General features: G+C 45.5%; 12 protein-coding genes across 16 annotated transcripts; 6 read left to right on the top strand and 6 right to left on the bottom strand.

The window, feature by feature from the left end:
* The first annotated feature begins 20,884 nt into the window (after positions 1–20,884).
* Positions 20,885–25,047, top strand: LOC117858931 (uncharacterized). Its single transcript, XM_034742090.2, has 3 exons — positions 20,885–21,160; positions 22,141–24,024; positions 24,429–25,047. Exons 2-3 carry the CDS (start codon positions 22,150–22,152, stop codon positions 24,759–24,761), a joined length of 2,208 nt encoding a protein of 735 aa, XP_034597981.1. The 5' UTR covers positions 20,885–21,160; positions 22,141–22,149; the 3' UTR covers positions 24,762–25,047.
* Positions 25,048–28,263: 3,216 nt separating this feature from the next.
* Positions 28,264–30,033, bottom strand: LOC117858891 (presenilin-like protein At2g29900). The gene has a single exon (XM_034742043.2). The coding sequence runs from the start codon at positions 29,954–29,956 to the stop codon at positions 28,505–28,507; it is 1,452 nt and encodes a 483-aa protein (XP_034597934.1). The 5' UTR covers positions 29,957–30,033; the 3' UTR covers positions 28,264–28,504.
* A 467-nt stretch (positions 30,034–30,500) lies between these two features.
* LOC117854537 (uncharacterized) lies at positions 30,501–43,553 on the bottom strand. Its single transcript, XM_034736757.2, has 10 exons — positions 43,114–43,553; positions 39,375–39,836; positions 38,486–39,295; positions 37,649–37,841; positions 36,654–37,325; positions 34,318–34,535; positions 33,016–33,261; positions 32,832–32,927; positions 32,603–32,754; positions 30,501–30,920 (listed from the first exon to the last, which is right to left on the bottom strand). Exons 1-10 carry the CDS (start codon positions 43,378–43,380, stop codon positions 30,719–30,721), a joined length of 3,318 nt encoding a protein of 1,105 aa, XP_034592648.1. The 5' UTR covers positions 43,381–43,553; the 3' UTR covers positions 30,501–30,718.
* Positions 35,555–37,912, top strand: LOC117858892 (E3 ubiquitin-protein ligase SIRP1). 3 transcript variants are annotated; one of them, XM_034742047.2, is made up of 2 exons: positions 35,555–35,904; positions 36,541–37,912. In XM_034742047.2, exon 2 carries the CDS (start codon positions 36,607–36,609, stop codon positions 37,714–37,716), a length of 1,110 nt encoding a protein of 369 aa, XP_034597938.1. In that variant the 5' UTR covers positions 35,555–35,904; positions 36,541–36,606; the 3' UTR covers positions 37,717–37,912. The 3 variants fall into 3 exon arrangements, with proteins under 3 accessions (XP_034597938.1, XP_034597936.1, XP_034597937.1); XM_034742045.2 differs by having other exon boundaries at positions 35,557–35,893; XM_034742046.2 differs by lacking the exon at positions 35,555–35,904 and adding an exon at positions 35,911–36,417.
* A 2,115-nt stretch (positions 43,554–45,668) lies between the features above and the next one.
* Positions 45,669–51,628, bottom strand: LOC117857700 (glucosidase 2 subunit beta). Its single transcript, XM_034740519.2, has 16 exons — positions 51,401–51,628; positions 51,183–51,296; positions 50,866–50,961; positions 50,445–50,684; positions 50,150–50,328; positions 49,521–49,595; positions 49,347–49,424; positions 48,227–48,575; positions 48,044–48,148; positions 47,856–47,957; positions 47,139–47,196; positions 46,980–47,048; positions 46,488–46,575; positions 46,348–46,409; positions 46,213–46,264; positions 45,669–46,131 (listed from the first exon to the last, which is right to left on the bottom strand). Exons 1-16 carry the CDS (start codon positions 51,492–51,494, stop codon positions 46,072–46,074), a joined length of 1,821 nt encoding a protein of 606 aa, XP_034596410.1. The 5' UTR covers positions 51,495–51,628; the 3' UTR covers positions 45,669–46,071.
* A 1,816-nt stretch (positions 51,629–53,444) lies between these two features.
* LOC117855672 (uncharacterized) lies at positions 53,445–54,321 on the bottom strand. The gene is made up of 2 exons (XM_034738053.2): positions 54,121–54,321; positions 53,445–54,024 (listed from the first exon to the last, which is right to left on the bottom strand). The coding sequence occupies exons 1-2, from the start codon at positions 54,200–54,202 to the stop codon at positions 53,789–53,791; spliced, it is 318 nt and encodes a 105-aa protein (XP_034593944.1). The 5' UTR covers positions 54,203–54,321; the 3' UTR covers positions 53,445–53,788.
* A 10,766-nt stretch (positions 54,322–65,087) lies between these two features.
* Positions 65,088–68,137, top strand: LOC117854535 (cyclic dof factor 1). The gene is made up of 2 exons (XM_034736756.1): positions 65,088–65,219; positions 67,148–68,137. The coding sequence occupies exons 1-2, from the start codon at positions 65,088–65,090 to the stop codon at positions 68,135–68,137; spliced, it is 1,122 nt and encodes a 373-aa protein (XP_034592647.1).
* Positions 68,138–68,779: 642 nt separating this feature from the next.
* Positions 68,780–74,987, bottom strand: LOC117857278 (phospholipid-transporting ATPase 1). The gene is made up of 7 exons (XM_034739861.2): positions 73,327–74,987; positions 72,932–73,238; positions 70,966–71,677; positions 70,732–70,855; positions 70,413–70,632; positions 69,701–70,159; positions 68,780–69,303 (listed from the first exon to the last, which is right to left on the bottom strand). Exons 1-7 carry the CDS (start codon positions 74,834–74,836, stop codon positions 69,099–69,101), a joined length of 3,537 nt encoding a protein of 1,178 aa, XP_034595752.1. The 5' UTR covers positions 74,837–74,987; the 3' UTR covers positions 68,780–69,098.
* Positions 74,988–76,837: 1,850 nt separating this feature from the next.
* On the top strand, positions 76,838–79,778 carry LOC117856873 (uncharacterized). Its single transcript, XM_034739305.2, has 3 exons — positions 76,838–77,205; positions 78,210–78,537; positions 79,384–79,778. The coding sequence occupies exons 1-3, from the start codon at positions 77,034–77,036 to the stop codon at positions 79,586–79,588; spliced, it is 705 nt and encodes a 234-aa protein (XP_034595196.1). The 5' UTR covers positions 76,838–77,033; the 3' UTR covers positions 79,589–79,778.
* Positions 79,779–79,941: 163 nt separating this feature from the next.
* Positions 79,942–82,821, top strand: LOC117856874 (chaperone protein dnaJ 72). The gene is made up of 3 exons (XM_034739306.2): positions 79,942–80,618; positions 81,160–81,229; positions 82,477–82,821. The coding sequence occupies exons 1-3, from the start codon at positions 80,179–80,181 to the stop codon at positions 82,537–82,539; spliced, it is 573 nt and encodes a 190-aa protein (XP_034595197.1). The 5' UTR covers positions 79,942–80,178; the 3' UTR covers positions 82,540–82,821.
* A 682-nt stretch (positions 82,822–83,503) lies between these two features.
* Positions 83,504–84,632, bottom strand: LOC117856871 (calmodulin-binding protein 25). Its single transcript, XM_034739304.2, has one exon. It carries the CDS (start codon positions 84,546–84,548, stop codon positions 83,838–83,840), a length of 711 nt encoding a protein of 236 aa, XP_034595195.1. The 5' UTR covers positions 84,549–84,632; the 3' UTR covers positions 83,504–83,837.
* A 17,055-nt stretch (positions 84,633–101,687) lies between these two features.
* Positions 101,688–115,678, top strand: LOC117854938 (protein ZINC INDUCED FACILITATOR-LIKE 1). Of its 3 annotated transcripts, none has more exons than XM_034737197.2 (17): positions 101,688–101,959; positions 110,481–110,521; positions 110,640–110,700; positions 110,888–110,990; positions 111,078–111,180; positions 111,271–111,324; positions 111,431–111,493; positions 111,873–111,922; positions 112,011–112,086; positions 112,282–112,482; positions 112,641–112,728; positions 112,882–112,967; positions 113,345–113,452; positions 114,084–114,128; positions 114,223–114,311; positions 115,201–115,244; positions 115,357–115,678. In XM_034737197.2, the coding sequence occupies exons 1-17, from the start codon at positions 101,776–101,778 to the stop codon at positions 115,458–115,460; spliced, it is 1,500 nt and encodes a 499-aa protein (XP_034593088.1). In that variant the 5' UTR covers positions 101,688–101,775; the 3' UTR covers positions 115,461–115,678. The 3 variants fall into 3 exon arrangements, with proteins under 3 accessions (XP_034593088.1, XP_034593090.1, XP_034593089.1); XM_034737199.2 differs by lacking the exon at positions 101,688–101,959 and adding an exon at positions 107,679–107,931; XM_034737198.2 differs by lacking the exon at positions 101,688–101,959 and adding an exon at positions 109,921–110,113.
* Positions 115,679–118,961: the final 3,283 nt, after the last annotated feature.

Raw genomic sequence — 118,961 nt, 5'->3', positions numbered from 1 at the left:
CCTCTACTGCGGTGGGATGAGGGGTGGCGGCAGGAGGCCCATCTTGGCCATGAGGAATTTTGGCAGGAGCCGGCGCCTGGAGGGGAAGAGGCATGGGCCGGTGGAGATGATGGGCGAGCCAGCGGAGGCGAGCTAGCAGCGGCTGAGGAAGGGGGCAGGGGAATGGGGAGAGGAGTGGTGGGAGGTGAGAGGGAGGGGTAGTATAGATAAATCTCTCTTCAACTAGCATTTAGATAGTGGATCCAAACACCCATTAGCTAAACTTTAGTTGGCTAAAAAAAGTCCCTAAACTTTAGATGGGTGGATCCAAAAACAGGGCCTAAGATGCCCTTCTCGAATTCTCCATAATTACATGTGTTAGTTTCTAATCAACATCTTCTCTGAATCACCAGCTATAAGAATATTAACTCCAAATAATATCAAAGCAATAATTTACTATGACATGGCGATGACGCTATCGTCACGGGGTCTCCGCAAATTAAGGCCACCAATAACTCATATGTTCCACCCACATTATATCTACACTAGCTCCATATTGTATATGGATGACAACAACCAACGCAGCTTAACTCGAGATTTTATCCAAGCTTACTTTGTGGATGTATCCGAGCTTACTTTGTGGATGTAAATGACTGCACGCACCCAATAGGCCTCGGGAATTGATAAAATGTACATTCTCTACAAGTTATATCCTTAAGTATTGACGCTAAAAATAGAAGAAGATAAAATTTCCACGAGCCATGTATTTTGTAATTTTGTACCATTGCAAAATTAATGAAAAGTATCTCTCACAAATATGGGTATGTGCCAATCTTATTTCTTGTCTTCTTTTGTTTTCACGAAGTAAGCTCATGATTAGAATCTTTAGTATCGATAAACTCCTTCCTAAGATCCAACTGGAGTTCTTTTGTGTGGCGGAACCGCTCGGATTAACTTGGCAAAAGCACGATTAAGTCACCTGAAACGCGATTACATGCTTTAATCAAGTTAACTCGGTAGTCCGTCGGATTTCATCCGATAAAACCACTACACAGGACCGAAATAGTAGAACTCACACAAAGGTGAGTGGTTCCAGAGAATACAACAGATCATCCGAGATTAAACAAGTACATTAATTTCTTACAACACTGGTTTGAAAATCAACGTTTTACAGAGTTCATAAGCAGCGGAAAAGATAAACCACGGAAACTAGTGCCGGGGGTCGGATGTCACTAATAAGGCCGATCATGACATCACTGGTCCCTATCCTCGCCGTCCGAGGAGGGATCCCACTCGACCGTCCGCCCAGGAGGAAGCTGGGGAGGCCAAGTGCCACAAGCAGCAGACTCAGGAGCTTCAACATCACCTGAAAGATGTGCCACAAGCAAGGCTGAGCTACTAAGCTCAACAAGACTTAATTGACCGGTGGGATCTACTCCACCAACTTCTAGACATGCAAGCTCTTTGGCTGAGGGGTTTGTTTTTGCCAAAAGCGACTACAGTAGGTCCTTACTTTCAATATTTTAGTTCAGGTTCTAAGTTCATTAACCAGTCTACATTCGCAACTTATGCTAAGCCAACATAGTTTCCCAATAATTTAAAGAACAAGTATCAAGATTAATATCATCATCATGTTCCATCTTTACTCAGTGTAGCATAGCGATCAAGTAGTCCCAAACTGTGAGAGGCACACGAATCGATTCAAATTTCTTCACCATGCATGGTGAACCTAATCTCACGACATCCGCGCACCACAGAGGGTCGCTTCCTGTGTCGGCCGTCCCCATCAATTCCCAGGCGCGTGTCAGGTCCAAACTTCCCTTGGCATGCAATGCTCCACAGTCCCGACCTCTTGCCGTACCGTGACCTCACTTGCACCCACATGATACACCATGGGAAATCTCGTTCCAGGGACAACAGGGGTATATGCCACGCCGTAGTTCAATCAGGTACTAGGCTTCCCCATCCCATACTAGGTATGAGATTAGTACTTTCAAACACTTGATCACGAACACCAACACTTTCCGACCTTAATCAAATTTTATGTAGACAAACGAGGCAATCCACCAACCACCAAAATAGTTCACAAGGCCCTGCCCCGTCCACCGTCCTTATAGTGGTGACAAAAGAGAACGAGCAACTCCTATAACTCGCGAGTGACAGGTAATCACTCGACTTTTACCGAGTCCTGTTAAGCACTGCAACTACTCGGACTATCATACTAGTGTTCAGATCAAGGGAACTAAGTCATGCATCTATGGTTTCAAACAACTCCTGTAACGTAAATGCACATACATACAAACGAAGGCATGCGCAAGTTTAGAAAGACTCGGTTATGCTCCGGGGCTTGCCTTCGAGCGGGGTGGGAGCGAACTGATCTTCGGCGCTCTTGGCTTCAGCTCCTGCAGGCGGCAGCTCGGCTACAACTCCGTCTTCTGGCACCAGGTACAGCTCGTACGTGCCATCAGCGAGGTTTAGCTCTACACAGAATGCAAATGCAAGGGTCAGACACTTAGACGGTTATTTCAACACACTTGCAAGATTTAGCCTAGAAATTGTAGCAAAATTACAGGAAAGGTGTGAAACCCATTTTATTGGATTCTACTTAGAAAGAGGATTCCAACCCAAGTGATTTCACATTTTTCTGATTTTTTCTCGATTTAAGATGAATTTCCCAAGCTTCTGTTGATTTAGAACAAGATAAAAGAGTCAGATCGGGAAAAACTTACGATCTGACCCTTAGACCTAAGGAATAACTGTACCGAGGTCCTCAGACTTAACACAGAGAAGTCCCTAAAATTTTACACAGATACCCTTGGTCAAAAGAAGAGGATACAGTCGAGCCCTCGGGCGAGGCGGACAAGGGTCGGGCGAAACGGACAGGGGTCGGGCGAAACAGAAAGGGATCGGGTGAAACGGAAAGGGGTTGGGCCAAAAGGAAAGGGGTCGATAGCTCACCTTTGGTCCTACCAACACGGTCTTGGGGTCGGAAAGAAGCAAGCTCAGGCGGAACGTCGAAGGGCATTTAAGGTTCGGGCGGCAGCGAGGTCCGGCGGTGCTTCTTGAGGGTAACAAGCACGCTCTAGCACAGCGCGAAAGAAGGCGAAACGGCTGGCGGGGTGTTGGGTGGAAGGGGAGCTCCACAGAGAGCTCAGACGGCGGCACTTGCGCGTGAAGCAGAGGAGTGTGCGGCGATGAGTACGCTGGAGAAGAACGAGCAATCAAGGGCGGCAAGGGCGGTGGTGGCAAGGGAAACTCCGGTAAGAGGCTTTGGTACCCTTTTTATAGTTGTGCGGAAGTGAAAGAGTTCGAGTGGCGCGAGGATAAGATCAAGAGAGAATGGAGTGCTCTGCCGCGGCGGCGATTGGTCGGCGTCTCCAATGGCCGGCGATGCGGAGCTCCGAGGGCAGGATCTTATGGCATTGGGTACTGAAGATAGCGCTACGCAGGCGCGGTTTGGCCGGACGGAAGGACTGGTGAGGTCGAGTGCGTCTCTGGTCGTGTCAAGTGACGGATTGGCTGCGACGACTTGGTATCGGCGAACAGGAGGAAGGGAAGGGCACTGTAGGCGAGGGCGCTGCAGGCGAGGTGATAGGGCGAGCGGCGACGCTATCAAGCGCGGGACTAGCGGCTTTGCCGTGGCACGCTACTGGTGAGGCAGGGGAAAGGAGCTGTTACTGCCTGCGTGGTGGTTGGCGAAGACGGTATTGTCGCGGGGCGCACGCGTGGGCAGCGTGACTGAGGTACGACGGAAAAGCCGGAAGGCGTTGGGGCGTGCGGTCGGGAACCCTGGTGAGAAGATGCGCGTGGGAGGCAAGGCGGACTGGCACGGTAGCGGCCAATCTTCGGTCGCAGCGGCGGCAGGGCACCTGGCAAGGCCTCGGGCGAGACGAGGCGAGGCGGAGAGTCTGCAGGGCGCTTCTGCGTGCGATTGGGAAGAGGCGCGCTGATCCATATTGTCACGGCCAGCGACTGGGCGAGGCGGCGCTTGTCGGTGAGGTTACGCCACACGGCGGTGGCGCTCTGGCGCTCTTGGCCCGAGAGATCCGCGGGATCCTTTTCTGGATCCATTTTCCAGCCTCTTGATCTCCCGATTTCCGAACTACACCACTTAGACTCACTTAACAAGAGTTGTACAGCCAAGGCCCAACTTTTGTAATTGGATCGGGTTCAAAGATGCAGTGGATTCGGAGATCCAAAGCTCCAAAGTTCAGAGGAACACTAGTTTCGGGACTTAGAGAAAACGACGGTTTGTTGGGTTTCAGGGGTCGGGGCTGATTTGAACTGCAGATTTGGGAAGTTTCGGAGATGGATTGGAGCAAGGTCCAATTAACAAAGCTAAGGTAGGGACTTCGTTCTCCAACTTCTAGAAAGGATTCTGGATGTTCGGCTCGTCTTTCCAAGGATGAACCCTCCCTAAGGCGCTAGATTGGGCTGAAAACCAGACTTAGCCAGTATAGCTCAAGAAAAGCTGAGTCAACCAGATTAGGGAACTTGTCTTAAGATTAAACTCGGCTTAATTAATCCAGGTCGTTACATTTTGTAAGGACAACCAATAACAATTAGCCTTTTAGAAATTAAATTTATTATTTATTACTCCATATTTTGGAGTGCAAACACTTAAAATGGAACGTATGCACTCTATAGATCATACTTGTCAAGTGTAGCGAATTTAGAAGGTCATTAACTAATTAAAATGGGGGAACGAAATAGGCAAAGTGATATGTATTTTTATGCACTAAAATTCTATATGACAATTATTATATATTCTAGTAAAAATAAATGCACTTGTAGAGCACTTAAAACTCCAAGTTATGAAATCGTAATTTCATATGGTCTCATATATTCTAGTACAAACCAAGCTATTATTATGAGTCCAATACCACTTAGCCTATTTTGAAATTAGGTTTTTCATTTTCTACGCCAAGTGTAAACACTTAAAATGGAACATGTATACCATATATATTATACTTGTCAAGTTTGAAGAATTTAAAAGCTCATTAGCTAGTTAAAACAGAGAACCGAATAAGGCTTAATCAACTGAAATTTTGTGCACTTAAGCTGTTGCTTGTCACACTGGGATGCATGGCTGCTTAGCGTGACTAGCACCGCCTTACTTGGACACGTCCGCGCCACGTGGAAATCAATTTTGTGTTACGCCAACATGATATTTTAGTTGTGTTATTGCATGTGGTGCGACCAAAAGGGCTACTTCTTGGAAATATCGATCGGAAGGAGTTATTTAAAAATTTTAAATTAAAAGGGGTTAAATTTTTTAAAAAAATCCTCTTCCTCGTACACACGTAGGCATCGTAATCCCAACAGGGAAGAGATGTTGTCCTATAGGGGTTACAGCTACAGCCACCAGCTGCGGAGCTGCCCCCTCGGTCCATCGTGCGGCTGAGGATCCCCGGAACCGTGGCGTCCGGCGATGCCTTCTTGTGGTCTCCGGGCGTGCGACGTCGCCCGGCGCGCCGGCGCCTCTAACTCGCGCCGCGGCCCCCGCCGCCGCGAGCTGCGGACAGCCGCAGCATCTGGGCTCGCTGCCGGCGACAAACGTCGGTGTAGACGACCGTGGCGGCGTGGCCGCTGGCCCGTTTGTCGAAGCGTGTCGGCCAGCCTACTAGTATATATCTCGGCCGTCTGGGCAACGTCGACGCCGCTGCAAATCGATGCCATGCCTGATGAGAAAAGCAAGCGCATACAGACGCCGCCGGCTGGCGGCCGGCCGGCCAGCTTCACCGGACTGAGCCGTGGTGCGAGGCGGCCGGCCGGCTGCAGCGCCGGCCCGTGGAGGTGCCCCTTTGTTTTCCATTTATGTTTTAGTAGGTACTTAATGAAAGACCATGGCCAGTGTAGTCGAGCTCCGGCGGCTTCAATTCTTTCTTATCAAGTTTGGAAAAATTCTATGTACATACTTTTTTTGTGTCTCTTTTGGAAATGCCAAATTGCCGACTTTATTCTGTATTCTCCATTACTCAGCAAAGAAATTAATACATTTGGCGGTTTTTGGTGATAGTACATTTATTTTCTCTCCTCGATTACCGTGGGCAAAGTGGGAGGGTATAGAAACAATAAACATCTTTTGGTGATTCTGTGCGAAACTTTAAAAATCTGTGCTATAGCACATGCAGAAGTGAGGAGGGATCAATCATTCTCTAATTGTAATAAAATCAAGCCATATAAAAAAACAGAGCTCTTTCACTTCAGAGCCTTTTAGAGAGTAAGCTAAAATTGTTTTCATATATACTTCAAAATATAATAGATAGCAATCAGATAATACAAAAATGGCCAAGGGCCAAGCAAAAGCACGGCCCAGAAAACTATTAATTGGCCCATAAAATGCACGGAGCTTCTCCCAGTGAAGACACGCGTAAATGGAGAAAACCAGCCCACGCGGCCGTTTCAGCTGGCGCAGAGTATCTTCTTTCCCCCTTCTCTGGTCGTATTCCTTCATTCAAGAATTATTTGTTTTTTTTTTGTTTTATATACCATGCAAATAATTAAATTTAACCAAGTCGGCTTCGAATCAAGAAAAAGAAAATAAAGGACCATTGGAGGATAAAAGAACTCAGGAAGAACTTGGCACTTGCAGTTTCGTACAGGAACCCAAAGATAAGGTGGTCTTAATCACTGCATGTTGCATTCGTTTTGTCCATTCATGCCATCAAGAGAGTGAGAGAGGGAGAGAGGGGAAAATTGGGTTTCTCTTTTGCAAATATCTTGTGTTCTCTAGTGATCCAAGCTAGCATTGATCTCCGTTTAATCACATCCAAACATCTCCTTTTGAGTTTCATGCTTGTGTAATCTTGTATTTTTCTTCTTGCCATGTCTAAAGTATAGACTCCTCTCTTTAGTTTTAAGCTAGAATTTCCTCTCTCTCTCTCTTGTCACGCGCGTAGCCGACGGTTACTTACGCCAATAATTAAGCTGCACCTCCATGGGCAAAAGAGGGAGCACATGCCGACATGCGAGTGTCTTTTTGTTGATTTTATTTATAGGAGTGCGATAGGAGTCACACTCATTTGCATATCAATATCGAGCGCGCATCTGTGGTTGCATGTAGCGCGCTGTCCTTGTAAAAATAAGAAATAGTATAAATAGGTGCAAAATTCTGATAGCTCGACACACATAAGAAAAGGTGAGAGACATCTCATGTGCTTGCATGGTCCCGTTGCACCAAGACACCTCCAGAAGTGTTCGAAAACCCGTCCGAAACTTATAACGTCACCACATATGCATCTGTGTTTCTATGAAATTTCAAATTGAAACTCAGTATACACATAGTAATAAAAATATTGTTACCTTTGCAGAGAAATGGGCAACGCCGTCAGAGATGCTCTCTGACAGTGACAGGAGAGCCTCTACCTGTCGTTGATGTCCAGCTTCAAAGTCACTAGCGAGGAGTTTGATGCCCAAGGTGTTGCTGGATAGGGACAGATCAATTTTCTTTTCTAACGGGACTGTAGAGACACTCTGCGTGATGGACGCTATTACCAGTTAATAATGTTGAAACTCTGTTTGTGGCTGTGACGTTCGAGGTTTCATTTCATTCAGGTGTGTGCGTCCGTGCGTGAAACGCTACTGTAAACACAAGGGTTTGGAAATTAGTCTGGAGCAAGCAGAACGTGAGCCTGCCGGACAGTCGGAGAGAGTAATTTTACGAGCTGTTTGAGCTTCTTCTGCTTCCGATTCAACGTGAGAATTGATGCTGCATCTGAAAGTGACTTTCTATGGTTCTCTCTAGGTTAAATTCAAATATATAAAGTGATTCAGAGCTGGACATAATTCATGACAAGCTATATTTTTTCAGCTCTCAGTTCATTTTAGAAAACCATTTCATGAAATTAATATAGAATCACTTTTCTGGGAAAAAAAATATGCGGAAGAGCTCCTCCTGAATTCGGTATGGGTGCTACTCCAAAAGCTATGCAAACAGGCTCATCATCACTCCTCTCTCTGTTACAAAGACTTATTTGGTACTTTTGCGAGATGAAATTATGGGAACAATCGGCATCCTTAAAAAAGAAAAATAAACATTAAATCGCTCTAGGATTTTTTTAGATAATGGATATATTTCTAGCTTCATCTATTCTCTTTCGAGAACAAATCAGACTACGCTTATTGCCAGAAGTAGGTACATGTTACAAGGGACATAGCCAAGCATCAGAAAGCACTTATATGTACACTAAAAGGACAACAAACAAAAGAAAATGAAGGAAAATCAAAATCTCCAATTTGAAGCTTGAGTACCATTGGCACGTGTTTCCTAATGTAGTATATATTGTCGATTCCAAATGAACCGACTTCGCCTCAGCTCAAGGTGAAAGCTGAACCGGAGCATGGGCGTCCAATCCAACGTAGGTGAAGAAAAGAACTATGGAAATGGAAGTGTGGATCCGAAAGGCACCTGATGGCTGCTGTGCTGGGGAGATCGAATTGGGCCAGAAAACACGGTACCACGATGAACACCATTTGGCACAAACCAAAGCTGTTTACATAGGAGAAACTCAAAGACGACACCTCCAATAAGCGAAGGGCATCAAAGGGAGAAGTAGGAGTCAAAGAGACGCCCATGGATGCGTCCATCGCCGGCCTCGACAACCGCGGGGTACTGTAGGAAAGCAATCAGTCGCGGGCGCGTTAAGGTAGCCGCCTGTAGCGCCGTGGCCGCCTGTAGCGCCGTCAGCTGCTCTACAGCTGGTCGATCGCCCGGCCGGCCCGGCCTTTTGCCGGAGCTGTCAGCAGCAGCACACCCATCCCATCTCGATCGACCCCGCGGACAACGACGAGATGGGTGGTTGAGGAGGAAAAAGATCTCCCCGCGCGTCGCGTTTTAATTAGCCGCGGGGATCAGCCATGCGGCCGCAGGAGACTGGCCGCGCGTGCGTGCGCTCGCTTACCCGAGGCATGGGGAGTACGAAGAGGAAGCTGGAGAAGCTGCGGGGCGCGGCGCGGCAGCAGGTGGGCAGGCTCGCCATCATCGCCGCCTGCGTCGCCCTGCTCCTCTGCGGCGCCGCCGGCGGGTGCTGCTGCGGCTGCCGCCAAAAGAACCGTATGTTAATTATATATATACTGTCAAAAATATATATGTCTGCAGTACTATGCACATCTCGTATAGCTTTATTTGTCAGTAGCAGAGGCCAGAGGCTGCTCGGAATCACAGCTCATCGACCGGGCGCAGGCGAATTCCATAGGAAATTTCACGGCTAGCGCCGGGAGCGCGGGTGCTACATCTCCGTTGGAACTGCATGGGATTTGAGGATTATATATAGGGGGTGGGGGTTGGTACGCATGGTTGGGCTATTTACTCGTTTGAAGAATTGAATTCCATGGATGGAATGGAGACACGAAGCATTCAACGTTCATCCGGCCTCTCCCTCCCTCCCTCCCTGCACACGTGTGCTGTCTCCATCAGCTTAGGATATATTTGGTCGAGCTGTGGCTTTTGGAAAAGCTGTTGTGGGCTATAGAAAAGCTGCTGTGAGGTGTGGGCTGTGAGAAAGTCGAAAGCCGTTTGGTTAGGCAGTTGTGGCTTTTGATAAAACAGTTAAGCGGACCCCACGTGTTATCCACAGCCCTCCCCACTCAACTCTCTCCCTCTCTCACTGATGAGCTGACCCTACTTGTCAGGCCCTTCTTCTTCCTCTCACTGGCCAAGGAGTAGCGGCGGAGCAGCGGCGGCCGGGGCCTCGCCCGCGCTCGCTGCTGGGGGGAAATATTAACGACCTCCTAATGCTCCTTAAAGCAACAGTCATGAAGGCCCAGGCCCACCTGCGGTAATTACGATTACCGCCGACCCAGTAGAGGCAGAGAACATCCCACTCCGTCTCGCCCGACCCAGGGTCCCGGGGTCGGACAATCCCGACCCCTCGATGGCGTGACTCCGCCTCGCCCGACCCGCGGTCCCAGGGTCGGGAGCGCCCGACCCCTCACCGCAAGGCTCCGCCTCGCCCGACCCCGGCGTAGGGGGTCGGACTCATCCGGGCCCACGAGACAAGTGTCCACCTCGGGCGCAGACCGACGGACGAGGGCACGGATCTTGTGGGCCCCCCAGCGGTCTCACCATAAATGCACCGCGGCTCTAGCACGCAAAAAGGCGCCCGCGCCCCTCGACGTGACCCGCCACAAGTACCCGAGCGGAACACTGTAGCCACGACCGCATAGGCTACAGTGGCTGCAGATCCCCCTGATTCGCAGTAGGGCACTCATGGCTTGCGCCGCCCGGAGCAGGAGGAAGTCGCACCCATCCTCGTGCCCCTCGCATCCGGCAACAGGGACGCGACGTCCGCCTTCCGCGGGCCGTCAGCAAGATGGCAGAATCAGCCGCCTTCCCCGACGGGCACAGATGCCACGACCGAACACCATCATCATGCCTGGCGGCAACGGCCACCAAGGAGATGCTCGACCGGATCCGAAGGTAGCCGCCCTCTTCCGGCGGACGCGCTGACAGAAGCCGAAGGCCAGAGCGGAGGAGCGGCGGCCTTGGAACTTGGTCCCACTCCTCACGTTGTTTTTTACTTAACTTAGTTTATCTCATTTACTTCTCCACGCACCCGGTCTCACCTGTAACCCCGGTGGCTTCCTTGCGCTATAAAAGGAGAACCAGGGGCCTGAGATAGGGGGGAGGCACGCAGGCGAACAGAACTCTCGCACTCCCCTTAGAGCACCAGTGCACACCCAAGAGACTTGGGGCCAGCTCCCTCTCTCGCCCTCCTGTAACCCCTACTGCAGACCCCGCGTGGGCAACACGAGCAGCGCCTCATACTGGACGTAGGGCTTTCACTTGCCCGAACCAGTCTAAACCCCGTGTCTCCCACGCCACCATCCAAAGCCTTACACGCATAAAAGAAATTTACTAGTCTTAGTCTCGATCCGCTAACCTTGACAACGACACCCGCGCCCACGGCAGCGGAGGAGACTACGGCAGCGGCGGAGGCTCGCGCCGGAGGAGCCCGCGTGGCGGCAGAGGAGCTCGCGGCGGAGGAGACCACGCGGTGGCGGAGGAGGCTCGCGGTGGCGGAGGAGGCTCGGGGCGGAGGAGCTCGCGGCGGAGGAGGAGTTCGCGACGGCGGAGGAGCTCGGGGTGGATGAGGCTTGGGGTAGAGGAGCTTGCGGTGGCAGAGGCAGCTCGCGCTAGAGGAGCCCGCGCGACGGTGAAGGAGGTCGCGAGCTTCTTTTTCGTCGGGGCGTATGAATCGAACCGGTATCCTCACTTAGGAGTGGCAGGTGGGTAAATAAACTAAAGTTTCTCCTCCCACAGCCAATGAAAGCAGGTCCGGACCGGCTGTGACATTCCTACTACGAAGAAAGCTACTTTTGGACAAAGTCAGGCTGCCTCCTTGTGCGCTTTGGTTGGTTTTGGGCTTTTGGGAAGCAAAAGCAGCCCCCAAAATCCCAACCAAAGGGAGCCTTAGCCAAGGAAGTACAACCCCATTGCAAACTTTGCGCACTGAAAGGTTTGTAGCAGATAGATACTAGGCACGCGGTAAATCAAAACTATTTATCTTTGCTATATTTTATTTATTTGATTTTGCGTGTATGTCTTAACGAACTCGTCCCTCACAACCATAGTGAAAAAACTGCTGGCCTGTTCAGATACTTGTAGCTTAGGCGGCCCTTGTGACCTGTGCGGCATGTTTAACCTTTCATGTGTCCAAGGGCCATATATTTTCAGCTACTAAGGGATTATAAAAATGCATCTTTCCTTCGAAAAAGAGAACGAGAGCTTCAGGAAAAAATTTCCATAGGTGACAAAATTTCAGGATTTATCATTTTGACCCATTCATGTAAAATTCAAAAATATACCTAGATAAAAGGTCACTTCCGAAATGAAGCCTAATTCTACCATGTGGAAGCATAAGTAATTAGGCAAATGTATGTCGTCTCATTCCATTCCATTTCACAACCATCTTTAGGTTACGTCCATGTCTAAGTGTATTACGCAAGTGTCTGATGGAAAGTGTTTGTGTTTGCTCGAATTTCTCCCAAACATGTCCAAACCTATTTGAAAAGCAAAAAAGCCACCAAGGAATCCTTTTGTCAAGGCAAAATTTGCTACTGAAGAAGAAAAGGGACGGCAAAGGAGAAAGGGAAGGAGGAAGAAAGAAGAGAAGGGGAAGAAGGAATAAAAAAGAAACTGACTAGTGAGACCAGAAGCAAAATCGACCTCTCATCGTCTTTCTCTCTCCTCAACCTAAAAATTATTATTTTAATTGAGGTGGTGTATTTTAGTAAATTGCCTTATAACCAGAGTGTTCACCAGCAAATAACACATTTTTTTCTTATCCCCCAAGCAAATGAAGGTCATTTTGCATGTCGTGTAGCAAATTTACCTTTTCTCAAATACAAAGGAGAAGTGTGCATCATTATATCAAGGAAAAAGTCCAAATTACTCCCTTCAAGTATAGTGGCTCCTAAACTATATTTTGGTTCAATTTATCCCCTAATAAACTGTGCTATTTGGTTCAACTTACCCCATAATGCAATTTGTCCTTTTTGTTTCTCTATACACAAGTTAAATTTTAATTTGAGACTTTGCAGGATGGTAGTGGACATCATAATATATGTTAAAAAATATTTTATGAATTTTTCATCATTATTTTTTATATAGTTTTGCATCTCAAGGATAAATTTTATTATTAAAGATCCTACCGTATCAAAATAATGACACAAAATTCTTGATATATTTTTCTAACATGTCTTATGATCTCTACTATTATCTTGCAAAATTTGAACTTAAGACTTCACTTGTGCATGGAGAAACAAAAAAGATAACTTGTGTTAAGGGGTAAATTGAACCAAATGGCTATAGGGTAAACTGAACCAAGAAATACTTTATAGGCATAGTACATAGTAAAATCTTTGTAGTTCTACAAGGCACATGTCAAAAATGCTTACCTTTTGATCTCTCTCTATTTAGTTTTAACATAACACTTGTATAGATACTATGTGATTTTTTATCTACTTATGATACATTTCACTTACCAAATTACCTTCTATGTTTTTTTCATCTCCATTTATAGTTTTCCTACTTTACATAACATATTTGTATGTGTTTGGCATGTGTCATCGAGTATATATTTGACATGTGCTTAGTTGAAACATTAATTTGAGCCATCATGCATGTATTATTGTGGCTTCATTACCTTATATTTTTACTTATCAATTTTGTTCTTAATTATCTGCTGCAATTTCTTAGAAAAGTTGCATCCCCTCTTCATATGCATAGTTGAAACCCTAGCACTTGTTCGATCTCTCGTTCCAAACCTTATCTTTAGATTTTATTAAGAATCTAAATTCTAGGCCCTAGAGTAGATTCTTAGTTACGACAATGTAATAAATAGGCATTTCATCATGCACCATAGTGTCAGAGAAATGACAAAGTTCCATATCAGAGAATTGTAGGTGTAGGCATATATTTTTCTAATTTAGAATGCGTATAATTAAACCAATCTAGGCATATATATATATATATATATATAAAATGTTTCGGGCAAAGTTATACTAACTTTAATAACAATTTACATAATTCTTTTTCATTGGTATTATTATAGTTTGACATGGATTGTTATTATTATCATTGTTATATGACTCGTTAACGAAACATCTTTCATGATTGCTAAACCGTAGAGATCGATACACTCATTGCTCACTTACATGCATGTGTACACTTTGACTTAATTTTTCATATACTAATTAATAGTGGCGGAAGTAGGCAATTTGGAAGACTATATAGCTGCTTACGAGAGCTCACTATGAAGTGATGAATTATACATTCTAACTAATGGCACTCATGGAATTGGGATTGCTGATTGCAGGCAAGGAAATGAGGCCACAAGATAAGACTAAGAAGTAGTTCTCCTGCTACGTTTGTGGCGCCGACGAAATATGTATACTATGGGGGAAAAGAAATATTCATACACCATCTCTGTCCGTGTCCGGGCCGATGGAGGCATCTTGGGCTAATACGTACAACATGGGCGTACGTGTGGCGTGCTATTGCTAGCTACTTGAGCATGTTAGTTTCCTAATAATGTAAGTGTTTGCAATGCAAAGTGGTAGCCTGCTGAACTGTTTGCGCCCCAGAGCCGGCGTTGCAGCTGGGCTGGTGTGTGGTCTGTTGCCTCTGTCAAAGGAGGAACGCCGGCCGTGGATACACATGGGCTGGGCCGCTGGGTACGGTGTGGGGTAATGCTTCTGGTTGATGCATGATTGACCGTGTATATGGCGCGTTGTACAGCAGCTACACCTACAATCCTACATGCATGGGGTGTTACAACAGATATGTTAACAAATGTGCTATACGTGGGAGGCTAGTGGCTACGTTCCTTGGAAAATAAACATTGTTTGCTGCCGAATAATGTGTCCGGCTGCGAATAGCCCTGTTGCGGAAATGGTTCTGCTTGATTGCAGACATCTCGTCTCTTCTACATGCAGGTCCATTATACTGAGTAGGAAAATAAATTCCTTGCAAGCAAAAAGCAGCAAAAATAACTATTCCAAACGTACGTTCTAAATCTACGTTGCTACCAGATTCGCAGAAGTCTCAGTGCACAGTTATCTAGACTGAGAACTAGGTAGCTGTGCTAGATGAGTGTTATGGGGATGAAATTTCTCTCTCATCTGATGAAACTCTCTCCATTAATTACCTCATCAATTTTGCTGATGTGGTATTTAATGCCATAAAACTCACACGAAACTCCTCGTTGAGGACGTGCAGTTGAAGATACAGCACGCTGCAGGCGGCGAACTACATGCATGCGGTGGGAGTAGTGGCGTCGAGTCGTCTCCTCCCTGCAAATGGACACCGACGCGTCCCCCTTTGGCTCGTTAATCCCCGCGACGCCTCGCTTCGTCTTCCTACCTCTCGAGTCTCGTGTCTCGACTACTCCGCTGCCTGCTTCGGTTTGGCGCCTTCCGGTCTTCCACGCATCCTCGGATGCTCCTGCTTCTTCAAATGCAATGCAGCGCCCCGATTCGAATCTCCGATACCAGCGAACCCATATCCTTGTCCCCTTCCTTCCCCAACTCCCCAGTCCCAACCAAGAACATCCGCCGCCACCGCCTCCCGCCGTGCCGGACTCCAGCAGACGGCTTGTGTATTATTAAGTATCTTTTTTGCAACTTATGCTTATCTTAAGCAAATAATGATTGGTTAGAATTTTGCTTATATTTGGCAACACAAGGGATTTTGTTGCATCTGCACATGCAATTCTAGTAATAAAATTTCTTAGTAATCTAATCATTCGCGAGAACTTTGTTACCTGGTTTGCTAATTACACACATTGCACATATTAGCATAGCTCGAGAATTGTTAGGCCTTCTTAAATAGCCGGCGACGTCGCCAACCTGACTCAGCTCATGTCTTACGTGGAGGGGAAAAAGTGGAGAGAGAGACTCGCTAGCGACGAGATAATCAGCAAGCGAAATCGTGTGGATCGAGGTGATGTGAGGAAAGAGGCTGTTGGAAAGGGTGAGAGAAGATGTAAATATTTTTTCTCCTCTATCTTGCCTCCAACTTCCACTACAAGAAATGTATCGATCTATGACGAAAATTTTATGATACATTTGTTCTCGTCATATGTCTATGATATTTTTGGCTGAAAACGTTATAAAGTTTCATATCCGAGCAAATTTAGTGAAAAAGTTACGGAACGTTATAAAAGTTGCCACTGTAGTCAAAAATAAATCGTCACTTACTGTTACATGGTGGTTTTGTGATAATATAAGATCCGCAAAAATATCATAAAACAACCAGGATCCCACGTGTAACCATTTGTTAAAAAAATAAGGTGTGGAAAAACGTCATAAACCGAGGGGGAACCTCATGCAAGCATGAGTTGAGAAATAAAGTGTTCTAATTCATCATAAAATCTAATAGGATTTCACAAGTCAGTCTGACGAGTTAGCACTACCACTGAAACACAACGGAGGTTATGATTTTTTGAAAAAAACAGCTTCTTTATTTTACAGTTATGGCTGAAATTCCATCCCTAACCGGGAGAAGCCCGAAGAACCTGTTGCAAGCGAGGTTGAAACCATTCAGCCGTAGAATCGGGCGACGACGGCGACTGGGTTTTAGCTCCCGTCGCGCGCGCACCACCCAGTGGAGTCTACCGAGAGAAGCCCGAAGAACCTCCGTGCGGAGTCGATCTTGGTGCGACATCCTCCTGGTGCTCGAGGTCGGTGCGGAGGTCCTCGATCTTGGCGCACGGAGTGATTTTGGCGGCGCGAAGGTCATCAGTTTCAAGCTTGGCGTTGTGGCAGTACTCCATATCGAGCTTGGAGGACAGCGATGATGCCGTCCTCTACAGGCCCGTACATCACCCATGGCAAGTGGGCCGACTGCACCAGGCCTCCAATTTTGGGGCCCCATGTGTCGACCTCCCTCTGATACTCTGGTGCCTGGTGGTCTCTGTAACTCTGTTCCTGCCTGCATCTGCAATTCTGCATGCGACCAACGGACCAGGCATGCAACTTTTTGATTTTTTGGCCTGGAGAATCGGTTGCGTCATTGGCTCATTGCGTGTTGCCAGACCAGGAGTCCATAACCGTCTGATAGACCGATACTCCGATTAGCAGGCCTGGCCTGGCGCTGCCGCCTGCCGTCTGCCGATTAGGATTCTAAATCTAATCGCCAGATCGCGTGAGCGCCGCCAGCCGCCGCAATCTTGCCGAGTCGCCGTCTCGCCGAGCTGTGCGCGAACTGCGATTCTGCGAAGCTACCGCCGCAATCAACCCTGCATGCAGGCAGCGACTCCACCTTTGGGGCTCTGACGGCAGGTCTGACTTCTTCACAACAGAAGCTACCGCGTGAAGGCGTGATCACGTGATTCGCTGAGAAGGTGCAGGTAATGTAATATTGTGCCTATTTCGAAGAATACAAGAAGAATGATGCTTTTTAATGGAAGCTAAGAACTTATCAGTAAGTAAGATTCGTCGTATAATCGTTTTGTATGAATACTTATGGTATTACATGAGGAAGTCTACGTGAATTTTAGCTATTTGCATTTTATAAATATAGGTCCCACTTTATATTTTGCACCAGGGCAAAAAAATGTAGGTACAGGCCTGGTCCTCTAGGTCGAGCTTGATTCGAGGAGGGTGGGAGAGCGATTTCGGATGGCTGGGCCTGACGAACGCGCCTGCCAAGCTTCGCGCAGGCTCAGGCAAATCACGCCAGGTCAACAACCAAACAAACCCACCTATCCCTCTGAGGTAGACAGCAGTTCTTGTCGTTCAACTTTTCGTCGAGCTTGCTTAGGCTGACCTTCCTTATTTTATATAGAGAATCAGCCATATTACTTTGCAAATGTATATTTAATCTGCACGTACAAAGGTTAGATGCCTTGTGGAACCAATCCATGCTATCCCAAACGATCCAGTCATGCAGTTTCTGCTGCAATCATGTTCTGTCCAATGAAAAATTTAGAAATAGCAAGATGGTATGGCTGCAGATGATGGGGATTGCTCATTGCAGTTCATAGCTTGTTGAACATTCATAAAAGGTACTAGTAAGTAGTAACTATTCTTATCCTGTTATCAAGAACATATGATTTTTGGCCCGATCAAGCTTAATTGCTTACTGATGCATAACTTAAGAATTTGAGCTTTTGTTTTGGTACTGGTGCTTAGATTTGAACTAACCAGAGCCTTGCATTTTTCAAATTATCCTGTTTCCAGGGTAGCATAGGAGGTTTCGTTTCACGTGCGTGTCAGTGTGCAATGCCTTTGATGGAGCATGCACAGTGATGAGGTCACTGCAGAGTAATTTGAAGCGTCAGTGCGTCACTGCTCGCCGCTCTATTTGTTACAACCAGTCGGCACCCTTATATTGTTAGAACAAAAAAATAGAAAATAGACGGGATTACACAGCGCGAGAGGAGTTTAGGATGCAATCAGCCGTGCGCGTCCCATCCCAACAGAGAGCGCCTGTAGAGCGTCGTCATCACCTGCTCGAGCCGCGGTCATCGTCAGCAGCAGATTCATCCCACCACAAATCCAGGAATAAATACTTGGAAAACCCACTGGGGATCGAACCCATGACCTCTCCCCCGCTGGAGGCCCCGGTGCTACAAGGCCTGCTGACCAATTGGTCACAGGCCCAAAAGTGGAGGATGTGGTTTGGCCCAAAAGTGGCTTTGGGTTTTCTCAGCCAAGAAGTTTGGCAGCAAAACGGAGGGCAGCATGTGTTGTGGAACTGTGTAATGGCTAGAACAGCGTTGCAACTGGAACTGTGAATCGAATGAAATCTCTTGTGTGCTATCGGTAGTCTTGTTACCAGGACGAAGGCCAGCAGCCTGCTGATTGCATTGGGGCCACGAATTTGTGACCTCCGACCGATCGATCCCTAGTGTATACTGTATGGAAAAGCTAGGAGTTGGTGTGGGGACATAATAATATATCTCCCATTCTGGACTGGACCCGCGGGGTAGCTGGAGAGATGGATCAGCCGGGGAGAGCTCGGCGTCTCCCGCTCGTCGCGCCTCGCCGCAGGCCCCCCCTTCCTCTCCGAGGGCGGTGGGGGCACTGCACAGTGCCTGGCATCCTCCCTCATCGATCTTGCCGGCCAGTACATGCAACGTGCATCATCTCTCTCGCCTCTAAGATTATTGGCTGCCTTGCCATCTACCTGCTAATAATCATAGCTTCTGGAAGGACAGGGGGCAGCAAATTAAAGGAACCCCACCACCAGCATTATTTTGTGATGAATCGCACTGGAGCTCTCGTACCTCCCTTGCAAATCCAATGGAGTGCGAGCGAGGAAGCTAAGCGCCGATCGATGGCTCAAATTATTGGCGAAAAGGTTGTGTGCATAGACATGTAGTGGTAGCTAGCTAGGTAGGAGCAGAGAATGTATGCATGGTGTATGTATCCATTCAGGCCTTCAGGGATTTCAGCTTGCATGGAGCGGCAGACCTAATGATTGTGGATCAGTGGATGACACATGCAGTGCTAGCTCCAGTGCAGGGGAAAAAGGAGGAGAGAAGAGAAGAGAGGAGATACATGGCGGCAGCCGGAGGGGGACAAGGCGCGAGGGAGGCAGGCCGGCAGCTTGATTGAGCCCTACGTAATTGCCTGCCCTGGCCTTGCCGGAGCCACCATCATTAGCCAGCGTCGTGCCGTCTTGCGTGGAGGGTCAGCAAGGACAAAGCATGGCTCAGATAGTCAGATTATCTGTTGGCGATCTGTTTGCACTGCACGGCTGATGGATGGTGAGTGACCAAGCAGAGCAAAGCAAAGTAACCACAGTGATCTGAGCACCAAACAAAAAGGCAGGTGTGGTCGCATGATGATGTGGGCGCGCCCGGCGTGACGCGCGCCAAAAACGAAAGAGAAAGCAAAGCAGGCGAACAAAAGCTGGGGTTGGGGGGACTTGGGAGCAGCATCGTAAAGAATAGCGGCAGGGCAGGCAGGAAGGCGACACGTCAAAGGATGGAAAGCTGCCGTGCCCTCTTCCTGTCTAGGACTGCCTCACTCCACTCCACTTCACTTTGATGCATGCAATGCAAACCAGCAGATGCAAAAAAAAAAAAAAAAAATAGATGCAGTGTGAAATGAAAGAATATAAGAGCCCCGGCACCCGGCCTGCCCATGCATCGACCGTCATCGAGCTGCATGCTGTGGGATCGGATATTCGGATGGCATGGACCCGGACCACGTGCTGCGGCATGCACCTCTTCCCTTCTCAGCTTCTCTTGCAGTCGCTTGCGCGGAGTGTGGGCCAGCGTACAGTGCCAGCAGTAGTGTAGTACAAACTAAACGCGAGTGTGTACAATTGCTCGGTGATCTCGAATGAATTTGTTTGCGTAATAATTAATTGATCGATTCATCCAAATCTACCGGGTACGTACACTTCCGTATGTACGTGTAGACAGGAACGGCCGGAGTGATCATGAAGAGTAGGAGTAACATTGTTTGTTTCTCTCCATACATAGTATCTTTCCCAAAATCGCGGCCTTGCCACGTACCCCCTTATGAATGCAACAACGCGAGCTGCCGTGCTAGTCGAGCAAGAAGCAACCGGCCAGCATATATAGTACTATTGCAAATAGATATTGTAAAATATTGCAAATAGCTGCCGTGCTCCATCAAAGTCACGCGGTTGCATTTACGATCGATGTGATCTGACGATCCGTCGGCTGAGATATGTATATAGGTGATCAGGTACGCCATACGTGCGATCACGCCCGTCGGTCGGCAGTTGCATCGATCCCACGTACTGTGTGTGTGCATACGAGGAAATAAATGCTTAATTTGCTTGATTTTGCTGGGTATACATTGATCACTGTTATTTTTTTCCTAGCCCAATGGATCACTGTTATTTTTTCCTAGCCCAATGGATCACTGGGAAAGAGGAATCCGGAGTCAACTATATATGATCCGCTGCGCCTGCTCTTCTTTCTTTCTTTCTTTCTTTCTTTCTTTCTTTCGACACAAGAACTAAGCTAGCACGAGGTTCTTCTTTAATTTTCCCTTGCGTGACGTGGAAACATATTGTTTTCTAACAAAATAAACAACGATAACCTTCCTTACCAATTGCATTCCCTCGGTCAGGCGTCATCTCGTGCTCCCGGCGTGATGCCAATGAGTCCTCGTTCCTCCTGCTGCTATTGCTGCCGTGTCCTTACCGCCATCGTTTACGCTAAATCTCTGGTCCTAATCTTTAACCCTATTGCTGCCGTGCTGGCGAGCCGCGGAGAGCGGAAAAAAGCTCCTGTCAGTGGGGCCCACCTAATTAGCAACCGGGGCTAGGGATGGACGAATCATTGACCAGGGGGGCAACTGCAAAATTGGCTTGGGCGCTTGGCTACTGGCTACGTCTCCATGCGCCTCCCTCCCTCCGGGTTAAAGACAGGCACTAATTAATCATTATTAGGTGCTCTAATCTAATCTTCTAATCTAATGAACGGGTGCCGGTGGGAGAAGATCCCTGGAGACCCGGTGAGAGAGTGACGACCTCGCTCTTCCCAAACTGTCCCTCCAATTTCTTTTCTCCTCTCCGTCCGTCCGTCTCTGCAGCCGCAAAGAGCAGGAGCACGAGCATCTCCACACTCCCACTCTCCCGTCTACTCCATGAGGGCGAGGTGAGCAAGACAAGACGGGGGATCGGAATCCCTCCCCGTTTCCCTCGGCGTCGTGATCTGGTCTCCGGCGTCAGCCCTCTTCCTCCCCAGAGGTAATGCGCGCGCGCTTCTTCCGCAGTGGTGGTGCTAGCTGCTAGATTGCGCAGGGATGCTTCCTGTTCTTTGCAATGTCTCGAGCGTTGAGTTGGGGATTTGGAGGATTAGGGGGGTTATGGGGCTGTCCCCTCCTGCGGCAACGTTGTGGTTGCTCTGGGATTTTTTCACAGGCACGAGATTTAGTTTGCGCGGTAATATGATTTGGGTGCGGAAATCTGAGCCTCCCTCCCCTTGCGTTGCGTGGAAAAAGATGTGATTTCTTTTGGGTTCGTCTCCACCTGAAAAATGGACAGGGTTTAATGGAAGAAGATGTTTACTACTGTCTCCCTACAGCGTTGAGAGTATTTGAGCGGCAGAAAAAAATGTTTTTGAGTTTGTTGCCGTCTGCCCTTTTTTGAAGCTTTTATTTGGTGATTTTAGTCTTTTCGGTGAGATCTGGTGATCTAGACAGCCTGATTTGTTCCTTCCAATGGGAGAAAACTTGTCTCTCCGGGCTCAGTTTTGGAGAGTATTTGGAACTTTTTTTACGGCGAGCATTTTGAATTTGGAGAGCATCCTTTTGCTCTATCCTTTCATTTGGTTCTATTTGGTACGCCTTTGCCGTCAAACAGAGCAAGAGATCTGATGTGAATGCTGCTCATCACTTTCCCCTTTTATTTCTGTCCTTTTATATATAATAATGTGCTCAATGTGGGGCTTATCCATCATGCTTAACCTCTGGTTTATAATGGAAAACGCTGTTCTGATGTCTTCAATTCTAGTTTTTTTTTTTGGTGCCGTGGGGTGTTTAACAATGTGCATGTTTCCTCTAAAAAGTTTGTGTATGTTTCATGGGAATGCGCTATCTAAATTGCTATCTTGTAGCTTGCTAGTAAAAGAAAGAGGTGGCACACTATACTATTACAACCCCTATTTTGGCAATGCTCTACATCACATTTCGTGGAACCAAATTTGACACCATGTGCTGACATTGTAGGTTTCATCTATGGGGCAAGATGCTGGCTTGAAACGTGAGGATCATTCTAGATTGGGAACAGGTCCCGGAATTTCGCAGACCTCTTGCTGTGTTAATGAAGAAAATGAGAGTCGAAACAGAAGATACCATCAGTTGAAATGCTCAGATAGCAACTCAGGGGAGTTAAGTCTGGACTACGTCCCAAATTTCCACTGCAGGAGCTTGCCAACAAGAAGCCGCAAGACAAGCACAGAACAAAGCATTGTGGGGAAGCGTGGTTCTATGTACCAGAGCTCTAGTGAAATTAGCAGAATCAGAAAAATCCAGGAGGGCAGGAGGAAAATAGACTCTGCATTTGGTGGGGATGCGTTTCTGTTGTTTGATATTGTCGATGCATCCTCTCGGCCTAGCACAAGTGGAGCTTATCTTCACTCCCACCGAAATCAGAGGTCAGGGGCTAAGTCTTCTGTGGAAACTACTCATAGGATTAATCGGGCATCGAAGGACTTTCTGGACCTTTCATTCCGTGAGCTTCCTGACGATAATTTTAAGCTAGATCGACCACGCTTGGACAGTACCATGTTGAAAAATGATGGAGGCGATGGCTTCTTGGAGATTTCTTTTGAGAAAGAGATCACAGACGGTGGCCCCTGCAGAGGTGCAGCTCCTTACTTGCTAGATGTTGAGTCAGGTAAATGTACCGAAACAGATTACCAACTCAAGACCAGTGGATGTCCCAGTGAGAATAACCATGGTGAGAGGGGGAGAGATTCAGCAAGCAGTTCCAAATCAATGTCGGAGAAAATAAGCTCTTCTGATGATACTTGCCGATCTGGCAGTGTTCAGCATCATATCATAGAGAACAACACTAAAGCTCGATCAAGCCCCTTCAAGAAGATGTTGGACCCAATCATGAAGTCCAAATCTCGTAGGAGCCCATCTCTTGCTGAAAAGGGAGACCCCAACTCTATAACCGGGCCTGGTAGCAGGAAAAATTCAATGTCCCGCAAATCATTGTTGGGTGATTTTTCAAGAACTGAACAAGCATCTAGTTGCCAGCCGATTGGAGAAACACAGCGTATCACATCTGCTTTGTCACCTGCTCATCTTCAAGCGGTTCTTAGATTGGATTCCAAGAATGGTGTACAGGTTTCTGAATTTTGTGTTGAGGGCCTGGAAGAATCCATTTCCGCCCGGAATTGGAAAACTGGTGATGAGTTGAACTCTATTTACACCTTACATAGTGGTGGAAAACGATCCAGCGCTGCTGGAAGGATCTCCAAAGATGGAGGCTGGAATTTACCCCCAATTGTAGGGCAGCTGCAGGTTTCATCTTATTTATGCTCTGAAGTTGGAAAAGATGGTATGGTGAATAACTCTGTCATTACCGAGTTTGTTTCGTACGATATTGCTCATGCAAGGCGAATTGTTGAGAAGACTCAATGTACAGAGGCCCCTCAACAGCCACTATGCAGTGCCATTGATAAATCGATGTCTGGTGAATCTCCACAGATGATTAATCTGATGGACCAGCACAAGATTGGAAGAAATAACTCGGATGTATCAACATCCTGCCCATGGTCTGAAGAAGATCTTTATCCTCATTTGGAGATTGCAGCAACTGTAATAGAGGTTCCATTTAGTAAGGATAAGTCCAAGGATATGAAGAATGGTTCATCTCCTTGTTCTGTCAAAGTGGTTACACCTACTGGACTGCATGGTTTACCAAGCGAATCAGGAGCCAGCCCATCTCCCTTGCTGGATAGATGGAGGTATGGTGGAGGCTGTGACTGTGGTGGATGGGACATGGCTTGCCCCATTGATGTTCTTGGCAATGCATATGATGATAACTGGGCTGAATCTATAACCACAAATGCGAAACATCCTATGGAGCTCTTCGTTGAGGTACACTACACAATCCCAACCTTGATGTGCTTTTCTTTTTGTACCTATGTTAAGAGTGTTCTGAGGATACTGGGGTGTCCCAAATGAGAATCCAAAAATGATCTAAATGTCTTCTAGAAGCAACTTGCTGGCCCAGGACAATTACGCACTGGGTTTCTGCAGCCATTCTCTCTAGCTATAAAATCACGTGTAAATTATACGACCAGCTTAGGCATAACTTTGAAGCGTACTTATTGGCTAACCGCCTAGAAAGTCAATAGTTTAAGCCTTTGCAACCTTACTAAGCACACGAGCTTGGTGTTGGGCCCTGAGTTTTGCTGGCAAGTGTACGCACACTAGACCATCAATTTATTGATCTTACTCCAAACAAGAACAGTTGTGATGTGCATCCATTATTGAAACAGGGTAGCAAAGAAGAGCTCCCTGCCCTTTCCATGAAGGCGAATGGGAAAGGACAGTTTTTGGTGGATTTCCATGCGCGTCTATCAGCATTGCAGGCATTCTCGGTTTGCATTTCTCTGTTGCACTGTTCTGAAGCTTCGATCGCCATCAGTATTGAGAAGGGGAAGCACAAGCTTTATTCCAACTCACTCAAGCTGCTCCTTGAGGAGGATGTGAGGCACCTAATTGAGGCAGTCACCGCAGAAGAGAAGAAGCAACAGAAGAAGAGCCGGAGACGAAAGGCACCTCCATCTGTTGTGCTTGACCCGCCTTTTTCTCCCATTGGAAGAGTATAGAATCGTGTGTAGCATTAATTGCCGGTCATGATTTGTCTTGATGTTCATATTTTTTGTATTTAAGGGGCAAATTTATGTTGTTCATAAGGATGGAGGTTGCATGTAGTTTTAGGTTTTGTACTGTTGAAATGTCGAATAGAAGAAAAGCTTAGGAGCAGTTCCATGTACCGATTGGAAGAACATAAGTAGATGAAGAAAGGCGCTAATCGCTTCTGTATGTAACATCACTTGAAACAATGTAGCATAGCATAGTGTTGATTCCGATTGTGCATTTTGAGGTTTTGAACTGGAGCCTGGAGGCGCATCGGAACTGACAGTTTTGACCATTAACCTACTAGCATTAGGCTTCCTGGAATGCCGTGCCCATTCCAGACCTTGCTTGGTGGTTTTTATTATGCATCGTGATTTGTTTAACAGGGGTGGGTTTAGGTCGGCCAGGAGGTAGGAGTTAAAATGTTGTCGGGATCTTGCGTGCTGTTGGCTCGTGTATGTTGTGCTGGAGAATCCCACCGCCTGACTGAAAATTCTGGAGCTTTTGGCGGGATTGGATTCGAGCCTGACCAAGTGGAGTCGTTTGTGTAGCGTTGCTGAGCATGGCGTTGTATGCTTGTTGGTTTGCTAGTACAAGCCAGAGAAATTGCTACGTGAAGTAGATGGACGGCAAAGGCCCAAAGAAAAGAGGAAGACAAAGTTTGAGATGGTGGACCATTTGTGACCCAGATTTGGAATTTGAGCCTTATGTCTGTGACCTGACCGTGACCGTCTGGCTTTTGCTTTTGTCCCTCCTGGCACCTGGACAAGATGAAGAGCCAGGCATGCAACCTGCCTGTGAATGTACTCCAAACAAGAATTTTAACTGCAAAGTAAGCTGAAGCAGACATGCAGCTGAGCTTTTCTGTTTGGTGAAGAAACAAAAGGTTTCCACTTTTCTGCACTCCGGGATTACCAAGCCACCCTGCAGTCTGCAAATGCAAGGCCACCTCCTCCTGCTACTGTGTTGGTTATTCTAGTACCAAGAAATGTTGCAGACCTCATCGACTATATGCTTCCTGCAGACTTTATATGACGACGAGCACTGAGGATCAAAACTAAAAACGCAGAGCAGAGAACTTTCAGCTAGAATACCATGCTATGCCTGAGCTTGATGGCATCGCCTATGGTGTTGTTCTACAGCTCTGCTAATTGCCCTGCTGCTTGCCATTGCCCAGGAACACAAAAGAGCTGCTTGCCGTTCAAATGTTCAGAGAAACTCTGATGTCACAACCCAATACAGCGACTGCGTAAACTTCGTTCAGAATCTAATGGAGCCATCAGCAGAGAATTATCTTTCAAGCAAATCGTATATTTAAGAGTGCAGGGGTATCTTTTTAAGCATCAAGTTTGATCTAACAAAATCTATAAAAAGAGAATAACATGGTCCCAAGAAACAATGAAAGAAAACTTTAAAAAATAATAAAATAAAAAGCAGCAAAAGAGTTGACTGCAAAAGCGTATTTACGTCTCTGTGTTTGACGTGTCTCGCATGCTCCCATTGCCGAACCTCACCCTTTTCTTTAAACAAAAATAACTGAGTGGTTGCTCTAAATCAAAGATCGTAGACTACGATGCAAATATCAAAATTGAACTGAGTTGAGGTAGGAGATAACAGGCGAACGATTACGAAACTCCCACGTAGAAAGCTTGTTACGCCACGGTTCTGATTTGAAAACTTGAAGAAGGGAACACGTCTTGCTCTGTCACAAACTTGCGCCAACCTAGTTACCAAGGGAACAAACCGGTGGGGACAAGCCAAAGATGTCTCTGAATGGGGTGTTGGAAACTAGGTCTAGGCGCATGGTGACCCAAACACATACTACTGGATCTACACTCACTGCCTCTATTCAGACAGCTCGGCCTGATTGTTTCGGTTTTGGTCTGAATCAGAAAGATACGTAAGGAGAATTGAGTGATCTATCGATGATCCTACGGAGAAGTATTTTATTCAATACTGATATACAAATAGTTCCATTAACCAGCAGCTTCAACTAAATCGCTAACAGTAACAGTCATGAAAATCCCTCCAACATACAACATCCAGTGACTGTAGTACAGTAGACTACTTCAAGCTCAGGACACGAGAGAAATGTGAGGGTCAGATGGCCGACAGAAGCATAACAACTAGCAAGATACTATCCCGCAAACATTATACAAACACCTTTGTGAAAATACATCAAAGACAGCCCCCTTAGCAATAATACATCAAGCAAGATGCTGGTCTAGAATCATAATCAGCAATATACCAATATGGCAATATCACCACACTAGAACAACAATTCCTTATCATCTACAGTATTCTGCATATCAAATGATACAGAAATGCCTCACGCATATATGCCAACCAGACACAATTCAACTACTTGACCAAATGATGCAGTACAGCAAGCAAAATGATGCACTAACAGCAGCTATGGCAAGAAACATTTGCGAAATATTTTACAACTGAATGAGGATATGCCGTACCAAATCATGGATATAAAAAAAAAGGCTGTCTGCCATGTTCGCATAACTGGGATTACCGGTGCGTATTGGCACATCTATAAGAGAAACCTTTGCTTATATAGAGGATATGTACAGGCCATTGATGAAAAGAGAAATATTGTCAAATGTGGGTAGCTGAAGAATGCTAATCAAGACCATGGCTCAAGCCATTGTGATTGCTGTTGTCCTTCAATTTTGTAGCGTAATCCAAAACGATGAGGTTTGGAGTCGGGGACAAACTGAACTTGGCAAAAGATGGACCTAGTTTACAAGATCTGGCATGCATTCAGTTTTGCAATGTTACCTTGTCAGAGATAGTGTCTGGTTTCTAATTGAAAAATGGTCTTCAAATTCCCACCAATTGACTTACCTAAGCTTAAAGTAGCTGAAGTGCTTGACACCAAAGAAGAAAACACCAACCAAAAGCAAAAACGATAGAGCAAAAATACTGTGTTTAGCAAAATTTTCAGGTGACAAAAGTAACTGGAATTGACAAGGGTGTAAAATGTTTTTCTTCCAGTACATCATGTTGGATGGCCTAAGAAAAACAAATTTGCACTAATGATAATTTTAAAAAAAATGATAGGGACAAATGTTTAAGATGCTTACCCTCATCTGCGCCTATGTATTTACAATGCTAATATGAAATAAACCTAAAGGAGAATTCGCATCTGTACCAATGCTTTGCAGAATCATTCAGTTCTTTCAAACTACTTCCAAATTAGAACAGTGAGAAGCATAGCCTATCGACTCCAAATAAAACACTTAACTTATTGAATATATTAAATATTGAAAAGGCCTGAAAGAAAGTCACGAAGAGGGCTAACTCCCTGTTCAAAAACTTTCATCTATAGGTGGAAAATGATTAGTTAATTGAACATAGACTGATTAAGAACATGATGGATGACAGATTACTCAATCACTCACCTTATAGTGAAAAAATACCAATTTCGAAGAAGAATAAAATAAGCCAAAGAACACGGAATGCAGAATACTTCTTCCTGAATATCATGTCAGGTCGGTACAACTACACAACAAGACATGGGCTAAGTCTATCTCCAATACTACCACAGAATCTAAGGTCTTAAGCATTCCTAGAAATAAATACGAATGACTGTTTGCGAGAAGTGACCAACAAATTTTTAGTCACTCTCACATAGAATGCTGACCAACCTCTTTCTTTTGGTTCATACACATCTAAATGACAACATCAGATCAATGAGAAGTCAGAACATCACCAAGTTTGTCGAAGCACCAACCACAAATGGCTCCATCAGTAACCGCGTCAAGAAGTAGAATGTCACTCCCAGCATAATAGAGATTGGAAGTGCAGGCAGCGCATGCCGGCATATTGACAGCAAGATAAGGGTGCAGCCAAGCCCAGCAATGATGGCAAGGTAGCATGCATACACTGTCATCAGATCATACATAGCAGCTCTCCCAACAAGCACACTGTAGAAAACAAAATCACCAAGGCCCAGCTTGATGCCCCTGGTGGACTCAAACATCTCAAAATCCAGAGGAGGCTCTGAGGACGAACTTTGTCTCTGCTCCTCATCCGAAGCTGCATTGTTGGTAGATGCTGCCGACACCAGAGGCGCCGTCTCTTCTTCCTCAGGCTGTTCAATTTGAATGACAGCATGCTGTGAACTCCCACCCTGAATTGATGGCAGCTCTGTTGAAGTCACTGGAACCTCCCTTTCAAGGTTATCCATTTGAAGCACAGAACCACTTGATCTGTTCATATCACTAATGTTTGATTGGCCTCTTCTGAGATCCCTCATTTCCACGACGGCACGGCTGGCATCTTCATCCTGCTCCACCCTGTCATATCGGCTGCCACCAGCCCGACCAGAATCTGTCATGGTTTGCATCTCCACCGATCCCATGGCTGAAGCATAAGAGGAAGAGCTTGTCGCCGGGCCGACTGTAGGCCGGGACTCGTAGACGAGCGCTGGGAGCTCGTCGTCCCTGGAGGATGCCAGCTCCACAAGCATCCTGAGTGGTCCCCGCGGCGCGAGCACGGCGACGAGGTCGTACAGGGCGAGCGCGACGAGCATGATCCATGTGGTCCACTCGGGGAGCCTGGAGAGCCAGGCGGCGACGATGACGGCGAGCGCGACCATGTACCCCTGGCGGACGAGGATGGGGACGGCGGACGCGAAGACGGAGAGGACGCCGACCGCGGCGCCGTTGAATAGGAGCAGGAACGCGGTGGGCGCGTCGAGCGGGGCTGCGAGGCGGCGGAGCACGGCGGCGGCGATGGCGCCGCCCATGGAGAAGATGACGAAGAAGGCGGAGAAGCGCATGTAGTTCTTGAGGAAGCCCGTGCAGCGGTAGTAGTAGAGCGCGACGAGGACGAAGGTAACGACGGCGACGAGGGCGACGAAAACCGCGGCATCGAGGAGCGCGCCGAGGAACTTCTGGGCCGGGGTGTCGTTGGGGGACTCGAGGTAGACGAGCGTCGCTGCAGTGACTGGCGGAGGCGAGGCCCCCGCGGGCCCGGAGGACGGCGGCGAGAGGAGGGAGATGAGGAGCACGACGAGGGCCATGCAGATCGAGACCGGGGACATGACCGCCAGCACCTCCGCGCCGAGGGTGTCGAGCACGGAGGCGGCGCTTAGGGGATCCTCCGCAGCGGGCGCCGGCGCCGACGCCGGCGAGGCGGCGGGATCCATGCTGCGGAGGGGGAGACGGAGAGGGGAGATCGATGGGGAAAAATTCTCTCTCGCCTACCAGAGTCGGAATTTTGGTCGTTTTCTATTTGGTACACGCTTTTGTCCAAAATTCCCGGGTTGATGAAGTTTAACAAAGTTTGAACCGATCAACTTAGTTTTTTTTTCCTTCCTTCTAGAAAACGGCTCAAAATTTTCTCTGATCTATAGCACTTTTTTGAGGATTTGAGCACTGATTTTTTTTTCCACGCATGATTTTTTCCTCATAAAGCTCCCAAACCCGAACCGTTAGTTCGTACAAAGGTCACCAGAGCGAAGGCAAACAACCTAAGAAGCAAATCAAGCGCTGCATGGGAGGAAGGAGAAAACGAGTGCTGGAAACGTTCAAAACACAAGTGCCGTTTATGTTTTGTCACAAGTATCGCACATTAGCCAAGGAGGCATAATCCAGCACAACGTTTTCAATTATAAGCTGCTTAATTCCATCAATCATAGCAAACTTTGTGCTTAACTAATAATGCATTCAATTACCAAGAAAGGCACAAAATTGTATGTCTATATGAGATACTTTATTGGAGGCTCTGTTGTCATCAAGATTATACCAGTAACCACAAATTCAGTCATCTTCTCAGAGAAACCAAAAGAACAGTAGCGAAATCGATCATCAAACACAAAATTCTTCCATAGTTCACACTCAGGCACCAGTGCTGGTATTATGGTATATGATACCAAATTGGAGAAGTCATCCGCCATTATCTAAACACACTAAGATTTATTGCGATTGGCCTTCTCCTCGATACCAGACTGCGAAAATCTCTTCCTCAGGACCTCAAGGACTTCTTCCATCTTCACATCCTTGACTCTGAGCAGCACCATTGCATGGTACAGCAGATCAGCCATCTCCGAAGCTGTGCGGGATTGGTCCTCGTTCTCGAGCAGTGTTTGAATTAGTTCACCTGCTTCTTCACTGGAAAATATGCAAAAAAGATAACGCAATTAACAGACAACTCCTGACAGAGGCAAATGATATGAGCTTGTAATTATGCTGATTTTTTTTCCCTGCCACACAGGGTGTCTTGCTAGGTGAGGCAAATGAATAAACCCAGTAACTACACTACAAGTTTATATCTTGCATAGCACCTGCCATTGATGATTTGTGATGCCAAATTTAAGATGTATAAGGAAAAAAAACTTATGATAATCATACCCAAAGTTTTGGAAGCAGGATAAAGAGAAGAATTGGACACTAGGACCATGTTTAATGCGCGGAGTATCAGATTGGGACTAGATCTGTTGTGCTACCTTTTATTCTTCATGTGCACCCTACCATATGAAATTGTTGAAAGGAGCAGCTAAGAGGTTAATAAGGTTGCAAGAGGATTTTATCCAGATAAAAAAGAATCTAAGAATTTATTTTGTCAGACAGCTAAGAACAAAAAGGTCAGGATAAAAAAGAATATAAACACAACTTTTTTTGTTTACAAAATCACTAAGTTGCTGTCTACTAAACATATGGACTACAAAATGTATGACCCAGATCCATAAATACTTGTTTATACTTAAAACTAGGAATCTGTTGATGGCGGCTCCATTCTTTAATATATATGTTTATTCACAAAACAGTCAACCGGATACTATCAATTTTGGCCTCCTACACCAATTAAATCTTGTTGCACCAAGTCAATCCATTAATCCTTCAATCAAATACACTATGGAAGTAGAAATAAGCACAACTAAAGTATCAAGCTAATTCAAAATCTAATGAAGATTAAGGCCAGAGTCATACAATTTGAATATCGGACTCATTCAATGTATATTTAAAGAAAGTCCGAGAAAACAAAAAAAATGTGCAACATACGCCAAAAAAACGTGCAACATAAAGGATTATCAGTAGCAGATTTCTCTACTGGATTATTCCATCGTGCCACAAACATTTGAAGCTGTGGGAAGTGTCCTATTAAACCTTTTTTTATCATTGATGCACAATATAATTTTGAATGTTTAGCTTCAGTTCCCTCCGTCCCAAATAATAGGTCGTTTTGGCTTTTTTAGGTTCATAGATTTTGTTATGTATATAGACATAATGTACATATAGATGCATAGCAAAATTTATGAATCTAGAAAAGGTAAAAACGACCTACAATTTGGGACAAAGGGAGTACCTATTTATTTTACTTAAAATTATTTCTATAATGTCACCATTTTGTAATCTAAAAATAATATGACCAAAACCACAGGTCCAACTGCATCTCAGGAACTATGAACAGTTACAATTGAAGTTGACCTAATGGTATAGAGGAGTATGCATGCCCACTGTGATGATAAAAAAACACATGTTAAAAACACTGCAAACTATCTAAGAACTTGAAAGCAAGAATACACAGGAACAAACTGATATCCCATCAAAAACCATACAGTGACAGCTAAAGATGGCAAATATGATAGACATAGCACAATACAATAAGGATAGCAACAAATGCATTGCTCTATTTCAAAAATGCACAACTTGGTAAACCCGGCTGAGAGAAAGAAAGAAAAGGCTCCATGTTTTTTCTATTAATTGTCTTGCCACTAAGTTTATTGATAGTTTTTATACGCAGGAGCAGGACCATAGAGGCAAAGACTCAGAGAAAGCATAACATTACAGACCGTATTTTTGAGCAAAGCAGCTGGTTATCAAGCAGTAATTTTTTCGTCCATGATGGTTTCCCACTTCCTTCAGTAACTGTCTCCTCCTGCCGTCTACTAATTGTATCTTCAAGTGAGTATAGGGTTGTCATGACCTGCCTATCTTCATTGGGCTGTGAAGGTAAATCATATTTTAATTTTAATCACAAGTAGAAGTCTATTGCAGGAAAGTGAACTTAATAATGGGTACCTTCGAACCTTGTAGAGCATTATAAACTGAAGTATAATAACAGGTTTCTGCTCCTGTATGGCAGGTAGGTCCATCTGGCTTTCCAAGGTATATTATCTAAGTTGCACAAAAAACAAAACATTCATGCATTTAGTACCCACAGAAGTCAGTGAAAGTATTTATGCACGATGTAGGATATGCTTACAGAATCACGGTCACAGTCCAGGAAAATGTCATGCACATTGATGAAGTTCATGGACGTCTCCCCTTTCGTCCACAAGGAAGACCGCGAGCGGCTAAAGAATGTAGCTTTCCTAGTTGATATAGTTTTTGCAAGGGCTTCTTTGTTAGCAAAACCTTGCATAAGAATGGCTCCAGTATCCACATGTTGTGCAATAGCAACAGCCAACCCTTTGCTGTCCCACTTTACACTGTCTAGTAATGTGTCAACCTGATTTTTGGACAAGCACAACAATGAATCTATATTAGCTAGTGTTTACTTTGATAGAAGAAAGTCACTAATAAAGGGCAATGCGAAGCAAGATATACTATGAATACATGTTTCCAACATGGAAATCTATTTTGCAATGGTGGTGGGACATGGCTGCCATGTGGCAAAGAAAAACTGATGAGTCAGCTGTGCTACATGTGCAAAACTACTTTGAAATGGACCGAAGGACAGGTTAAACGGTTGAAAAGTTAAGGAACTAAAGATTTCTGGTATTACAATTGAGGGACGAAAATTAAAATTCATCAATAGTTTTTTTGAGGAAAACTTCATCAATAGTTGAGGGATGAAAAGGGACTAAATCCTTTTTTTAAAAAAAAATTAAGAACTAAAGATATCAGCTGATGACAGCCTGTTATAACAGACCACCGACCATACAACATTGATCTAAATCATCTAATCATATTACATAAATGCTATATAATATCACCACTAATCAACAGGGTAAGATGCTAGGCAACAACAGGACCATTTGGTGTTTCATCCAAGTTCATAACTGATTAGCATTGCTTCCAATGTTCCACAACGTGCAGTCAAAATTACTTAATTGGCATCATGATTTGCACTTGATAACACAAATATGCATCTAAGCACACAGAAGCTCCATGGCGCATCTAGCAAGTTGGCTGCAAGTAGTGTACTACCACAATCATTTCTTCAGAGGCTACTATAGACTGCTATCTTATTTGCACCAACAAAGGAAGCTATACAAATCAAGAGGCAAGCATCAATAAATAGCATCGGCTCACTGCAAGAAGCCCCCATTGCTGAAATTCTCCTTGAGTGGAACCAACAAAACATTGCACAGCACTAGTTGTGCATCCTCATCTAGGCTTGTATCCAACATGTGGCAGTGTGGCACACCTTACCCTCACCAGGGTTCTAATTGTAGGAACGGACTGTAGTCCTATAGTGCCTTGCAGTCCGCCCCAATCCCCAACTGATTTTCGCCCGTATGGAAACAATAAATTAAAAATTCGCGAAAAGAATATTCCAAACCTTAGGGTCGACGGCTACAGTTCCAGGCGCAGACTGCCCGGAGCCCGCCGCCACGGAAACCGCCGGGTACGGCTCCCTGCGCCGCCACCCCGGGGCCGAAGACACCGCGGCGGCGCGAAGGTTGGGGCGGGATGTCCTGCCGCTGAAGACGACGTCGCTGGAGGAGGAGGATACGGGGGCGCGAGTGGGTGCGGCCGCCGCCATCTGTGCCGTCGGTCAGCCGCGCGAGGCTCGGCGGCTCGAGTGTGAGTGCTTCCGCTCGTAAGTCGTGACGTCACCTGGTCACACTCATGAGTCATCGTGCTCTCTGCTTTGGTCAGGTGAAGGGCCCGGCCCAGGCATCCTTATAGGCAGGCCTCCCTGGTTACTTGAATGAAGCCCGCGAAATCTTTGGGATGGCCCAGCCCACCAAGTCAAAAGCCCGCATTTCCTCTCAGAAAAGCAGTCAACGTTCCCCCAATTACTGAAAATAATAATACGGCGACCTCCGCTCCAAAAGGGTTGAAAGTGAACATGAACCCACGAAATCTCAGGGCAAATAAAAAGGGTAAAAAAAATCCAGCTTAATTCCCCCTAAGAAGAACATGAAAACATTAAATTTCGACTAAATGACGTTCCTCTTGAACTCTAACATGGGCGGAGGATTATTCGTGGACTTTCATGGTGCAAGTCAGCAAGGTACCAAATCCTTTGCACTTCTCTCCTTTTCTTTTCTTTTTACAGTCTGTTTCCCGTCAATTCATGTCTGAATCGAGTTGAAGTTTTCGAACGAGACAGTTTTGGATGCACGTCAGGTAACGCTGCCCCATGTCACCTCCCTTCGAAAGGGAACTCTCTACGGTTTCGCCGGCGTACGCCACGCCAGCAAGGCGGCTAGCCAAGCTAAAGTAGCAGCTGACATCAGATGGCAACCCAGTCAGTGCACCCATAAAGTAAGGGCTGACATCAGAATTTCGAGAAATTACACCATCTTTTTTCCCAGAGAGAGAGAGAGAGAACGAAAAAATATATATAATTTTAAAATATTCAGCTGATGTGGCACCCACCCCCCACCTCCACGGCACCGCGGCGTCACCGAGGCACATGCAGTGATGATCAGCGAGGGAAAGCGGGCCCCACTTGTCAGCTTTCTTTCTTATTATTTCTCCCCCTTTTCAGAACCCTCCTCGCCTATTTCTGGGCTGGCCGGAAAGCGAAACCCCACCACCACTGAACTTTTTTTAGCCCTTTCGGAGAAATGTTTTTTTTTCTATTACACAAGAACAGCGAGGAATTCAGGTGGGAGGGTGAGAAGCTTAAAATTAGAAGGCCAGCGCAATAATTGAGCAGGCAGGGGGTCCCTCCTAATCACTGCCCTAAACATGTGTTCCCCCGGCGTATTATATGAGGAGCAGCAGCTCGAGGTCGTAATCGATGCGAGGAGAGGAGGATGCCGCCGCCGCTGGTAATATAAAGCACAAGAGGCAGGAGAGGCCGGCCCCCACGTCTGGCCTTGCTGCTCTTCCTCCCCTCTTCCTTCCCCCACATGCCCTGCCCCCCGCCCCGCCCGGCCCTGCCCTGCTGCGCTGCGCCCAAGGTGATTGATTGGTTGGTTGCTTGCTTGATTCGTTTGACGCTTTCCCCATTTCTTTGCTTCCATCTTTCTTTCTTGTGGATCCGTTCGTGCTTCTGGTCTTATCGTCAGATTGGGAGTCTGCTATGATAGCTATTGTTCATCTTGCAGAAAGGATGGTTGAGAGTTTTTTTTTCATTCAACCTGTTAGATGATATATGATGTGCATTTTGTTATGCTTGTTTTGCCTTGTTTGGATTGATCCAATCTCGGGGGGTCTTTGAGGCGAGCCTTGTGAAATTGCTCCATCCCTGTTGCCCTGTCCTTGTGTTGGTTTCCTGATTGGATCGTGTGTTAGCTTCCTAATGTTTTGTTTGACCTTGCTCTTGCGTAGATGATACTTCAGCAAGAACGCGTGTCCTTGTCTTTTGATTTGCAAGCTTTCAATGAAGCCCGCATCTGATCTGTGCATCGCAAGAACATGCAAATGATTCGATCTGTCAAATGTGTTTAAGGACGTGAGTGTAGCACGTCGAGAAATAGAAATGGTTCGTTCCTGCGTTCGGTGGGAGACCATGACCTGCGCAGCTCGAATTTGTTTTCCCAATCACTGATTAGACCATTCACGACATCAAGACTCTGATCTTTCCTTCCCGGTCGATTTGTCGCAGCTGAATCTCCCCCCGAACAATTAGAGTAGCTGCATTGGCGGGGAAAGCGCAAGAAGCTCGGCGGCAATGGCGGAGCAGGCGGCCGCCGGGAGCTACTGGTGCCACATGTGCACCGTGGCGGTGAGGCCCGCACAGGGCGAGGCGGAGATGAAGTGCCCGCACTGCCACAGCGGCTTCCTCGAGGAGATGGAGACCGCCCGCGGCGCGGCCGCGGCCGACGGCGGCGGCGGCGGCGCGTTGACCGAAGTGTACCCTGGCGCGGACCGCCCGAGCTCCATCTGGGCGCACGCCATCCTCAGCTCGGGCGACAGCTCTGCCCGCCGCCGCCGCAGCCGGCGCCAGCCGGAGCCCGGCGGCGGAGACGTCCACGACTGGGACGAGCACGAGTTGACGCGGCGCCGGCGCCGCGTCTCCGCGTTCCTGCGGCTCCTGCACGAGGTCCGGGAGCGCCAGCTGCAGCGCCTGGAGGCGGCCGCCGGCGTCGCCATCGAGGGCGACCAGCTGACGCCTTTCGGCCGGAGCCTCTTCATCGGCGCCGCTGGCGGCGCCGCCACCGCCGAGCATGGCGTGGCGCTGGGCGACTACTTCCTCGGCAACGGCCTCGACGCTCTGGTGCAGCAGCTGGCCGAGGGCGACGCGGGGCGCCAAGGCACGCCGCCGGCCAAGAAGGAGGCCGTCGAGGCGATGCCAACCGTCGAGATCGCCGGCAGCAACGGCGACGACGCGGCCAGCTGCCCGGTCTGCCTGGAGGACTACGCGCCCGGCGAGCGCGCCCGGGAGATGCCCTGCAGGCACAAGTTCCATGCCAACTGCATCGTGCCGTGGCTGGAGATGCACAGCTCCTGCCCCGTCTGCCGGTTCCAGCTGCCGGCCGACGACAATAAGAGCTCATGCGGCGGCGGCGGCGACGGCGACAGCGGTGGCTACGTCAGCGTCGATGCTTATAACGAAGGCAATGACAATGGCGGCGGGGATGGCGGGGCAGGGTCCGCCGGCAATGCTGAGCCCGAGCGCATCAGCGTTGCGGAAGCCGAAGAGAGGGGCAGGCGGCTGACGGCAGGCGTTGCGGAAGCCGACGAGAGCGGCAGGCGGCTGCCGGCGTCCCTACAGTGGCTCAACAGCCTGTTCTCGCCGTCCGGCGGCAGCAGCAGCAGCTCGCAGCACTGGGAGGATTGAGCAATGGCGACGATTGCTGCTGGCTGAGCCCATCGGTGCCAATGTACATAGGGGGAGCATGCCGAGTTGGTGCCGTGGAAATTTGGAGCCTTTTTCAGTGTGTTAGTTTTGTCATGTAATATTCGCTGTGAAACAGTTCTCATTGTCGTCAAAAGAACAGACATGGGCAGGTATATGAACTTGCCTCTTGCGTGAATTTGGTGCTAGCAGCGTCTTCAAGCCAAATTTGGTTTCTGCAGAGCGCTAATCCGGGTTTCTGGAAGTTTAACGAGCAGCATCATAATAAAAAAAATCTTTAAAAAAGTTTAACATGACACAGCTCAACGTCTATTTGATTTGCCAGCACGCAGCTAGAGTTTCATGTTGTCAACGGATCAAAGGCCAGTTGGTTGAACAGCACTCTACTTAGACACAGCTAGTCTACTGGTAATTTTTTTTACTCAAGACTAAATCGATATTCGATCATCTGCCAAACTCATAAACAAGCAGATTTCTGGTCAATGAACAAAAAATAATCAGCAAGCATGTGAAACAACCATTTTCCATAATATATTAGCAGTAGCAACACAGCTGCAGTTAAGTAGCTATATTGGTTGCTGATTGTTTAAATGCCTAACCTCTAAACGATAAATTGTCACAGCCTCATAACAGCCAAGGTAACAAAACCCAAAGTCACTATCTTTGGCAACAAAAACTGTGGATATGCTGATATGCTTAAGCAGCCTTACAAAAAATCACCCCCAGGCAAAATGGTCTCTCTCCCCCCCTAGCTCACAGTCAAGAGCTTGATGACGGATGCAATCCCGATCCGGTGCAGGGCCACAACAGACTCCCCCGTGTTGCATAGCCCCATCGCCTTCGCGTTTTCAATGGCAAAACCAAGTGCTTCTTCAGTGGCTTCACTGTCAAAGGCCTTGGCATTGGCAGCACTCAGCATCGGGATCACACCCCTCACGATGAGGCTCTGCCTTGCCGGTCCCTCGTCGCTGCAGGTCCAATCGAAGGAGTCTGTCTTCAGTTCAGGAACTACGACAGACAGTATCGGCATGGATGGCCTATACTTGGCCACAAGCCTAGCAGTTGTTCCTCCCCTGGTCAGGACCAAGATAAGCACCGCCCTGGCAGAGTTTGCTGTGCGGACGGCTGATGATGCAAGGCTCTCCAACGGGCTCATTGGAATTGGAGCTGAGGCCATGATTAATTTGAAAACAGCACCATAGTCAACGCAAGACTCTGCTTGCAAGCAGATCTTGGCCATAGTCTGCACAGCCAGCTCAGGATATGCCCCAGCAGCTGTCTCACCACTAAGCATGACACAGTCGGTGCCATCAAGCACTGCATTTGCAACATCTGTTGCTTCTGCTCGAGTAGGGCGAGGAGACTTGATCATAGATTCCAACATCTGAGTGGCAGTAACAACAGGCTTGCCCTGAATGTTGCACTTGAAAATCATCACCTTCTGCGCAAAGAATATCTTCTCTATAGGAATTTCCATCCCTAAATCACCTCTTGCCACCATAAAAGCATCAGAGTTTGCCAGAATATCATCGAAGTTAGCTACTCCCTCTTGATTCTCAACCTGCACATTCAAATTAATTATAACCTTGAATTCAGAAATCAATTAACTCGAAACTCAAAAGAGACTGCCATAGCCATACCTTAGACATCAGCATTATGGACTTGGCATGCTCACCAAGTATCTTCCTAACCTCCACAAGATCCGAACCCTTGCGAACAAATGACAAGGCAATCATGTCGATCTTGTTTGGGACACCCCACTTAAGGATATCCTCCTTGTCCTTGTCAGTGAGTGTTGGGAGATCAACAATAACTCCTGGAAGATTAACATTCTTCCTCTCACCAAGCATAGAAGTGTTCTCACAACGGCAGCGAACCAAGCCTTGCTCTTTATCACAGTGAAGCACAGTAAGAGTGATGGTACCATCAGCACACAATATGACACTGCCTGGCTTCAGATCCACTGCGAGCTTCTTGTAGCTCATAGATATCATTTTCTCATCACCCTTAATGCTATAATCTGTGGAAATTGTGATTTCTTGACCCTTCTTCAATTGAACAGGCTTCGCATCTTTCAAAAATCCAGTTCGGATCTCTGGACCCTGAAATTTATATAAGTAGATGCAATGAAGATATGACAAGTATACATTAATGGCACAGTTGTGCAAAGAAAAAAAAAACAAGTGAACCCACTATTGTTTCTACACACAAGTCATACAGCTCAAGCAATATAAGAGTGACAGATATGTTTCCTTTTCAGACTAGCAAGTTGCTTATGCTAAGATTATGCATAGAAAAATCACTACCGGATATCATCGTAGAATGTGCTGACCATTCACAGTAAGCTGAATTGAAGATGTGTGTCCCAATTAAGAAAGAAAAAAAGATCACAAACAGTATCACCCTATCAACCCATCCAGCCATGTATAGTTGCATACTGCAATTTTCTACATCAAAATACAAGGATGGCACGTCCTGATGCCTTATAGTTCTCAGTACATGTCTAAATGTAACCTAGATTTGAAAGGGACATATCATAGCTAATACAAACAAACGAAAGAACATCAGTGATACGACCTACCAATGCAGAACCAACCACATACAAATCAGGCACATTTTGGTATGACAACAGACCTTTAACTACACATATGTGTAGACTTACTGCTGAAGTTTGATCATATTCTTTGCTTTAAGAATAGAAAAAACAAGTACAATAACAGCCAGTAACATCAATCCAAAACATAGCCATTGAGTAGCAGTAGAGGGTAATTACACTAAATCTACACAAATGTTATCCACAAATGGTGCTTCTGAAAATTACTAGTGGATCAACTTTCATAACCCAATCACAGATATTTTAAAAATCAATTGATGCTAATCTTTTCTAAGTTGTACTATGTCAGATCTGTAATGACGAGAATGTACATTTTGGGTTCAAAGCTACTGGCTGCCTAAGAGGATCAATATATAGGTTGTTAGAATAAGTCCATGGGCAAAAGTAATTTGGTTGGGGCAGCTGGTCATATGACGTAATCTGCACTCAGTTGAAATACTGTTAGCTAAATGATTTCTTCCCATCCGAACTATCAGGCTAATGCTGATGCCTGATTGTCACTTCCAGTGGTGGAAATTGGTATAAATTGGGTGCTGCAGATGTGTAGTTAGATATCACAACTGAATACATACAGTATGCCCATTGCCCAGTACCTAGACACTTTACAATATGGATGGAATATGATGTGTCACTAAGTATATCGAGCAAAGAGTCTCACTAGTTAACAGCTCCCTACAGCCGTCAGAAGGAGATTTACAGGATGAATTCAACTGATAAGTTGTATTTATCATAATTTTCACTGCCTGAATGACAATTACAAAATAAGGCCTCAGGGTTTGCAGGTCAGATCTGGTCCGTGTTTCATGCAGAAACTAGGCTACTAACTGAGGCCATCTTCCCTCAAGGGGGGCAAAGAAACAGAGTAAATTTCATCAAGGTAACCTAAACACAAAGGGAGCTAAAAAAATAGCTGGCAAGATTGGGCAAGGTCACACACTGATTGTGGATGGCTACCCCAACCCTAGATCTGACCATGATCGATTGCTGACATAAATCCATTGGAGATTGATGGTGATACTCATTTGTTCACAATAGATTAGAAGAGCAAGTATGTAAGTTGGATTGAGATGTATTGGTTGACTTATGGATAGGTTGCAACTTCGGACAGTGTAAGGTGAAAAGAACAATATCAAAGATGCCAATTTACCTTCATCAAGCTCAAGAGCACTTAATAAATGATAAGAAAAGACAGGAACAGGTTATCTATGTTAATCACCCACTGATATCTTGATCAAATGAGGTCTGGTCATATGGGAAGTTCAATTTGAGTTCCTCACCAGCTAGTCCAAAACCACCCTCTGTGCTCCATAATTATAAAATATTCTATACCACAAAGCCCAAATTGACTTTACAAGCATATTTCTATCTTGCAGCTGAAAGATGACAAACAATTATACAAGTATCACTGGCTAAATGAGTTAGTTTTTCCATTACCCAAACGTAAAAAATGATCAAACTTCTTTATTCACCGTCTTATGGAAAATTGCTCGGTCCTAAAAGCATGACAGGAAATAGGTTAGGCCCATTACTAAATGATATTGTAAAGGGCCTTGGCTACGTACCAGATTCTAAATCACGCAATGGCAAACTGAGCCCCACAGATTGACTCAAATTATTTTTTGTAATTCAGTATGGTACTATTCCATACGATGCTTATGAGTTCATATCATTGCATTGCCGGAAAATTAACATGACAGAAAATTTTATAGATTGCACGTACATCAGGGGGATGCATCTACAATAACTAAAATCTTGTCCATTCACATAACTAAGAAAGCCACATAAATGACAAAAGATATATAAAAAATCAACAAAGAAAAGCAGAAAAGTAGATGGAATAATTCTGGGTTTTTTCCCCTTCCCTAGCATCATTCATTTGCTCAATTAGTCACCATGATTCACTATCTGCATTTTCTTCCATCAAACCAATTAAAAGATTGGAAGTTCTCAAAACAATATTGTGATTTCTGGTATTTATCAGCACTGTCAACAATTATATAACGCTATCAGACTTTACACTTTACACTTTAGCACCCCATGTCAAAAACAGTCCAGAACAGAACAAAATTCAGTTATGGCTGAAACATAGCCATGACAAGTGGCTGTGGGATGAGGACCACAGCCAACAGCACAAGGAAATTGACAACAGCAAACCAACCAATGGTGATTCAGGTGTTGGTAAGTACAACGAGTGGCTCCAACCCATCCAATTGCAAAATTCACAGGCAAGGCAAGCTAAATGCTGGATGGTGGACATTAATGCATAGATCTCCAAGGACTTTAATTGGTCGTCCACAACTGTCAGCTTAAATGGTGTAAGCCGAATTAACCTGTAGCTGCAGTAGTAACTAAAGAGCGACACCTAGCAGACTACGCAAGCACAAGCAGACAAAGGCATCTCGGGTTCGGACAGCACGAATGGTCGGGGATTTCGGCCAAGGAATCACGAACGAGCAACAGCACACGGAAACGTCCAAAGAACGGCGGCGCCGAAATTCGGAACTAGAGATCACATCTAAGGTCAAGATCTCTTAAAGTTGGACCAGGGGAACCGAAATTTCGGCCTAAAACAGTCACAGGAAGTAACCCTAACCACTGAAACGGGAAACTCCAAAACCCGCAAGATGTCGAAGGCCCGTACAAACCTAGGTGGAGCAGGCGGCACGACAAACAAACCAGGGAAACAACGCCGAATCACAGATCGCGAAATGGAGCGCGACGCGCGAGGCCGCGAAGGTCGAGAAGGAAGGGAGGGAGGGACGGACCTTGGTGTCGAGCATGACGGCGCAGAGGATCCCGGTGCGCTCCATGGCGGCGCGGAGGTTGTCCAGCGTCTCCTGGTGGTACTCGTGGGAGCCGTGGGAGAAGTTGAAGCGGGCGACGCACATGCCGACGCGCAGCAGGCGCGAGATCATCTCGACGGAGCGCGAGGCCGGGCCGAGCGTGCAGACGATCTTGGTCTTGGGGCGGCGCCGCGCCGCGGGCTCCTCTCCCCACGCCGGCTCGCCTCCCGCCGCCGCCGCCGCCGCCATCGCTAGATCTGCGCGAGGAGAGATGGAAGGGAAGGTGCGGCGTGTGTGCGGTGTGGGTGTGGTGTGGGAATGGGATTCGCTTGGCCGCCTCGCTCCTCTCTCCTCCCCCCTTTCTCTCGCTTTTGGGCTGCGGATGTTCTTGCTCTCCAAGAATGGGGGCGTCGACGCTCCCAGAAGGATTCCTTGTGGAATAAATAAGGGCGGTCTGGAATGGGAGGGATGGAAAGGGCAAGAGGTGGGGACCGATGGGCGTGGTCTCCTCTGGTCTGCGAGTCCACCGAAACCTTTTGCGGTCAAAACCCGGCCCCGGGGGGGGGGGGGGGGGGGGGGGGGGGGGGGGGGGGGGGGGGGGGGGGGGGGGCTGGCATTGTTCAGTCCCCACCGGAATGCATGGGCTCTCGTATTAGGCAAGGAAATTCTTCACGTTTTAAGCAGGGTCACTGTACCATTCAATAGATAGTAGTACAAAAAATTGCTATACTTTCACATATGCGATTGGAGAAAAAACAAGTGAAGAAAATTTAGCTCCTACAAGAGCAGGCTCTACGCATGCTCCAAGAAAAAGTTAAACAGTGGAGGGGTGAAATAAGATGAGAGGGAACAGATGGTCATTTGAAGAGATTATCCGAGAGACTAGCGCCGCGGTCAAAAATGACCATCCCATAACGCATTAGCTTGATTTTGAGATATAAAACTACTCTCGCATCATTTTGTGAGTTGCTGGTACATCCATTATTATTTATTAAGGGTCCGTGAGATTGCTACCAAACGACAAAAAAGAAAACTTAGTGTGGAAGTTATCTATTGCGTCGCCTCTAGATTTCGTGGCAATACCTATGACGGACTATAACCACATTAAGAGTACTCTCTTATTTAAGGTGCTCAAATAGTTTTTTTTACAAATTTGAAACCACCTTTAAGAAGGTATAAGCGTTTATGAGGCTATGGGCGTACTCAAAATGATAGCACTATGTACGTGTACCACCTCCCTTTCCAGCACTAGCTAACATAAAGTATAGCATATTCCCAATGAAAAAGAAAAGTTTCTCCAATAGAGAATTACATTAAGTTTACGTAATCTTCAAAGCATTGTATTCTTGAAGGCATCTCCATTATTGCTTATATCATTGCATTGCGTTATTGCACATGCGTTTAGGGCTAGCATCACAGTTTGCTAGCTACAAGATTATCCATTAGATAGCATATGAGATGCCATCTCCAATGATCTAATATTCACATGTTTTTCAAAATTAATATGGGTCCGCAACAAGTTGTTAGCTTTTTTTATACCTCCTCGGTAACTAGCAGATGTGTTTAGAGACGTCCTAAGAGGAGGAACAAAACTTGAAGCGGTAGTCGAGCATTAACGAAAAAATCAACTACATTGTTGAGAAAAAAAAACCAACTACATTGTTGAGAATTCGTACGATTTTGCATCTAGCTGCCTTTTCTTTTAATTTGTGCCATCATTTGCCATGCTGTCAAGATGGCCATGTGATAGATAGACCTTGCATTGAGAATCTCCGGCCTAGGTACAGGCCATAGAGAGGCCATGGTTTGAACGAATTCTCTGTTTTCCATTCGCTATCATAGACTCATGCGTAGGTGTTCGATCCATGCTTCTCGGCCAGGTTCGATATATACAGTCTAATGCTCATATTTGATTTCTTTCAACCAAAGCGAGACCGACTTTATAGTTTGAAAGCGGAAAGTGAAACTGTGTTTCCTTTTTTGTTTCTGAGAAGAAGGTAGAATTCAATTTGTTTTTTCAAATAAGGCGCACAAATATTCAACCCGATGATGTGGCCAAGTGGCAAGTTGCCAAAAAGTCTTCCACGGTATCTCTGTCTGTTTGTTGTCACGTTACGACGACGCTGTCGGGCTGGGTGCCAGACAGACTTTCGGAAAGGTGGCTGTCCGCACCTGAATCTCCTTGCCTCTGCGTGTTTTGGACCCAAGCCGAGTGCCGGTGCCGCTGTATTCTGACCTGACCGGACCCGTGTTTCCATGGAGAATTTCAAACTGGCTGGCGACCGCACTTTATTCCAGAAGCTGGATACAGGACGCTTCGATGGTACACCGGCCTAGGAATTCAAAACAACAATATGTCAATATGCCATTGAGTTAAGTATGGCCCATGAGAGGCCTGGTCCCCACGTGTCACTGTAACAATAATGGCATTCTGACAAGGCCTGGCCCACGTGTCATCAGCACAGCGGTACGACGGCAGTTTCCCCAAATTTCAAATGACCGCGCAGAACAAATTACGACGGTATAACAGATTACTGTTACTGTGAATCCACCTGAGGAACTGACATTTAAATTATGCTGGTTCTGGAATGCACTGTTTTTAATCAAATGTATAACAAGTTCTCAAGACACAGCAGCCTGGCATCTTTCCCTGAATAAATGCAGCACCGTTAAATCACAAAGAAAAGCTCAGTTGCAGTCGCCTCTACCAGACAAGTCAGGATGAGGCTGGAAAATTGCAACATCCTACCAAGCTCAGCTAAAAAGATGTTCTATGCGAGCTAGCTAGCATTGCCTCGGTGGCGATCTAAATGAGGCATTCCGGTTTCTCCAGCTTGATCGTTTTTCGTTCATATACCTAGTTGATTTCCACTCTTATGGTTATGAATGTAACTGAGAGTTATGCTTCCTGATGACATTTGTTTTTATTGTTCCTTGAGTTTAGAGCTCGTCATGTCCGGGCTGTTTCGAAGACAAGGCGTCAAATTTGTTTTGCAGCTCCTGTCAAATTAACTGTATAAGGACCAAATCTCTCCACAAAAAAAAAGGGAAATTAAGACATTTGTGAACGAAAGAAAAAACCTTCAGTTTCTCCTCAACGCAAAGTGCGGGAGTTGACAATACAGCCACATACCTGCAATGTAAATTGGTGTATAAGATGGTGTAGTACGAAATTTTAAGGAAAGATGGAAACTGAAACAGTAGAAATACACATACTCGCATCGGCTAGGCTCATCAACATCATTAAGCTCATTGCTCAGCCCACATCTAAGCCTAACCTGCATGAGAGCGTAAATAATAAAAAAGAGTTGAATTTACAACCTGCAAAACAGAAAGGGGATGCATGGGATACATACTTTCAGGCTTCGGTCTGGGCCGTTCCAGCATCGGTCCCCGTTTGAAAACTGCATAACTCGGTATGATTCTTCAAATTTGTCCCAACGCCTGATGGCAGAAAAAATTATTTCATGTAAAAAGATTTGATAAAAAAAAAAGTCGACCAAGTAATTCCTTGGCATCTAAATAGTGAGTGTTTTTCACCTTCCAAAACATAATTAGGTGATCTATGCAGTGCATTTTCTTAAATAACACTGTTACACTCGATTTGAAAGTCTTGTATATATTTAGAAGGATACCCTATTAATATGCAAATTTATTTTTGTGAACAAGCTAACAGTTTGGAACAATGAGAATGTGCTTCCATGGGAGTCCATAACATATCCTGACCCTTCAATAAAAACTAGGTTCATTCGTTATTTGAAGGAACACAACAAAAGGGCTACGTGGTCGAATTTAACTTACAAATAGAAAGACAGTAAGAATTCAGCAAAGAAGTATATTAAACGTACCCCAGGTTGGTGGAACTGTGTCCTTCAGCTTGTGTTGCTTTCTTGTATGCACAGACCTTGTAAGTATACCTATCCATAGAGATGCAGTTCACAAATGAGAACCAAATAATAAAAACAATGATAAAACAGAGGGATGAGAGATTGGATGAGTGTACGTACTTGCCCTCCTTGCTCTCAAAGCACTGATCATAAAAGGAATAGAACTCCTTGTCCTTACCTAACAAGAATATTTTGTTTCAATAAATTCCAATTCCATAGACATTTGTACTCTACAGTCTACAAAGGACATGTATCATGTAGACTAATAGACAAGATGAAGCACATCTAGAACAGCTACTAATTCGTAGTACAGACAAACATATATTGTTAAAGTGCAAAGGTAAAGATGCGCTGAAGGTATTTGATACATTTACACTAATTAACAAGATGAAGCACATCTAGAACAGATACTAAAAGTACTGGACAAAAATATTGTTCTTTAGCACTTAAAATTCAAAAGTAATGATGCACTGAAGGTATTTGGTATTACAAAGGAATTCTATAACTCGAGGACTCCCAGCTCGTAGACCAAACATATCCAACAGAAATTTTGAAACATGCTCTTTATTTTATCTTGGAGGTACTTCATTGCCAAATCTTCTGAGAGTTGTTTTTTAGGCATTTTGATGGCAGCTTTTCCACCAAAAGTTCAAACAATTGTCAATGTATTCAAGAACATGAAAAATAGGGTGCATTTGCTAAGCGATAGTTACTATTGACAACCAGAAGCAACATTTGATGTGAGACAAATTACAGAAATCCATTGTAGCTAAATTCTAATATACAACAGGCAGGACACTCAATCACATATTGAACAAAGTTTCAAGTGACACTTACCAAAGTCGTGTTTTAGCTTCTCAGATAGTGTGGATATCTTGGACTGGATTTTTGAAAGCTTTGAGCTGGCATCATCATACTCCTTGCGAACACGAGAAGCCTCTAAAAAAATAGATATGCAAGTATTATAGCATCCCCTCATGACCCATTAAGAATCGGCCAATTAGAAAGACACACATACAAATTACCTGATAAATCCACAGGGGTCTTGAAAAAGTTGAATTTTTGAAGAACATTTTGTACAGTCTGCTGAATTTTGTTCATCCATGAGGAATGTTCTGATGCAGTTAAATCTGAAACAACAAATAAGTATTTAAAAATCATAATGCCATAAATACAACAAGAATAATAGTCAGGTCATACTACCCTACCTGGATGGTGATCACCTTTCCGGTCATCATCAGATTTATAAGATTCAACATGCTCATCATGATCATCAACATATTCATCTTCTGATTCATGATCGAACTCTTCATCGTCATATTTATGCCTGTCGTCCTCAATTTCTGAATGATAACCAACATAATTTTCTTCGGCGGGTTCTGGTATTTCTGATTCATCTTCAAGTGATTCTTCTGCTGGTTCTGGTATTTCAGGTTCATCTTCATGTCCCTTATCTTCTTTACTAACCTCATTTACACTCTCTCCAGTCCAGCGAGAAGCCACCATACGACCTAACTCCTCCCTTGACAAACCCTCAGGATTGTCAGAGCTAGGATCCTGAAATTTATCAGCACAATGCTTCATATATCACGATGAATTCCCAATACAATAATTTAAGTTATTGCCCAAGCGTACCCTACTGTGTTCTTTTTGTTTCTATGTTGTAACTTTTATCTTGCTTTGCTAGTATAAGTAATACAGATAATGTCTCTATGTGTAACTGAAGGAGGATGATATGCAAATTAAAAGTGCTAGAACGGATATATCTTCTAAGGTATCAGGATCTAGCCAACAAATGACTAAACATATGAATATCCAGCAGAGAGTAAGAACAGCTAATATTTGAAATTGACAAATTTCACATCCTTATATTTGAAATTGACAAATTTTCCTAACTAATCACTACAAAGAATAGCCAAAGGCCGTTTAAAACTTAGGCTAGTAAGCTGGTTAAAGCAACTTGCCAAGTAGATTAATTGTAATGACTAATTTGTACATATTAGAAAAATGCACATGAACCATTACAGGAATTCGAATTCAATCCACAATAACCAACTAATTAGTACAGTTACTGGCTCTCAGAATTGGAAGAACCTGAAAGATGAGAACATAGCTCTAAAACGGTAAAAAGTTGAAAATAAATAAAGAAGCACATGGATATTATTACAGAGTTATAAGATTGGAAGTAAACTGGTTTTATACAGGTTCAACTCCTAGTAGGGAGAAGACCAGCAAAATGATATCTATCACTTCTCATATAGAGCATGATACATTGATTTAAAAGGGGAAATAACATGAGTGATCTGCAAAGCAGGTTAATATATAAACCTGTTCAGAAGTAGTTGCAGACTCCTTCGGTGGTGATTCATCTACAGTTCCACTATCACCTTGGCTTTCAGAACCATGCTGAAATATAAGACCAACACATATTATTCGTCAATTTTTCACAAGACATGCTAACAATAGACTCTTGATTTTGTAATACCAAAGATCAGAATATACCTGCTCAACAGATATCCCGCTTTCTGCTACATGATTGTCATGGTTCGTGGCATGCCCATCGTGTTGTTCAGCTACCTATGTTCAACAGATAAAACAAAGCAATATATTGCAGTTGAACAGTTTAAATATACAAGGTTTCTAGTAAACATGCAGAGGATTACAGGTTACTGCATATGTTCTACAATGGTCGCTCTATGTTTCACAATAATGGAGCATCCTTGTGAACTGTGACTCAACAACATACTAAATAACAATTGTGGAAACACCAGTGTACTCCAGGGCATATAGGTAGCTTCAAAATTAGACGACACTTTAAGGTTTATTGTTTTAGTGGAATGCTGAATGATCAGAGAATTATGAAGCTATAGATTCTTCATTAGTAATGTTATTAATGATGTGATAATTAAACCCATAGTCACTCGAACAACGGTTCTACTCTACCATGCATAATAAGCACAATACAAATTCACATTACATGCTAATCATTCAAACACCCAACTTAAGGTCAATTTTATATATTTAATGTCACAGAGAAGGAATACATGTAACATGTTCAAACTGAGGTAAGTGTAATCAACAAAGGAAAAGGTAGTTCGGAAGGCAACACAAACATAGAATGAAATGCCAACCTTGCTTTCATCTTCTTGCACAGGGGGGTCAGTTTCCTTAGAATCTACTTCCTGAGAAGCATCCTGTGCTTTCTTTTCCACAGTGGCTTTCTTTTCAGCTTCTTCTTTTATTCTCTTCTCTTCCTTCTCTTTCCTTAGACGCTCTTCTTCCTCTGCCTTCTCTATTAATCTCTTTTGCTCTGCATAGATAGAAAGCCTTACTTCAACATTAAAACTATTCCATAAAATGTTAGCATTTGTTTGACATATCACTCATTGGCAAATGGCTCAAGATCAATGGATACAAAGACAACACCTTTGAGCCTGTCGACAAGTCCTTGGAGTAATTTCTCTTCACCCTTCAACTTTGCTAGCTCCGCTTCATCTTTAGCAACAGCCTCTTTTGCCTTTTCAACTTCCTGTTTCCGAATAACGACACCGCTTTTGTACGTAGCGATTTTCTTCTTCAATTTCTCTCTTGCCGCCTTGCCAGCCTCCCAGCAAGTGTTCTTACAGGTCACATTGCTATCATATTCGTCGCTCCCATCACAGCAATCTAGAAGGCAGGAAGGAAGAAATACAGAGAATTAGAATAGCCTAGTGGGATTTCGCCAAAGCGAGCAGTATATGTTGAGCTCCAACGACTACCGTGGTTTCTAGCCTTTGTTCATGCATCATTATTTAACAAAATAAGCAATCAATTAAATCAAAAATGCCATCAACTACGATCCACTTACCACAAATGCCGTCATTCACTCGTGACGAGAATATGGTGACTGGAGTGTGGCCTGCATTCTTGCAGTAGAATTTCCCCTCAGGGCACGCGGATGTCCCTGCATGGAAGAGGAACATAATTCAACTGTTTAGTGGCGCTCCCGCAATTCCAACAAGAACGCAACTTTAGCAAATCTCTTCAACTGCATAGATCCCAAACTCCCAAAATTCAAAACTAACACGCAGATGTTACGAAACCACGAAGGCTAACAGAGCAAGCCCGGGGAAATCAAACCCAGAAAAGAAAACACCTTTTGAGGCAAGAAGAGTGAGGCAGTACCAGGCTCGTCGGTGCCGTCGGGGCAGTCGCAGAAATCGTCGTTGAGCTGGTCCCTGGAGAACCTGCCCGATCCGTCCCTGCACTTGATCACTCCGCCCTTGTAGTACGCCTCATCTGCATCCCCCAACAGCGCCGAATCAAGAACCACATCTACGGAAGGCACTAGAGAGAGAGAGGGGAGAAGGCAGCAGTGCAGGCGTGGGCAGATCCGGGCGAACCTTGCGGGGGGATGCCGAGGGTGTCGAGTGGCGGCTTGGACGCAGCCGCCGCGGAGGCGCAGAGGAAGAGGGCAGCGACGAGGAGGAGCCTCATGCCTGCGCGGCGCACGGAGGAGGGTCAGGAGCGGCGGATCGGCGGTGGCTCGCTCGAGTCCGGGCCGTTCTTCAGGCCGGGCCGTCTCCGCCTATCAGGGGACTGGAACGAGTTGAGTCCTGGTGCCCGGACCCCGGAGGCGAGTGTGCTCTGTGTTGTTTGTGTACAGTACCCCCGTCGGTAGAATACAAAACATGGAGTACGTATCATTCGTATACTGCGTATTTTTTTTTGCAAATCTATTTCGCAGTTCCAAAGTTATTACGAATGGGACGATTCCAATGTGGATATGATGATGGTTGAACTTATTACTGGTTTTTGCCATTTTTCTGTGAGGAGGTACTATAACCTTATAGGATTATCACGTATAATATATTATAACTATAACACATATTGCTAGAATGTTTTAATCCAGGGGATAGATTTTTATAATATGGTGTTAAATTATGGATGTTTGTTTGAAGTTTGAACTCCTATCGCTGGATTGTTCTAATGTAGGGGCTAGATTTTTATGATATGATGTTAAATTATGGACGTTTGTTTGAACTTTGTGTTGTGCAATTAGACTACAACTTAGCAACTGTAAGTTAAAACTAACATGCTATATTAAGCTTAGATAAGACACAATATAATGTAATGATGTATATTTTTATCTTGAAGGTTTTCCTCGACACAATGTCATTTACACGTAAGATTACAGCAGTAGTAGCGATCATTCATCCTTCATTTCCTCTTTTTTAAGTAAATTCACTCATGTTCATCGTTTTCTTCTTTCATATCAACTAAATTGTTGGATCGGACAAATTTTAATCTAAATTATTGTGGCTTGGTTTTAGACAGGGGTGGATCCATCGTGGATGCTAGAGCCCCCGTCCAACCCCCCAAAAAAAATTGTAATCATGGATGAAGAGGAAGAAGAGAAAGAGAGGAGGGAAGAAGAACGAGGGGAAGATGAGCCCCTACATCAAGAACTGGATCCGCTCCTGATTTAGAGATAATGGTTGATTTAAAATATCCCAGCTCCTAAACTAGCTTAAAAAAAAAAAGATACTAAACATAATCAGGCAAACAGGTTGAATCTTTCTACGGTAGGGTTGAATCTATGCACCAGAACGAAAACTCACTCGTCCTCCTACTCACTATCACCGATAAGACAACAACTTTCGTAGTCACATCACAAATCGCTTAAGTATACTTCTTCTATCCCAAATAGAATGCATTTTTGGCTATGTATTAACAAACACTTGTCCAGATAAAATAGCTAGAAATACACTCATTTCAGAATGGAGTACTTTTTTTGGCTGGCGCTGAATGTATATTCTTTTCAGGTGGACGGAACACAAACGTCACCATACAAACCAGATACAGTTATGTGTAAAGGCTGTAGGTTACATCAATCTTGTTCTTCACTCCTTTTTGTCTCGGGATTTGATGACAAACCAATGTTTTTTTCCCGGAAGAACAAATTGTCGTCGATCATATAAAATGGCTGAGTTTGCCTTCGCACGTAAGACACCAGGACAGATTTTATCTGCAGTTATAAATACATGGTACACCTGGAAACAAGCTAGTTTTGTTTTGTTTGTTCAAAACGGCGCGTGTCTCGTGACTCGAGTGTAGCATTCCAAGCTCTGAAATGTTGAATCCGGCCCCCGAGGAAAAGGTCGAGTCCAAGATACAAAGCCCACTTAGCAGCCCGGTCCAGGATGGGTCTCTCATTTTTGCATCCGCAGCCCATGTGGAAATAGTCATCCGTACGCGCACTAAGCGTCAGATTAAGCCCGCATAAGCATTGCAAAAGGTGCGACGCCCTTCTGATTTGCAAATAAAAAGCCACTAGAATTCTAGAAAGCGAATTTGCTTTTAGAAACCTGTGAGGCTGTGACAGCGAAATATGCTGAAAATGTGCTCGAAATTGGAGGCTTTTCCTACGCAACAGAGATGTGAAAATGAATTAAAACAACCTGGTAAATTTGGTTTATTCATTATCGTTCACTTGGATTGGAGGTACACATACGGATGACACATATGCAACATGCTTAATTCAACATGCTAGGGTTGATTACAAACTGCTAGCACTGGTAAACAAGATGCAAGTACATTCGATGCTATATAGTATATAGCTTATTGTTTGATCATGAGATGAATTAAATTTATATCATGTTGTGCAGTATATATGTGCGTACTTTGCATGGCAAAATTATGGATGATTGAACATGCGTGTTATACTACGTGTATGTATATATGTGTGTGTTGTGCAAGGTGCGAGGCGGGGCCATCGTCCTGCACGGATCTCAGTGCGGGTTCCGCGGATCGTGGCGGCTGTTGGCGCCGGACCCCGGGTAGTCCTGCGTCTGCAGGAGCCCGGCCCTCCTCGCCGCCGCCTCCGTCTCGTCCGTCTCCTCGTCGGCGAGCTGATGATGATGCGGCTCCCCAGCTCCCACCGCGGCCTCCTCCGCCGTGGTCGGCAGGACGCCACTACCGGCCGCCTCCCTCGGCAGCAGAGCCCTCCGGTTGCCCGCCGCGGCCGCTGCAAGGAGGAGGAGGAAACACAAGGCAAAGGTCAGCAGCGTGGCCTCCGGCGAGAGGTCCGGCGGGCCGAAGAGCTCGAGCAAGCCGTACAAACCGTGGACGAGGAGCAGGCAGGAGAGGACGGACAGCACCAGCAGGATGGCCGGGACCGACACCTTCCTCGCCGCCGTCGCCATGGCCACGCACTGATGAATTGAAGCTTCTCTCTCTATCTCTCTTCCTCTGCTTTGTAGAGAGATATAGGGTAGAGTTGAAGAATGCGAGCAGCTATAGCCTTATTAGTCAGGTCTTGACAGATGGAGAGGGGCTTATATAGGCAGCTGGCGCAGGATTAGCGAAACTAAGCGAGTGCATTATATTAGTGGACGATCAGGGGTCACATCAGCGGAGGTCAAACGAGCACATTATGCGTCGCTTAGGAATTACCGGTCGGAGGCGGAAGAGGAACGACAGGCATGCAAAAGCTTTTGCTGCCGCTGCTACCTCTCTTGCTGTCCTAACCCCTAGCTAGGCAGCTACCTATTGGTACGGTGGTGGTGGTGGTAGCTTTTTTTGGCGCGAAAAGGTGGTCGCGCGCGGCCATGCACCGAGCACCAGAAACGGGCGGGATCACGGCCACGTACGAAGGGCGTGCATGGACGCAGCTTCGCACTGGCATCCACTAGCCACTGCTGCGCCGTGATCGGGTCATTCGGGTGCGAGATGGATCCGTCGTCGCCAGCAGCGGCCGCCGGCGGGCCATATGGCCGGGTTCGGTCGGATCCGCCATGGAAAGCAGATCGATTCATCACACGGTTGATCCATCGTCCACTGGTTTCTGCCGGCAGTGGTAGTGGTAGTGGGAGAGAGATCTCGTTTTGCTGCCTCTGCACTTTGTTACCTATAGGTCATCAGGCGTTGGTGATGCTCGGATGGAAGTACAATTAGCACCGTACCTAAGCCTGGATCTGTCGGTAGCACTTAGCGAGATTTAGCATATGCATATGCTGGAAAAATACCAGATGTTTGGTCATGAGGGATGTGATGGATGGATGGCGCGTGCTCGAGTCAACGACCTATTGTAAATATAGACTGATCAGTTTTCAACAAAAGTTTTCCCATTTCAAATTAGTCAAAATATGTGATTTAAGCTTACTTTTTTAAAAAAAAATATGGAATTGAAACCGCTTTCTATATGCAATGATATTAAAAATACAACCCTTAGAATGTGTGCTAAAGTTCAGTTGTTTAAAAAAATCACATGCTGAGAGGTGATATTACATCCACATTGAAATTTTTTGTTAATGTACTTTATGTCTGTACATATATGTGCATGTATGGTGTGGGTACATTAAAAAAAAATCATATGCTAGAACCTTTTGCTTTTCCTAAATAAAAACCTTATATTGCCTCTGGTCAAAATTAATTTATGCTTTAGACTTTTGGTTTTCAAGGTGTAACTTTGACTCTCTCTTTTTGTAGGAATATAGTTATAAGACGGGGTAAATGTATGAGAATATGAAAGCGTGTGCTATCAAGACAATTCTACACATACATGAGTTTTATGTTTCCAATAAATATTTTGAAAACTATTGACGGTGGGCAATTTGACTAGAAGGATGTTTGGTCCAAGCAAGTATTCATGTTTGGAGGAGTACGTTATAGCTTCGTACTTAGTTTGTTTACCTCGATAATTGCCTGGTGCAATTTTCAGTAAGGCAAATTGATCAAGGAATAAAAAATAACTTCGATGTTTCGATGATTATTTGCACCTGGAACTGATGAAGTAGAAAGCACAAGCTGGAGTTGAAGAAGAAGAAGAACGCGCTAGCCCTGCACAGACCATCACAAATTAGGCCAATGCCGTTTTCCGGCAAAGTTGAGGCGTGTGTATATGTGACATATCACATCGTTGGGTAGTACCTAATTTATTTCGGCCAAGGAAGGCGTTCATACCCAGTAGTGTAGTTGCCGGAGCCCGAGTGGATGCAAATCTCTGGCAAATATAATGAGGGATCCAAATTATTTGATCAGGCCATGTAGCAAACTAATTAAGGATAGGATTTGTGTATCTAGCTAGACCAACAAGAACGTCGTTTTATGGGCCAGTAAGTGAGCTACACCGCTGGGAAAGCGCCTTCGGTACCAGATCTTAACCCCTCTTTAGTACCGGTTGTGCAACCGGTATTGCTACGGGACCCGTTTCAAATAACCTAAAAGGGGGGACTTTAGTACCAGTTGTTTATACCAATCGGTACTAAATTCTTTTTTCTTTTCTGTTTCTTTTCTCATTTTCTTTTCTGTTTCTTTAATATATATTTCATATTTGTTTCATTTACTTATACTAGTTCTAATATGTTAATATATATAAAGTTGTATTTGATCTATAATATTACATTTGAGATAATATTATATATAGACATACTGTGCATACACATATATGAATAATATTACATTGCATCAACTTTCTAAGTTCAACATTCTGGATCAACTATTCTGAACCTGAGTCCTGACAGTGACACAGATTTACTACCTCATCTAGAAAAAATCCACTAAGTTGTTCTTGAATTGCCCTAATTTTTTCCGTCTCGAGGAGTTCTTCCTTCATGTGCATAATCTATATCATTAGCAAATGTTATTATATTAGATCAATGGATCTTCATAATTAGAACTAATTTATTGTTAAGAAATTTGTATACGTACTCTGAATTCGTGGTCGGTTATACGCTTGGGACCTATAAAGCCATGGATAGACTCATATACTCTGAACTAATTTGCAAATGACTAAACTACAAACAAATTACATTTTATCCCCACAATTTATTTAGCTCAAACATAACATATAAATGAAAATTTTCTCCATTGTAGCTTATTCTAAAAATAACTAATTACATAACTCTATTTAATCTTAGTATCTCTATGTACCACAATTTATCTTGCTCATATTTGCAAATGACTAAAATATGAAAAAATTATATTTTTTCCTACAAATTATTTAGCTCATATCTGTAGAGGAGTAAACTATGAAATTATTCCTCTAACCTCATATTAATCATAGCATCCAAAAAATTGTAGCTCAAATATATATAACACATGCATATAAGTGAAAATTTTCTCCATTGTAGTTTTTTCTAAAAATCCCAAATTATTCTAGCTCTAAAGTATAAAACTTAGTATACTAACCATGTATCAAGGGAGGATGAAGTTTCTAACCTTTAGAACACTTGAATGAGTGAAATCCCCATGAAATGGTCAAAAATCTGACAGCACCTCCCCTATTTCGCCATGAATGGATGAAGCTCGAGCTGGAGGAAATGGCTCGAGCAGGAGAAAGAAGACGCCTGATTTATAGGAGTGAAGTTAGTACCGGGTGGAGGTAAAGGCCCTCAGGCACATTAGTACCAGTTGGAGGCTTCAACCTGTACTAATGGGTGACCTTTAGTACCAGGTGAAGCCTCCACCCGGTACTAAAGGGGGTCACGGGGCACTACGGGGAACTAGCCGTTATACCCAGTACTAATGCTTACATTAGCACCGGGTCAAAAAAACCAACCGGCACTAAGTCTCGGGACGAATGTTGAGTTTTCCGAGGACTACCATGGAAATGGAAATATGATATTACCTCTATCTTGTTCTAAACGTTATGTATTTCAAAACGGATGTAGTATATATATATGTCAAAATGGATGTTAACACAGGTGTCGTATGTAGTGCCATCATTACGATAAGATAACCATGCATCATCATCATTCGTCAAGGAAAAAATAAATTAGATTCTAATCGTCCCTGCATACTTATAACTAATGACTTTCAGCTTTCTTTGATTATTTAATGTCCAGCCCAAAGAGAAGCGGATATACTTTACTGGTTTTATAGCTATGCCGTGTTACGTTGTTCAACAAAGTTCCACTAGAGAGGGACTAAGTATAATTAACTACATAAAGGAAACCTGCTAGAGTCAAACCGCATCTACAAACAAGCATGGCAACACGGCATCACCACGAACCACCACCACAAATTCAGAACCACAAAGCTTTTGAAACTCTCAGCAGATCACACGTGCATCTCACTAGTAAAAAAATAAGACATGTACCAATCAGTTCAGAACGCAATGGTACAATAATGGGATCTTCACACTATTTGCACAAACATTCAGTTCTTCTCTTTGTGAAAATCCCATTGTGCTATATGGCGCGCGTATGATTGCTACTACTAGAACTGATCGTACAAATACAATGCTCGCGAACAACCTACTGCTCTTTTCTTTTTTGCTAGCATGTGTGTTTCCTACGTTAACGACGACACTAGCAACACGATATCTGTTGATGATGTTAAGCAATTTCTGCAAGCAGCCTCCTCCCTGTAATCAAGATACTGGCCACCTGAGTGCCGACCAAAACCACTAAACCAGTCACCAATCGCTACCGCCTAGGAGATTGTTGCAAATGCCACATCATTGTTCCCAGTCCTAGCACTGCTCCCAGATCTCTTATTTATAATAACAAAACCAGCGAAACAAAACCCTAATTATGACCTCATAATTATCTCCCGTTGGGACAGCAGCAGAGAAGGAAGATCATCACAACAAGTGCGTGTCACCCCCACCAACATTTATACGGGGGATCATGGATCCATGATTTGGCGCCGCATTCGCCCCCTTTTTTTGTTTCTCTTTGGTCATCCCACACACACAGAGGGAGGTCCATAGTGCATGTGCACATCACACTCCCCGATCGCACTGTTAAGCATATTAGGTGTGTCTGGCATTTTGGCATGCACACCGATCGATCATGCAGGTTTGACAACACAATAGCCCACCCCACAATGACCAAGAAACGGTCGACCAGATCCAAATAAAATCAGGATATGACATCGATGGCGACACACACACGGTGAGCAGTGTGAGCACGTGGAGGTCAGGCCGCCGGGCCGGCCGGGGCACATCTCGCCGGAGCTAGCCCAGCAACGGTGTGCACTTCGCTAGAGGAGCATGGCCGCCAACGCCGCCGTCTCGTACGTCCTGCAAAAGGCTGAAGAGGAGATGCTCTCGATCTCACGGTCATCCACGTAGTACGTCGTGCCCTACGCAGGCAGAGGTCGTACCAGATGACAGGCCAGTGGATCAAGATGCATGGAGGCTCTCGTGGGATCAATCTCAAGCCGGTAGTGGCGAGCCATGATGATGATGTCATCCTAATCATCTCAGCACCTGTGCTCACCACGGTGGCTGATGTGCACGTCACAGGAGCCTGCACAACTCCCCTGTTCGTGGCTCCTCTGAGGAGTGCCAGTATTTTTCTTTTTCTGAGATCAACAGATACGAGAGAGGAAACATTTTTTGTTTGCCTCCGTTACCCAAATGATACTGGCCATATTGGTGGAGTAGTAGTGATGCTGCATGTGGTGCCTCGCAATAAGATGATCACATCGATCAGGGACAGCCGGACAGGGTGCTAGGAAGCTTCCAGAGAGATGATATATGCATCATGCGCTGTCATGCATGGATCGCATCATCGCGAGGGCAGAGGAGCCTCGATCAGTACATCAGCTCTTCAAAGTTCTTCTGGACCATATGCACAATCGACTTAGGTTTGGTTGAGGGCGTGCATGTTTTTTCAGTTACATGGTTAGACATAAAAACGTGATCATGTTGTCACACGCACACGGTGACCCACTTGAGCATGCGTTTACTATAATTTCTTTCTAAAATAAATTCAAGAAACCACGAGCACACATGTCGAGGTCGAGTCTGATTGATTCACACAAAAGTTTGCATATTTTTCTCATTTTTACAAAAACTATAATTTGATGCCGTAGAGATATTGTTGGTAGCACAACTTCACAATGTTGGGCTTAGGCCCAAATCTAGCCATGGCTTCGGGCCTGGTTTATTCTAAGAAAAACTTGCCTTAAAGCCTTTTTGAACATACGGGGTAGGAGGTTGATCTTGCTCTTTTACCTTATTGATGTCCCAATCTAGCCCACCATCGCATTAGCCACCAAAATGTTTTTAGACTTCACGGTGAATGAAGCTGCGCACCTGATGTGTGTTTTTTCTCGTGGTTGCTATCTGGGCTAGAAACATTGAGACCCAAGGGGCAATTGCAATTGTCACTCCATCGGCAGCCCACTTGTGTGAGAGATCTTTGTGACCCTCTTCAGTCTTCACCTCTTCACGAATCACTGCTTCACCTCGATCAACATCGGCGCGCGCCAGGAGCGTACACAGCCATCGATTTTGGACCGGTGTTCGCTTTCCTGTTTAGCTGCCGCTGCCATCCCTTTTTCGGGCATCCATGTCCCCATAATTTTTTTTATTTTAACCTTTTTTAATCTAAAATTTTATAAATAACCTATTCAGATCTAAATTTCCAAGAAGTAATGCTTTTGGTCACGCCAAGCTTCATGGCGCAACTTATACTTAGTCATACCACATACAATAGCGTGACCAATATGACACGATGGCGCATGAAAAAATCGACTGCGATGTGACGCTGACATGGCGGAGCTAGTCATGCCAAACCATGTGGCATGATTGAAGCACAGTCACGCCAGACAACATGGCGTGACCGGCCCACGTTAGCTGCGTGCCTGCACTCCTAAGTGCATAAAAATACAGCTCACTTTGCCTATTTCATTCCCCATTTTAATTAGCTAATGACCTTCTAAAGTTGCCAAACTCCACAAGTATAATCTATAAATTTAAAATGGAATGGGTTATTTATAAAACTTTAGATTAAAAAGGTTAAAATAAAAAAACATTCATCCCCCGCAGGCCCGCACAACTCCAAAGGCTCCCCTTTTTAGCTTGCCGATTTTGTTTTCACCACGCATTTTCCATGCCAGCGTTCCACCACGGCCCCTTTAACAAAAAAAAGTCAACGATACAACCAGAAAAACTTACCGAAGAAAGTAAAACTTATACATAAAATGTTTTCCAAATAAAAAGTTATATATATGACTTATGAGATAGAAGCAAAATTTATAATACAATTTTTTTCAAATAAAAAAATTATATATATAACTTATGGGGCAGAAGCAAAACTTACACATATAATTTTTCTAAATAAAAAAGTTATATGTATAACTTATGCGAAAGGAGAAAAATTATAAAAAATAAAAAGTATATATATGAGTTATATGTGTAACTTTTTCACTTAGCAACGTTTTCAGGAAAAAAACAAAGGAAAGAAGAAAAAAAGATGCACATAAAAAAGGGAAAAAAATGTAGGCACTCGGCCTTCGGTCCCCCGCCGCTCGTTGTGCCATCTCTGTGCCCGCGCGTTGGAACCCCCCCTCCCCACACTGCTCCACCAGCACCTCTCGTCTCTAGACCACCTCTACGACAGGCTTCGCAGTATCGGGCGGAGCCAGGAGCTGCCTGCCGGCAGTGAAGGGGAATGAAAGGGATCCCTTCCGCCACAGCGACCTCTCCACTACCGCTTGTCTGCCGGCTCCTGCCCTTCTACCACCGAAACGAGATATCAAAAAGAAGGGGAGGGGGAGAGAGTACGCACGGGAAAAGGAAATGTTGCTGGATGAGGTAGGAAGAGGAGTGGAATGATGGAGAGGTGTGGATCCTACGCACACGGGTGTCAACTTGGAAGGAAGTTTTCCGAAAGTTGCTGCATCGATGGCCAGCGAGCAACCTGATGGTAGCTCGTAGTTTCAGCTTTGCGTCGATCAACTCCTATATCCATAGAGTTCTCTCTATCTATCTTTCCCTGTCTCTTCCCATGAGGGCATGGAGGCTGTGATATGAGCCCCGTGGGGAGGCATAGCTTATCACCACGAGATTGCTTTGCAAGAGCTCGATAATAGATGGTGCGATTTTAGTGGCTATGTGGCGATAATTTTGAGTTCAACACGGTGGAAGCAGCAAGCTCATTTTGGGCAGTGATGAGCTCGAATTAGGTGTTTCTCTCACCGATAGCGTTGAGTCCAATTAAGATTGCCTTTGCCGTTCTAGAGAGCTTGCCTCTAAGATATCCCGACGAGTCAACGGTCGATCCCAAGATCGTCGTTCTGGTGAGTTCTGGTGACTAACTGGTCATTGTTTTGAGACTTAGTCGGAAATGAAAAGAACTTGCATCGACCACGGTGGCTATCAACAGAGTACTATAAGAGAGGAAAATCACGGTTTTATTTTTATACACAAAGTAATCAGTGGCGGACCTAGAGTGTCTGGGAACCTGGGTAGCTGGGCTGAAGTAAGAGTATTTGAGTTGGGCTGCCAGCGGTCACTTTTCTTTGCCCGGGCTGACCTATGAAGAAGGTCCACAGGCGCTCATCATGGAGCCCGGGCAGGCGCCCCGGCTCGCCGGGCATTGGATGGAAGCAAATCAAAGTGACTTTTTAGGGCATCCGTAGTAGTGAATCGGTGCGTGTCAGAAAAATTAGCCACGCAAGAAACAATTCGATCTTCTCCAGTAATCCTGAACCATCACCGGGGTCCACACATCCATAAAAAACTCAACTTTTTCTCTCCACCGTAGCGACTCAGGCCACAATTAGGAGGTGGTGCACATATTTTATTTTATTATCCATGCACCGATTCATATTCTTAGGCCGGTCCATTGTCCTGCGCAAAGATTCGACGTTCTCTTAGGCCACGACCAGGAGAAGGCCTACGATGCTTCAAAATACACGAGGGATAAGAAAAGAGACAGCATTCCAGGCATGTTCTATCGGTATAGACCAAGTTTTCGAAAGCTGCCTGCGGTTTTCTATCGGTACGTACTGTACCCTAGTTTTTCGACGGAAATACGTACTATCGTTTGTTGGCCGTTGAGCTTGAGCGCTACGGTACTACTCGGCCTCCTCGACATGCTACGGTAGCCTCCGGGTGGGTGCCCGCCACTTGGCACTGGCGCGGGCCCTGATCGACGCGTGGCTGCGGTTGGTGGGTTCCCGGGCCCCACGGGCGCCACGTCGGCGCTGGCTGGCGGGCGCGGAGGGAGAAGGCGACTTCCCCAGGCCGTGCGCTGCTTTTCCACCGTTTCCGTTTCTCCCTCCCTTTTGTCTCGTAGTATCGCCCTTTCCCCGGCCGTGCGCTTCTTTGACTTCGCTTTCCGGTCAGCGGGCCATCTCCAGGACGCGGTGGGCCCCGTCCCGGTAAAGGCCAACAGATCAGATGCTGTCATTCAGTCACTGTACACGGCCGGTTCCGCGCACACGCCAAGCCACTGCCCCCGTTCATTCAGGCTTAGCTTTTTTTTTTCCTGCTATTTTTCCCTCTATGTGTATAGTCTGTAATTCATTTAAACTGCGTAATACGAAATTCCTTGAAAATGCATTTGACGCACTAGTTCTAGAGTCTAAGCTCTGCAGTGCAGGCAACACTGCAACAGGTCGAGCCAGGGGAACGGCCGGAGTCAGCCGGACAGGTCATTCATTCATTCGGAACCCGCGGCGGGACCCGCGTCCCCCAGTCGCCGAAAAGCTCATCCGCAGGCCACAGCACTGGCCACTGGCGTGTGCCGAGGAAACGAGGCCGAGTGACGTGGATCTGCCTGCGACCGGCTGCATCCGGTCACTCCTCGCACGCCGCACGCGCTCGCAGACACATAACGGCTGCAGCCCGCCAGCCGTAGCATTGAAGGAGTAAACCGCCCTCACGTCACTAGTTTTAAAGAGGTGGTTAGCAGAACTTTGTCACCGTTTGTAAAATTTACGGTGGCATTTCACGCTTTTCAACTGAGCCATGTTTACGTAGTAAAATATTGTGTTGATAATGTTGTATTTTTTTTACATTTTAGTCATGCGGTTGTGTTGATCTAGAAGTAGTTAAAAATGGTCATAATTCTAAAAACCGCAACAAGTATTATTTTCTAAATAACCACATCACAAGTCATTTACTTTTAGAATTGTTTGCTCAATTTAACTTTTTAGAGCGATCAATTTCGTAGCTTCTGCAAGTGTACCCCGTCTCATTTTATATGGCTCTAACTTCTATCCTTAAATGTTGTTCGGCTAGATGTCATGTTTCTTATCATGTGATGTCACCATCTCCTCCACCGTCGGCAAACAGAGGCTATCTAGGTCACTAATAGCTCAATATCCTTCTACGTTCTCAAGATCTCTGAGTACATAAACTTATCGTAGGAAGGAGTGTGGGCAAAGGGGGAAGCGGATGCTATTATTCAATTTCGCCGCTTGAAGAAAGAGAGAATGCTCAGCTAGTGGGCCGTTCTGCTAGAGCTTCCATGGTCCAATGGTTCTTTGACTAGTTCCTTGGACAATTAGACCCACTTAAATACCATGTACCTCCTTTCCCGCGCATCCGTACCTATCCCTCTAGACTTGGTATATATATATAAGGTCCATAAACTTTGGCGTCTTTCATATCTTCCTTTGTCATCTTACGTCAATATCCCTTCTTCCTCGACAGCTAACATCAGTTGGGATTTCAGAAACTTTTGTCGTATTCCATTTAGAGAAAATTGTAACGTATAAATTGAAAAGCGATATCCAGCCCGCCATGAACAACACTTCCTCTTCCTTCATCTACAAGGCCCGCTCGTCTCCCTCACCACTAACGCTCGTGATGCTAGTGCCTTGCCCTCATCTTACCGCTACAGCTCTCAACCATCCCATTGCTCCTTCTTCCACCGCCGCCGGCCGGCGGCCGACGGCTACCTTTACCTTCCATAATTCACCCCAACCACGAAGTAACTATGATCGAAATGCTGCTGAAAAGGAAAACAAAGGGAGGCTCGCTCCATCGCTCCTCGCGGGGTGAAAGGCGCCGCGGCTGGCCGCGGGCCGCGTGACGTGCCCCGTCCGTCCGCGGCACCCGCTGACCGTGACCGCTGTGCGTTCTCACCGGCTGCCCCGGTCGCCATAAAAAAGGGTCGGAAAGGCCACGAGTTCTCCTCGCTCCTGTCTCCAGACCAGCAGGCCGCCGCCTTTCCGCTCGCGCACCCACGCAATCATCACTGCCGTCTTCGAGCTCCCGTCCCGATTCCGGCCTCGACACCGCCGCCCGCCCGGCCGACCCCGACGGCGTGTGCCACCCGCACGTGGCGCCGCCCATTCCCGGTGAGGTGACCGCGGCGCGGGGACGGTCGAGATCGGCGCGCCATGGACGCGAGCAGCGGCCTGGACTGCGACCAGTACGAGGACCCGGAATGGCACGCCGCCATTCAGCTCGTCGGCCTCTGCGTCCCGGTCGCCGGCGCCCCCAACTCCGACGCCGCCGCGGCCGCACCCGAGGTGAGCATCCGCAGTCTGATCTCTCTCTCAGCTTCCCGGAATCATTCCTTCGTCGTCGCCGGCTGTTCCTGGGGGGAGAGGAGGGCGAGAAAGCTGAATCGGGCGCGCCTTTTCTTGCTCTCCATTGCACTGTCCAATGCCGTGGTTTGGGCTATGGTTCGTGCAGACCGGGGATTCCGATCGCCGATGCTGCCGTACGTGAAACGATTGTCCTTTGTTCTTGGAATCGTGTTTGATTCCCCTGCCCGACCAAAAGGCCGCGGCCTTGCGCTATAGCTCTTTCTCGTACGGGAATTCTTCTGCGGCCATGTGTGTGTTCTTGGCCCGTGACCATCTGGTGGGGCGGCGCCGTGGCGGGGAGGGAGTCGGCGAGAGGCGTCTAACTGTGGTGAGGTGGACGGCGGCGGCGTGCGCGCGGACGTCGGGGGCGAACAAGGCGCCGGCGCCGATGTCGTGGGCGCAGAGCGGGTCGCAGCCGATATGGACGAGTGAGGTCCCTGAAGCGTCCGAACGGGCCGCGGAACAAGCACCTGTGCGAGTGGGCTGCGAAGCAGGAAACCACGCTTGTGGGCCGCAGAGAAGAGGAACAGCACGCGTGGGCCGCTGAACATGAAAAGCGCGTGCGAGCCGTTAGCAGCAAGCAGGAGGGGAGTGCGCGAGCGGGCCGCGGATCAGCACGATAATACGATTTCTTGCGCGTTAGTGGCCGAATGACAGGGTATTTGCTTATTCTTTGACTTTGTAAACATAGAATAATTTAAAATTATAGAGAAACATGGCGACCAAGTTATAACTAAAATTAAATATATTTGTTTATATAGATGACAATATATAAAAGTTCAAATCCAATATAATAAATTAATTAAGATAAAAGCAATATGAATCCACATGCGTAGTTTATAAAAAAAATTTAACATCACAAAACACATTATTCTTATTATCAAAAAATTTAGTACATAAAGCGCAAAATATTATAACATTACAAACAAATAATTCTATAAACATGAAAAAAAACATACACATGCGAATGATTAATTTTATATGGAGAACAGATGCGTCTCTATTGCAAAAATTATTTTTATGCATGTAGAACAAGTAAAAATAAAAGTAAAAAAGAGAAAAATATATAAAACATAGAAAAAAGAAAAGAAAAGGAGAAAGGAAAAAATAAAAGTAAGATTGTAAAGATAGAAAGTAAAAATATATAAAATAAGATATAAAAGAGATGAATAAAAAAGATAAAAATAAAAAGAAAAGAAAATAAGATATAAAAGAGATGGAGATAAAAAAAACATGATAAAAATAAAATAAGAAATAAAAGTGAAAAATATATAAAATATAAGGAAATGAAAATAAATAAAAGAGGAAAAATTAAATAAATAAATAAGAAAGAAAATACAAAAAAATTAGGAAAAAATAGTTTATTAAAAAATAAAAGAGAAAAGGAAGAAAATATAAATAAAAGAAGATTTGTATGCTTTAGCATTTAAATATGCGACGTGTATTCGCCAACCCGTGAGAGTGGGCGCTGGGTCGCTGGGACGGACGACGCCGAGGTGCGGTGTGGTGGCATGTCGCCTGGTGTTGTGCTGTCGTTTCGCCTATTGGGCCACTAAGCAGAGCAGCCCAATAACGTTTCGTGGTTTTTCTTCTTGAGAAAACTCTCTATTGGGCCACTAAGCAGAGCAGCCCAATAACGTTTTCTACACACGCACAACGCGCGCGCGCACGACACACACACACCTCACAGGCCCCCCCCCCCCCCCCCCCCCCCCCCCCCCCCCCCCCCCCCACACACACACACACACACACACACGTTTTAGTGTTGGACTGCCCGTCTTTGAAGCTAGATGGTACTGTACTCCTTGATATATTGTTTTTTTTTCGTCTGCTAACGTGTCTAATGCATCATAAACTATCTGTTTCAGGTTAGCACCAAGAATGATGCTGATGGATCTGGCAAAGAGAAGGAATTTAAGAAGCCAGATACGGTTCTGCCCTGTGCTCGCTGCAACAGCATGAGGACAAAGTTTTGCTACTTCAATAATTACAACGCGAACCAGCCCAGGCACTACTACTGCAAGGACTGCAAGAGGTACTGGACTGACGGGGGAACTCTGAGGGATGTCCCTGTAGGCTCTGCCAGGCGCAAGAACAGATCTAATGCTAATGGAGATGTTGCTGGCACATCTCGCCGCCGATCTCGTGTGTTCAAGCCACTTGCCATTCCAGGTCCAGCAGCTGAAGAGAGTGGAGCAGCCACAACTTCTGGATCAGAAATGGTGCTTGGCAAGCCTTTGTGTCCAGCACATAACACTGAAGAGCAGAAGAACAGCACCGATCTTGTTGGCCCTGGCGACAATAAGGAAGAAAAATCTTGTCTATCATCTGCGGTGGCGCCATCTGGGTCCTCGGATAATTCTGGTTCGAACAGTGCTGCTGTTACGGCATCTACTCAGTCCTCAACAGATGGTACTCAGGAGTTGGTAAACAGTGGGGTCAGTCGTCTTCTACTGATGCCAACAACGATGCCAGGCCCAGGAATTCGAGCACCTGCTGTTACCTTCCCTCAAGTGCCATTTTATTGGAGCTGCATTCCTGGCTGGCCTAATGGAGCATCGAGTGTGCCATGGCCTGGAAGTAGTGGCACCACATTGCCCCCTGTTCCTGCCTGCTCAGGTTCTTTGGCTTTAGGGAAGCATCCAAGGGAAGAAGAAGAGGCAGAGAAGACATTCTGGGTCCCTAAAGCGCTCAGAGTCACTGACCCCGAGGAGGCTGCAAAGAGTACAATCTGGGCCTCTCTAGGTATCAAGCCTGATGAGAGGATCTTACAGTCAAAGGATGAAAATGGCAAGACACCCGAATCTCCGGCGGCGTGTTCCATCTCCTGCTCTCTGACATTTCAGAATAGGACCTGAGAAGCTTATATTCTCGTACCACAAATCTTGCGTCGTCGAAGAAAAGGAGGATACCAGATGATGGTTAATGTTTCTTAAGTTTTCTTTTTCTTGATTTAGTGTGCTGGTAAGCTCAGCATTTAGACAATCGGCTCAAACCTGGCAAAGACTTGCCAGTTCTGTCGATATTTAGGTTGGTCTGAACCTTCTGACTGCTCAAGAGGAGTGCTTTTGTAAATACTTTAGGCCTTCTGACTGCACCGGTTAAAGTAGTTTCAATGTAGCTATGTTGAGGTCATGGGCTGAGGTAATTAGGTTCTTGGGCGGAGAATCACCGTTGGCTTGATATGTTTTTGGTGGAGTTCAAAACTGTGCTCCATTTGTTAGCCAGAGGTGATAAATGAAGAATTGCTTTGAATATTTCGGTGTTTTCTTTCTTTTTTTTGGAGGAATGAAAGATCCGATGCCTTCAATGTTTTTGTTCTCAAGTTCATCCGATGATTATCATGCTACGTTTTTTTAACCTGGACTTCTAATGTACACAACGCACACACAACACACACACACACACACACACACACACAAAAACACACCCCTATGCACGTGGTGGACCTACAAACTATACACACACCACACGTCCTTCTTAAGATCCTGCAAACTGTATTGCAGAGAGAATCTTTGGAAAATTAATTTCCAAGCAATTGTGCTGTGCGTTCCACATTTACATTACACTCCAAATCTTGGAAACTAAATTACCAAAGCATCTGTGACCTTCACATTTACATCACTACCCTACATTTTCCTGCCACAAACGGTTGGAAAAAAAATTGTGTCAATGATTTCTATTTCCTTTTACATACATACAAGTAGGAGGCTAAACCTATCACTTTACAACTAAATGAATCAGCTCTATGCACATCAAAAGGGTGAAAAGGACACAAGTGAAAAAAGAAGAAAGAAACATATAGTTTCCTCGCTATTGTCATGAAAATCCTCTCATTGGAACTTCTGCGCGGTTCACCTGATTTACATTCGTGATTTTTTCAATCTCTCCGGCGATTTGAATATCGCTGGGCCTAAAGTGTTCTGTGAAAGCCTTGATTACAAAATGTGGGACCATTGCTGTGACAACAATGATAAGCAGCAGTAGCCAAAACAGACCGGTCCCCATTATATGAAAGATTGCACTGAAATAATTGAAACGGCAACAGTTAATGTGCAATTCATCATAGTATCTCACTAACCGCAAATGAACTATTCGTAACCTTAAAGAAAAGACCATCATGGCTCTCGTTTTACTAGAAGAATTACAGTGCAAAAGCAACAAATCGAAATGTTGTGTGCAATAAACAAAAACCTCTGTATTGTTTGTCTATTTAGATGATTTTCTACTAACATGTTTGAAGAAATGAACAATCTTACATGTTTATAATAATTTCTTGTAGGAAAATAACATGAATATCTTTTTGTTCCAAACTCCAATTAATTAATTAAATGCTTAATAACAAAAGCATAGCTATTTCATGAAATAATAAATGATAATGCATGGCGTCAGTAATAGGAGGTTAAAGAGGAAGTACTCACCCATAACCTGGAAGAATCCATATGGAATCTATCACAAAGAGGCAAATGGTAGTTGCTGCAATTGTGCCCCACACAAATGCATGTATTATCCAATTCCACCTAATGATGTCCATGCCCAATTGCATATTTACAACAATGACAGCTGCAAGTGCCCACAGATCTCCAAGACTAGACATATCTATTGTGCTTCGTCTATATGCAAAATATGGTAAGTAGAAAACAACCAAACTCTGCCAGAGCGCTTCAAGCATATTGAGCACAAACAAATTCACATTATACTTCTCATCCCTCTGGCCAGATCCATATAGCTTGGGATAAGCTAACAAGGTTGCCTTACTAAGATCCTTGTCAAGAATTCCGACAACAATTGTTGGAAGGGATGTATATAGCACAGTATACAGAAGACTACTCCATTCAGTGATTGCAGTTGTCAAAGTGAATGCAGTATAAAGTACATACCTGGGATCACACATGGAGTATTAGTCTTTCTCAAAGGCCAGAGTAATTATAACAAAAAATAGTTAATGCAACAAATTTCAACCATAGAGCTTAACATAACCAGATATTATATTTGTAATCCCAGGTAGAAATTGTCTAACAGATATAGTAAAATTATAAATACCGCCTTTCTCAAAACTTGCCATTTTCCTACTCTTGTTTTCAGGTTCCTTAAGTAGTTATCTACAATAAGAAAGAAACCAAAAGCTCTTACCAGAAAAGAACCAAGACAAATGTAGCATTCTTGTAAAAGTTGTAAAGGATCATATATGACATCCTTTGATAATTCCAGTGACCGTGAACTAATAGAAGGGGAACCAAGAATCTAAATTGCCCCATAGAAAAATCTGATGCCATAACAGCTTGTCGTCCTTCTTGACCACTGATGCCAACCCCAACATCAGCCATTTGAATCATTGAAACATCATTTGCGCCTGAATGCCATAAGTAAGAAATTCATATATCAGGTTTGCACATATTAGTTCCTAGAAAATAAAATACATCATAATAAGAGAAGCAGGAAGGAATAATACCATCACCAATTGCTAAGGTCATATCATCTGTCCTGTTCTTGATAAGGGCGACTATCCCTGCCTTTTGTAATGGGGCCACTCGACAACACAAGACAACACTACATTCAGTTGCTAGTTTGAAAAGCTGCCACAATCCATAGAAGGCAAATCATGCATCAGTTATGATAGCTTAGTACTAAGAAAAGTCAAAACAAAACCATAGCATTCATTGTAGAACTATATCAAGATGATTACCTCTTCTTGCAACTCCGTCTCTAGAATGTAAACAAGGCTATTACCATCTACAATCAAAGCGATAGTTACGCTAGAAGCTTCTGATGCTAACACTGGACCCAGTGTAGCAATTGATGAAGCAGATCTGAGCTTCTTAGTTGTGGCAAGTGCTTCCACTAGACTTCTCTGACATGATTCCTTTGAATTGTTATTTATAACAATTTGCGTCATGTCATTGGTCAGCAGCTTACAAGAGTAGCCAATAGAAATTGCTGTCTCCTGCTTATCTCCCGTTAAGATCCAAACCTTTATGTCTGCTTGCCGAAGAGACTCTATTGCTTCTGGAACCCCATCTTGAAGCTTATCTTCAATCCCAGTGGCCCCCAATATGTGGATATTGCACTCTATGTTTGCGGCAACAGATCGGAGTAAGTTTCCTCTTCCAAGTACTGCTGTGCTGGCATTCTCATAAGCCAATTGCCACTCCTCAAACTCAGATTGACTCAATTTACGCATGCCAACAACAAGAGTTCTTAGACCAAGAGATGAATACTTGTGGAGATGTGCCTCTGTTGCACGAACAATGTCCAACTCTAATGATTTGTTTGTAATTCCAAATATTGAACTGTCCGCACCTTTCACATAAAGCTTAATAGTCCTATCTGGGCAGCCAACTATGACAGACATTCTCTTACGATCACTATCAAACTCATGAAGTCCTAATATATCAAATCTGCACATTCCATTCCAGCAGAACACATCAGTACTGTAAGCCAATAATGTTATTATTATATAATTGAAATGTTAATGCACATACACAAAAAAAAAAGTTGATACACTGTCTGTTATGGCAAATACAGAACAACCTCGTAACACAAACAATGTCTAGGAATAACAGGCAGCATAGATGAGCACCACACATTTTTTTTCTCGAACATGCAGGAGAGCTGCGTATCAATATATTAAGAAGGAGAAAGGGTATAGAACCCGAGCAAACTTACACGGTTTTTTTAGAAACAACCTGAACACCACCACACTAACCAAAAACTATGAGCACCACACATCACAGAAGATAAAGCAAAGTTAACGGGTGCATAATTAAGAAAACTCCTTAAGTGATGTCACTAAACTTGCACGTGTCTGTCAAATTGTCAAGCACAGTTCCTCTTGAAACATTCACAGAAGGATGAATGATCAAGAAACTAGGTAACTCTTAAGTGTTACCACTTACTAGTAAAATTAGAGTTACTTTAACAACTTGAAAAACTCTAGAAGTTCATGAGCCTCCTTTGCAAATAGAATTTTCGTACTACAATTCAACAAGCACACAAGATATACTAAAATTCAATGAAGCAAACTGATCCCTATTAAAGCTCAAATTAAAAGTTTCTCTTGACAGCCAATTCAACTATTACCCTGGCATCTATTCTGGAGTTCATGCCACAACACTCAGAATTCAGAAGTTTGATGATTCAAGTGTCTCTATAGACCTAGGACCAAAAGATAAAAGATAATAGAAGGGAAAAACATAGTTACCATAATTAACGAATCAGTTTATTAAATATAGTTAGCAATACAACTTCACCGGTCAGAGAATACAACATATGCAGACAATTTAGAACGACAAAACTCAAAATTTGCATTCAGGTAACCAAACAGCAAAATTGAAAAAAAAGATTATGTAACTTAAATTAGAAAGAAAAAATTATAACAACTTGAACTAATCTGTATTAAATAGCTGATTCTGCAGTGCTACCTATTCTTGCTGATAATAGGACCCCAGTTGTAGAAGGTTTTATCCATTCATTGTGTTTTATAAAATCATGGATCAGGCAGCCTCCTAAACAACTAATCATGTAATCGCGTTAGGCAATTTACAATTCAAAAATAATTATCTGTTGCTAAATGTTACTGAAAACATATTAATGTAGTGTTCCAGTCAACCAGTGTAGCATGGCCATGAAACCAATAGCGAGAGATATGTTACCTTTGCCTGTCACCAAGGACATCAATCACTATGTAACCAGATGTTCGCTCAACAAGGACAATGCCATAAGATGCTGCTGCATATGCTAGTGCCTGCTCATCAGGGGACTCACCCTGATAGTCAATCAACTTCTGTTTATAATCTCTACTGTCAAGGACAAGTGGCACAATGGTATTACAGGCAGCAAGAGCAAGGAAGAATTCAAGAACAAGCTTTGCTTCGTCATTTTTACCACTATCCCTCAGCAGCTTCACGAGCTGAGGGTCAGTTTTAACTGCCATCTTTGGTGTCCACAGATGATCACCGACTGTCCAAAACGAGCAAAAGAAATGCCTTATTAGAAATGACAACACAAAAACAAGTATACTACATTGAATCCATCAAAGCCATCATACCTACAACTGAGTATCCATCTGTATCTTTACCCAAGCTGTAATCAACCCCACGGATCGATGCACACTGGAACACCATCTTGTTCTCTGTCAGTGTCCCTGTCTTGTCAGAGAATACATACCTTATCTGCCCCAAATCCTCATTTATATTCAAAGCCCTGCACTGGAACTTTGACCTTGATGACTCGTCATACAGGTCCTTATCAGCACCCATGAAATATGCCTGTCCAAGCCTTACCAACTCCATTGATATGTACAATGAGATTGGGATGATGACCTGATACACTATCACTGCCATGAGGAATGTAATGAATATCTGCATCCCCACACCATAGTAATTGTAGTTTTTCCCAGTCGTGTAATCCTTCTCCCTGAAGAATTGGGTGAACTCCAACTCCCCCTGGTGATTCAGCACCCAAATCCCAGCAAGCACAGATGCAGTTGTGCACATCCCAATAAGCATAATGGACAATATGACAGTCTCCCGATTTAGCTGTGTTTCCAAGCGACTCCGCTTAGACGGTGCCCCTGAGCTATTTAGCATGGCCTTGGTCTCCTTCCCAGCATATACCACGACCCCTATTGCCCACGTCGTGTTCTTGAGTTCACAACCACGGAGCACAATGTTGGACGGTCCGAGTGAGACACGCTTCTCATCAATCTCCAAATTGGCCTGGAATCCGTAGATGTTCCTGTTTGGCCGCTCGCAATGCAGGATGCCGCCTACACCACCATTTTGGGAGAACCTCACCTGCGTCTCCTGCTTGGCATACCTCGTCTTGAGATTGGTCTCCCCGTCGAGATTCACCGTCTGGACATGGGCGACGCCAGTGGGGTCGCTGGTGGCGAGCAGCACCATGTCGGCCGGGAGCGTCTCATTGGACCCGACGCGCACCACGTCCCCGACGCGTATGTGCTTCCATCTCTTCGGCTGGAAATCGCCCGCGGTGCCCGGCGCGAGCACGGAGGCGAGGCGGTTGTTCTCCTGGCGGTCGGATCGGTGGCGGCGGAAGTCCTCGTAGGCGTCCTTGACGGCGGTGACGAAGAGAACGAAGGCGAGCGGGAGCACGGACGCGCCGCGGCCGAAGACGGCGACCTGGGGCAGCTGGTTGAGCACAGTGATGGCGAGGAAGTAGACGTACGATAGCCGCCGGAACTGCTCGAAGAGGTTCCGCGGCAGGAAGGTGAGCAACGAGTACTTGGCCGTCCGGATGGCGTTCCCAGCGAACTCCGGTGAGGGCTCCCCCACGACGACCCCGCGGGACTCCTCGTCACCGACCTCCCGCTCCCGCTGCGACGCCGCGGACGGGTCGTCCGCGGGGCCGTCGCCGCGGCGGGATGGGCGGAATGGGTCGGGGACCTCGACGGAGAAGGCGAGTCGGTCCGCGCGGAGGGGAGGCTCCGGCTGCGCCGGTGGGAGCTGCGACGCCGCTGGCGGATGCGGTGAGGGGGCGTCGTCGGGGGTGGAGGTGCCCGGGGTGGTGGTGATGAGGAGCGGCCGCTCGGAAGCCATTGGTGGAACGGAGGTGCCGGGCTAGTGCGCCGGCGGCATCGTTGGCGGAGGATTTGGGCGGGCGCCGGCGAGGTCAAAGGCGGAGGTGGGGAGCGGAAGACTTTTTGGGAGTCGAGACTCGAGAGGTTTCTTCTGTTGTGGACAGGGTTGCCGCAGGAGAGGAATGCTTTGGAGGGGGTAGTAGTTGGATTCGCAGAAACAGGAGGGAACTGATGGAGAATTCTCACAGGATTAGCTATTGGTTCTTAAAAATGCACATGGTTTTATGAATTATGATATATTTAAAAATTATCTAAATGCAGAAGTTGTAGTGAGAGGGGTTGAAATTGGTTTTACAAGTAGATTAAAGATTCACCTTTTTGTTTCTTAAGAACTTGGTAAATTTTGTTTGAAAATCACTATACATCTGAGGTGAGAATGGTTGTTTGCAAAACGGTTTACAGGGTTACCCAATGATTACGAGTACATGTCATACAAAAGACTATCATAGTACTTTTGCTGATTGCCTTTTGGGATTTTGTTCATAACAATCTATCAAATATATTGTATATATGTAATAGATTGCTAGTGCTTTCGAGTAACTTTATTGAGTTCCATAAAATTTCTCTCCTCATGGTGTTAGGTTAATGTTACCATGGGCAAGCCAAATGCTTTGCAACTCAATTATTCCTTTAAAATGTACCAAATACTCGAACCCGACAGATTAAATATGTCCATAATCAATTCTTCTTTACATGGTCTATTTTATGCCTTTCTGTTTCTCATGCATCTGTTTTTAATTCTAATATCAATACAACCTTTAACATGCGCTCTAGGTAGCTTAGGAACACTAGCTACAAAACTCAATAATACAATTATCTGATGTAAAGTTAGGAGAAGTACAAATGTTAAGGATTTCAAGCAGGTGAATTTAGAATTTTGTCTGGTCCTGTGAGCATTCCCATTATCTACCAAAGTACGGAAGTATCGTACCAGGTACCAACACATCAACAAATTTGCATGAAAATGACATTTGCCGAGGTCTATCTGACTACAGTTCCCAATCTGGCCCCACCGTCAGTTGCTCGATTGCCATTGGAGGGGCAGAGAAACCTGAGTAGTTGGGTCGGATGACGTCACTACCAAACTGGCGTAGCTCGCTGCAGAATATCCAACAGTGCTGGAAGGATCCTTTCCTTTCTTGCAACAACCGTCGACCGGCAAGAAAGCTTTGGAACAGAAGCTGGACGGCCTGATGCGATCGCGGCTCATCTATCCACGTCGATATCGACGGCCAGGAATTAACGCTTGTTATTGCCTAGACGACTTGTCACGTATTTCAGTGATCCTTTGAGTGACGTCTTATCCTTTCGGCGAGGAAGTTAATTGACCATTTTGATGGATGAGAGCAGGTGCCACGTCCTCTCAAATTTGTTGGCCTCATTGTTTTCGTAAAGCTTGGGGCACCTGGTGAACTCAACATCATCCGATAGACCGATACGTGCAAATTTAATGAACCTTCTCTTCTCTACGAAGGCATGTTTGCATTAGGAAAAAAAGAAGGCCATGCCCGTGTTTGCATGCCTTTAATGCTTTAAAAAGGGCATGTCTGCATGAAAAATGTAATGGTTTTTTATATAAAAAAAATCATGCCCATGTTCTTTGCTTAAATCATCTACACTGGATAACGGATATCAGCAAGATACCCTATTGATTTCCTTGAATGATCTTTGTTCAAGTTAGACACGGTAATAGTGATGTATCAATTGTAATAGAAAGACCGAAATATCTTGCTAAAGGCTAGTCTCGCATTGTTTTCTTTTTTCGCCTTATACATCTTGCATTTTGTGATTTTTTTCGCCTCTAATGATTTTTGTCACGATACAAAGTGCTTCCATGGATGGACTGGAGGAAGATACAGGGAGAGAGATGCTGGGCTGTGGGCTGGGCTGAATCCGGCCGACCCATCGCCATAACCTGAGGGCCCGACCTGAGCAGTTGGGGCCGGAGCACTTTCATCCGCTTCGCACTCCAACTCCACTCGCTTTCTTCCCCTCCTTTCCCCCTGGTCCTCTGCCTCTCCCAGTCTCCCTGGTTCGCTTCACAGATCTCCCCTCCACCGTCACGGCTGCGCGGCGCCCGGGAGGAGTAAGGCTCGTCGCGGCTCGCGTCCCGGCGGCGGCGGCGGTGGCGCGGAGCTGACTGGGCCGACCAAGGGATGGACGGCGGCGGGGGGCTGGGCGGGCTGCGGTGGACCGCGGAGGAGGCGTCCACGATCGGGGGCATCGCCACGGTGTCGCTGCTGCACTCCTTCATCCCCACGCACTGGCTCCCCTTCTCCATCGTCGCGCGCGCGCAGCGGTGGCCGCTCTCCCGCACCCTCCTCGTCAGTGAGTACCCATCCTCCCTCCCCCTCTCCCCCCAATGTGCCTGTTTTCCCCCATTAGCTGCGATTGCCGCTCGTGTTGCTGTTCACCGCCCTCCAGATCTGGGGCCTAATTTGATGGTGGGTGGGTGAAGGCGCGCGTCCAGGTGATCGTGCGAGAGAGTGCTGTTAGGGTTTTACTCAGGTCGGGCTGCTCTCGGTGGTTGGTTTCGGTTGGGTTCGGTCGTTCATGTGGCATAAACAAATGGTTGCAGTTGTGGTGCCATGGTAGTGTGGTGGTGCCGGGGTGCTGCCTAGTTCGTATGACATGCTGAGCGCTGCCTGAACATCCGAATGAAATTGCCTGCGCAATGGCAGCATATTCAGGCGCTCCCTGTAGCGTGCTTGTGTTATCTTCCTTTTGGGAGGGATTCTCAGAATTTGCTAGTGAAAGTGTTGCTATGTCATCTCCTGAGGTCGCAAGTTGTTTTCATGTTTACGCCTGTGGGAGGTGATTGTGACTGATGCAGTTGTTTCGATGTTTCTCAGCTCGACTCTATATTGTTTAATATGGATATTAGATGGTTATTGAGGAGGTTAGTGGGCATTCTTAGTAATGCAAGTATTGTCACATGTTATATCCATGCGCTGAGTTTGGGCAAACAGGTTACAAAGCTTCAGTTAGTTAGATCAGTAGCCAGTAAATGACTAAACTAGTTGAGTCTCACAGCAGCTAATCTGAGACAATCTGTAGTTGTGATATAATCTTCAGTCAACTACTTGTTTCATGTTCATTGTGATTTTTAAGGAGTTAATGATGCATTAAAACATGAGGTTGTGATTTATGCCAACATCTATGTTTCTCTGTTTGTTTTTTAACTAGAATAATGTATCCCAGTAAGATATTTTACAGTTTCATACTCTTCCTCATATTTTGCATGTAAGTTAGTGATGGGTACATTGTTACTTTGCAAGCAACACCATTCCTTCCATATTTTCGTACTAAGAAAAGGTCACTAACTTCTGCAGCTGCATTTGGAGGTGTTCTTCATGTCGTTTCTACGGCTCTTCTTGGGATAACTGCAGTTACTATGGCAAACACTATAGCTGGCGAAGAAACTGTGCATAAACTTGCCTCGCTGTTGCTGATTTTTCTTGGAGGAAGTTATATACTGTTGTTTGCCTTAGGAAAAGGTGGCCATAGCCATGCTCATAACCATCCAATGGAAAAGATGGCTGTTGCTGGTCTCGTTCTTGTCCCTGCATTATCACCCTGTGCAACAACCCTTCCAGTTTTTCTCGCTGTTGGCAACTCTTCCTCCATGATGATTCTTGCAATCATTGTGCTCCTCTTCAGGTCTTCACCCTCATCAACTCCACTCATTTTAGATATTTTACTTGTTGGTACTTACAAATTAAAATGCTACTATCATGTCCTCCTTTCTTTTGTTTTGTTTCTTATAACGCTCTAAAGTAGAAATGAGAAAAGGGACGAACCGTGGTGAGATATTTTTTCCTTGTACTAAATTGGTTAAGCAAAAAAGTGGTACTGAGATTACCTATCATTTTGGCTTCTAAGAAGTTGCTTAGCCACAGATTTCCCTCTTTGTTGGGACCTCTGGCCACTGTGTGTCACCTTTAGCCGACACTTAGAGCATGCTGAGACAGAAAGGAACAAAATCAAGTAAATCAATGTACAGATGCATTTGCTAAGTCATGATCTTGTTTCTTTCAGTTTGTAAGGTTATCCTTTTGAGATATTTGTCATGCTTCATTAATCATCATATCGTTGTAGCAGATGCATACATTAGGAATAAAAATGACACAAGGTTAACCAATTTGGATTCAAGGGTTATCGTGTTAAAATGAGTGGCAGCTTGTTAGTGAGTCACTCATTTTTTAGCTGTAGAATGATTCACACCTCTCAACTATAGTTTTCAATAGAAACTGATGGCACATAACTTTAGAGGGGTAAGTAGTGTAAGGCATCATCAAATGCCTTGTTTCCTTCATTTTTTCTTCTAGGTGATTTCTTTTAAATGTGATAGGCTCATGAAGTATCAACAAGATGCTTCATATGGCATATCTTCCTTCCTATTCATCGCCTACTGCTCAGTTGACTTGCATTTAGTTTCTTCCTGTCATATCTTCCTTCCAATTCATCGCTTCTATTCAGTTGACTTGCATTTATTTCTGCCTGCAGCACCATCACTGTGATGACATCCCTGGTGGCCCTCTCATTCTACGGTGCTAGCCAAATCAAGTTCCACTGGGTCGAGCGATATGACAAGATCCTTGTCGGCACAGTCCTGTGCCTTGTTGGAATCTTAACATATGTGTTCCATCATCACGACGGTGATGAGCACTCTCTCCATGAGCATGTGCACCGGAAACTCGTGTCTCCATAGATGACTAGTAGATAGTGAATGAAGTTGCATATGTTTGTGTCAAAAATTTATGTTGTTCCCCTAACGGTCCCGAACAATGATTGCTGTATACCATCTGATTATCGACCCATGCTGAGTTCATCTGCCTTTCTGGCTTTGCTGGGAATTCATATCAACTGATATAGTGAATATATTGTGGAAACTGCGTGAAGTTTGTACCGTTGTGCTGCATACAAAGGGGATCATTAATTCAACTTGTTGGCCGGTGATTCAACACAGGGTTAGTTCGGCATTCTGAAATTTCACTGTTACTTTTGGATATACACGAAAATTCATTTCTTCTTTTTTTTTTCCCACGAGAAAAGAAGAGGGAATCCGTTACATGTGGAGCCCAAGAAGATAGGCATAGGCCTAGTCATTTTGGCCCAAATCTAGCCCAGTAACCCAACAAAGGGCCGAGTCGGGCCCGGAAGAACGCGCGGCAGGCAGACCGGCCACGCCGCCGCCGCCGTAGCCGATCCCTTTCGTCTCCCCGCCACCGCCCTCCTCCTTCGGCTTTCCTCCCGCGACCCACCGACCGAATCCGATTGCCTTGGGGCTCCAGGCGGGGGATGGGCGACCACTACCAGACGCTGGGGCTCCGGCGCGACGCCACCAAGGCCGAGGTCAAGGCCGCCTTCCGCCGCAGCGCGCTCCGTGACCACCCCGACCGCCACGCCAGCTCTACCGACTCGGCCGCCCGCGCGGACGCCGCCCGCCGGTTCCGCCAGGCGTCCGACGCCTACCACGTCCTATCCGACGACCGACGCCGCGCCGAGTACGACCTCCGCCTTCGCGGCTCCGCGTCCTCCTACGCTCGCACCTCCTCCGGCTGGGCTTCCTCCTCCTCGGCTCCGTACGGATACGGCTACGGGTACGGCCACGGAGGTGGTTCGTGGCGCCGGACGCCTCCGGGAGCCGGTGCCGGCGCTGCGGCGGGATCGATTGATTGGGAATTCCTGCTGAAGGCGGTCACTCGGCGAGGGTTCCTTATCAATCTGGGGTTCGCCAGGCGAGTCAAATAGGCGTAATTTTCTTCTATTCTATCAATAGCGCCGTGCAAAAGGGGATTTCGGAAATGCCGGCAAGCTAGTCTGTAGCTTCCCTTGCTTAGTTGCTGTGTTCTTTTGATGAGTGCCATCTATTGGTGATTACTAACCAAACAAGATGATAGTAATGCTTGAACCAAGGACATCAGAATGGAGCCAAACGTGCAAATATGGCTTATGACGTTGCACATTTGAGCAGCACATCTGTTGTATTGTTGTAGGTCTACGGAAAAGAAGGTAACATGGTTGTTTTAGTTGGTGTTTGGTCCATGAAATTCAGGGTTTGATCAGTTTCCTAAGAGAAGTGGAGAATGAATGTCACACATATGGTTGGTAAAAGTTCCAGGGAACACATGCTTGGTTTTGCAAACTAGTGTGTTCAACTTAGCGTTTTTTTGCTGTCTACTACTAAGTATTATATTTCTGGTGATCTTTCAGTATTTTAAATACGATAGCTATAGAGAGTTCATGTCTCATTGAGTCATTGATAACTCTGTACTGCAGTGTATTGCTTTCTGGAGCAGCTTTTCTGGATGGGAGTATTCTAGAAATTTGGAATATGAATAACTCTGGGGTAAGTGTTTTTCATTGCGTTCTTCATTCTTTTTCGCAATGTTCACATAATCACATTAATTCTCTCTGTATAATCAATAGAACCCCTATTATGCAGAATGAATTATATCAACCGCCAATTATTATAAAGTGTTACATGAACTTTTAAATTGAGTTGCTAATTTGTATTGTTGTCCTTGTGGGGGGAAGCTAATGATAAGCAAGTGATTAGCTTTTTGATTGGAAAATGAGAAAAGGACATAACTGAAACAGACTATGGAGGAAGATGACTAGAAGAAAATGGTCAAGTTCACTCATTTTACTTTGGCAAGATGTAGAAAAGAAAGAGAGCGGTGAACTTACTCGTTTTATCCATGCAACATCCTTCTGTTGCCACTGTTATATTGCACCACCGTAGTGAAGTTAAATGTGTTATATCTGAAATTCTGTTGTGCAACTTAGATGTTTTCTTTTTTCATGACAGGTTGGTTAGTAATATGAATATAAATTTTTACGATGCCTTGAATTTGGATTCCTGTCACCTCACGTTGTCACTGTAAACTTGTTAAATATTATGGAATAGGATAAGGTCTTTGAATGGTGGTCGCCATTTGTTTCAGGAAAACATACCAAACTTTTAAGAGAATTTAAAATGTGACATCAGATGACAAACCTGTCAACAGAAGAGTGTTCTATTTTTTTACTTAAGCAAGAATCATTCTATTGAAACATATGGTAGAATTCGATCTATACACAATGTGATGGCATGTCGATTGTGCATTCTTCTGTCATTTACATGTTGGCACTTTGGCAGTAGTAAGTGAGCCGACAGATCATAACCTGTTGCATGGTAGGCAGTGAAATGATTCAATCTTTTTGTAAGTGTACCATGCTGATTCAATCCTTCCTTCCTTCCTTCCTTCCTTCCTTCCTTCCTTCATTTTGTTTCTTTTTTTCCCCATACGCTAAGAGCTGCACAAGGCCTAACCTGCTAACTGAGACGCATTGGTGCAGTTACCTGCTCAGGTGGCTTAGAACTCAAGGAAACTTGCATCATCAAAATATTGTAAATTGCATTGCACTTATGATGGGAATGCCTAGAATGTGCCTGCCTGTATTGGTAAATGCAAATATTGAAAATTACTATATCCTGCCTTATTTGTACATCATTACATATTTGTACTGACAACTGATATCCTGCAATATATGGCCGTATTTCTACTGATAACTGATCCCTCAACCAATACTGCTGGTATTTTTTATGTGCAGAAATCATTTGAAGATGTGATCGAGTCGATTGAGAAGGCTAAAAAGGATGCAGAAAGGAGATAGGTAGTAGAAGTTCGGGCGTTCCATCGATTCTTGGTACATCAGTACATATACTGACTTGCGAGGCAATGTGCATATTTCTGTCCAGATCCTAATGTATAGTTGTGAATGTCTTTCACGAAGTTGTGCTTCATCCTTGTAAAACCTTGCGTGGGGTCTCTGTATTCTCCCCTCACAGGAACTGTACTCGCACTATGTGGTTCTACTTCCATGGCGGAAGATCTGGTTAGACTGTAATTCATTTGTTGATGGAAATAAGTAATTATGCTGAACAAATGACTGCAATTCACGTGGGCTTTGAGGAAAACTATATGGACTTTGCAGCTTTGCTACTGTTCATGGCAAAGAGGGAAATAGCAATCTAGATATGTACGTTTGAGTATGTTTTGGTTCAGAACCCTGGCATTGTTGTCTCAAGATGAGACAACAATATAACCATTTTCTTTCCATACGCGCATGTTACGCTCACGTGGACGCTGCACTCGCGCTCCAGGAGCTTTTACCAGGTGAGCAAAGGCAGTGCGGCCAGCGTCCATCAGCCTGGCTGATTTTTACGCGTCGTGGCAACGGTTTTTGGGAGTTGATGACGTTGCGTTCACACTTCAACCACCTGCACATTTGGTGCGGCCCCCCCATGCCATGGATGCGTTCCCACACAACCTACTGTGCTGTGGCCTGTGGACCACCGGTCAACGCCTCTGTGCCCTCTCGGCTGTTTCTCTAGACGACATTGTACTAGTACAGCAGTTACTAAGCTAAGTATGCATGGCATCACCTTCTTCAAAATGTGCTACGAAACCCTTGGGCGGCGACGTGCAACTCAACTGAATCCTGAAAGGCTGAACCAGAGGGCCTGAAAGCACAATCTAAAAATCGTTCACGTTTGCAGATCTTGTTATGCGATTCGTACCAAATTCCTCTTCTCCCCAACAAGGCGCCATGCATTAGATTCGATAAGAGAGAATAATTAGCATAATCCTATATTTAACCAACTGGAAGAAGGAACCATGGCAACCAGCCATGTCACAAATCAACAGAACCACGGCGCTACTATCCTAACACTACTTGCTTTACATGGCATGCAAAAACTCCATGGATGCTAGCTAGGACACCACGGGCATCATCGAGGCATCAACCGACAGCCGTCCGATCCTCGCATCGGACGGACCAAAAACTTTTCCTAACAGATGGCTGACAAGCTAGAAAAGAGCAAAATGACTGCTACTCCACTACTGCAGCAAAGCAACCACCTTTCCATCCATCCATCGCATCTGTTTGATCCCTCGGCCGACTCAATCACGTCATCCGATGATTCCCCAGCTCTCCAGGGTCGGGAAGTCGATCATCGCCTCCATCTCCAGCAGCAGCGACGACGAGTCATGGTCCCCGGCGGCGGCCGGCGCGGACCCGATCGAGCACTTGTACTCCGGCACCGCCGCCGGCTCCGCCGTGAAGCGGTCGAGGAGGAACGCGGACGTGTCCAGCGTCGGAAGCAAGGGCGCGGGCGCGGGCGCGGGCGTCCAGCTGAGCGCGGCGGCGGTCCCCGAGGCAGCGGGGGAGGAGGATGCGGGCCCGGGGACGGGGAGGCCGGTGATCTCCTGTACCATGCGGCGGAAGTCGGCCGGGTCGGCGGTGATGTAGGTGGTCTGCGCGCGCCGCGACGGCCGGGGCTTGCGCTTGCTGACGCGGCCCACTTTTGGTCCCTTCAAGGCCCGGGCCGGCGGGCGGCCAGCAGCAGGAGGCCTGGACGCCGGCGCCGGCGCGTCGTGGCCGCTGGAGAGGATCTCAGAGGCGGAGGAGGTCGAGGAGGACGGAACTGCCGGGGAGACCAAGGACTTGGCGGCGGCGGCGGCGTGGGCGGGCGCCATGGAGGCGCGGAGCGCGGAGGTGAGCGCCTCGTTCTCGAAGGCGGCGGCGGGGAAAAGGCAGTAGTGGCTGGCGGCGACGTGGGTCGGGGCCGGCGCGGGGAGGTGGGCCCAGGTGGGGTCGAGGGCGGCGCAGGGGTTTGCCATGGCTGGGAGGAGGGGTGCTCGGGCTCGATCGCAGGCTGGATTTGGGTGAGGTGAGTAGGTGGGGAAGGTGAGGAGGGGCAGGGGGAGACGGCAGTGGGATTTATAGGCCGAGCGGGGGACGGCAGCCATAAATGGTGGGCGTACCGCTGGTTGTGCACACGGTACACAGGCCTGCGCCTTCCCCTTACATAGATAGAAAATTCATTTCATACGGAGTGTAGTGATTTTTGCAAACTGCCGCTACAACTGCGTTATAGCGGGTTAGTATAGCGGCTGAATAGAACTCTCTGCGAAATGTTATAGCCCACTATTAAAAACATTGACTGCCATTGAATTGTTGTGCATGAGAAAGATAGTATTTTGAATTTACGAAGTGCAAGAATTCTGTATCTTGCAGTTCGTCATTGGTACCACTAGTACTTGCTAGTAGGATTCAATATGATATTCATATTGTCACCCAATATTTTCTTGATTAAAGAGCCCACTAGTACTTACTAGTAGGATTCTATATGATCATATTGTCACCCATTATTTTCTTGATTAAAAAGCCGGATACCAACAGTACTTGGGACATGGCACCAAATCTTATAATGTGGTTCGCATAGTTTTTGAACAATGTGCAAACTCAAATAAGAGTTGTTTTAGTTCATATCAAATATGCTACTGTTGTACTAGACACAACAAGTGCTACAATAATCTGGATATGCACGCTTGCAAAGCAAAAGAAGGGACGGTGGGCGGGTGCGCTTGGTGATTGTTGTGGAAAGAGGGAGAGAGACGGTGGAGTGGAGTGAGGCCTGCGCAGCTCTGACTGCGGTGGTTGGCCATCTCATCCCATCCCCCCATGCGGCTATGCTGGGGCCTACGGCCGGGGTGGTTGTGCACAAGGTACACTGCCCTGCGTCTCCCACCTTTTTAGATAGAGAATTTATTGCCACCGAAATATTGTGCATAAGGTATTATGAATTTATGGAGTGCTAGAATTTTGTATATGTTTGGCATGTCATCATCGATACTACTAGTAAGTACTAGTAGGTTCAACCTGATGTTTACATTTTCAACCATTGTTAATCATTTCTTCATTAAACTAGGGATACCAACAAGTATCGAGGACATGGCACCAAATCGATGGTTCCATAACTATAGCAAGAAAGTGGCTTTCGATGTCTAGTTAAATTTTAATTTGTCGTTCTTTCGATGTCTAGTTAAATTTAATTTGTCTTACGATGTAGTTTTTTCACATTGTGCGAAATCCAATAAGAATTTTATTTTTTAAGAAAAGTAGTTTATATCAAATGTGTTGCTACTAGAATATGCACGCTTTGCAGCCTTGCAGGGCAGGGGAGAGCAAAAGAAGAAAGGGGGCGGCGCGCGGGGTGCGCGTGGCGATAGCTGCGGAAATAGAAGGAGAGACGGTGGGGTGGGGCCTACGGAAACCGCGTTGCTGCGATGGCGGCCCGCGCAGCCGCGGCCCGCAGTGGCTGGCCATCTCATCTTTTCCATGCGGCCATGCCGGGGTCATGCGGCCGTGGCGGCCGTAGCTGATGCGGGTCCCAGGTGTCCTTCTGGCTGGGGCCGTGCTTATCGTCATCCCCCGCCGCATGTGCGTGCCCTTTTTGCGTGCGTCGCCGCAGGCGCAGGCAGGCTTGCATCGAAAGCCTCTCGTCGTCGACCATGGTCTTGGTCCACCGGACCGCTCGCTTCGGTCGACGTGCGGCGGTCGAGTCGAGCGGAGTCAGACTCCTTGCTGCCCAAGCCATGCACGGGCCTCCATGAGAGTCCACTCCTCCGATCCATGCCTATGGCCGGGCAGATTAATTAAGCGGGAAAGAAGTAATTAGTACTGCTCGCACTGGTACTCGACCAAGGTACAGAAGCGGCAGCACAAGTGTACCTGTTGCAACCTGGTAGGATTACCATTTCAGAGCTTGAACCGTGACGAACTGACGAACGTAAAGACGCCTTTCGAGTGGAAAAAGAGCAGCATGGTGTGAACACGCGTAGTTATCCAGGGGAATTTATTTGGATCACTAATGAAATTCTGGTGCTTTTTTTTAGAAAAAAGGAATTGAAAAAAAACAAAAGGATTACTTTTGTTGCGAGCGAGGTGTGAACGCGATTAGTAGATGGGTCACCAACATGGGATGGAGCACGCCCGTCGTTTTGCGATCCCGCAACCCGCTTTCGCTTTTGAATCGGTCGTCGTTGGTGTGGGGTCAAGGCCAAGCCGCGTTGCCAGAGGCCGGACCCCACGGACAGATGGGTCCGGCGGCGTCGCAGTACGTGGTGCACTGCAGTGTGGGGCCCGCTTATCCGGAGTTGCGGACGGCCGCGATAAAACGTGCATTTGGGTCGGTTTCGAGTGAGCTGGCTTGGCATTCGCCCTTCCGTCGGAGACGATGGATGGCTGGGCGGGAGATGGCTTCGGCTCCAAGGAAGGAAGGAGGGAGCTGCCACGAGCGGAGCTGCGGAGGAGAGAGGCACCCGGTGCGATGGCCGATGCAGGATGCGGCTGGCCTGGCCTGGCGTCGATCCGGCTAGGCAGGAGAGTTTGCTTGGGCGTGCGTTTAGTATTTTTGGCGGGGCTCGCGTGGCAGCTAGCTAGTGTCACTGCGGATGGGATGGGATGGGATCGGAGCGGGCCGGGGTGGAGTGTCGCGCAAGCTAATACCGTGGTTGCTAGCTGGCTCCGTGTCACCCAAACCACACCACGCCGTTCGTCTCGCCCCGGCCTGCCACGTTGTGACCACCGTTGGGCGCACGCGGACCGGCCACGTTTTAACGTTCACGTCCACCGCCCCGGCCGTTCTCCAACCGGCACGGCGCGTACAACACCCTACATGCCGCGGTCCGGCCGGACCATATTATTAGCCCAGCCGTCCCGTGAGTTTAGGAGAGGCTTCAAATAGTCAAACTTGTCCTTAAACTTTTATCTTATTTGTTCTTACAAAAAATAAGATAAAATAGGCAAACTTGTTCCTGAACTTTTACTCATGGGTCAAATTCGTCCCCCAATTCTTGAAAGGTCCAATTTAGTCCTCCAACTTCAGTTTTTTGAGCCCAATTCCATCCCTCATCTGAGTTGAACAACAAAGTAGGCATTCCACATCATCTGGGCCCTTGGTCCACTATAGCAAATGTCCTATATGCCCTTATTTCTTTTTGCTTCCCCCCTCTTGCTCATCTATTCTGAAGCCGTTGTCACCGCCGCTAGCAACTCCATGGTCGACAACCTGATGAGCTGAACACTAGCATGGGAGAGCGAGAGGAAGAAGTTGTTCCTGTACGACGGGGCTCGCTTGGTGGTCATCGTAGAGGAGCATAAGGCTAAGGCAGGAGGAGGAGAGGAGGACGACTCAGGTGAAGAGAAAAACAATTAGTGCAATCGTTTGGCACATGCCGAGAACATGATATTGACCAACAGCTGTTATGGATCCACTCACGAGGCTTCTGAGGTAAACTGAAGTAGTTTTTAATTTCCATTGAGTAGGAGTAGAAGAAGATGCGCACCCTGATAAGGTGATGCCGCACTTGAAGCGACTCTGCAGTAGCTTCGGCCGGACCGCCAAGCCCAACACCGTGAACCGGAAATGGATTGATGCGAGCAGGAACACGTACCCTCCGCACCGTCTGGGCGCACCAGTGTCGTACAGTGGCAGGCTGGGACCAATTTGAAAACCAAATCCAAAATTTCCAATTTGAGGAAAGATTGATGCCTACAGCCTACCTCCATCTCTACCTTTTGATCCTGTGCCGATCACCACACACCATCAGTGCTAACGATTTGGAGGCGGAGCTACGGTGGAGAAGGAAGGGATAACGCCCGCTATGTGGAAAAAAAGAGAGATGAGAATGGCACCATTAGTTACAGAGAAGAGAAGGAAGAAGGGGTACTTTTGTCTTTTGACCTATGTTGGATGATGTGGTGCGCCTGCATGGAGGTTCAGCTTGGATGGAGGATGAGATTGAACCGAAAATAGAAGTTGGAGGACTAAATTGGTCCATGCAAGAGTTGAGGGATGAAGTTGACCCTCAGACGAAAGTTCGAGGATGAATTTGCCTATTTTGCCTAAAAACAATGGAGGGGCTTAAGGGGGGCTCCATTACCTGAGCGGTGATAGTAGGGCTTGAGCCCCGCCCGCCCCTAAGCCCAGCCAGTTGCCCAGTTGGTGCACTATATGTAGAGAAGTAGAGACGACTCAAGTCTCGCCTGTTGACTCGCCTACATTTCTAGAAGAAGGTCCCGACCGAGTTGGAAACGTATCGAATCATGTGATGACTAGGGGCTACACTAAATTGAACGCGTGACACACTCAACGACCGTTCATGCATGATTCTCTACCAGTTCACTCCGGGCTCACCTTGCAGTCAAATAAAGTACGTATGTGGATTCATCGTTCTGTCTCTCTCTCGAGTGGTGGGATGACTGAAAAAGAAAATGAGATGATTGATGGCTAATTGGATCGACACACTTCCATGCCACACTCTACCGATGGCATGGTATGTTGGTTGACAGCGAATTGAACTCCTCTGTATATCTCAAAAATATATAAGATCATGTCTAACCCGACACTTAGCTCTGGAACTACATTTTAATTTTCAATTTCTCTTATGGTACGATATCAGTGGAACCGAAATTCAAAATGAGTGGTATTTTTAAATATGTTGTGTACAAAATAACATAATATGAGACTTTAAGATCGTAACGTTTACTCTTGAAAGTATGCCTACCCGCTTTTATAGTAGTGAACTACTGTATGGAATGAAATAATGAATCCACACAATTCGATATCACTTCACAAAAAAGAGTACTACACTAACTTGGTATAACTTTCATGAAAAAAAGAGTACTCCCTCCATTTCAAATTGTAGGTTGTTTTAGAATTTATAGGTTCGTAGTTTTTGCTATGCATATAAACCTTCCACTACGTGATGTTTGGCGCTAATAGTAGCTATTAGGTCACGAACGCAACAATTTAGCGCCGCTAGGATGTATTGTGGGCCAAAAACAACAAAAGGCTAGAAAAATTCTATGGTGCAGGGGGCCAACATTGTCCTATATGTATGAGTGAGCAAAGGGAGTTCGGGCCTCCGTGGCTCTAACCTAGCCATTCTCCCACTGGCCGCTCCTATTAACTGAAAATGGTCCTGGCGGGGTCGGCAATAGGCTGCGGCAGCGCCTGTGACTACGACTCGTGGCGACGAAGACCACTAGACCACCAAGCTCTCCATTTCCCACTCCTTTCCTTCGAAGAGACCTGAGGCATGGGCGAATCTAGGGGTCCGAGGCGAGACCTGAGGCAAGGTTCTGTGGTCCTCTGGGTGAAAACCTTACTTCGGTTTGCCGGATGGGTGGTGATGACATCTTTGACGTTGTGTCCTCCTTGGAGGCGTCGCCTTGGAGGTCCTTTGGCCTAGCACTCTTTATCTAGGTGGAGTCTGTTTCTATGGTTTCTGTGCGATAAGGTTTGGCAGGATGAGTCCAACATCAAGTTTCTAAGCAGACAAGAGGTATGATAGATTGGTGCTGCATAAAGATAACATAGGATTGAAACATGAATGAAGAAAAAGATTGAAGCTTAGTCTTTTAATTATCTTTCTTTGTCTTAGAGTTTTCTTTCTCATGTTTTTGAGCTCCACTTTTTTTTTTTGAGGATTAGAGTCTAAGAACTCTTTGTAATTCTTGGCTGTATATATCCACCATGTGGATATCGTAGGTCGGATTTTATCCTTTATCTAAAAAAATGTTCATGTTGTTGCTTCGCTGATTCTCTGTTGACGCAAAATCTGGACTTCAGGCTTTTGCATTCAACAACACGAAGGACCTGGGAGATCTACTTAACTCCAATGCAGGCTCCAAATCAGCTCACAAAGTTGCAAGGTGTGCCAGTCAATTTGACCTGAAATTAACAAGGGAAATGTTAAATTCTTGAGCCAATAGGCGGCTAAGCTATATGAGCCGACGGGTTAAGATAGATGCAAAATAAAACAATAGCCATAAAAAGAGCCTTTACTAACCTTGTGCATGTCAGATAAACTAATAGATCTTAATTAATGTCATGAGACGTAGATTGGACTTAACCAAGATAGTATGACTGAGATGGCATTAACTTCGATCTGTTAATCTAAAAGTTTAGAACATAGCATCAAAGACCTTTTGCCTACCACTTACAAGCTGATTAAGCTAACAGATCTAATTAATGTCATGAGACGTGTATTATACTTAACCAAGGCAACACGACTGAGAGGGCATTAACTTCGACCCACTAACTTAACAGATTAATTCGCGGCAATAAGACCTCGCACGCTAGACCATCGGCTCAATGACATCATTCTACTACCAAGAGATATGGATAAGACCCAACTAAAGCATTGGCTCTCATAGGTAGCGCTTTGACGTTAAGGATCCGACAGCTAGCAGTGCAAGGGGTAGGAATAAAGATCTGCCGGATCTAGCATCAAGTAAAGCATGCAAGATCTAATCAGCCGATACGATCAGATAATTGATGAATACTTAAACAAAATCAAGGAGCCGATAAAGACAACCTAATCAAATCTAAGTCATTCAATAACTATGAGCGCTTGATAAAACTAAGAAATCGATACGATGCAACTAAAAAAACCAAACAATTCGATAACTATGAGTAACGTTGAAGAAAATAGAATATTGGACAAAATCTAGAAAGTTCTACCTGCAATGTAAGTTAACTCGATAACTAGCCACATGATAAGAGATCAGAATATTGGATGATACTTACAAGCACGCCTCAGATTGAAGCCGATGCAGACCTGTGCGCAAGAAGAAACTCGCCGGTTTCTACTCTACTCCTACTCCTAAGATTTTGGCAGCGTGGCGCCGAAAGGTTGTATTGATTGATTATTATTCATTACAAGGCTTGTGGTTATATTTATACCCTGGAGTAAACTATAATCTTAGTCGGTTACGACATGAGCCGGTACAAACGAATCTAAAACTACTAAAGATAAATCTCCACGCTTTCCCTTATTTGGTGGAGTCAATTCTACTTCGGATCGGATTCTCCTCGATCTTCTATTGGCTTCTGGAATCCGGGCATCCGTGGCTATCTTTGATCAACGCTTCATCGATCGACCTTCTTCTGCAAGTTCGTCAACTTATCCTCCTCGTTGGCATTCTCCAAGCGAGTGCAATTTCCATGCGCGAGACAAAGCTCCCGGCCAGCACAGACGATCCGGAGAGTCCGGGTTGTCGGCTACGTGTACGGATGGCGGCGACTTACAGTTGGTTTGATTGGTTGACTCGTCAAGTCAAAGTTTTTAGCACGCCTCTCCAGGGTCCAGGCTAACAAAGCAGGAGCTTCATTTATTAATTGTAAATCAGGGTGACTACAAATCATAGCCAATGTGGCTCTGATATATCAAGCTCAGCATAGATAATATCGTTTTTGATAAATCCTAGCCAGCATGTGCAAGAATATAATAAGTTAGATACATCAATTTCATAATCGACGACGAGGTTACTAAAAAAAATGCCGAAAGAAGCCATGCTCTTTTTTTCTTTTTTTCAGACAGCCATGCTCTTTCTAAAGTTTGATTGTTCATAGTGCCGATCCGTTTGGTAATGGAATTCGAACATTCTTTAATGCTGGACACGACCCATCAGGCCCACCAAGGAATCATTTGATGCGGCCAGGGGCCAGCCTGCCTTAACGGCCCCGATACTGAACATAGCCCAATATGCTGGCAATTTAGACCCACGTGTGTCCTCATAGGGCAGCCCAAAAGACGAAGTAAACGGGTCGAAATAAGCGGTGCAGAAGCCCGAAATGATCACGAACGAGCTCGAGAGAAAGAAACGTTCAGAAAAATATCTGGTAAGGAAAAAAAGTTTGGAAAATAAGAAAATCCAGTGCAATCCATTGAGAAAAAAAATACTCCTAAAACAAGAAGAATTGTTCCGCGACATGAAGGTTGTTCGAGGGCAATCTGTTGAGAAAAGACAGCGGGCGTAGACTCGCGGGCCTCCTCAAGATTCCAATTCAATGGGCCGCGCCGGCGGCCGGGCTCACGGCGTAGACTCACGCACGCCGACGAGACCTACGCAGCCTCACCACCATATTTGAGAGTGCCGGTCAACCAACGGGTGGTAATGGCCTGATGGGCCTCCCCCAAAACTCACAAGCCATCAAGTAGGCTCCGAGTAAACAACCAACTCCCGGTTACACATACACGCACGGGTGTACGGGCTTGCGGCCCACGCAAAAGGAGTTGCCTGTTATTTTGTGCATTCTCGGTATCCTCTTTCGTTTTGTGCTTCTGATGTCCTCTTATTATTCGATCAAAATGATCATGACGATGGGAAAAAATCAAACAAACAAGCACACAAAATTCTGATGGCCTGAAGGGAGCGCCTTTCAACAGAAAGATCACAAAACTGGTTAATCGAAGCGTATCTACGTCTACGTTTACATCTTGACTCTTTCCATGTGTTTCAACGGGCCTGTTCGCTTCAGTTTATTTGCTGGCTTATCAGCCGGCACGGAAAGACGCTGGAAGACGTTGGAAGACGGCCGCCCGGACCCCGCTACCCCAACACCCCCCGAGTCGATGATGGATCTTGACGACGGCGGCCGATATCCGCGGCCAGCGCGGCAACGTGGTGCCGCTGCAGGCCTGCAGCAGTACTCGGGGCACACCTTTGCGCCGGCCGCTACCCACCGCCACCGCCGTTCCCACCGCCACCGCCGTGCCGCGGTGGGTAGCGGCGGTCGCCGGCGCCGTCGGCCGCGAGCACGAGGAGGCGGCGGCGCGCCGCCTCCGCCGCAGCAGCCAAACGCGCGGGCCCGGGTGCTGGACGCGGAGCACATCCTGCTGGACCTGCTGCCGGAAGGCTCCGTCCTGGTGGGGTACACCGTCGACGGCTACCTCTTCGCTTGATCTGTGAAGTGTGAACTGAACAATTGCGACGCATCAAGCAGGGACGATGCTGCATTGCTTTCCTTGCAGTTTGATTGATCGTTGATGTTTGACGCAATGCAATGTACCACACGTCACTGTGCGGCCGTAATCGATTGGAGCGAGGCCTGGTCAGAGGATCAGCGCCACGATAGACGTTGGTCATCATCACGGCCGACCCTACACAACGACGTTTGGTCCAGTAGCTGCCAGTCCAAACAGCAGTACACATAAACACTGCTCTCCTGGACGGGTGAGATTATTAGGTGCTCAATCATGGCACCCAACAGGGGGTTTCCTGGGCATTTTTATTACCACTATGAAACTTCTAACTTCGTCGCATGGCATGGATGGCGGGGACCCTCGCGTTTGCCCGTTGGCGCGATGCACAGGCCAACCAACCGCCGGCCCGGGCAGCGGACGCACACGTTTCCCGCGAGTGGTCGGAGTACGGTACGGTCGTGAGTCGTGACGGTGACAGGCGACGGCGAGCCCGGGCCGTGAAAGTAGCCTAGTTTTCTTCTTTCTTTACCTGATTGCAAGTTAATCAGAGCCTAGTTTTTTTTTTCCTCCCAATATGTCTGTGCAAAAGTGCTGTGCCGTGTATGGTGGTCTGAGGATTAATTGGAGAAGCGCAATCGCCTTAACGTGGCGCCACAGGTTAAGTTTGGTCACGCGCAAACACCGGATGGCACCCCCCTATCCCGGTCACTGAAAAAGCCGGTAATTCTACGTGCGTGACTGCACACCCACCGGGTCGAGCTACCGGTCCGTAGTCTCGAGGTAGCTGAAGATCCGCGCGTGAGGAAGAGACTCGCACGGCTGAGAAGGATTAAAAAATCACGTCTTCTTCAACCGCGCGCGTGATATAAATAATGAAGTCCGTCGGCGTCAACCGCATGTGTCAACGCCGGCAACCAGCGCGCGCCGCACGTTGGCGCGACGCCGGCCGCGCATCGCACTCGCACCGAACCGGAGAAGCATATGCAGCTCCGCCGCCGTGGCGCCGTCGTGCATGGTGTGGACTCATGAACGGAGTGCAGCGCGTGGTGCACGCCTCGACGGTGACAGGCGAGCGAGTCGGATCTGATCGGAGTATCTGCTCGATGAGCGAGCCGATTAATTAATGCAACGACTACCTGACGAGACAGACTTGCGACTATATAATTTCGGTCGCTTCATGCATAGATTGATCGTACGTATCGTGGTTGGATTCTTTCTTCTTGTATCCATCAATCGGACTGCCCGGAAACTAAACATGACAACCAAATAAGACGTGCTGGCTATATGAGCATAGAATGGGTTCACTGGCCGGATCGGAGAAATCATGAATAGGTGATCCGACCGATTCGGTTCAATCAAAAGATTGGTCATGCAGTTGAATCGGTGTGATCTGTGAACCCGTGATTAGTTTGATGTTTGGATGTTGGTTTGAAGCTTTGGATACAGTAGATTTGACTGGACGTCGGTTTGCAACTTTGGATCAGACAAGTTATGGCTATATTATCTCATCTTATCATGTGACATGTGATATGCTTGGTAGATTGTAACACCCCATTCTCTAAAACCACATCGTCCAGCCCTTCTTAGGGGTGAGCACGTGTATATATAGCATCTTGCTTATACTTTCGTCCTCGCTTCATGTAAAAGGGATAACCCGAAGGTACTATAGTTAGAGGATAAAGACTTATAATAAGTTGGCTCCACCCTTGCTCAACTAGTAAGATGGTACCTACATTCATGGACCACTATTGGGCCAACCAAATTGGACCAGGTGTCCCCTCAAAGGACTCGACGTCCTCGTTGATCCAACTCACCCACACTTGGGCAAATGTCCAGGAACGTTCCCTCTTAGCGCACGACCGTACGGCTGGTCCAGTGCCCGACGCTATATGCCATGCCATGTGTCCCATCCAGAACCCACATGCACCATATGCCCGCACACTAACCCGTACGCACAACCGCGAGGGTTGGTTCTGATACCATTTGTAACACCCCGTCCTCCAAGACCGCACCGCCCAGCCTTTCGAGGGGTGGGCACACGTACACATAGCACCCTATTTACACTTTTGTCCTCGCTTCGTGTAAATAGGTTAACCCGAAGGTATTATGGCTAGAGGACAAAGGTTTATAAGTTGGATCCACCCTTACTCAACTAGCAAGATGGTACTAAAGGATCACTACTGGGCCAATCAAATTGGACCGGTATCACATATTATATATACATTTTTCGTTCAAGCTAGTCACGAGAAATTAATATTATATTAATAAATGATAAACCAATGTTCGATCAGCAAACCTCTTGTTGGATGCGTGAACCAGTGAACTAGTAACTCGGTTCTATTTCCGATTCGGGTTTTCGGTCGATCGGACTGGCTTTTGAGTGAATCAGGCTTCCCATGTTCCCATCTATCTAGACAACCTACAAGTAACTTCGTTGGATTTATACCTTGTGACATGTCCACTCCATCTATATATAGACTTATTAAGGATTATTATCAAGTTATTAGCCTATTTACACAAACGTGCACTACGTCAAAAATGATTTGTGCTGGCACATGGATTTTTGATTGCTGGCAGACCTAATTACCACCCGCCACCACAAAAGGATCCCAGGGCTGGCGTGCTAAAAACCGTCACCAGAAACGCATTTGTGCTAGTGGGTGACATAAGCATCTGCCAGCACAAATGAACCGCAAATGCTTTTTCCAATTTACATCAATGAGAAGTGTTAAAACTACTTAACTAGTTAAAAACTTTATCCTACATACCATAAGATATTTTTAACATGCATTACATTAATTATGTGTAGTTGTGTAGGAGTTTCCAAAATTTTAGAAGTGATTTACTATTTTCTATGGTTTAAATGAGTTTTAAGCAAGTTTATCAAAATTAATTGATACTTGAACTAGATTTTCACAAATAAGATTAAAAAATTTCAGAAAAAATGATGCTAAAGACACATGTTCCATTGTAGTTCAAATCATGAAATGAAAGGTTCATAACTTTATTTGGCATATTATCACTTCTATTAAAGCCTTTTGCGAAAAACAATTCTAATACTATCTTAATATGGTCCGAAAATTCTATAAATTGGTAGGGAGTCAATTTTTTGAGTCCACAACCCTAGCATAAAAGTTTGAATATGTTATGAAGAAATTGGACTATACATTATTCATAAATGTATAATTTATTAACAATGTTTCATATAACTCAAGTCAAATTTTGAGCTTGTGAGCTAACTCATCAAAAAAAATATCTTATATATTTCAATATAACTTTTACATGCATGGAACTATATGTGTGTGTGTGTGTGTGTGTGTGTGTGTATATATATATATATTCTTGCATAGAAATTCCAATAATATTTGAACTTACATACTTGCATTAATAAAATCAAGAGGAAAAAGAAAATTGCAGTAGATTTGTGCTGGCGGAAGATAATGTCACCCGCTAGCACACCAGCATCCACCCGCCACCACAAATATCAAAAAAATTTGGAGAGAAAGGCGCGTAATTGAAAAAATGGCATGCTCCACCCGATACCTCAGCTCCATCCCTACCTTATCTCTTTGCATTGCTCAACCTTATCTCTTTCACCTCACAACACTTCTCTCCCATCCTCACATCTGTCTCCCTTATCTCTGTCTCCACTGTGAAGCTGCGGCAGGCTCGAGCGATGGAGCGGTGGCCGGCACGTGCTGCGTCGGCAAGCTACAGACGGTGGAGCCACTACTGGTGTCTGGTGTGGGGGGCGTGGAGTCGTGGGCGGTGGACCCATGGGCAGCTTCAGTGCGCGACTACGAGCTTCTGTTGTTGCTGAGCTCGACGCGGACCTCAGCGCCCAGAGGCGACTCCGATTGGGGAAGGAGGCATCAGAGGCTCATTGCCGCCTTCAAGTTCGACGCGAAGCTCCGCGCGGCTGGCGCATGATGCGGAGGCCTAGGTCGAGTCACCATGCGTACATGGTGGCGCACTGGGGTGGGCGCAAGCGGTGGAGTTTAAAGTGAAGAAGGTCTGCCTCAGGGCTTACGACGACGTGAGCTACAACACGAGGCGGCGGCGCGGCCATGACAGACGAGCCCCTACGGCCGGCTTTTGTATTTTTCCTAAAATTATCTTTGCTGATGGATTTTTAAGCATCCACCAGCGCAAATTATCATTTATACCGGTAGAATCCATCAACACAGATCTGTTTTAGCCGTTTAGCCGCTAGGACAGATGTTTTCTTTAGCGGTGCCCCTTCTGGTTGATTTTTTTTCTTTCGACATGATCATTGAATAAGTGTTTTAAATAAAACATAGTAATGCTCACGTACATGTACGTGGACACTCGATTCAACCCGGAAATTCATTTCGGGTACATAAAGGCGCACTTTCTCCCTACCAACATTTTCGGGTAAGTGGGCCGGTCTTTAGATGTTGAAATTGACAAAATCATCATACGTCTCCATGTCGTTGAACGTATCATGCATATACTGTTGAAAGGATCTTAGTCGAAAATACGAGGACATTTGTTAAGACAGAGACCGACTCGAAATGAAGAGTTTTTTAGGGAATAAAAAACAGACTAGATGGCCCCTCCTCACGCTCAATTTGCCGGTTTGAGTCATCAATAAAAGAATAATGCATTTAGATCTGGACAGTCCACCACCTGCCATTTTTTCTCCGGCCCATCGTCGGCGTGTACAATATAATAACGATTTGATAATGAAGCCCGTCGGCGTCCGCGCGGCACGTGTCAATGATGCCAGCGACAGTCCGGTCGTTGTTGGCGCACTCCTTCCTGCACTTCGTCGATGGTGATATGCGAACCCGGCTATCGGTCGCTAGCTCATTTTGTCATTTACTTTGAAGCATGACATGGCTGGACTAGCTTTCCCGATATTCACATATCTCTAGGCAACCTACACGCAATTCCGTTGGACCTATGCCTTGTTATAGGTTCACATCGATCTATACACAAGCATTCCATTTGGATCGCGTTGAATAAGTTTCTTTTTTTAAAATTATAGTATAAATATAGATGCTTGCATATATGTATATAAACTCAACATTATAACCACCTCTGGAAACACACTATTCCCCAGTTAGGTTCGTACATGGCCGTGTCAAGGCGTCGCAATCTTTCCGTGACACCGTCGCTTGGTGAGGTGGTCGTTCGACAGTGAGCACTAGCGCCTCAGCGATTAATCTGAAAAACTAAACTTGAATGCCTAAATCGTATTGGTCTTGCCGATAAAAGCTCTGAGATGGAAATACGGAGGAAGATAGTATTTGGTTCGTGATAAGGTAATGTAAACGCAAAGTGAATCGGATTACGGTGTATTTAGCTGCGGAATGGGTGATTACCCTCTTTGTTTGGTTGCACTCTGATAACGTAATCAGATTACGGTGTGGGTGTTGTATCTGATTACGGTGGAGGAGGAGGGTAACAACCTTGTATAAATATTATTTAGGTAAAGAATTCGATTGCAGTATCAACTGATTACAAACCACCGCAACTAAACATATGTAATGAAATTCGTTATCTTCTTCAATAATCAGATTACGTTACATTTGAACATTTGAACCAACCAAACGGGATTCGATTCCAGTTAACTCTTCATCATTGCAAAAGGTTTGATCACAAGTAAAATTTCCCCTTTATTATTGTCTACTACCATGAACTTTATCTTCAATTCTTCATCAGTAAGGAAGTTACGATGATGTCAGTTGTTAGTATTGCAAAACACCTGAAGTTATATAATAAAATCCAAAAATATTTTGGTTATTTGAAGATCCCATTTTGTACCTCGCACCAAGCCTAAAAAACATTTTGTCTAACAAACAAGGCTCGCTACTTGGCAGGGCAGCAGGTAAATAGAGGGCAGTGTTGGAACACCAACCTTTTGTTGGCAGGTTGGTATCACATTAGTGCGTAGTGGACCCCAAAGGATGGCACGTCATCACCGTGACCAATGGTCCTCTCCTCTGGCTTCTGCGCTGCTCCTGCTCTGCCTGCTCATAGTCGGTGCTTATCGAATTTTTGCGACCTTGGCGCATGCCAGTGTCTCAGCTCACCGGCCACACTACTTGAGAACCTTGAGCTGTTGCTGGCGAGTGATAAGTGGCCAGGAGGATTGGCGATGATCAGACAAATAAGACGTGGTGGCTACAGTTTGTTGGCTAATGGTGGGAAGAAAGCGATTGCATTAATGCATGCGATGACCGTGATCGTGCTGCCGAGATGCATTTGGTTCAGGGTGTGTTCGTTTCCCTCCTAAATTATATAAGCTAGATTATAGTTAAGGTAAGAGGGTAAAAAATCGTCATGGAACTACTAGGAACCACATATAATCTGAAATAAGCTACGCAGATTATATGTGATCCTAAAGTGATATTTTACCATAGTACCAATGACTCATAATCCAAATTATATAATTTAGGTAGATTATAATTCCAAACAAATAAGGCCTTAGAACTCCTTTTCCCATATTGCCAATGATTTTGATAGTGAACTGGGGTTGTCTCTTGCACACTTGAAGACATAGTCTTGTATTTGGTTGAGAAATGTAAACGATAATAATATCACAAAACACCAACATTATCTTTGTTTGGTGTTGTCAGGTAGCGGTATTAGTTACTAAAAGTCCTCTTTCTCCTCTGACAGATTGGTTTCCTATGCTAATTTGCTGCTGACGCATCACGGCACCTCGTCGTCGCTCTCACCATCTCCGACGAGGCTGGGAGCAGATCCTAGCGTGGATGGGGTGATCTCCTGGCTTTTCCTGGAGTTCGCAGCTTCTGCCACAATCCTCAGCCGTTGTTGCTGGCTTGCTGCCTCCTTGGTGGTAGCATTCTCGACTCCACGAACAGATATCGCCTATGACAGAGTCTTGTGTCCGTAGTTTGCACACCCTCAAAGCCTCTTGTGGGTCGATTCTTGGAGCAGGAAGCCCAGCACCACCCGCCCCATGCTCCAGCGTTGCTCCGGCTCCGGTGATGCCATGGCGGCCCACGGTGTCAGCTCCGAATAGTGATGCCCCAAATAGAGAGAGTTTAGACATGACTGCAGCTACTAAATGCTCACTAATGCCAGTGCCAAAAGAAACGGGAGCAGCGCATGTACGAGCATCGACGCCCATGGAATAAACAAACGAAAAAGTTCAGATGCTTCTTTCTTCGTCAAGCACTGAACTGACGTCTTTTTACCTTTCTTGAACAACTTTTTTTTATTATTTGGTAGGTAGATAGTGATGCCGCCAATACTGCAGGTCTGCGGCACACGGAGGCTGGTGCTCTCTAGCTTGTGCCACATCGTGCCTAAACTTCAAAGCACGCTAGGCACATCGTGCCGCGTCAGCATGGCACGTCAAGTCTTTTACTAAGCTCAAGCCCGATCTGTGGCACGTTTTCATGCTGTACCAGCACAAGCACGGTCTGTAGCACGCCGGCACGTTTTCGTGCTGTGCCAGCACAAGCACGATCCTCGTAATACATGTGTTTGGTTTTTATTGGTTCTCATTTGTTTGCATATACTTTTGTTCTCATACGTAGAGAATAATTTCTAAACTAATATAGGAAACAAACGATATTATATAAATGTTGTAGGTAAATGCTATGACTACCTTTGGCCATATGAGATTGTAACATTATTACGTTATGAATGATCATTATCACCATTCCATACATGTAAGGTAGATTTTGTGGTTTCCTTCTATGATAAGAGTTATGTTAAGCTATATAATACATAGAACAAATGATGTTAGGATGATATAACGTATGTGCTAATGGGCTATTTTCGTGCCGGCCCAAGCACGGTCCAAGATACGTGCCGTGTCGTGCCACCCGTCATGCTGAGATTATACGAATAGCACGATCCTTACATTCATGTTGTACCGATACGACCTAAAATTTATCGTGCCGTGCCGTGATTTGGGTCGTTCCAAAAATGTCGTGCTTAGCACAGCCCAAGTCCCGGCTGCGAAGTCCAAGTCCCACTTTTTTTTAGCGTTGCATGCACGCGTGTAAATAATAATGTTACGATTTACGGAGGGGGTTGTGTTGCCTAGGAGTAACTACTGCACTGGTCAATGCAGAGACCGTCTGAGAGCCTAACGCGTGGCCGTGAGCACGTGGCAGAGGGGGAGACAGGCGGCCTACTTGCACGTTGCACTTGCACCGGTGTGCCTGTCTATAAAAAAAGAGCATCGCCTCCTCCGAACAACAGGACACGGAAATAGGAGCGGCATACTACAACTAGCTTGCCACCACCACTCCAGTCTAGTAGTCTTAGCTGCGAGGGCGTCGGAATGGCCGACGGCGAGGCCGGTGAGCTGTCGGCGCCGCTGCTGCTGCCGAGGGCGGCGGAGACGACGACGAAGAAGCACTACCACGACGGTTGCCCCGGGTGCCGGCTGGACGAGGCGAACAAGGGCAAGACCGGCGTCCCCCTCCTCAACTTCTTCTACATTTGGCTCGTCTGCCTCGTCGCCGGTGAGTTCATTCCCCGGCTTCTTCTTCTTCTTCCAGTGCTCTCTCTCTCTCTCATGCGCTGTCCGTTCGCGCATTAGCCTAAAGTGCTGAGGTATTCTATTCTTGGCCGGTGATGCGCGTGCGTGCATCGTCCATGCCGTGAATGGCCCGGGAATGATCGAGTTGACGAAGTGAAAAGGGTGCAAAGGACAAACTGGAAACCACGCACTTTAATTTGCTTGTACATTAGCATCAGTTATGTTCCATCTTTTCGTTTTTCCTAAAGGACGCGTAATAGCCTTTGTTGGACAATCTGGATGTGCAGTGGAAGCCTGAAGAAACGGCTGGTAGAGAGTGATTAAATTAATTACTCATTAACCCTGGGACGAACAAAGAGAGCGTTAGGACTACAAGTACTACAGTATTAGAATATTACGAGTATTAGAAACAGTGACTACTAAAGTATATCCCAGTGAATTAAGGAATTAATGATAGTCTCTGTCTACCGAAGCTAGTCAGAACTCAGAACTGACCTTTTTGGGATGTTTGATTACACAGGGGCTGAAGTTAGTCCAGAATATACTAATTAGAAGTATTAAACATAGTCTAATTACAAAACTAATTACACAGATGAAGTTTAATTCGTGAGACGAATCTATTAAGCCAGTTTAATTCGTGAGACGAATCTATTAATGCTAATTAGTTCATGATTTGATAATGTGGTGCTACATTAACTATTTGCTAATGATGAATTAATTAGGTTTAATAGATTCGTCTCGCGAATTAGCCTAGGGGTTCTGCAATTAGTTTTATAATTAGCTCATATTTAGTCCTCCTAATTAGCATTCGAACATTCGATGTCACAGGGCTAAACTTTAGCAAACTTTAGCAACTAGGGGGTGTTTGGTTCTTTAGTCCGGACTAAAGTTCCTGTCACATCGAATGTTTAGATACTAATCGAATGTTTAGATACTAATTAGAAGTATTAAATATAGACTAATTACAAAACCAATTGCATAGATGGAGGCTAAATTGCGAGATGAATCTATTAAATCTAATTAGTCCGTGATTTGATAATGTGATGCTACGATAAATATGTGCTAATCATGAATTAATTAGGTTTAATAAATTCATCTCGCAAATTAGTCTCCATATATGTAATTAGTTTTATAATTAACTCATATTTAATTATCTTAATTAGCCTAAAAAATTTGATGCCACTTAGACTAAACTTTATCGTACTCTCTTTCCGTACGTTCATTACGAGAAGGACGTAAGGGGGCGATGCCGTGGCAGTGGCAGTGTGGCACTGTCACGCTGCGTGCTAGAGGACACGTACGTCGTCGTGCGGTATGGCAGCTTCCCGGTCCCCGTCGGAGCTGCAGCTCTCAGTTCCTTGCCAGCTTGTTGCTTGCCCTTGGAATAGTCTCTTCGTTTCGCTGTCATCTTGTGTCCGGTCTGTGACTCGTGGTTGGGGATCTGCGCCCGCCGCCGGCCAGTGCCAAAACGTCAATAGAGACTTCAGATGGCTCCAGACTAGGCTTCAGGGACAAGGATGGAATTGGCCGCGAAAAAGAAATCTCACAACACGTATGCACTCCCGTTATTGTAGGTTTTTTTTTTGAGACCTTTATTATAGGTCGTGGTCTTAGAGCACGCTACTCTCCCCTCTCCTCTTAACCTCTTTTTGTTTAAGATGCAAGTCTCCCATTAACCAGGCGGTCTTTAAGACTGTTTGACTACTAGTAGCATCTATAAATTATATTAGCCATAACTGTAAGGTAATCGATGTCATGCAGAAATATTTTTAAATATAAGTTTAATACTATAGAATTGTATGCTATATTCTATAGAATGTTGGAATAATCCTTAGGTCTGTTTGGTAGAGCTTCATCTAATTTTGATTCTCTATGGAAACTTACTCTCTGAGAGAAGTGATTCTGTAGCTGAAAGTGATCCTCTTTGATTCTCTAGCATAAACTCTTCAAATTCTTCAAATCAGGATGGAGAATCACTTTAGAATCAGGAGAAGCTACTTTTTCCAGCTCCCAGCTTCTTAGTTTATTTCAGATAATCACTTCACAGAATCAGCAGATAATAACTTCTCAAACTCTTTAAATGGGGATGGAGAAGGAGAATCACTTCGTAAAATCAGGAGAAGCTATTTTTTTAGCTTCCGGCCTGAATCAACAAATAATCACTTCTCTCTGAAAAGCTATTTGGCAGCGCTTCCACGCTCTTGCTGGAATCAGCTCTGGTCTAAGGGCATGTTTGGGAATGCTCCGCTCCATAAAAAATAACTCTACTCCACTAACTCCATTTTTCTGCAGCTCCACTCCGCCAACTCCAGAAAATGTGGAGCTCATTAACTTGTTTGGCTAACAGCGTGACTTCAGCTATAAAAATTGTAGGATTTAGGTGGGAATAGTCTATTTTACTCTTGTAAAAATTGGTCCCACGAGTCATCCTCCCCGCTTTTTCCCGCTACTCTCCCCCTTCTTTGTCATTCTCATCTTTTCTCCCTTCTCTTTCTCCGTTGCTCTTTCTCCGTGCGGCAGGAGCCTGGCACGCAGCAAATCAATCACACACAATACATAATGCTAGCTCTAACGTAGATAAAACTCGACAGGCATCAGGAGACTCTACTAGTACGGTGGTACTAGTACTAATTAACTAGTGGTTTCAGAAGACTCTACTAGTTCTAATTAACGTCGTGCGACAGGCATCAGAAGACGCTAATGATTCTTGAGCATATAGCTAGCTAGCTAACTGGACGTACTCAGTATCACACCCCTGACGAGTCCAGCAGCGGAGGCGCGACGGTGCCCCGGGGAGCGGCGGCGGAGACGCAAGCGTTAAGAGACTACGTACATCGAGCGGCGTGAGGCGCGCGTGGCGCGGCCCCGCGGACTCGGCGAGCAGCACTGCACGCGGTGCGGCCTCGCTGCTGCCCTGGCGTCGACCTCCCCGCGCCGTGCCTCCAGCGGGCAGCGGGGGTGCGCGCGGCCCCGTCCGACGAGCGGCAACAACGCGGCCCCGGCGAAGGTGCGAAGACGCGGCCCTGGGCGCGGCGGACACAGGCGCCGGCGCGGCACCGACGGGCGGTGGAGGAGGAGCAGCCCCGGCAAGCGAGCGACGGCGTGGTCGGCTATGGCACGAGGAAGACGAAGATGGGAACTCGGACGGGCCTATTTTTCTTTTTCCAGCGAGCGAACCGGTACGGAAACTACATGAACTGTAGCATGGTGGGACAATTATCCCACAGCTTCAAGAGAAGATTTAAAACTGCATTTCAGGAGCACCTCTTGAGGTGCTAAAAAAACATAGATGTAGCTCTTAACTTCATTTTTTTTTTCCGGATGGACGCGTTTGGTAGGAAGATCGAGGAGTGGAGCTGAAAAATATGGAGCAGAGGAGTCCCAAAAATACTCTTAGTCACACCCAAACTTCCGGCCTGAATCCGTTTACACAAATTTTTTCTAAAAAGATAATTTTGAACTTATACCATGCACCACGTATTCATGCTACGGCGCAACAGTTTTAGATCACAAATAATTTGAAATAATCTTCCTTCATACTGTGCCAGATTATCTATCAGCACCTTATCAGCCGAGCCGGTCTCGTCTCTCGCCACCGACCTAGGTTCCTTATAGATTATATAAGCTGAATTATGGTTCATGAGTAGTAGGGTAAAAGATCGTGATCATTTTAGACCACAAATAAGATAGATTATTTGAGATTATTTGTGGTACTAAAGGATTTTTTAACTATAGTACCCGTGACTAATGATCTGGATTATAATCTAAAACAAACATGATCCTAATCTAATCTCTCCTAATCTAATCTAGTAATGTGTGGTGGCGTGACGTGTTCTTGTGCTGGTCAAGATGGCGTTGTACGTCTTCCTCAATAGTCTCTGTTCCAAGTATCGTACTGTCACATTCCATTCGAAGCCGCGCGGGGGCCATCGGATCTGCACGGCCGCACACATCGTGCCTGTCGCTCCTGTATAATGGCCGGTGCGCGATGCGGACCCCTGCCCACCTGTCCATCGATCTCGTCCCCTTGTACTTTTGTCACTGTCCGCGTGGTATGCACGCCGAAGCTTCGGGGAGGCTACGCGCGTCCGTTCCCGTACGTGTGGAGTCGCGCTGGGCACAGTGGGCACGCACGGAGCGCCCGCGCGGGGAGGCTCGCTGCACCACTTGCAACGGCGGCCGCTGGTACGGCGTCCCCGTACGGCCAGCCGTACGTTTCCTGTGGTAGCGATCGACGGCAAGGGTCGGCCGCGGGGAAGCTTCGCGGAAGCCACGCACACGGCCCCATCGACGAGTCGGCTGGTCGCGTCGCGCGACACAGAGCTGTCCTAGCTAGCAAGGTAGGCAGGTAGCGGAGTCGGACCGGGCCGGAGCGGAGAGGATGCTTTGCTACCGCGCGCGACGGGTTCCACCGGCCGGCCTCGCGATCTCTCCGGCGTCTTGCCCCCGTCATCACTATCAATTCGACAAGAGTCCCGTTCCACTTTCTTCCGCGCCTCTTATGGCACACCGGCCCAGCTGCGGCTACTCGATCGGCCGGTGATATTATCCCGGCGGACGGCCAGCCGGACGGACGGCCGCGAGAGAGCGAGGGAAGTTTCCCGGAAACCGCCGGGGCACGGGCCTAGCTAGGTAGGTAGCGGAGTCGCTCTCTTCTGAGATCCAAGTTGCATCAAAAGCGATGGCGAACGCAGCGACGAGACGCCGTGGCGCTGTCCGTGTTGTCCTACCTTTTCAACATAACGTGACATTCTTCTCTCGTATCCTTAGCGGGACATTCTTCTCTCGTATCCTTAGCGGCGCTGTTATAAGGCTCCGTTTGAAAGATAGAACTAAAGTTTTGCCTGTCACGTTGAATATTTATATACTAATTAGAAGTATTAAATATAGGTTAATTGTAAAATCAATTGCATAAATGAATGCTAATTCGCGAGATAAATATATTAAATCTAATTAGTCCATGATTGATCATGTGATACTACTAATCATGAATCAATTAGGCTTAATAGATTCGTCTAGCAAATTAGCCACGGCTTATACAATTAGTTTTATAATTAGTTCACGTTTAGTTCTTCTAATTGCTATCTAAACATCCGATATGGCTCGAACTAAAAATTAATTCATCAATCCAAATACCCCCTGAGCATGGCGATGAGCAACAGGGACGGTCGTGTGGTGTGTGGCTGTGGTAGCTATAGGGCCGCGCGTCCGCGTGCGTTGCTGTTTGGTCAGGCATGTGCAGCTACGCCGCTGCTGTACAGGGGAGGAATAAGTGGCTGCGGTCTTGCACACGCCTCGCTCGATCGCTCAGCCTTCAATTTGATGCAGATGCCCGATTTCTACGTTTCCAGCGACCCTGGCTCGAGCGGTACGGTTGCGTCACCAGAGCCTGGCCCAAGCGCTTGTGCAGGTAACCAAGGTCGCATCCCGGGAGCCTGGACGGGGGGCATGCAGCGAACCGATCGGACCCCTGGTCGTTTCGGGTTCGTCAAGAGCTGTTTCCACAGCTAGCTTTTTGCGGTTTTGCCCGATCCAAATACAGCAGTTAAACGAGAGTTAACTCTCTGATCGGTCGTGTGGCGCGCGTTAGCGAAGTAAGGAGCAAACGCCTTTTTGGCCGTTCACGCTTAGCTCCGGCACACGTCACGTACGGTCTCACACCTCGTCTTGTCTATAAGAACGGGCACGCCCCTACTCCTTGTCCTTGCGCTGCATTAGCTAGCTATAGGACGGACTTGACATCTTCAAGGCCAGAGGGGGAGAGAGGGTGCAGTTACGGTCTCGGAATGGCCGGCGGCGAGGACGGTACAGCGGCGGCGCCGCTGCTGGCGGCGGCGGGGGAGAGGAGGTGCCGCGAGGGGTGCCCCGGGTGCCGGGTGGAGGAGGCGAACAAGGCCAGGGCCGGCATCCCCTACCGCAACTTCTTGTACATCTGGGTCGTCTGCCTCGTGGCCGGTCAGTCGTGGTTCGCACACCCTTATTTCGATCTCTCTCGACTGTTCCTGGCGTTACGTTTTTTCCTCTCCTAGGTTCTTCGGTGGGCGCGCGGCACGCTAGCTGTAGCGCCAGACGTAACACCACCCACATGCGCCACCCTCGGGTGGGTACGTACGTGTTCGTGTACTGTAGAGCACTCGCGTATATACGTATATATTATATCCTGTGGCCTCCAAATGAAATAAAGATATCCCAATCTATCCACCCACCCGTGCTGCACGTGTGCACCGATGACGACTTGAGTGGGTTAGCGAACTAACAATTTTGTATTAATCGCGAACGAGAGATCCGAATGACGGTAGCTTTGGTCCATCCAGATGATCCCGTACGTACGTACGGCGGCAGTAATAAAAGTCCGGAGAAACTGCCGGAGAAGTAAAACCAGCCATTAACCTGCAAGGCCAAGAAGCTTCGCGGGAGTTACATCCGCCCCGCTCCTGTCCGGCCGGCCGGCCGCTGGTGGCGGCCGGACCAAGCATCGGCCTGGACCCTGGAGCAGCCGATGCGTCTGGTCTCCTCCGTCCTGTCCTGCCGTCACAACCTCTCCGCTCCGTCCCGGTGCAAGGGGCCCGTGCGTCGTCACCTTAGAATATCATGGTCCTTGCTGCAGATAATTCCTGTGGCTGCAGTACCAGCATCAACTCTAGCGCTGTTGACGGCTACCTGCTGCATCAGTATTGGCCTATGCCCTGGGTTGCCCTGCACCGACCAACCACGCCGTGTGCGTGACCTGTTTGGCTGCGCTTGCGGGAACCGAAGTCCAGTCGCTGTCATATCGAAGTCCAGTCGCTCTCATATCGAATCTTGAGATACTGGTTATTTAGAGTTCCTAAAAATTTGTGTAACGAATGTTTAGATACCAATTAGAAATATTAAATATAGTAATTACAAACCAATTGCATAGGTAGAGGTTAATTTGCGAGACGAATCTATTGAGCCTAATTACTCCATGATTTGATAATGTGATGCAACAATAAACATATGCTAATGATGGATTAATTAGGCTTAACAGATTCGTCTCGCGAATTAGCCTCCATCTGTGTAATTAGTTTTATAATTAGCTCATGTTTAGTCCTTCTTATTAGCCTCCGAATATTTGATGTGACATGAATTTTAGTCCGGACTAAAGATCCAAACACCCCCTAACTACATACAGATTAATTATAAAATTAATTGCATAAATGAAGGCTAATTCACAAGTAGAATCTATTAAGCCTAATTAGTCCATGATTTGACCATGTAATGCTACGGTAAATATGCACTAATTATGAATTAATTAGGCTTAATAGATACGTAAATATATGTTTTATATGCTTCCAAACATCCCCTTAGTTTCGCTGATGTTTCTTTATTTCACGTTGTTGATAGTCATACATACGTAATAAGTGAACTTTGCTAGCGGTCCTTGTTAATTTGTCGCGTGTTCTTAATTATGTAGGACCTTAAACTAATACAACTAAAACAATTGATAAATTTAGAGACTCAAAATGGTGCTCCATCCGTTTCAAAACGAAGATCATTTTAACTTTTTTTCGATACATAGATATTGCTATACACCTAGAGTTATATCTAGTCGTTTAGATGCATAGCAACAATCTACATTTTGAAACGGAGGGAGTACATCAGCTATTTTGAAAAGTAACGTAAACAGAAAAGAAAAATATCGGGGGACAGAGAGAACGCATCCAACGCAAATCCATCATCGTGGTTGCGAATGTACTGGCATTGAAGCCGTTTCCGACGGGACAGAGACCCAGCCAACCCCTTTGATCCCGCCTCCTAAATTTAGCCAAACCAAAGACTAAACCCCGGAAACAGGGGAGGGAACGCAGCTCCAGAGGCCAGCGTTTTCCTAGTAACGCATCACAGCACCCGTTGCCCAAAGAGCATGTCCTACACGTGCACCACCGCGGCCCTCGCCGACGTCGTCGTTGTCCAGTTCCTGCTGTCCACCAGACGACCATGACCGGCACCCGCGGCGGCGGCGGCGGCGGGGGCGCGCCGCTGCTCGTCGGGGACGGGGTGGCGCCGCCGTGGCGCGAGCGCTGCCCCGGGTGCCGGCAGCAGAGGAGGGTGCACGCCACTGACCGGATACCGTACGCGGACTTCCTCTACATCTGGATCGCCTGCCTATGCGCCGGTATGAATGCCCATGCGTCGTCTCTTCTACACGCACATGGATGCATATGGGACGTGGGACTTGATCTCGATATCAGATCGTCGTCTTCTGAAGAAACAGCTCGCTCGCGGTGACCGTCGCTCACTGTAGAAAACTAATGTAGATAGGCCATGGGATTCAGTATGAATAGGACTGATTTCTCATCCTGACAGTCTCATCTGTTCTTTATTAGCGCTGCCTAAATAAGTGCTGCTGCTTTTTTAATATTGAAAAGCATTATCCTTTATTCTGGGACCACTTATACTGTCCAAAGTATATGTCTGTTTTAATTTCTTATCAGTTTTTTTCCTGTTCAGTGACTAATCCCCCCATGTTTTTCCTTTTCCAGCTCTGCCGATCCAGTCACTGTTCCCTTATCTGTACTTCATGGTATGTCCAAATGTTAAAAATACCAAGCTTTAACTCTGTTAACATGACAAACACTTGCAACATTCAGTATTTTAAAATACAATGGCTACCGAATTATTAATGTGTTGCAATCCAACAGATCAGGGACTTGAAAGTCGCAAAAGAAGAGCAAGACATTGGGTTCTATGCTGGTTTTGTTGGTGAGTAGCGTCTTTTGTCATGATTGAGATTTCAAGGCTTAGTTTTGTATACATGTATAATATTTCTCATAAAGCTGAATATGCATTTTCACCGAATAATTGGGTAAACCTGCTGTTATCTTCATTGACTATGGTTTATGTCAGTGCACTTTATTGTATTACCGATTATATTTCATTAATCTTTCAGGGGCAACTTATTTCCTTGGAAGAACCATCAGTGCTGTGCCATGGGGCATGTTTGCTGACAAGTACGGGAGGAAGCCATGCATCGTGATCAGCATCCTCTCTGTGTAGGGAACATTCGGGCCCATTATGAGACATACTTCGAACTCAGTTAAACAGGACTGAAGTGAAACTTATTTTGATTATTCTTTCAGGGTTGTGTTTAACACACTCTTTGGCCTTAGTACAACTTACTGGATGGCAATTGTAACTAGGGGATTACTTGGATTGCTCTGTGGCATACTGGGACCAATCAAGGTAACTCACAGTGTGGATGCATGGCTGGTCCAATGATCAAGTGATATTAGGTCTTACATTCTCATGGTTGCTTGCATCTGTATTTTCTAGGCCTATGCTTCAGAAGTCTGCAGGAAAGAGCACCAAGCTCTAGGAATCTCTCTTGTAAGAGCGACCCCTTTTGTTTGTGTTCAACTTCTTCCTCGAGCAAATTCAGTTTGTAATGTTTATTTTTATTTGTAGCTAACTTACGTCTAACATCATGTCCTAGGTTACATCATCACGAGCGATCGCCCTTGTTATTGGACCTGCTATTGGAGGCTTTCTTGCACAGGTGAGCATTATAGCAAGAGAAGTTAAATTTGCAAGAGCAATTATCAAGAGGACTCTTGCATAGCCTGCATCATGCATCTCTTCTTCAGATCTCATCCCTAATACATATGCATCTTCTTCAGAATCTCATCCCTAATGCATATACAAAAGAGGATAGCAGTCCTGTTATGCCAAAAGAAAAATAATCTAAGCTGAAGCTGAACATTTTCATCCAACAAGATTGTAAGAATAGAGAATATATATGGAACAAAGTTGGTATAAATATATTTTTAGGATAATTTCACTCTAAACATGCAGAAGATTTGCATCTAATAGTGTACTAATAAAGAAGATATTCATAAATATATGACTAACATTATCTATACTCTATCCTTTATTAGCCTGCGAAAAAGTACCCAAATCTTTTCTCTGAAGAGTCCATATTTGGGAGGTAATTTTTTTTATCATACTTGTACTATTATGTAATTTTCTGTGGCTTTCAGCCTAGATAAACCTTCAAAATTTGCATCTATTTTCAGGTTTCCATACTTCCTCCCTTGCTTCGTCATATCGGTACTAGCAGCAGGATCTTGTATTGCATGCATTTGGCTTCCGGTACACCACCTCATCTCCCTTTTGATTTTTCCCTTGAAAATCCAACTAGCTACATCCTTCCAAGAAAATGAATGAATGTTTGGACTCATAAGCCTCCATTCAGTTCTTTTTTGTACTTGCACCAAAAAAACATTTATTTCGAAACTTTCTAAAGATCTTGAGAAAGTTTCTCAGGATTTTATCCCATTTTGTCAGGAAACACTGCACTTTCACAATGATGACAAAGTAGAAGCTATTGATGAACTGGAGGCACAAGCTGGTGACTCCAAGTTAGAAGCTGGAAATGCTAAAGAATCTAGAGGTGAATCTACAAAGAGTCTGCTAAAAAACTGGCAATTGATGTCAGCAGTAACCCTCTACTGTATCTTTTCTCTCCATGACACAGCTTATCTTGAGGTAATCTATATCCTCTTTTCAGCTTCTGCAATAAAAATTAATAGAAGAAGACATTTTCACCCTGGCCCTTGAAATAACTTCTAAAAAGCTGCACGTGAAGTTTCAAAAAAAAAACTGCACGTGGGGATGCTAATATGTTGTGTAAAAACTATCTTCAGATATTTTCACTTTGGTCAGTTAGCAGCAGAAAATTTCGGGGCCTGAGTTTGACATCCCAGGATGTTGGAACTGTGCTGGCCATCTCAGGTATGTATTATTTTTTCCAAGTTTGAAGCCAATGATTATTGAATATGAGAAGCACAATCAAATCACCACATACATAGCATTCATCTTTACCACTTCCTGTTAGCATTGCCATTGAATTATTTATGATGACAATTTCATTTATTTTTTGTTTAGGTTTTGGTATTCTGGTATATCAACTTGCAATTTATCCTTTCCTTGCCAAGTATTTTGGACCAATCAAACCATTTCGTCCTGCAGCGGTATGTAACAAATGCATCATTGTGGGGTTCGCTTCTTTACACTCTTGTCAAAGAATTTAGAATCATTAAAAAATAGTTTATAATATGTGGGGAAACAAATAGGTATCAACTGAACAAAAATGAATCAAATCACAATTATTATATATATATATATTTAACATTAGGGAGAATATTGATTTATTCTTTTTTATGGAAACTGAAGAGGTGCTCCTTGTGTAAATTTTTTCTAAAAGAGGTATATTGAAGCGAATCACCAGATTTATCAAGATACTTACTCAATCTAATTTATCCTTGCCCGTACTGAATTCAAATCAGTGTTTAGTTTACTAGGAATTATTATTTCTAGTACCAAATTCAAATGTATGTTTGATTTGTAGGTCTTATCCATACTTCTCCTTGCAACATATCCCTTCATGGCCAACCTACAAGGGCTGGAGCTCAAGATACTTCTCAACATAGCATCGCTTTTGAAGAACATGTTTGCTGTAAGTCCAGTTTCTGCCAACAAGTTTGCCGGGCCATGTTGGCCCCTTTTCTTTTTCTTTGTTTTTTAATTTTTCAGGCTTTTGATTTTGTATGGACCATCTTTTGTTCCATCTTAATACAATGATGGGCAGCTCTCTTTCTGGCTTGAGGGAAAAAGTTTCTACGGTTTCTTTTATCGCCAATGGCAACTAGAATAGGGCCTTGTTTAGTTGGCTAATTTGGAAGATGCAAAATTCCTGTTTCAGCACTGTAGCACACTGTAGCGTTTCGTTTGTATTTGTGAATTATTGTCCAAATATTGACTAATTAGGCTCAAAAGATTCGTCTCGCAAAGTACAACAAAACTGTGCAATTAGTTTTTAATTTCATCTACATTTAGTACTACATGCATGTACCGCAAGTTTGATGTGATGGGGAATCTTCTTTTTGCATAGTGTCAAAGTTGGGAGTTGGTGAGTAACTAAACATGGCCTAGGAAAAAGTTGAATATCATCTGTGCTGATGTAAACGAGCATTGATTTAGTGAATTCTCGAATAATGTGCAATTATCTTCTTTTGCAAATATAAGTTGTCATTTCAAACGGGAATTTTGTTACAAATCAATTCTGATGTATTCTTTGGCCAAAACAGGCTACCATCACTGTTGCGTGCAACATTCTGCAAAACACTGCAGTGGTACGCATCACTTCTGTCTAATAACCTCATACGTGTCAATACATTTGCTCTATCATTTTTCTAGACTCTGACTTCTCTGACCAAACATGTGCAGACACAAGAACAGAGAGGGGTTGCAAATGGCATCTCTGTGACTCTGATGTCAATGTTCAAAGCTGTAGCTCCAGCAGCAGCAGGAATTCTGTAAGTATTGTTGTTTTTTTGTCTTTTATGGCAAGAAATCAACTGTTTCCCACCATAAAATAATATTAATAATTAACTTCATTTAGGGCCTGTTTGGAATGAAAAAATTGAAAATATAGGAAAGGAAAAAAACACAGGAATGGAAGGAGAACGTGGTGAAAAACAGACGAATGAAAAACTATGATGCAATGGGGGCGTTTGGAACACAGGAATCCACTAAAGCTATAGTAAATTAATAAAATATATTTATGGATTAATTACCAAATTAATTAGATGGTTTTTTAATGCGGTGGCTTTGCATTATGGGCCCCATCCAGAAGGGAGCAATCATGAGAACCTGTGGACGGTCATGAGCGGGAGCTATACACGAGAGAGAAGAAAAAATTACTCATATCCTTATGTCCTCCGTCCTACCTTCTTCCTAGCCACAGGCATGTCGCTAGCTTCTTCACCTCCGCAGCGTCAGCGACACTACCTAGCTAGAGAGCGACAGCAGAAAGAGCAAAGGGAAGAAGGAGGACTCCGCAGCGCGACGTCCCGGCGGCGCATAGGCTGGCTCCGCTGTACGGCGGGCCTTGCCGGCGCCGAAGGAATGTGCGGCGCAGCGGTTCGAGTCTCCGACCAGTTTTCCGCCTCGCCCACGCCTGTGCTCTCCCTTCTCTCTCTTCTTCATCTCAAGCTTCAAGAAAAACATTGGTTTGGAGTGGATTCTTTAGTTCCTGCGTTTTGCGAAGGAAAGGAACCCTTTCCATAGGAACGGCGAGCTGCGTTCCTTCGTTCCGAACGGCATATGACGTCATCAAAACATAGGAATGGAATTCCTTTAGAATTCCTTTGGAAATCCTGCGATCCAGACGGGGCCTTAACTTGTTTTCTTGCCTTTTTACAGGTTTTCATGGGCTCAGAAGCACTTAAGTGGACTGTTCTTACCAGGTAAACAGCATATACCTGGCTCCTCCATTTTTGCCATTTGCCGTACCTTAGAATGATAGGAAGCTAAACATAAAACTAAATGCATATATTTTTTCACTTACACAAAATGCAGGTGATCAGATCCTGTTCCTGATGCTAAACATGGTATCCGTTATTGGTTTAGTTCTGACGTTCAAGCCATTTTTCTCTCTGTCAAATGTGATGAGGCGTTCGTAAGTGTGTATATGAAGTTTGTCAGTTGTGAGTTATATCAGGCGCACTGTCAGATTACAGTGTGTTTTGAACTGCAAGAGTTCAAGTATTGTAAAGGCCCATGCTTTTCTCCTTATGTTCAGTAATCAGATGTAAAGGGTTCTCTGAATTTTTGCATAGGCACCGAAGGACCAGATGCTTATTGATGATATCATAAAATTGAAATGAGATTTTGCTTGCCATCGTTTTGTTTTGCCACGATCCTAACTAGTAGAATTATATCCGTGTGATATTTCGAATCTTTTGTCGAATGAAACCTATTAGCAACCATATATACCATTCTTTTCGTCAGGAGTAAATGATAAATGTTGAGATCTGGACAGTGTTCTAGAAAGCGCCGTGCCATAGGCGATTAGTAATTGTTTGACTCCAGGAAAGTTTACACGGTTTTCAAACTGGTTCAGAAATGGATGAGAACTACAGGCTAAAGCTTTACTATATTGAAACAGAAACGAGAATGGAACTTGCTGGTCAGGAAGCTACATGTTAGAATCGGAAACAAATGAAAGAAGCAAAAAGGGTGCACATCTTTCGTTTGTTGTTCACCTGTGGCTGCGAAACACCCACAAAAGACTATACTTTCTTCAATTCTTGTAATAAGTTATCACACTTGGTCATTTGCAGAGCCCTCTGTATCGATCTACACATCGAACCTTACTTTCTTGTGACTGGAACCCTGTCCTCTTGTAACATGGGGTAGGTCTGAAACTGATTATGTATAATGGAAGCACTCGTGTTCCGGCAGAGCTCTCCCAAAACACATACCAAGTGGGATTATTTGTATCGTCAGCGCGCGAACAGAAGAGGGGGCTGCTGGGCTCGGATTGGGGAGACCCGGCTGCGATGATTACTGGAGGTGGGCACCTCTTTGCTTGCGCGCAAAACAGGAGGCACCAGCTCGTCAGTTTCCCATTCTTCTGGGACTAATGTTTCTTCTCCAGTGAATAGTTGAGCTAGTAGGATCTCCCAAACGTGTTGCATAAAAATAAATTTCTTGATCGTTTTACATGCTCGCCACTGCAAACAAATCGTGATGGAACTAACTTAGCAAAGAGAACATAGCGTGAACCTTAGACTGCATATGGACACGAGCAGGCCGATGATAAGAGCAGAATTTGGTGAACAACAAGTCACTTTGGCATTTGATACGATCTCAGTACCTATCAAGAACAGAGGACATGACTAGGCAAGCGGCTAGTCACTTCCACTTGTCCATCAAGAACGGAAAATAGAACCTAGGCAAAGAAAAAGATCGCAGATGCAACAACAGAGTTGTTCATTCCATCTACCGATGGAAAACGGATCCTTGGCAAACAAACAACTTAACAAGCCATATGTAGAAGAACGAGTGTGTATGTACAAGCTAGTACATAGTTACAGTGTTTGAACAAACAAATTAACCAAAAACATCAATATCACAGCAGTTGCTTTGCAAATAAAGAAAAAAAACAAATCTACATGCAGGCCGGTTTTGGCCAAGAAGGACCCTTATTATGCCATCTAAAATTAGCTTGTCTTGAATAGCTGTGAAAGAGAATCACGCACGCGGCAGACTCGAGATCTTAATCTACAATGTCCTAATCTACAATCTGAGCTCGAGATCGAGGGGTGGTGCCTGTTGGAATTATAGGTATTTTACGATTTATTTTAATTTGAAATATAAAATAAAACATGTCATAAATGATAGCATAGATAGGAGCATTAAAATTTGTGTCTATAACAATGAATATAAAGCTTGCGATGGAAATAACAGAAAACAAGTAATGAACCAGAAAGTTCATGAGAAAGTACCATGCAGTGGGGCCAGTGCTGGCAGCACCAGATGCGCTGTTACTCGACATTTCGAGCTTATCCGGTGCAGTCGATCAAAGTCGATGCCGTGCAGATGTTTGCCGTGCAGTTGCGCCTCTAGGAAGAAAAGGTGCACAACGAGCAGTCGTGCAGATGCGCTCCTCAAAAACTTGATCGCCCTTCTACTCCTCGGATGCAAAGTCTCAGGCAAGGGCGCAGCTTCGAAGGCCTACTCTTCCGGTGTGTTTTGTGCACACAGAACGCTGGAACGGGGACAACAAAAAGGCAGTGCAGCAGTAGACTGAAAGCTCGATGGTTGGTATGTTGCACTCGAAAGCCTAGGAAGGAGTGCCTCTTTTATAGACACTAGAAGTCTTTTGGGTGTCCAGATTCATTGCCATTATTTGGCCGACCATCAAATGGTAAGTTACTAGTAACCCCACCCATCAACCGGCAACCGTTACTAGTCATTTGTTGTCAGCCTTTTAATCCACGTTAGTTACTAGTCACTAAACACTGCGTTAGTTACTAGTCATCAACTCGTGAATAATGGTTAGGAACCTTTCAACTTCCAAGGTTGTTTTATTCCAAATGTAACTAGCACCATGTGAACGGACCTTGAGATTTAATTGAATAATTGATTTATTAATAGGCCACAGAGGCCCATTAATCTAACAATCCCCACTAAATTCCAAGGCACATGTTCAATTCCACTGCTGTTTGATATATCGGTTTTTTGATGGAGACCTTGTTAAGGTTGAACATCCACCTAGAGCATAAGCTACATTTATCCACAACTGAACAATAAACTATGCCTTGAATTGTCAGTTTTGTGCGAACAAGTTTCACTTAGGTCCTTTACCGATACTAGGCTACAAAATGCATCCCCTCTGGTTGAAGCATATAAGTCATACTTCTGACCTTTCATGAGTCTCTAGAGATTACCCAATCTCATAGACTGTGACTAACAGTCAAACTTATATAGGTGTGCTCCTCAAAGATGTTTCTGTAGGTTAACATCTTTGCTTAAGATAAGCCACTCGGATCACATTAAGGTGTTTACCAACCTACCATGCAGATTTAGGAGAGATTGCATCTCCAATAGAGTGGGTTCGTACAAGTGTGAACACATATCTACTTGTAACTTTTATCTCATCAGCATCTGATATCCAGTTTGAATCACTGTAGCCTTCCAGTACCTTAGGATACCCAACATAGTGAATTCCATAACTCACGGTGCCTACTAGATAGTGCATTACTCTCTCAAGAGCATGCCAATGATCATCTCCAGAATTTGAAACAAATTTGCTAAGTTTGCTCACAACAAACGAGATGTCAGGCCTCGTAGCACTAGCTAAATACATTAGTGAGCCAATGATTTGAGAATATCTCAATTGATCCCTTGTGATCCTTCTGTTTTTCCGCAATATCAGACTAGAATGGTAAGGCATGGGAGCAGGCTTGCAGTCACTATAACTAAAATGACTCAATATCTTTTCCACATAATGGGATTGTATTAATGTAACCCTACCATTACCTTCTCCCTTAATGTTCAAAATCACATCAGCCACTCCCATGTCCTTCATCTCAAAATTTTGAGACAAAAGGCTCTTAACTTCCTCAATCACATTGAGGTTAGTTCCAAAGATCAATATGTCATCAACATATAAACAC

Source organism: Setaria viridis, chromosome 5, assembly GCF_005286985.2.
Source record: "Setaria viridis chromosome 5, Setaria_viridis_v4.0, whole genome shotgun sequence".
Classification (NCBI taxonomy): domain Eukaryota; kingdom Viridiplantae; phylum Streptophyta; class Magnoliopsida; order Poales; family Poaceae; genus Setaria; species Setaria viridis.
The sequence above is the reverse complement of the archived record's forward strand: the minus strand, read 5'-3'. Positions and strand labels throughout refer to the sequence as shown.

What these genes read in the sequence shown, in the direction of transcription:
- LOC117854535 (XM_034736756.1), top strand. Translation starts at nt 65,088, where the DNA reads ATGGACGCGAGCAGCGGCCTGGACTGCGACCAGTACGAGGACCCGGAA. An exon ending in CCGCCGCGGCCGCACCCGAG is followed by an intron (nt 65,220 to 67,147) that starts GTGAGCATCCGC and finishes TATCTGTTTCAG; the next exon opens with GTTAGCACCAAGAATGATGC.
- LOC117856871 (XM_034739304.2), bottom strand. Translation starts at nt 84,548, where the DNA reads ATGGCAAACCCCTGCGCCGCCCTCGACCCCACCTGGGCCCACCTCCCC.
- LOC117854537 (XM_034736757.2), bottom strand. Translation starts at nt 43,380, where the DNA reads ATGGCGGCGGCGGCGGCGGCGGGAGGCGAGCCGGCGTGGGGAGAGGAG. An exon ending in CCGTCATGCTCGACACCAAG is followed by an intron (nt 39,837 to 43,113) that starts GTCCGTCCCTCC and finishes TATAAATTTCAG; the next exon opens with GGTCCAGAGATCCGAACTGG. An exon ending in CTGCTTTGCTCAAAAATACG is followed by an intron (nt 30,921 to 32,602) that starts GTCTGTAATGTT and finishes CATATTTTCCAG; the next exon opens with TGAAGAAGCAGGTGAACTAA.
- LOC117854938 (XM_034737197.2), top strand. Translation starts at nt 101,776, where the DNA reads ATGGCCGACGGCGAGGCCGGTGAGCTGTCGGCGCCGCTGCTGCTGCCG. An exon ending in AACTGTGCTGGCCATCTCAG is followed by an intron (nt 112,729 to 112,881) that starts GTATGTATTATT and finishes TTTTTTGTTTAG; the next exon opens with GTTTTGGTATTCTGGTATAT. An exon ending in CCAGCAGCAGCAGGAATTCT is followed by an intron (nt 114,312 to 115,200) that starts GTAAGTATTGTT and finishes GCCTTTTTACAG; the next exon opens with GTTTTCATGGGCTCAGAAGC.
- LOC117857700 (XM_034740519.2), bottom strand. Translation starts at nt 51,494, where the DNA reads ATGAGGCTCCTCCTCGTCGCTGCCCTCTTCCTCTGCGCCTCCGCGGCG. An exon ending in CTGCAACTACTTCTGAACAG is followed by an intron (nt 48,576 to 49,346) that starts GTTTATATATTA and finishes GATAAATTTCAG; the next exon opens with GATCCTAGCTCTGACAATCC. An exon ending in GCGTTGAGGAGAAACTGAAG is followed by an intron (nt 46,132 to 46,212) that starts GTTTTTTCTTTC and finishes TTAATTTGACAG; the next exon opens with GAGCTGCAAAACAAATTTGA.
- LOC117856874 (XM_034739306.2), top strand. Translation starts at nt 80,179, where the DNA reads ATGGGCGACCACTACCAGACGCTGGGGCTCCGGCGCGACGCCACCAAG. An exon ending in ATCAATCTGGGGTTCGCCAG is followed by an intron (nt 80,619 to 81,159) that starts GCGAGTCAAATA and finishes TCTGTACTGCAG; the next exon opens with TGTATTGCTTTCTGGAGCAG. An exon ending in GGAATATGAATAACTCTGGG is followed by an intron (nt 81,230 to 82,476) that starts GTAAGTGTTTTT and finishes TTTTATGTGCAG; the next exon opens with AAATCATTTGAAGATGTGAT.
- LOC117858891 (XM_034742043.2), bottom strand. Translation starts at nt 29,956, where the DNA reads ATGGATCCCGCCGCCTCGCCGGCGTCGGCGCCGGCGCCCGCTGCGGAG.
- LOC117858892 (XM_034742047.2), top strand. Translation starts at nt 36,607, where the DNA reads ATGGCGGAGCAGGCGGCCGCCGGGAGCTACTGGTGCCACATGTGCACC.
- LOC117857278 (XM_034739861.2), bottom strand. Translation starts at nt 74,836, where the DNA reads ATGGCTTCCGAGCGGCCGCTCCTCATCACCACCACCCCGGGCACCTCC. An exon ending in TTTGTCTTGGTTCTTTTCTG is followed by an intron (nt 70,160 to 70,412) that starts GTAAGAGCTTTT and finishes GTGTGATCCCAG; the next exon opens with GTATGTACTTTATACTGCAT. An exon ending in TGGATTCTTCCAGGTTATGG is followed by an intron (nt 69,304 to 69,700) that starts GTGAGTACTTCC and finishes CAATTATTTCAG; the next exon opens with TGCAATCTTTCATATAATGG.
- LOC117856873 (XM_034739305.2), top strand. Translation starts at nt 77,034, where the DNA reads ATGGACGGCGGCGGGGGGCTGGGCGGGCTGCGGTGGACCGCGGAGGAG. An exon ending in CTCCCGCACCCTCCTCGTCA is followed by an intron (nt 77,206 to 78,209) that starts GTGAGTACCCAT and finishes TAACTTCTGCAG; the next exon opens with CTGCATTTGGAGGTGTTCTT. An exon ending in ATCATTGTGCTCCTCTTCAG is followed by an intron (nt 78,538 to 79,383) that starts GTCTTCACCCTC and finishes TTCTGCCTGCAG; the next exon opens with CACCATCACTGTGATGACAT.
- LOC117858931 (XM_034742090.2), top strand. Translation starts at nt 22,150, where the DNA reads ATGGGGCAAGATGCTGGCTTGAAACGTGAGGATCATTCTAGATTGGGA. An exon ending in CTATGGAGCTCTTCGTTGAG is followed by an intron (nt 24,025 to 24,428) that starts GTACACTACACA and finishes TTATTGAAACAG; the next exon opens with GGTAGCAAAGAAGAGCTCCC.
- LOC117855672 (XM_034738053.2), bottom strand. Translation starts at nt 54,202, where the DNA reads ATGGCGACGGCGGCGAGGAAGGTGTCGGTCCCGGCCATCCTGCTGGTG. An exon ending in CTGCCTGCTCCTCGTCCACG is followed by an intron (nt 54,025 to 54,120) that starts GTTTGTACGGCT and finishes TCCTCCTTGCAG; the next exon opens with CGGCCGCGGCGGGCAACCGG.